The sequence below is a fragment of the Coffea arabica genome, chromosome 9c (genome assembly GCF_036785885.1).
Source record: "Coffea arabica cultivar ET-39 chromosome 9c, Coffea Arabica ET-39 HiFi, whole genome shotgun sequence".
In the NCBI taxonomy this organism is placed as follows: Eukaryota; Viridiplantae; Streptophyta; class Magnoliopsida; order Gentianales; family Rubiaceae; genus Coffea; species Coffea arabica.
In genome coordinates this window covers 1779663-1923841 of record NC_092326.1, presented here as the reverse complement: position 1 = coordinate 1923841, position 144179 = coordinate 1779663, and the positions used below count along the sequence as shown (strand labels likewise).

The window sequence follows — 144179 nt, the reverse complement described above, 5'->3', positions numbered from 1 at the left end:
TGGTGTTCTACTGGACTGGTTCCTTTATTTGAACATTGACGGAGGGTTAACGAGGTTGGATCAAGTGTTGCAACGGAGATTTGGCTCCTGAGAGCCGCCTGTATCCTTTATATTGTGGTGTTCATTCATTTCTCGTATTTGATATGAATATGTGCCTTAAAAGTGATTTCTCATGAGTTCTACTATTTCTACTGTTTATACTTTTTGTACCTCATTGAGCTTTTAGCTCACCCCGTCTCGTTATCCTTGTTTTCCTTACAGGGAACCATCTTTTGGACCAATGATTATTTTGAAGAATGGATTGAGCTTGTATAAATGCCCTTTTGTATAGCTCATCGGAAGTTGGAAACCCTAAATGTATCTTAATACAATGTTTCCTTTTGGTTTGTAAACTTACTACTGTATATATTTTAAAGTGTTTCCTCATGTTTATGTGACCTATATTTGGGAATGTACATTCTCTCATGTTAAACAAAGTGTACTTGTACTTGGTTGGATGTTGACGTGGTAACGCCTCTTCCATTTGATTTTGATTTTCATGGGAACGCTGTACCAAAGATTGATTGTATCTTTTACTTTGACTCATTTGGAGTTCTTTTGAGCGTTTGGAAGGGTTTACATATGTTCCAGATCCGTAGTCCCGGCGAGAGTTGGGCAGGCGGTCCGCCGAACCCTTTGGTTAACCTTAAGGTGAGGTGGGGCTGTCATAGGTGGTATCAGAGCCGCTTCGCGTGGTCTCTACGCGGAGTGAGTTTGGGGCCAAGTGGTGTTATGATCCTGATTTCATGAATATGTCTAAGTGCTCGTATGAGTATAAGTTATGAACCGGGCATGTTATAAGTGTAAAAATCTTTATCATGGAACTTGAGGAAGATAGATATGTATGTCGGGTAGAAATCTATAATATGGATGATTTACTCTTGGGACCGGCCGATTCGAGTTGTGAATTATGTTATTGTGGATTCTTGTACTTGAGTATCAAATAGTGGAGAGCGCGAGAATAAGGGTCTGTATCTTGATTGAACCTGAGGTAGGTTTGGATGGCAAAGGCCAAGGCATGGAAGATTTCACATTGGATCTAGTAATTAGACTGGTTGAGGGGGTTTGATATGAAAGTGTTATCATGGACTACTCTTGTACTAGTTTGGCTCGGGTTTTTTCGAGGGTGGCTAGATTGTAAGGAATTCGTACCTAAGACATGTTCCCTTTTGATATGACCGTGAGGACTTGATAAGTGTTTACTTGATTTTGAGCTAGTCTAGCTACAACCGTAGAGGTACTTTCTGCCCCTCTTGTGAGATTCGATAATCATAGTTTGGCTCTCGATAAACTAACCTTGCCTATATTTTCTTGATATTTATCCCTTGATGTCAAAGTATGGACTTGAGTCGATTATTATTATGTCGAGATCGAGAGTTTGGAATTAGGTATAGAATGAGGTATGGAAATTTGAGAGAAAGGATTTGGCCTCTATACCTGTATGCTTCTAAGTTTAATTTTTCGTGGTTGGATTGGGAGTGAGGGAACTAAACAGTTATATGGTTAAAGTTCTAAGTGTACTTAGTTACTTATTTTGATTCTCTAATTTGCCTGGCAGGCTATCACTTGAGTTCGAGCGAATCGATAAGATAGCACATTTGACTGATATGTATAAGGAGATAGAGATTCTTCGAAAGGAAGAAGAGTTCCAAAAGAGATTAGCTAAGCACTGGGAAGGGCAATGGAAACAGGAGTATTCGGAGAAAATTGAACTACTGCACAAGAACATAGAGTTGAAAAAGAAATACGAAGAGGTTCCGGAAGAGGTACGAAGTAAGTTTGAATTAGTGCCTTCGTCTAGTCAAATGGCCTCTCAGGACATTCCTAATAATAAAAATGAAAGAGGTGAAGGAAGTGCTCGCGACCACAAAGCGAAACGTAAAGAGATGGATGGAAATGGAGTTGCCATGAGGGACAAGGGGAGGAGGAAGAAAAAGAATGGACACTTCAAGAAGAAATGTGTGGCTACTAAGTGTGAAACGTATAACAAAAGTCGTACGGGAATATGTTATGTGAAAATTGGTGCATGCTTTAGATGCGGCCAACTGGGACACCAAATGAGGAACTGCCCAGAACAAATGAATTTTGGGATGGCGAACCTGCGGTAATAATTAAAGTCGGCAAGTAGTGATGTGTTAGCTGAAATAATTGTATTTATGGACCTATGTGTATGCAACCTTTATGTAGTGAATATGTTTCCGATAAAAGTAGTGGACCTAGTACTTGATATTTTGATGAGTACTATTAAATATTGGTGATTTGACAGTATCTTTTCTTATCTTTTAGTCTTGATGTTAAGTGAAATTTACGTCTATGGTTCAGAAAGGAGAAACTTTCGATGTCTTCACTGATTTGCTTAGCATAGCGTTTTAGTCATAGTATTAGTGTGATTTCTCTCTAGATAGATTGTGGTATGAGAAAAATTTTGAGGACGAAATTTCTTTAAGGGGGAGAAAGTGTGAGGACCCGTAAATTTTCTTTATTTCATAATATGTTATTTTCTTTTCTTGCATGCATTTTCTTCATGAAACCCTATTATATTGCTTTCTTTGAGATGTTTATAAATAAATATGGTATTGAAATCATTTTTCTAGTATAAGTTAGTTCATGAGAAATAAAAAGTGTATATTGGACGTGGGACCCGCTAGTGGCGTTAAGTGCGATAAATTCGACCAATTAGGTTACATTTTGTATACCGGGATTAATTTACTAGATGTTAAGAGATAAGTAGATGTTACTTAGATGGTTTAATCTTGGAGAGACAAAAGGATAAGCTTGAACCATTAAGAGTGCCATGTGTCACGATTTGATTGGATGGTTGACTTGCCCAACTTTTGCCTAACTTTCTTAACTTTACTAAAAGACCAAATTTGACTCAAATCATCTTCATTTCATCTCCATCTTGGCCGACCTTCACCTTGAGAGAAAAGGAAAGAAAGCTTCAACTATATCTTCCATTTCTTGCACAAATCTTGAAATCCAACCGATTAACTCTTGAATTAGTCCACAAAATCAACTTGCTAAGGGAGTTTGAAGAACTTGGTGGAGTTGTTTTGGAAGAAAAACCCCTAAGCTACTACCTTTCTTGAGGAGTTAAGGTATTTTGTTTGGAACTCACTCTTTGTTCCTAATAATGGTCAATTGATGACTTGTGTGGTTAACTAGGTGATTTTATGGAAGATTTCATGGATTAAAGTGAAGTTAGTTAAATTTCTGATTTTTTTGGGATTTTTCTGTTTTCATATGATGATTATGGTTGGCCTTGGATTGATGGCTCTAAATCGTGTTAAATGGATCCCCTGTGCATTAATTGCGGAAAATTTCAGCTTGTGCGGAAAATTTCAGTGTTCCAATTTGCTAGGTTCTGTCCAATTCTGTTTGACCATGTTAGAGGCAAAATTAGGCTTTGGTTAAAACATGAAGGTTGTAGTAAATAGTGTTAACTAGCTTCCTAAAAAATTTCAGCTCAATCCAAGTACTGTAGCATATGAAATGACCGAAATACCCTTGACTGTCCATGAGCCCTGTTTCGCGGACAGATTTCTGTTTTCGTGGAGTTTTCCATTTTTGATCATGAAAATGCATGATTTGACTTTGGATGTCTTCATAAGAAATGTAGGTTTATGTTTTGGTTTCGAAACGCCATAAAATACACCTCAATCGGACTTCGGTAACCTGAGTTATTGTCGTTCAATCATAGTATGGTTAACTAGTCTGACTGTGAGATTTGGTTCTGTAATTTGGAAATTTGACCTAGATACACTACGAACCAGATTGAGTGGTCTTCATTAAAGTTGTAGCTCTTTGTATTAGGTTCGAAATGGTATAAATTGAACCCAAATCTGATAAGCGTAGCTTCAGTTGTGACCGATATGCTAAGAGACATTAAACCTGCTGTTTTGCTTTTGTCCTTAAAACTTGATTTCCAGTTGCATTCCTAGACTTGCTTTGTATTTGGATGAACTTGAGCCTAGTTGAAGGGCTATTTTATTGAGATTTCTTATGTGTTGGATTGGATTGAGTTGAGGAAAAATAATGAAGTCATAAATGGCTGGAATATAGCAAAATACAGAGGGCATGCTGCCCAAAATTTTAGGGCTACGGGATTCCTTCAAATTGAGTTGATCTTAGTCAAAAAGAAAGGATTTTGGGGTTGTTTGAGCCCTAGGTCTTCATGTTACCTCTTCATTTTCAAAAATCATGCTTTGTACCCTTGCATTAGTAATTATGTGGCGAGGCATACGACTAGTAGTTGAGCCTCACTTGTGCATTCTGTTTACTTGATTTTGGACGTGAAAACTTCAATTGTTTTACTTTGGTTATTTTAGGGTTTCTTGGCGAGTAAAGCCACTTTGGCGTGAAAACTTTTGAAGTATCTGTACTTGAACCAGTGAGTGTATCACTCCCCTGAATTATTGCTAAACTGGTTATCTGTACTTGCAAATTGCTATTTGAATGCCTTTCCTGACTGTTTATTTTGTACGAAACAAGTGTGTACGTTATCACACTCGCTCTCTGGCTTGTGTCACTTGTTTCCTGTATATACTTGAATCTGTTACCTGCGCCTGTTATAATGTCGTTTGGAAGTGCATCCAACGACCTTCCAGTTAAATCTGAGCTCAACCTCATGGGGAGTTGATTGAATCGAGCCAGCAAGGGCTTGGTCGAGGAAATTGACAAGCCATGAGTGCCTGTTCCTGGGGAATCTATGGGTATTGGAGATTCTGGATTTTTAGTATACTCGAGTATTACCATCCCTGTTCCTGTTTGGCGTTCGGGCCCGGTAAGGTGTATGTTTGGTATACGGGATTTTGGCGTTAAAAGTGGTGTTCTACTGGACTGGTTCCTTTATTTGAACGTTGACGGAGGGTTAACGAGACTGGATCAAGTGTTGCATCGGGGATTTGGCTCCTGAGAGCCGCCTGTATCCTTTATATTATGGTGTTCATTCATTTCTCGTATTTGATATGAATATGTGCCTTAAAAGTGATTTCTCATGAGTTCTACTATTTCTACTGTTTATACTTTTGGTGTCTCATTGAGTTTTTAGCTCACCCCGCCCCGTTATCCTTGTTTTCCTTATAGGGAACCATCTTTTGGACCAATGATCATTTGAAGAACGAATTGAGCTTGTATAAATGCCCTTTTGTATAGCTCATCGGAAGTTGGAAACTCTAAATGTATCTTAATACAATGTTTCCTTTTGGTTTGTAAACTTACTACTGTATATATTTTGAAGTGTTTCCTTATGTTTATGTGACCTATATTTGGGAATGTACATTCTCTCATGTTAAACAAAGTGTACTTGTACTTGGTTGGATGGTGATGTGGTAACTCCTCTTTCATTTCATTTTGATTTTCGTGGGAATGCTGTACCAAAAATTGATTGTATCTTTTACTTTGACTCATTTGGAGTTCTTTTGAGCATTTGGAAGGGTTTACGTATGTTTTGGATCCGTAGTCCCGGCGAGAGTTGGGCAGGCGGTCTGCCGAACCCTTTGGTTCGCCTTAGGGTGAGGTGGGGCTGTCACACCTTTCATGACTAGTAGTTTACTAGCATTAGGAAACAAGAAAGAAGGAAACTTCAGTAGTTGCCTTATCTCTTTGTTTTCCTTATTTGGTGGAAAAACCAATGAGATGAGGGACTAGTCATTGTTTAGATTAGGGAGATTCTTCTCTTATTCATTTTCGTCCCGAGGCCGCAAGACAGGAGATAATTCCTTCTTTGTGCCTTTACTCTTCTTGCGTGAAACATTTTAGAGTTTTAAGAACAAAATTTGATATTCATGAATTCTACTAATTCACGTGGAAATTTCTCTATGAGACGTGGCTAAGTTCCTCATTTAGTCGAAGGTCAACTTGAAAACTCGGTTCCAAACATCTGTGAGATCGAATTATTTTACTTATTTCTTTTATTCATTAGTATTTATAAGTTTTCTAGTTTAACTTTTTATAATTATTTTGTTATTTGAATGTCAAGGGCCCAATATTCAAATTAACCTAATAACCTATTGCCAGATTAATTGATTGAATCTGTAATTGTTCAATTGATTAATACCAGTGGTGACTAGCGTGATTGGTTCCATGTTAGGAAAATGAATGATCTAATTTAAACAAACCCTCGTAGCATGTTGTTACTTAGGGTTGGGTTTTCTAATTCTTAATGCAATTTAGAAATTAAATCTTACAGTCGTACCTAGGGTTATTTTTTGATTAGACAAATAGTTAATGGTTGTATCTTGACTATCAAAAAAGTAAGGAAAGACAGGTTGTTTATCGCGTGTATAACAATTATAACCAATCTATTAATGAGTAATTAAATTATCTTTGGATTGATGATCAGTTTAATAAACCGTATCTGAAAAGTTGCACCTTTGGCCAGAGTCATATTGGTTATTGCTTAATTCTTGTTTATTTCTATTAGTTAGCTAGTTAGTAATTTTATATTTTCCAAAAATCCCCCATACTTATCCCCAGTCCCTGTGGATTCGACCCTACTCACCGCTATGTACTAAATTTGTATTTTTCTTGAGTAGGTAATTATTATTGCACAGGCTTGACACTTGTCATCTTTTCTCCTTAAAGTTGTCTAGTGAGAGTTTTCTTCTCTTCTAAATTTTTTAGTGGAATTTTAATCTCTCCTAAGGATTCCTAGTAAGAATTTTTTATAATTTTTTCATTTTTCTTTTATTACATTTGAGTTTTTCAGATTTTGATTACTAGATCTGAAATTTCTTAGATGTGTTCGGTAGATCTCTGTGAGGACCGTAAATTGCCCTAATTTTATATTATTTATTTTATTTCCTCGCCTGCATATCTCTTCATTATACCCCACTATTTCGATTTTTCCAGAGCTTTTATAAGTGAGAAGAGTTTTAAAATCATTTTCCTAGTGTAAGTTAGTTAATGAGAAATTAGGAGTTGTAAGGCCCAAAGACAACCTAAGAGGGGGGTGAATTAGGTTGATTAAAATCTTAATCAAATTTATGCACTTTTTTTTTAATAAAAATTTACCTTCTTTTCTAGTAATGATCAACCAAGTAGATTAGAAGACGAGAGCAATATTGATCAGAAAAACAAGTATAGATATGCAATGAGAATTTTATTAAACAAAAAGTAAGATAGAATATCAAACCGATTGTCTACCAAGCTTTCCTCAAACTTGAAGACCAATGACAAGGTTGAGCAACTTCTCTTTGATGAAAGATGATCAACTAGATGTACAATGGAGGGAGCACTTCCTCCTTGCCCTAAGCCTCACTTAGTCAAGTTAAGAAGTTTTACAATCACTCAGATAACCCTCAACAAAGCTACACTAATGAACCTTTCAACCACAAGAGAAAAGCTCACAAGAAATTCACACCACTTAGAGAACAAATCTAGCTTTGGAGACTATTTTCTAGCTAAAATATCTCTTGAGATCTTGTAAACAAAGTGTGCAAAAGTCCTTCCTTGGTTCAGAACAGTTTGTTTTTAAAGGGGACCAAAAATGGGCTTCATTAATGCTTCCAACGGATAGAAGGCAGATGAAGAGTCAGCTAGCCGTTGGGGCTTTCGGACGTCCGATGACCAAATCATCGTCCGAACCAATCGTCCGAAAACAGCCAAGTTGAAGTTCGGACGTCCGATGAGTTTTTATCGTCCGACAGCACAGCGTCCGATCGTTGGCAGAGAGTTGGCAAGTCATCTTGGAATTTTTCGGACGTCCAATGCAGTTGATATGCGTCCGAGGTGTGTGTCTGATCCTTCCGGACGTCCGATGCTTCCTTATGAGCGTCCGGCAAAGCTTCCTTCTTGATGTTCTTTATTCTTTCGGACATCCGACAGATTCCTTTCGGCCGTCCGACATGAGTGTCCTGTTTTTGCTTCTTCTTTTGGTTGATTTGCATTTCATGACATATTCGTACCTGATTCTTTGATAGGCAAAAACACTTATATTTGAAGAAAGTTAGATAAACATTTCAAAGTGCTGTGTGATCATCAAAACCAAGAATAACAAAATTGTCACACTTAAAAGACAGTATCTTTGATCGGAACAAAACAATGACTAAATTCGTTTATATTATTCCAATCTTGTTTGCCACATCCAAAGCATCGTAGTCTGGAGTCAATTGAACATATGCTTTCTTTGTTCCATCAGGCCTGATCAAAGTGTTCACTTTCTTGGTATGTATTTCTTATATAAACATTTCAAATTACTTTGTGATCATCAAAACCAAGAATAACAGGAGTGAATATTGGACGTGGGACCCGCTAGTGCGGAAAGTTCGGTAAAATTCGGCCAATTAGGTTAAGTTTTGTATACTTGGATTAATTTACTAGGTGATAAGAGGTAATTAAAAGTTACCTATATGGATTAGTATTGGAGAGACGAAATGATAAGTGCTAAATTTAATAGGTGCCACGTGTCACTTTTTCATTCGAGCTTGGACTTTGACCATTATTTCGTACCTTTACTAATACTCAATTTTGACCCAAACATCATATTGTTTCTACTCCTCTTGGCCGACTCCCTCACTAGAAGAAAAGAAAAGAAAGCTCTCAACTAGTTTCCTCAATTTCTTGCTTGAATCTCACAAACCAACCGTTTAAATTTCAAAATTCTCCACAAAAGTGAGTTGCTAAACTAGTTTAAGGTATTGTGTGGAGCCATTTGTGAAGAACAAGCTCTAGTTGTCTTGTTTCTTGGAGTTACAAAGGTAAGTTGTCAAGGAAATTCTCTTTTGTCCTTAATAATGTGGAATTGGAGGTTTATAAAGGTTGAATATGTTAGTTTGTGGATTATTTCATGACTTATGGTTGAGATATGCAAATTTTCCTATTTATTGAGGATTTTCTATTTTAATATATAAATTATTGTTTAGTCATGGATCAATGGTTTGTTATGGTGTAAGATGGAGTGGGTATGTGTTGGAAATGATTGGTTGTGAAAAATTGTGGGTTTGAAGCTAAAATTCCAGATTAGGGTTCCAAACAGGCCTGTTCTGTCTGGATTTTTTTGAGCATGCTAGAGACCGAATTAGCCTTAGGTTAAAACATAAAAGTTATAGAGAATAATGTTTTATAGTTTCCTGTAAATTTTCATCCCAATCTGAGCTTGGTAGCTTGTGAAAAATTGGAAATACCCAGACTGGCCTAGGTAGGAGTTCAGCGAACAGGGTTGTCATTTCACCAAATCTGACCGTGACTTTTCACCCTGATCCTTAACGAATTAGATTTTGGCCAAAACATGAAAATTGTAGCCAATGGTACAAATTAGTTTCCTGCAAAATTTCAGCTCGATCCTAGCACTGTAGCTTGTGAACTGACCGAAATACCCTTGACTGTCCTTGAACCCTATTTCGCGCCCAGATTTCTATTTTCGTGGAGTTTTCAATTTGTGACTATGAAAATGCATGATTTGGCCTTGAAGGTCTTCATAAGGAATGTAGGTATATGTCTTAGCTTTCCAACGCCCCTGGAATCACCTCGTTTTGATTTCGGTAGCCTGAGTTATTGTCATTTACGCATAAGGCGGTTAGCCAGCCCGAATGTGAGATTCTAGTTCTGTGAATGGCAATTTTGACTTAGATACACTACAAACTGGACTGAGTGTTCTTCATCAAAGTTTTAGCTCCTTGTCTTAGTTTCGAAACGGTATAAATTGCACCCCAATCCGATAAGCGTAGCTTCAGTCGTGTCTGTTCCGTTAAGAGACACCAAACCTGCTATTTAACTTTTGTCTTTAAAAACTTGATTTCTAGTTGCATTCCAGGGCTTGCTTCGTGTTTGGATGAACTTGAGCCTAGTTGAAGGGCTATTGTATTGAGATTTCTTATGTGTTGAATTGGACTGACTTGAGGAAAGACAATGAAGCTATGATGGCTGGAAAAGTAAGCAAATTTAGGGGGAATGCTGTCCAATTTTCTAGGCCGTTTGGTTCCTTTAAGTTTGAGTTGATCTTAGTAAAAATGAAGGGATTTGAGGGTTGTTTGTAACCCTAGGACCAACTGTTACCTTTTGCTCAATAGTCATATTTTATTCTTCTGTACTAGTACTTAACCTGGAAAGACGTACGACATGTAATCGAGCCTCACTTGTACATTCCGTTCACTCGATTTTGGATGTGAAACTTTCAATTGTTTGACTTTGATGATTTTAGGGTTTCTTGGCGATTAAAGCCAGTTTGAAGTGAAAACTTTTGAAGTATCCGTACTTGAACTGGTGAGTGTACCACTCCCCTCATTTGTTGCTTAACTTGGTTTCTGTACATGCACTCTGTGATTTAATTAACTGTATTATCTGTTTATTCCGTTTGAGACGAGCGTGTACTTTATCACACTCGTTCTCTTGTCTGTTTGTCTGCCTATCTATTGTGTATATTTGAATCTGATATCTATATTTGAGTCTGTTTGGACGTCGTTTGGAGGATTGTATCCAACGACCTTTCTTTATAATGTTGTATTTTTTTATTGTTCTTCATATCTGTAGTATCCTTTCTTTAGATCTATTATTTTATATTTGTATATATTTGATAATATAATTTCTACCATTAGTGTAAATTTTAATGAAAATATGATATTTTATTAAAAAAAATCATCTTTGATCAAAACACAAACGGAAATTCTTTGCAGGTCATTATTTTTCTCAATCTCACAAAAAGTAAAAAGAAAGCTTCTCAAGCCTTAGGTTCCGTTTCATAAAACTGAATCTGAAACTGAATTTTGAAGTTTGAATTCTGAAATTTGAATACTGAAACAATTAATTTGCTGAATTTTAAACATTGAAAAAATATATGAATGTCTGAATTTTAATACTAAACCTATTTCTACTATTTGATAAATATTTATAGTTGGATGCTTAATAAGTTTAATTTGACAATTTTGCCATTATATCCTTTCATTCAAAAAAGAAATAAAATCTATAATTTAATTAGTTTAAAATTGTTAGGTATGAAAATGATAATATTATTTTTAAATCAAATTAATATAAAAGATGAAATATATTATATGAGGAGTATGGAGAAGAAGTGAAAGTCATTAAAAAGGGAGAAAAGAAAAACTAAAAATCGGTAGATAGATAATATTATGTTGTTTAATTAGATAAGAATTTTGAATATAATTAACAAACAAGGGTAAATTTGGTAGATGAGATAAGGCAGTTAAAGTAATTCTATTGATTCTTATCAGAATTAAGCATTCAGTTAGGATTCTTGTGCTGAAAAAAATACACACAGGTTCAGCACTGCTTAACAAGTTCAGGAAATAGATTTTCATTTATCAAACACTCAAAACATCTGAATGTCTGAAAAAATTCAGATTCAACACTTTTTTATATTATCAAACAGACCCTTAGTGGACTTACTAGCATATGTACAATAGGTTAATGTTTTGAATTATTCATATTGTTGTTCTAAATATATTTTTCTCTTTTTATTTGGTTTGGAAGATAGTGGATGGAGGGTGGCAGGGTAATTAATTTCTCATTGGCATTTCAGCTTATTTTTTTGCTTGACCTTTCGTCATCATGTATTAAGCCATTTCTGGATCTTTATACTTCCCCAAACAAAAATTTGAAATGTTAACTTTAAAAATTATCACATTAACATATTCTTTTATTCTATCTTTCTCAGTAGATAATTTTACAGAAAATCAACTTTGCCTACTAAAAAATCTCACCTATCTGATGCATTAGCGTTCAAATTTAGATAGACGTGAAAACATTAAATTAAATGGTATCATTGAATTGCTTCAATCAAAACCATCTGGCAAAGTGCATCAGTGGCCATTAAATTTTCATGAATGTCTCTTTTCGGCCATCCATTTTTTTTTTTTCATTCAAGAAAGTTCAGTAACTAGTAATACAGTTTGGCTAAAATTTTAGCATACTATGTACGTTAGTTCATGTTAAAAATAGTTTTTATCCTAAAACTGCATGGTTAAAGAATTACAAGACTAAAGATAGAACACTTGATTTAAATTCCCCGTTTTGTGTGTGTTGTGCATGGTTGATCAAATATACCTTAGAGGAAGAGGCAGCTTAGGGAACAAATGAGGTTTTCTTAAATCTTCTGGTTGAGTGATCATGTATAACATGTCAGCCCAGTCAAGCTTTTGCTCCTTTGATTTGACAAAGGCTTGCCCATATCCTTCTACATCTCCTGGTTCTTGACCATATTTGTTCTTTTCAACCATCGGCAGATTGAAAAAATCTTGAACTTCTGATTTCAATTTCTCCAGCAATGAAGAGCTAACTCCATGATTAATCAGCTGCTGACAGTTATTCTCATAGGTAATAGTGTCTGGATGGAACAACACATAAGCATATGTATACTTTCAACTGATTTGCCCTCGTAAAATTCAGGTAAAAGATGATTAAGTCATCAACGGATTCATTTTTCATAGGACTTTGATTTCATTTGAAGATTATTTCTTTTTTTTTTTTTTGATACAAAAAAAAGTAGGATGGTCTCAAACCTTAAAAAAGGTAACCATAAAGTTTTGGTCTAGTGGCCACCAAGGGGAATTTAAAGTTCATTTCTAGGATGTTGGTTAGGGTTCAAACCTTACACAAAATCGACGGTTCAAACATCGAAATAACAACACTTGATAATTTAGTTTTGTAAAAAAGTTGTATAATCAAACTATTTCAAATATACAATAGCTTGTCACACAAATATATGTTTGTCATACATTCAATCCTTGTATATATACCTGGAAAAAACCACCCCACTCCTTGCAAGCAGAATGCAGCTTCTGAAGCTCCAAATCAATTATCTCCATAGCAGAACTAAACAAGCATTGCATATCCACAACTGGTATTTGGTGGAAAGAACCACCGTTAGAGATGGTTGGATATTGGTCTTTGTCAGGGCATATGTAACCAGTTGGAACAGAAGAGGGATTTTCCTTAGCCAACTATTGGACAAAAGGAACTTTTAGAGATCCCCCAAGCTTTCTTGTCTTCAGATCCATGACTGTGGTTCTTTTCAACTTCAAAGCTCTAATTTTTGTATCTATCCACTGAATCCCTAGTATATATATATATATATTTTTTTTTTTGCACCAGACGTTTCATTAATCCAACATTGTTTATGTGAGAACCTGAAAATTTTTTTATTCTTATCTTATTTTTCTGGTTTATTTAAATAATTATTTACCCGTTTTCTCCGAATAGTTTATTTCAACCATTTTAAATCCATTTACATGGAACAATGTCTCAATTATATTTTTAAAACGTCCTGTTAGTAAATTTAAATTTTCTGTGGTTTGTTTAGCAAGAAATAGCAAATACACATTTTTCGATGTAATATTCGATTCGAGAGTACAATTATCTTGAAAAATTAAGAATGATCAATAGTAGACTAAGAAAAGTTAATTGAGGGATTAGAGGTGAGTGAGTTCAAAAATTTCACCTTATTGCGTGCGAGTAGAAAGTTCGCGCATTGCGCGTAGGTACGATTAAGTGGAGATTTCAAAAAGTTATACCAGACTCATAAGAGTGAGTAAATACAGTGTTAAAAGAATTACAGTTGAGGATTGGTGTACAAGTGAAAGGCATTACGTACTACTTGGAGATTAGTTCTAGATTCGAGAAAGGCATCATCTTGTGGAATTTCTTGGAGGTTTTGTGGTGAAAAAATTTCTGGTATTATCTAGGGTTCAAGAGGTAACCCTTTACCTTCTTCAATCTTTCTAATTTCTTCAAGAATGAAACTTAGTTTGCATGGGTTTACAACCCTAAACAAGAAATAAGTTAGAGGACTTGAGAAATTTCAATTCTTATTTTAATCTGTAAGCTAGCGGTTTTGAGGTGGATTATAGGTAGTTGACTTGAGAATTAAAATGCTTGATTGTTGTGTTTATGTGTTATACAAGAGATTTATGGTTAGAATCTGGAGAGAAAGTTCGAAGAGGTGTGAGATGTGAGCTGGCCGAAACTGTCCTGTGGTTATCATGCTTGCATTTTGAATTTTTGTCGGTTATTTGACTATGAAATGGATGGATATATGTTGTATATTTGTTGTACAAAGTGCCTTGCGAAAATTAGTTCATTTGGTTGCACAAAACTATAGTTTTCGAAAATGGAAGAAATCTGGAATTTATGATCAGGAGGTCCGGACAGTAGCTCTTTGTTCGATCATAACTTGTTGTATAAAAGTTAAAATAGAGTACCATTTGCGGCATTTAAAACTAGACATTTATAGCTTTCTAACGGTATAAAAATCACCTACTAGTTCGAACTGAGTGAACTGTAGTGATTTAACAAATTGGCTGTCCTATTGTGACTCTCTGTCCGAGAGGAATAGAGAAGCTTTATATTCTGGCTTAATTTTCTATTACTGGTGAACTGATTTTGAAATGAACCTTTCTGATGAAATGTTGCTTTTGAACCTAGTTTCCAACGCCATGAACCATTCCCAATTTGAGTTTGTATTGAGTGAGATGTGGTCTGATTTCAAAAGTGCAACAAAGCATGAAACTGGTTTTGGGATGTTTTGCTCGAAAATTTTTGTGTCAATTGCTTATAAAATGTTTCTGGAACCTTGGTTTCAAAAATGGAGTGATTTGGGATTGATTTCATTGGACAAAAACCTTTGGAAAGAAAGAAAGAGTGAGTTGGCAGATTTGCTTTGACAATTTCATAAACTTTAGTTGTTTTGTTAACTGTCTTCTCGTTTGAGTTTTTGCCTATAATTTGATAGGGAGGAAGTCCACATATGGAAGTTTAAGTGTAACAAATTTAGTATAAATTCAATACCATTTCAATATCCAAATGATGCCTCAAACATTGCTCTTCAAATTTGGAAATTCACTGTTCGAGTAGTGAAAATTAACCGATTTTAGGCTATTATATCTTGATGATCGAAACTCCGAATTTATTTCTGTTTGTTGGATTTGAAATCTTATTTGAAACTCTTATTGTGTTATGAATTTCAAAGACTGATTCATTTTCTATGAATTTTGGCGAATTTCCAAAAATGGCTGAAAAACCAAGACTGGTTCAAACTTGTCCTCTTGGAGCTGAAACTTTGAGTTGAAAAATGAGTGCTTTTCGTTTAGAATTTTGGAAAAGTATCTTCTAGGAACTTTAAGTACTTTGGATCTAGTTTCCAACGGAATAAAGTTTTTCCACATTTGGATGTACCGAACTCAAGATCTGATTTTACCAAGTTTATCACATAAAACTGAAAATTCATGATTTCTTGGAAAATGAGCTTTTGAGAACTTTTCGTTGTCTTTTGATATCGATCATCCGTTTTAAACTCATCTTCATGGAGGATGCAAGTTTCTCTTGTGAATTTAAATCCTCACTTTTGAATCTCGATTTTTGAGATATTAAAGTTCTTTTACAACATTATCTTAGTATTGCGCACGTATGCATTCTTTCTTGTTTGGCAAGGGATTTGTAAGTATTTGTGAGTGATAGATAATTGTCATTTTTTCAGGCGCTCAAGAGGATCTTGAAGAGAATCTCGAAGCGACCACAAAAGACTTATTTGCTCACTTACTCACTTTTTGACTTGGTGAGTGTCAAGTGTATGGAGTGTTGCTACATGCTTAAATGTTCTCATTAATTGAGTATTGTGAAAGTGCGGAGTCGAGTATGTACTTTACCGCACACGTTCTCTTTTAAATCAATTATATATTGAATTATATGAAGTGAATTTGCTAAGTGAATAAAGTGAAGTGTTGCAATAGTGAATCATACTATGTTTGAATCAATGTCGATTGGAGTGAATCTCATCGACTTATATTGATAATAGTGGGGGACGCCCAAACTCATCGGCCGATTTTACGATTCGAGCCGGCATGGTCTTGGTCATGAATTTTAGTGAGCCATGAGAAAAAAATTGTATAAATTTGATCTATTTGAGATATCTCATTTGGCATACTCGAGTAGTATTGCCTTATATAATAGAAGTGCAGGCCCGAAGCAGGGGGTGTGACAGTGATCGGAAGTGCAAAGTAAATGGGATTCTACGGACCTATAATCTACCCGGTTGACGGAGTTATTAGCTCGTGGAAATATTGGATCGAGCATTGGCAGAGCAAGTGGAATATAACTCTTGAGAGATTCCGTATCCTTATCAAGTATGTTTTATTGTTAGTTGTGAACTACTTAAATGTTATAGCTATAATTCTCATATAAGTGCTATCGTTATTTGAACTATGTGTTTTGCCTGTTTTTCTTGGCTTCACTGAGCATTAGCCCGTCTCATTATATTTGTTTTCCTTAACAGGAGCCGAAATAGAAAGAATTATGGAGAATTCGACTTGATACACTTTTGATTAGGGTTTTGAATGTAATTGATTAGATGACTTTTGAAAGTTGTGTATTTGGGGAAAGTGATGTACTTGGTATCTTGTAATGTAGGAATTGAATACTTATTAAGGAAGCGACCTTTTCTTTGTCATTTTGACTATTATTGTTGATTGTTATCCATAAGTTTGAGTTCGTCTTGTAGTGAGTCCTAGCAAGAGTTAGGCAGGCGTCCTGCCGATACCCTTAGGTTTACCCTTGGGAGAAGTGGGGGCATCACAGTTGGTTTCAGAGTTTAGGTTTTAAGATTTTTGTAGTGTATCTTTGGCCAATTGTTTAGGATATCGGACTGTGGGATTTAATTGTGTGTTAAGTGCAATGTGTTTTTGGTGCTTGATGTTTTAACGAGTAATATTGAAGTGTTTGTGTTTAATTAGAAGGATGTTGAATACTAATGTTTTATTTTTGTTGGAGTTAAATCCTTATACGTTTATAATTTAATGTCTTGGGACTTAATTATCCATCTTAACGAGGGGCGGTTACTAAAAAAAGAATTTTCTCTCTCGGGTTTCCTGTTTTAGAAATTTAGGGTTCTCTGGTTCCTCGTGCATGGCAGCCGCGGCTGCCCCCTCATCTCAGGGTGGGGGTCTGTCTTCTTCCCCAACGTTTAAGAAGAAGGCGTTTTCTGCTTTGTTCCAAGATCGGTCGCCATCGGAGGTGGTGAAGGTCCAGGCGGCTGTCTCTACCCATCGTGGAGAGCCTGCGGTGGTCTTCAATGCGGCAGATATTGCTGCTATGGCGTCGCCGTTCCGTTTCACGTTGGTTGGGAAGTTTTCCAGGGGCCGTCCCCTTTTGCCTGAATTGCGTAAGTTTTTCTCTACGCTTGATCTAAAGGACTCAGTGTCTGTTGGTTTATTAGACGCTAGACATGTTTTGCTGCGATTTAATGGAGAGGCAGATTTTCTTCGTGTATGGGCAAGAAATGTGTGGTATGTTCATGGGTGTCCTATGCGGGTTTTCAAGTGGAGTTCGAAGTTTCATGTTGATAGGGAATCGTCCCTAGTTCCTGTTTGGTTCAGATTACCCAAGCTTCCTATCCATTTGTTTGCCAAGCCTTGTTTGTTTCACATTGTCTCCTGCCTGGGGAACCCGTTGTTTGTTGATGCGGCAACATCGTCTTTTATCCGTCCGAATGTGGCGCGGGTGTGTGTGGAGGTGGATCTGCTGAAGTCGCTTCCCTCTAGAGTTTGGGTAGACATGGGGGATAGAGATGGATTCTGGCAACCATTGATCCCTGAGAGCCTTCCAAAGTATTGTGGTTTTTGCTATCGTCATGGGCATGAGGAGGGCCTCTGCCATGTGAAGTTCCCAGAGATGCGAATGTCGAAGGGGCCGACTCAGAAGGTCCATGTTAGTGCTGTAGAATTGGATGAGGGGGGGAAGTTGATTGCATCTTCGAAGCCTCTGGCGGGTGCAGGGGAGTCTCTAGATGCGGCTGATGGCAGTGGGGCTGCTGTGTTGCCTGGGGTGGAGGAGCCCTCTGTGGTGTTGGAGGGAGCAGTTTCAGGGATGGGCTCTGATGTTCCGTTATTCCCTGCATCTGAAGGTGCGGAGCAGATCACTTTGGCTCAATCCCAACAACCTGGGCTTGCAGGTGCGGTTGCGACGCGGGCATTAGAACGAACCAAGTTGTGCTCGGATGCTCCGCTGTTGCCTGCGACTGAAGGTGCGAGTGCAAAGCAGATCATTTCTGCACAGCCTCCACAGCTTGGGCTTGAACGTACGGTTGTGACAAGGGGTGAGTTAGAATCGGGTTTGGGGTCAGCTGCTGCACCAGTTTTGACAATAGATTTGGGAGTCCTGCCTGCCACTCCACCGTCGTCCCAGGTTCGGGTGGCGGAGCTGGTGGAGGAGGCCATTGTTTCCGCTGCTGACAACCTTATTCACAGGTTGGCTGATCAAGTAATCGATAACTCTGATGAGTCGTCTATAGGGGCTGACCTGGAATTGGGGGAGCTTCGGGGAGGTGATCTTGAGCTGGCGGGTTCAGTGGAGCAGGTCAGGGTGGAGGTGAGGGAGCAGCAGGGGGCTATGGTCCACCTCACCACCTTAGCTACTAACACCCTTCTGGCCAATGAAAAACCCTCTAGGAACCCCTCCCACTGGCAAGGCAAACGCGCGATCCCTGGAAAGTGGATTTGAGCTAAACTTTGCAATTCGGAACAGATAGACACCCGAACCTGCACCCCAGAAACCTTGCACCCCTCAAACTTGGATGCATTCCTAGCACGCCATAAGAACCATAGAATAAGGACCGGAAGAATCCGGGACACCCAGCGGAGCGCCCTCCCTTTAACAGGAAACATCCACCAATCAGAACATCGAGACCTAACAGTCACACCTCGTGCAGACACTCCTAAGGAGCGCTCAAAGAACCTCCAAGTCTCACCCGCCAAGAGACCAGTAGAGAACACATGCTGCAACGTTTCACCTTGGGCCGGCAAGCAACATTGACACTTAGATGGACCATGAATCTGGAATTTCTGCAGCACATCATCCACTGGCAGATGGCCATATAGTAAACGCCACATGAAGAAGGAAAATAATTTAATGTCTTGCGGACTTTACTCTAAAGGTGATTCCATCTCTTTAAGTTGTTCTAGAGTTGAAGACTTGAAGCAACCTTGATTTCAAAAGTTTCTTGATATTGGGGCACTATTTTGTTCACATAACACTATAAGACTTTAATGTTCGAGTTGTGTTGGAGGTGAGTCAAGATTATGAATTTTAAATGGCCTTCTGATGAGTTTAAGGATTGGACACCTTGCTTCATCCACTATTTTGCTTGTCGAATTTCGGCAGAAAATTTTAATCATTTGAAAAATTTTGGAATTCACTTTGAGTTTGAAAATGAGACATCTTTTGCATTCCCTTTTGATTTGACTTATTATCTTAGCCTGTATAGGAACTTTCATCTTGAATTTAGTGAGGAAAGTTTGCATTCATTGGAAGTTTTAGGCTAAGAACTTAGAAAGTAGTTTAGGATTTTGAATGAAATTTGGAATTTATAATTATTCGAATGATATGGCCTAGTATCGTGGATTCTTTTAGTTTTGTCCCGAACTAGAATTATGATTTTCCTTTTTTCGATCTTGCCAAGGATAGTAGGAGTGGTGCATGCCGTGGTGCCTTTTGTATTTTGCCTGCATGTACTCCTATATTTTGAAACACTTAGTTGCCTATATCCTGTATTTGATATATTTGGCTTGTTTTGTGATTTCCCGACTCGTACTATGACTTTTGGTATATGTAAAGAATCATGCTTTTATTCTAAATATTTTTACAACTTGTATATGCATTAAGTTCTTATATGCCTAATTATTCATTTTCTTACGCTTATAGACTTGTACTAAGTATAGATCGGTGAGGACGAGAAAAGGGCCATGAGCATGGGTTTAGGCAACCCTGCACTTCTGAGAAAGATGAGGAATCACAGAAAGAAAGATTGATGGATAGTCTTATGTAATTCAATGTGATCCTAGTGTTGGATATGAATCGAAAATGAATGAGAAGATTAGACCTACCAGTATTATAATGGATTGACCTAGTTGGGTACCTAATGAGGTTCTCCCCTGTGAAGTTTTGATAATTGTTCTACACATATCTTGTGATTGGTTCTGTGGACATGTTTTAAACTTTTATGAACGTTTGAACTCCCAAAGTATTGCATTGGTTATTCATGAGGTGATTTGAACTCAATTCCTATTTGTTTTAACTGAATAAAAGTATTTTCAGACTCTGCTTGACTATTACTATATATATATCCACTTACCTGTTGTTCTTTTTCCACAAATATTTATATATATGTACATACATTTTGAACCCGTATGAGAATCGAAAATCAGGCAGAGATTAGGTTCGGATATTATCTAAGGTGTAAGAATGAAAATTTATTGTGAATTAGAGAGTAAAGATGATCGATGTGGCGACCCCACTTTCCCCTAAGGCGAACCAGAGGGTTGGCGGGCCGTCTGCCTAACTCTCGCCAGGACTCACGCAAGCAAGCTAGCAAAAAAAATCCTTCCGAAGTATAACCTAATCTATTACAACATCGTTTCCCTCCAAATAAGCCGGTTTCTAGAATCACATTAACTTCAGAGATAACAGTGCCTTAAGATAGCCAACGTCAATTCTTAAAATACCTTCCCGAATACAACCCAAGAAACAAAACATCAATTCAAATACATCCTTACAAGCCAAGTAACAAATTCATACAAGCCATATACAAATCCAGGGTTTACACCTTTCCAGCTTCAAGTGGCAACCTAAGGCAAAACTACAATGTTTAACTCGAATTACATTCATGAAAGTAAACAATCTAGTACTACTTCCGAGCACCTTTGGTCTCAAATCCTGTAAAAGAAAATCACAACGTGGAATGAGCTACACAGCCCAGTGAGGTTCCAAGACACTCTAACAGTTCAAACAAATCAAGAAAGTTGTGCATGTCATATGCATGGTGCGAGGTTACACAATGGCAGGTTATCATAAGGTGATAATCATTACTCGGATAATTGCTACTTTGAAAACACATGTAGTAGTAGTACTTTTGCTGGTAACTTTACTATGAGTACAACTCATAAATTATCTAAAATCACTAACGTATTTTTGAAATGAATGACCATATAAATATATTTTCATGAATTTTTAGTCAAACAAATAATGGCTCGTCTGACTAGAAGAACATTACAAGGATTGCTTCATCTCAGAGATTAATGCTCATGAGGAGTCTTACCCGAGAAGTGTCAACTAGGAGAGCAATAACATTATTAATAGCAAAGCAAGCACAAAAGGATACAGTACTCGGTCCACTTCCCGTCCTTATAACTCCGATCGGTAACTCCTTCGATTGACTGGCCATCACCTTATCCCTCCAGTGGTAGTACTTGAGTATATCGAAACGGTTGTCCAGGGTTCCAACCTACCCGACCGAGCCCAGTCCTGGCTCGAGTAGGTCAGTAACCGAGGCAGGGCCCAAGTTCAGCTTATAGCTTACAACATGCACAGGTAACCAAGTAATTCGACAAAAAGTAAAATCCATCATTTGAATAGGTCGAGTGAGGTAAAGTACACACTCGCCTAACAATGATGGACAACTTCATATAACATGTGATTCATGATAATCAAGTAATCAAGTGGATACTTAGCACGTAAGCACGTAAGCAATACAAGTTGATTTCATGGGAGCATGTAATTCACGGATATCGAATAATCATATAGATTAGAAATCATGTGAGCAAATAGTCAGGTAATCAAGTAGTCATGTGGGTTGGTAAACGGTTCACGGTTAACTGTTAACGGTTGACGGTTGAGTAATGACGGTTATTTGGCAGGCATTTGCCATATTAATAGGCCATCATTGGCCGTTATCCCATTTTTACCATGTGAGAGTCGAGGAGATTCACTCCAACGACGTATGCAACCATAGCATACCAAGTCATGTTATTCGAGCATTTTCAAGCATGGGTATGGTAAATATTTAACACATAGTACTTAACACTTAGAAATCATGAAATGAGCATGTCCTAGACTTATTCCATTACGTATTCCTATATGGAACACTCACCTAGTCAAACAAGCGCAATAGGTCTCAAACAAGCGTTTTAGGCGTCCGCTCCGAGTTCCTCTTGGAGATCTCCTCGATTGCCTGAGCAAACAATAATGCAAGTACCACTCAATATCGCTACGAATTCTCTAGTTTTCGATGAAGATTGTACGCTAGTGCAATCTAAGAAATTAATGCGGAGACGAGCCTAAGAATTCGTGTAACTCGAGGTTCAAAAGTGGGGTTTTAAAACACAAGACAAATCTGATTTCCATCTCTGGATTCAAATGTAAAACAACCAAATGATATTGAAAGAAATGAAGAGTTCGAAACCCCTTAGTTTCCTTTAAGTTAGAAAATTCCAGATTTAACAAGTAATCTTTGAAAAATCATATCTTACTCTCTACAACCCCAAAATTGGAAAACTTGGTACTATTGGAAACCTCTTTGAAAGTACTAAAAGTTCCTAGAATACACTTTTCCATGATTCTAAATGGAAGATAGTCAAAAAAGGCAGATTTAAGTTGGTTTTTGGCCAACTTTGAAAATTCGGGAAAATTCACTTGATTAGAACTAGCCTTTTAAATTTGATACTCTTTTAGAGTCGTAAACCAAGTTTACAGTAAAACAAGCAGAATGAGAAACGGAGTTTTGAGCACCAAGGTACGGTAGCTCAAAGTTACTAAAAGTTTCTTGTTAAACAAGGGTTTTCCAAAATCAGGTCTCGAACTTTGGTAATTTATTTGACCCATGATACGGCTCAGAATAACACCATAATTAGCAGTATAATACTACCATATAAGGGTTATTCCTCTGTCAAATTTCATAGAAAAATATGCACGGAAAGTCACTTAACAAAATCACTCAAGTTTCCAAAATTTTAAGGCAAGGTTGCCTTGTGTATGAAAATTTCCTTTTCTAAACTTTTGACCAAGAGAAAATCCTCTAAACATGGTTCATTTGTTGAGGCAAAATCTAAAGAACATTCATGGTACCTTTGGTGGGTGTTTAACACCAAGAAATTAATTATCAAGTCTAAACCAAGCCTTGCATCAAATCTGTCTAAAAATCAGGGTTTTCAAGAGCAGGTTTCATATTTTGATCACAGTCACTCAAATTAACTCGGAATTTGGCATGGTTTATGGCATTGGAAAACATAGTCATAGAGCTATAATTTCACAGAAGAAATCATTTTGAAATTCGGCACACAACTAGATCGAATTCGAGCCACAAGTTGTAGCCTCAGCATTTTGTTCTTGTAAAACAGAGAAACAGAGTAGTCATCTTTAAATGGTTGGTTCGGCTCACACACATGGAACCAGAACATACATTTTATACCGTTGGAAAGGCTGGGATATCTAGTTTCAAATGCCGCTGACGGCACTCGATTTTGACATTGGAGCACAGAGTTATGGCCGAAATACAAAAGCGGGTCAGAGTATTACGAAAACAGTTTTCCAGATTTACTGGCTTCACGAAATTGATCCCATTGATCAACCAAACCTCAATATTTTTCAATGAAACTTTGTACACCATATATTCAACATATAAACATGATATATAAGTCATGAAACCCTCAAAATTCTGCAAAAAGCGGCACGATTGAAACAGGACCAACCTGAACATTTTTGAACTACACATCCCTTGAAGTCGAGACTAGCTAGGTATCATTAATCTACCCATTTAAGCACTAAACTAGCATTATATCCCTCATCAATCATTAATCCAAGGGTGGGAGTTCATAGAGCCCACCATCAAAATTTTCCGACATGAAATAAAACAAATAACATGTAATTTTGGCAAATAATCCCACCACAATAAATCTGTCATCGGCTAAACAGAATTTCCAGCAGCTAATTGGTCATAAATCCAACTTTTTACTCGGCTAATACATGATATTAAGTACTCAAATCCGACAAGCAAATACTTGACTAGCTAATCAGATCATCCAAGTCATTGTGGGAATTCATAGAGCCCACTCACCAAGTTTCCATTAAAACTCAAAAGAGCCACCATCGGCTAAGCTGGAAAAAAAAAATTGCAGCAGCTATGTTTCAACATTTTTTGGTCAATTTATCCAACGGATCAAGTACTTTACAACTGAATATCTTACAAGACTTAAGACACATATATTTCATGCATTTCTAAACATTGTTTGCTAATGAAAAAAATTCCAGAAACAACTGCAAATTCTGGTTTCACTCCCTTGGCAAGTCACGTAAATTTTCCAGCATTTACTCAGTCATAAACAAAATTTTCCTTCGGTTAAAACCTTGTATTTGGCACTTAAATCTCACATGCACAACTACTGAACTAATTAGCTAGCATTTCCAGTCCAGATTCAGCTCGGTTGTTACCAAAAATTCATCAATCAACCAGCAAGTTGTTCGGCCACTCTCGGATGAGCTTGCAGGCAAGCCGATTCTGTTTCATCTCTTCTTTTCTAGCTTAATCCGAACTAACTAACTTCAGGCAAGACTTAATCACCTAGTTCTTAGTTAGTTAACAACATTTAAAAGCTCAGATTACTCCAAAGAAACAAGATTAAAGCTGCATTTCTGTTTCGGCTTCTCGGCAAAACTATTTCTATCAAAAATCAGATTTTCCTTTTCTTTGATTTCCTCATCCGGACACTCCAACCTCACATGCAAGTCCATATACAGCTTAATCTACCTATAATCTATTGGTTTCAGCCCAGAGATTACCTCTACTGGAAGCTTACTCACGCGGCAGAAGCTGAAGTTGTCTTACTCTCCTCACGGCTATCTCACGCATGCGATGGATGATTGGCTGCTGTCTTGGTTGCCAGTGGTTGCAGGTGTGGTGGTGTTGCGGTTGGAGATGGATTGCAGCTGGTTGAAGTGGAGGTGGAGAGTGCAGCAGCAGCTCACGCACTGTCTCTTCCCTCAAGCTCATGGACAGAACAGAAGACTCGCAGCTCGCACGCTTCCTTTCTTTTCTCTCGGATTGCAGAGTGCGGCTCAGTCTCTCCCTCTCTATCTCAGTCGATGTTAACGAGGTGAAGGTGGAGTGTGGTCTGAGGTGAATTGTTGCAGAAGAGGTGGAATGGAGTTGCGGTAGTGGTTTGTGGTATAGAAATGAAGAGGGAGAAAGGTGGTGCCGCGGTTTTGAGAAGGGGTTGAGTGTAGGAGTGGTAAAAGTTTTGCATTGGCCGGTTAGGGTGGTGGAGTTAAATGTTGTCCAGAAATTTTGATGGTTTTGCATGGTAATTTGTGAGGTAGTGGAGGGTATTTTGGACTTTTCACTTTTCCTTCTAATGACCACTTAAGCCCTTGATTCGAGCATAATCTCACGAATTATCCCCATGCGTGATTTAAACTCCTAATAGTGTACTAATCTCGCGAGAGTTTCGATTATCGAAATTTATCGATTACAATTTAATATTAAGGTTCCTAGTAATTCCTAACATTATTACCTAATTATTTAAACTATAAAAATCAAGTTTGACCTTAATATATAAATTTAACATTCTTAATATTCGTTTATCCTTTTATATCAAAACTTATTAACTTAATCATTATTAACGCTTAAGATTAGCTATCGGAATTCAAAGAAATTTAATTGTTAAATCAATGAAATAATTTTCCTTCGAAATATGAATTTAATGTAACAAAACTAGGAAATTTAACCACTTATTCGTTATATGTAATTTCTTGAATCAATTATTTACTCCAATCGCGTATTTACTATTTTCACTTAACGAGCTTACAGAAATTAAATTTCGAAACGAATTGCATTAAAAATATAACTAAACTATGGATACGTTTAATTAAACCTAAAAAGCTTAGAAAATAATACTCAGAGAAATCGGGTGAGTAAATACTTATTTTAGCCAGTAAAATAAATAAAATAAGCAAAATTTTCGGGTCCTCACAATCGAGTTTTATGTACCATTAGAGTTAGTTCTTGGATTAGATGTGAAGGGTGGTAAAGGTGTTGGATCGAAATTTATGCATATATGAACCTGCATGTTTACTTATCTTTCTTAAAAGTATTTTCCAAAATATACGTTTTACTCAAACCCATCTCTTAACTCGAGACTTTGAGGGAATTTTTGAAACACCCTCCATGTATATGTTATTATATTATATATGTATTTTAATGTGTATTTTAATATCCACGCGTTGAGTCGCATGGTTAATCTTCTTCAATGTATTTGAGGAATTCGGAATATGTATTGATAATTGTGGCAAAAACATTATTTGAAGTTTGTTACTAGGAAAATTTAGTTTCGGACCATGAAGAAAAGTTTGTATCTTTAACTCTAATTTTGAGATTTTGAATCACATTCTACCACATACATATCCAAAATACATTAAAGCTCTCGATTATATCTCGCATGTTATGATTGACTTGATTTGGACAAAAATTTGGTTGGTCGTTTGGGAAAAAAGAAACCTGGTCATTACTAAAATTGTTGATTTTGAAAATCGAATGCCAGTAAATGGTTTTGGACAAATTGAGTCCAAAAAATTTGGTAAGGCTAGTCTTCTGTTGAAAATATATCCTTCTATTCAAGTTTTGAACTACAAGATTGAATCATTTAACTAGAGTTTTATTTGACCTTGAAGCTAACTATTTTTGTGTAAACCCTAGTTTCATGAATGGTATAGATAAAGTGTGATCGCTTATTCTATGACTTGGAAGTTAGGACTTCTACGGGGGAATCGGTGTCTAATTGTTAGTGCAAATTATGGAAACATTGAACTTTTGGCAGATCTAGTGGACCTAGCAAATAAGGGGTACGATGTGATATTAGAAATAGATTGGCTAGATAGATGTGAAAAGTAAGCTGGCATTGTTTGCTCTTGTATCAGGAATCCAAACTAGAAAATCTATACATATGGAAGCATGAGCATATTTAGCTTTTCTTATAAATACACCCGGGGATAAAATGAAATTGAAAAAAGTACCAGTGGTGAAAGATCCATTAAGAGAGTAACGTACGCTTTATTTGAAAGAGGATACATTAGGGAGAGTGAATTCCGTGGAGGGTGCCTATGCTTTTTGTTTAAAAAAAAGATGGAAATTTAAAACTATGCGTGAATTTTTGAGACTTGAATGAGGGAACCATTAAGAATAAATACCCTTATTGCCTCACATAGATGAATTGTTTGACCAATTATAAGGAGTCAGGGTGTTTTCTAAGTTGGATCTGATGCAAGACTATTATTAGTTAAGGATCTTATAATGAGTTATACCTAAGATTGCTTTTGCTTCAAGATGTGGTTATTTTGAGTTTGTAGTCATGCCTTTTGAGTTGACTAATGCACCGGCAGTTTTCATAAACTTGATACATTGAGTTTTAAACTCTATTTGGGTTAGATTGTGGTAATAGCGAATACATATTTTTCGAGATAATATTCGATCCAAGAGTACAATTATCTTGAAAAATTAAGAATGATCAATAGTAGACTAAGAAAAGTTAATTGAGCGATTAAAGGTGAGTGAATTAAAAAATTTCACCTTATCGCGTGCGAGTAGAAAGTTCGTGTGTTGCACGCACGTAGGAACGATTAAGTGGAGATTTGAGAAAGTTATCCTAGACTCACAAGAGTGAGTAAATACATTGTTAAACGAATTACAGTTAAAGATTAGTGTACAAGTGAAACAAACAAGAGAGAAAAGTGGTTGTACGGGACACTATCTGAACCCTATTTAAAGTTGACTTTTGCAAAGCTTTTTGCCACAATTTCTTCAAGCTTCCAAGATAATATTCACACAACTCAAACCACTCACTCTCTCCTCTCTTTGGTCGGCCAAAACCGCAAAGGAAAAGGAAGAAAGAAAGCTTCTTCATCTTACTCCAAATCTTGTTCCACTTCCCTCACAAATCTTCACCCAAATCACATACTACTTGGAGATTAGTTCTAGTTTGGAGAAAGGCATCATCTTGTGGAATTTCTTGGAGGTTTTGTGATGAAAAAAATTCTGGTGTCATCTAGGGTTCAAGAGGTAACTTTTTACCTTCTTCAATCTTTTTAATTTCTTCAAGAACGAAGCTTAGTTTGCATGGGTTTACAACCCTAAGCAAGAAATAAGTTAGAGGACTTGAGAAATTTCAATTCTTGTTTTAATCTCTACGCTAGCAGTCTTGAGGTGGATTATAGATAGCTGACTTGAGAATTAAAATGCTCGATTGTTGTGTTTATGTGTTATATAAGAGAATTATAGTTAGAATATGGAGAGAAAGTTGGAAGAGGTGTGAGGTGTGAGCTAGCCGAAACTCTCTTATGGTTATCTTGCTTGTATTTCAAATTTTTGTTGGTTATTTGACAATGAAATGGATGGATATATGTTGTATAATTGGTGTACAAAGTGCCTTGCGAAAATTATTTCATTTGATTGCACAAAACTAGAGTTTTCGAAAATGGAAGAAATCTGGAATTTATGATCAGGAGGTCCGGACAGTAGCTCTTTTTCGAACATAACTTGATGTACAAAAGTCGAAATAGAGTGCGGTTTGTGGCATTTAAAACTAGACATTTATAGATTTCTAACGATATAAAAATCACCTACTAGTTCGAACTGAGTGAACCGTAGTAATTTAACAAAATTGACGGTCTTGTTGTGACTCTCTGTCCGAGAGGACAGGAGAAGCTGCATTTTGTGGCTTAATTTTCTAATACTTGTAAACTGATTTTGGAAATCACACTTTCTGATGAAATGTAGAATTTTGAACCTAGTTTCCAACGCCATGAACCATTCCCAATTTGAGTTTGTATTGAGTAAGATATGGTCTGATTTCAAAAGTGCAACAAAGCAGGAAACTGGAAGCTTTTCCCTTTCTTGTTGGCTGAATGGTCAAATCTGTTTTGGGATGTTTTGCCTCGAAAATTTTTGCGTCAATTGCTTATCAAATGTTTCTGTAACCTTGGTTTCAAAAATGGAGTGAATTGGGATTGATTTTATTGGACAAAAACCTTTGGAAAGAAAGAAAGAGTGAGTTGGCAGATTTGCTTTGAAAATTTCACGAAATTTAGTCATTTTGTTATCTGCCTTCCCGTTTGAGTTTTTGCCTATAATTTGATAGGAAGAAAGTCAACATATGGAAGTTTAAGTGTACCAAATTTGGTGTAAATTCAATACCATTTCGATATCCAAATGATGCCTCAAACATTGCTCTTCAAATCTGGAAATTCACTGTTCAAGTAGTGAAAATTAACCGACTTTAGGCTATTATATCTTGACACTCGAAACTCCGAATTTAGTTCCATTTGTTGTGTTTCAAACCTTGTTTGGAACTCTTATTGTGTTACAAATTTCAAAGATTGATTCGTTTTCTGTGAATTTTTCCGAATTTCCAAAAATGGCTGAAAAACCAAGACTGGTTCAAACCTGTCCTCTTGGAACTGAAATTTTGAGTTGAAAAATGAGTGCCTTTTGTTTAGAATCTTGGGAAAGCGTCTTCTAGGAACTTTTAATATTTTGGATCTATTTTCAACGGAATAAAGTTTTTTCATATTTGGACATATCGAGCTCAAGATCTTATTTTACCAAGTTTATCGCGCAAAGCTGAAAATTCATGATTTCTTGGAAAATGAGTTTTTGTGAACTTTTCGCTGTCTTTCGATATCGATCATCCATTTTAAACTCATCTTCATGGATAATGCAAGTTTCTCTTGTGAATTTAAATTCTCACTTTTGAATCTCGATTTTCGAGATATTAAAGTTCTTTTAAGACATTGTCTTAGTATTGCGCAAGTGTATATTCTTCCTTATTTAGCAAGGGGTTTGTAAGTATTTGTGAGTGATAGATAATTGTTATTTCTTCAGGCGCTCAAGAGGATCTTGAAGAGAATCTCAGAGCCGATCACTAAAGGTTTATTTACTCACTTACTCACTTTTTGATTTGGTGAGTGTCAAGTATATGGAGTGTTGCTACGTGCTTAAATGTTCTCATTAATTGTGTATTGTGAAAGTACGGAGTCGAGTGTGTACTTTATCGCACTCGTTCTCTTTTAAGTGAATTATATATTGAATTGTATGAAGTGAATTTGCTAAGTGAATAAAGTGAAGTGTTGCAATAGTGAATCATACTATGTTTGAATCAATGTTGATTGGAGTGAATCTCATCGACTTATATTAATAATAGTAGGGGGGCCCAAATTCTTCGGCCAACCTTGTGACTCGAGTCAGCATGGGCTTGGTCGTGAAACTTGGTGAGCTATGAGAAAAAATTGTATAAACTTGATCTATTTGAAAGATCTCGCTTGGCATACTCTAGTAGTATCGCCTTATATAAAAGATGTGCGAGCTCGATACAGGGGGTGTAATGGTGATCGGGAGTGCGAAATAAGTGTGGTTCTACGGACCTATAACCTACCCGGTTGACGGAGTGTTAGCTCGTGGAGGTACTGGATCGAGCATTGGCAGAGCAAATAGAATATAGCTCCTGAGAGTTTCCGTATCCTTATCAAGTGTGTTTTATTGTTAGTTGTGAACTACTTGAATGTTATAACTTTAATTCTCATATAAGTGCTATCGTTATTTGAACTATGTATTTTGCCTGTTTTTCTTGGCCTCACTGAGCATTAATTCATCCCATTATATTTGTTTTTCTTAACAGGAGCCGAAATAGAAAGAATTATGAAGAATTCGACTTGATGCACTTTTGATTAGGGTTTTGAATGTAATTGATTAGATGACTTTTGAAAGTTGTATATTTGGGGAAAGTGATATACTTGGTATCTTGTAATGTAGTAATTGAATACTTATTAAGAAAACGACCTTTTCTTTGTAGTTTCGAATCTTATTTTTGATTGTTATCCATAAGTTTGAGTTCCTCTTGTAGTGAGTCCTGGCGAGAGTTAGGCAGGCATCCTACCGATACCCTTGGGTTCGCCCTTAGGAGAAGTGGGAGCGTCACAGTTAGTATCAGAGTTTAGGTTTCGGATATTTATAGTCTATCTTAGGCTAAAAGTTTAGAATACCGGACTGTGGGATTTAATTGTGTATTAAGTGCAATGTGATTTGGTGCTTGATGTTTTAACGAGTAATATTGAAGTGTTTGTGTTTAATTAGAAGGATGTTGAATATTAGTGTTTTTTTTTTTGTTGGAGTTAAATCCTTATACGTTTGTGATTTAATGTCTTGCGGACTCTACTCTAAAGATGATTCCATCTCTTTAAGTTGTTCTTGAGTTGAGGACTTGAAGCAACTTTGATTTCAAAAGTTTCTTGATGTTGTAGCACCATTTTGCTCATACAACACTATAAGACTTTAATCTTCGAGTTGTGTTGGAGGTGAGTCAAGATTATGAATTTTAAATGGCCTTCTGATGAATTTAAGGGTAGGACACCTTGCTTCTTCCACTATTTTGCTTGCCGAAATTCCAGCAGAAAAGTTGAATCATTTGAACAATTTTAGATTTCACTTTGACCTTGAAAATGAGACATCTTTTGCATTCCCTTTTGGTTTGACTTATTACCCTATTCTGTATAGGAACTGTCACCTTGAATTTAGTGAGGAAAACTTGTATTCATTTGAAGTTTTAGACTAAGAATTTAGAAAGTAGTTTAGGCTTTTAGATGGAATTTGGAATTTATAATTGTTCGAATGATGTGGCCTGGTATCGTAGATTCTTTTAGTTTTGTCCCTAATTAGGATTATGGTTTTCCTTCTTTTGATCTTGCCTAGGATAGTAGGGGTGGTGCATGCCGTGGGGTCTTTTGTGTTTTGCTTGCATGTACTCCTGTATTTTGAGGCACTTAGTTGCCTATATCTTGTATTTGATATATCTGGCTTGTTTTGTGATCTCCCAACTCATACTATGACTTTTGGTATATGTAATGAATCATGCTTTAATTCTAAATATTTTTGCAACTTATATACGCATTAAGTTCTTATATGCCTAATTATTCCCTTTCTTACGCCTATAAACTTATATTAAGTATGGCTCGACGACCTCGCACTCCTGAGAAAGATGAGGGATCACAGAAAGAAAGATTGATGGATGGCCTTATGTAATTCAATAGGATCCTAATGTTGGATATGAATCAGAAATGAACGAGAAGATTAGATCTACCAATATTATAATGGATTGACCTAGTTGGATACCTAATAATGTTCTCCCCTGTGAAGTTTTAATAATTGTTCTACACGTATCTTGTGATTGGTCCTGTGGACATGTTTTAAACTTTTATGAATGTTTGAACTTCCAAAATATTGCGTTGGCTATTCGTGAGGTGACTTGACCTCAATTCCTATTTGTTTTAATTGAATAAAAGTATTTTCAGATTTTGTTCGACCATTACTATATATATATATATCCATTTACCTGTTGTCCTTTTTCCACAAATATTTATGTATATGTACGTACATTTTGAACTTGTATGAGAATCGAAAATCAGGCAAAGCTTAGGTTCGGATCTTTTCTAAGGACTAAGAAAGAATATTTTTGTGAATTAGAGAGTAAAGATGACCGAGCTTTATGTACCATTAGAGTTAGCTCTTGGATTAGATGTGAAGGGTGGTAAAGGTGTTGGATCGAAGTTTATGCATATATGAACCTGCATGTTTACTTATCTTTCTTAAAAACATTTTTCAAAATATACGTTTTACTCAAACGCAGCTCTTAACTCGAGACTTTGAGGGAATTTTTGAAACACCCTCCATGTATATGTTATTATATATGTATTTTAATGTGTGTTTTAATATCCACGCGTTGAGTCGCATGGTTAATCTTCTTAAATGTATTTGAGGAATTCAAAATATGTATTGATAATTGTGGCAAAAACATTATTTGAAGTTTGTTACTAAGAAAATTTAGTTTCGGACTATGAAGAAAAGTTTGTATCTTTAACTATAATTTTGAGATTTTGAATCGCATTCTGCCACATACATATCCAAAAATACATTAAAGCCCTCGATTATATCTCGCATGTTATGATTGAATTGATTTGGACAAAAATTTGGTTGGTCATTTGGGACAAAAAAAAACCTGGTCATTATTAAAATTGTTGATTTTGAAAATCGAATGCCAGTAAATGGTTTTGGACAAATTGAGTCCACAAAATTTGGTAAGGCTAGTCTTCTTTTGAAAATATATTCTTCTATTCAAGTTTTGAACTACAAGATTGAATCATTTGACTAGAGTTTTATTTGACCTTGGAGCTAACTATTCTTGTGTAAACCCTAGTTTCATGAATGGTATAGATAAAGTGTGATCGCTTACCCTATGACTTGGAAGTTAGGATTCCTACGGGGGAATCAGTGTCTAATTATTAGTGCAAATTATGGAAAGAGTGAATCTTTGGCAGATCTAGTGGACCTAACAAATAAGGGTATGATGTAATATTAGAAATAGATTGGTTAGATAGATATGAAAAGTAAGCTGGCATTGCCTGCTCTTGTATCAAGAATCCAAGCTAGAAAATCTATACATACGGACGCATGAGAATATTTAGCTTTTCTTATAAATACACCCGGGGATAAGATGAAATTGAAAAATGTACCAGTGGTGAAAGATCCATTAGGAGAGCAATGTACGCTTTATTTAAAAGAGGATTCATTATTTAAAGGAATTACAGTTGAGGCTTAGTATACAAGTGAAACAAACAAGAGAAAAGAGTGGTAGTACGGGGCACTATTCGAACCTTATTCAAAATTGACTTTTGCAAAGCTTTTGGCCACAATTTCTTCAAACTTCCAAGACAAGATTCACACAACTCAAACCACTCTCTCTCTCTCCTCTCTTTGGTCGGCCGAAACAGCAAAGGAAAAGGAAGGAAGAAAGCTTCTTCATCTTGTTCCATTTCCCTCATAAATCTTCACCCAAATCACATACTACTTGGAGATTAGTTCTAGATTAGAGAAAGGCATCATCTTGTGGAATTTTTTGGAGATTTTGTGGTGAAAAAAAAAATTCTGGTATCATCTAGGGTTCAAGAGGTAACCCTTTACCTTCTTCAATCTTTCTAATTTCCTCAAGAATGAAACTTTGTTTGCATGGGTTTACAATACTAAGCATGAAATAAGTTAGAGGACTTGAGGAATTTCAATTCTTGTTTTAATCTCTAGGCTAGCGGTCTTGAGGTGGATTGTAGGTAGCTGACTTGAGAATTAAAATGCTTGATTGTTGTGTTTATATGTTATATAAGAGATTTATCGTTAGAATATGAAGAGAAAGTTGGAAGAGGCGTGAGATGTGAGCTGGCCGAAACTGTCCTGTGGTTATCTTGCTTGCATTTCGAATTTTTTTAGTTATTTGACTATGAAATGGATGGATATATGTTGTATATTTGTTGTACAAAGTGCCTTGCGAAAATTAGTTCATTTGGTTGCACAAAACTAGAGTTTTCGAAAATGGAAGAAATCTGGAATTTGTGATCAGGAGGTCCGGACAGTAGCTCTTTGTTCGATCACAACTTGTTGTAAAAAAGTTAAAATAAAGTGCCATTTGCGGCATTTAAAACTAGACATTTATAGCTTTCTAATGGTATAAAAATCACCTTCTAGTTAGAACTGAGTGAACCGTAGTGATTTAACAAAGTTGACAGTCCTTTTGTGACCCTCTGTCCAAGAGGAATGGAGAAGCTGCATATTGTGGCTTAATTTTCTATTACTTGTGAACTGATTTTGGAAATGACTCTTTCTGATGAAATGTAGAATTTTGAACCTAGTTTCCAACACCACCAACCATTCCCAATTTGAGTTTGTATTGACTGAGATGTGGTCTGATTTCGAAAGTACAACAAAGCTGGAAACTTGAAGCTTTTCCCTTTCTTGTTGGCCGAAGCTCGAAAATTTTTGTGTCAATTGCTTTTCAATTGCTTATCAAATATTTCTGGAACCTTGATTTCAAAAATGGAGTGAATTGGGATTGATTTCATTGGACAAAAACCTTTGGAAAGAAATAAAGAGTGGGTTGGCTGATTTGCCTTGAAAATTTCATGAATTTTAGTCATTTTGTTAACTGCCTTCCCGTGTGAATTTTTGCCTATCATTTGATAGGGAGGAAGTTCACATATGAAAATTTAAGTGTACCAAATTTGGTATAAATTCAATACCATTTCGATATCCAAATGATGCCTCAAACATTGCTCTTCAAATCTGGAAATTCGCTGTTCAAGTAGTGAAAATTAACCGACTTTAGGCTATTATATCTTGATGTGCAAAACTCTGAATTTAGTTCCGTTTGTTGTTTTTGAAACCTTTTTTGGAACTCTTATTTTGTTACAAATTTCAAAGACTGATTCGTTTTCTGTGAATTTTGCCAAATTTCCAAAAATGGCTGAAAAACCAAGACTGGTTCAAACCTGTCCTCTTCGAACTGAAACTTTGAGTTGAAAAATGAGTGCTTTCTGTTTAGAATCTTGGAAAAGTGTCTTCTAAGAACTTTTAGTACTTTGAATCTAGTTTCCAATGGTGTAAAGCTTTTCCATATTTGGACATACCGAACTCAAGATCTGATTATACCAAATTTATTGCGCAAAGCTGAAAATTCATGATTTCTTGGAAAATGAGTTTTTGAGAACTTTACGTTGTCTTTCAATACCGATCATCCATTTTAAACTCATCTTCATGGAGGATTCAAGTTTCTCTTGTGAATTTAAATCTTCACTTTTGAATCTCGATTTTTGAGATATTAAAGTTCTTTTAAGACATTGTCTTAGTATTGCGCAAGTGTACATTCTTCCTCGTTTGGCAAGGGGTTTCTAAGTATTTGTGAGTGATAGATAACTGTTATTTCTTCAGGCATTCAAGAGGATCTTGAAGAGAATCTCGGAGCCGACCACTAAAGGTTTATTTCCTCACTTACTCACTTTTTGACTTGGTGAGCGTCAAGTATATGGAGTGTTGCTGCATGCTTAAATGTTCTCATTGAGTATTGTGAAAGTGCGGAGTCGAGTGTGTACTTTACCGCACTCGTTCTCTTTTGAGTGAATTATATATTGAATTGTATGAAGTGAATTTACTATGTGAATAAAGTGAAGTGTTGCACTAGTGAATCATACTATGTTTGATTCAATGTCGATTGGAGTGAATCTCATCGACTTATATTGATATTAGTGGGGGACGCCCAAATTCATCAGCCGACCTTACGACTCGAGCCAACATGGGCTTGGTCGTGAAGATTGGTGAACCATGAGAAAAAATTGTATAAGTTTGATATATTTGAGAGATTTCGTTTGATATACTCAAGTAGTATCGCCTTATATAAAAGAAGTGCGGGCCCGGAGCAGGGGGTTTAACGGTGATTGGGAGTGCAAAGTAAATGGAGTTCTACGGACCTATAACCTACCTGGTTGATGGAGTGTCAGCTCGTGGAGATACTGGATCGAGCATTGGTAGAGCAAGTGGAATATAGCTCCTGAGAGCTTCCGTATCCTTATCAAGTGTGTTTTATTGTTAGTTGTGAACTACTTAAATGTTATAGTTTTAATTCTCGTATAAGTGCTATCGTTATTTGAACTATGTGTTTTGCATGTTTTTCTTGGCCTCACTGAGCATTGACTCATCCCATTAGATTTGTTTTTCTTTAACAGGGGCAGAAATGGAAAGAATTATGGAGAAGCCAACTTGATGCACTTTTGATTAGAGTTTCGAATGTAATTGATTAAATGACTTTTGAAAGTTGCATATTTGGAAAAAGTGATGTACCTGGTATCTTGTAATGTAGGAATTGAATACTTATTAAGGAAGCAGCCTTTTCTTTGCAGTTTTGACTCTTACTGTTGATTGTTATCCATAAGTTTGTGTTCGTCTTGTAGTGAGTCCTGACGAGAGTTAGGCAGACATCCCGTCGATACCCTTGGTTTCGCCTTTGGGAGAAGTGGAGGCGTCACAATTTATTATTAGTCGAAATGCAAGGTGCTAGATAACATAAGAAATTCTATATGGAACTAGTTCTAGGCTTGACAATGATGTCTCACCTAAAGAGCTGCTATTATAATTAATTTCATCCATATTCCACCTAAATGCATTGTTTCAAAGGCAACCCACGGAACCATATAGTACAAATTAAACCTTGTCAAATCTCTTAGGCCTACAAATTACGTTGATTTGGTAGACCCATTGATAATTACCTCCTCTTTGGTCACATTAAAAAAAAAAGCAAGTTTTATCGCTTCGAAATTTTAAAATTGACTTATGATTAAGGATCTATCAACTACTGTCTTCGAAAATGGTTCATCACCTGCACTTCATGATGTTATCCAAATTTTAGATTATCCTCAAATATTTATTGAAATTATACTGGCCTTGCTACGTAGACGGAAGCATAACAATTATTTTGATTAAAAAAACTGTATATATATAACTTTTTATCATTAAATTTTATAAATTCTTTTGGAGGCAAAAGTTAAACATATATGCTTTCAAACCTTTAATGAGGGAAAACTAAAATTTTAGAGAGTCGGTGACTAGAGGAATGGCAATGAGGTGGATATGAGGCTAGGAAACCCTCACCCATCTCCCTCCTTGTGCTATAAAAACTTCTCCTGGCTTTAGTGCTATCCCCCCACCCCCATCAGCCTACCCAGCCAGGGTGCCCTGATGGGTGGTTCAAAATAAAATTTTATTTTTTATTTTGATCTTATGTTTTCATATATAATATTAACAAATAACTTTATAAATCAATCTTTTGGACTTTTAACTAATATTCAACATTACATTATGTTTAAAATCTACTTTAATCTTTTAAAAACATTTCTCCGTATTTGTTAGCAAATCTAAACTAACAGCTGTTACTATTATTGTTACAAAATTATAAATAATATAATATGTACATAGATATTGGCAAATATAGCTGCATATTAATTAATTTATTTAATTTATAGGCAAGGATGGCGCGGGGATGGTAGCCACATCGTGGGGGGAGAAAAATCCCCACCACCCCACTCCTGCCCCCACAGCTCTCTTCACTCCATTTCTCTCCCCAAAGGACGGGCATCCATTCCTATCATGACCCTTCCCCACCTCTTAATTCTCATGCCATTGGATGGGCCAATTTAGAGGGAAAGTGAATAAAGTTGGCATCTATCTGCCCTATGGTTTAAGTCGTTATGGAAAGGAGGTGACCTCTTAATTCTCATGCCATTTCCAGCTTTGAGTGATGAAATCAGGAAGATGAAAATTCTAGACAAATTGTCGTGTCTCAATCAATGAACTCGAAGATGGATCATGCAACGGCGTGATTCTTGGTATGTTATTGTCCAATTAGCAAATTTTGAAAAATCATTGACGGTTGAGATGAAAGTCAAGTAACAAGAGGTTTAAAACTTTTTGGATTCTTCTATTCACAGAACATAATAAAAGATAGGTGCACTCTTCAATTATGCATGCCATCGTATGTTTCATTAGTCAACATTATTGTTTATTATTAATCGAATGCAACGTTCTATATTTGGATTATAAAAGAAGTTGTATATGGAACTAGATTATAGGCTGACAATGATGTCTTATCTAATTAAAAAGCTGCTATTCCAATTAATTTCATCCATATTTCACCTAAACGCACTGTTTTAAGGGTAGCCTATGGTACCAAACTAGGTATGTCAATGGATCGGATTTTATCCAAATCAAATCCAAACCCAGTATATCTGAGTAGGGTTTAGGTTTAATTTATTAACCCAGACCCTAACCAAATCTAGATTCCGTAAGAGAATCATGAATTTGGGTGGAGTATGATTTTCTATGATTTAGATCCAAATTCAAATCCAAATTAGACCCTACCAATACCCATGCAATATTCTATGTGTGTGTATGTATCAGTAAATTCGGAAAATAACCTAATATTCTATGTCATTATAATTAGTACAAACATTTTCAAGAAAAAATGAAAAAATGAAAGCAAATAAATAAAAGATTGAATATAGACACAAATGAAACTTTGAAAACAAATAGTTTTAGTTGATAATAATTCTTTCTTTGAGTTCATAATATTGTGTTCAACATCATGAATGTTGATTTTATTATTTCAAAATAAAAATTCGATGATATTTATGTTATTTTTTAACTCTATATATTTTCAAAATATTTTTACTTTGGTTCCTCATTGTATGTTCAAAAAGTATTCACGAATACCCGTCGAATACCTAAACCTATGAGGGTTCGAGTTTGAGTTTACTTTTTCAAACCCATAAGGGGTTGGGCATGGGTTTGGGTCTAACTAAATTTAATAAGTATGAATGCAGATCAAGGGAATCTAAATCAAACCCTATCCATTAAAATACCTATAAAATACCTATACTATACAATATAAATTAAACCTTGTCAAATCCCTTGGGCCCACAAATTATGTTGACTTGGTAAACCCTTGGATAATTACCTCCATCTTTTTTTTATATAAAATATCATAATTTTATTGAAATTTGCATTAATGATAGAAATTACATCATTAAACATACACAGATATCAAAAAACAGGATAATATGGTGAGCCCTATCGAATAGATCCAAAAAATTCCAAATACGTTAATCAAAATCTAAAAAACTCATCTTGGGCACATGAAGAAAGCAAGTTTTGTCGTTCCAAACTTCAAAACTGACTTTTAAGAGTCTATTAGCTATTGTCCTTGAAAATGGTTCATCACCTTCACTTCATGATGTTTATCCAAATTTTAGATTATCCTTAAATTTTTTATTGAAATTATACTGGCCTTGCTATGTTACCTATGTAGAAGGAAGCATAACAATTACTTTGATCAAAAAACAGTATATACAAATAACATTTAATTTTATAATAATATTTTATAGAATTTTTTTTGGAGGTAGAAGTTAACATTTACTTCAAACCTTATGTGAGGGAAAACTAAAATTTCTAGGTTTTAAAGAGTTGGTGACTAGGAATGACAACAAGATAGATTTGGAACTAGAGAACCCTCTCCCGTCTCCCCTCCTGTGCTTTAAAAATTTCCCCTTGCCCTAAGCTATCCCCCTGCCCCCACCCCACTACCCAATAAGGGTGCCCCAATGGGTGGTTCAAAATAAACTTCTATTTTTCATAATTTTTCATATATAATATCAACAAATAACTATATAAATCAATCTTTTGAACTTTTAACTAAAATTCAACATGAAATTAAGTTTAAAATATACTTTAATCATTTAAAAATATTTCTCCGTATTTATTAGCATAACTAAAGTAATATCTGCTACTATTATTATCTTATTGCAAACATGCAATACACAAAAAAAAAAATTCAGTAAACTAAAAATAACAAAATCATCATTTTACCACACAAATAATGATATCATGAGTTTTCAAATTATAATGTATATGTCTATATGTGTATGTGTGTCTATATATATATATATCTATACATATATAGAGGTGGGGATAGTACCGATACAAATCCCACCACCCCTACTATATATAATATGTACATAGATATTGACAAATATAGTTACGTATTAATTAAGGATTAATTTTTCTTACACTGACAGTGTATACACTATCAACGTTGGATGAATGACAACTATGTAAAATTTAAATTTAAAATTCAACTTTTACACACATGTCATGAATCAAATGGTGATAGTCTATACACTGTCAGTGTATATAAGATATACTCATTAATTAATTAATTTAATTTATAGGTGGGGATGGTACTGAGACAAATTCCCGCAACCCCTACTCCTACTCCGCATTTCTCTCTGCCCTATTTATATACCTACGGGGCGGGCATACTTACCGATCATGACCCCTCTCCATCTCTTAATTCCCGTGCCATTAGAAGGGCCAATTTAGGGTAAATTCTATAGTATAATCGGATAATTCAAGACAGGTGTGGAAAGTAAAGCATATGGCAAAGAAGGCAGCACGTTGCAACCTGACATATACGGACCAAGAAGGGAATATTTCTACAAAAGCAAGTGGTAACCTATAACCGGGACTTGGAAATGTTGCGTACTGCAGAAGCTAGAAATGTGTTAGGGTGTCACACAATTAACATAAATATAAAGAGCCTAAGAATAAAACACCGAAAAGGAAGCATAAGCAGTACTAAACACAGCCATGCTTGGCTTTGAAACAACATATGATCATTAATGAATAAGGAGTTGAGAGCCTTTAAGAAGTGAGACTTAAGAAAATAAATATTTGAAATATTAAGTTTTTTAATTATCTAATTTATTTTGATTAGTCATTTGGAGGACTTCTATAGCTGAAGTACAGAATCCTTTTTGGACTTTTAATAAATTTGAGTTATTTTTCTTTTGATTTCTCACTTTTCTAACAACTTTTATCTAATCTACTAAATTTGAATTATTAAAATTGATTTTAATCGCTATATTAGTAAAATATTAACATTTGTGAAAACTGGGTTTGTGGGAAGACAGATTGTTGCCCGTTTCACATTTAATTGAATACAAATATCTCTACTTTACATAAAGCGTCCAAGGCTGAGGAACAGTGAATTCCAATTGATTCTCCCGATTATTGGTATTACATCAACAAAATACTATCTATTTATGGGCATTTTACTCTGAATCATTACATTTATGTAAAATACATAAATATTTGTAACTAAAATTGAAAAACTGTTACACTAATATTTTTACGAAAGGAAAATTGATTGTCCTGTATTTAACATAAACTAATTTTTGTGAAAATAAAAAACATATTGCCCATAACATACCCGCTCTTTATGGTTTTTTGCATTCCATCAACAAAATACTAGCTATTTATGGGCATTTTACTCTGAATCATTATATTTATATAAAATAAATATATGCTTGTAACTAAAATTGAACAAGTGTTACACTAATATTTTTACGAAAGGAAAACTAGTAAATTTTGTATTTAACAAATTTTAAATATGTGAAAGTAAAAAAGTTTTGCCCATAACATACCAGCTCTTTATGAGTTTTTTGCATTACATCAACAAAATACTAACTATTTATGGATATTTAACTCTGAATCATTACATTTATGTAAAATACATAAATGTTTGTAACTAAAATTGAAAAAGTATTATACTTATACTTTTACGAAAGGAAAACTAGTAGATTTTGCATTTAACAAATTTTAAATATGTGAAAGTAAAAAAGATTGCGCCCATAACATTCCAGCTCTTTATGGATTTTTTTGCATTACATCAACAAAATATTACCTATTTATGGGCATTTTACTCTGAATCACTACATTTATGTAGAATACATAAATGTTTGTAACTAAAATTGAAAAAGTGATACACTTATATTTTTACAAAAGAGAAACTGGTAAAATTTGTATTTAACATAAATTAAATATGTTAAAGCAATATTAAAGGTGATTTTATTAGTTACTTAATTTGTTGGTAAGAAACAAGGTTTCTTTTGCAAAATTTGTTCATTAGATTTTTCCAAATAATTAGGATATAAAGGTAAATTTTCACAATCTTTTGTTAGCAATAGACCCCAATTTCCTCCTAGGCAGTGACGAAGCCAAGATTTTTTCCTTGGAGGGAGGGCTAAAATGATTGACAAATAAAATTATTTGAATATGTTATGTTCAAAATGATTTTCATCTATTTAAATATATGGCATTCTAAAATATCAAATATTAACTTTAATTATAAAGGTATGTCTATTTAATAAATATATAGTATAGTCATAACTAAAATTAAGACAAGAAATAACATTTGATTAAATATCTTATAGGAAAAAATGCACTTTTCATCCTCAAAGTTTGGGTGGTTGGCCAATTTCATCCTCAAAGTTTCACCCCAAACATATTGCATCCTCAAAATTTTGTAATTTTGGCCAATTAAGGACAATTGACGGAAAATGAAGAATTGATCGTTAGAACCAACGATTTTACCCAACAAAAAATGGGTAAAACCGAATAGAGCCATTTTTAACGAAACAATTACAATGGACAAAAAGTTCAATTCTTCTCCTTCTTCGCTCTGCCTTTTTGCAACCCAAAATTTTTTTTACCAATCTCTAGAGTTTTAACGACCGTTATACAACTTTCAAAACAAATAAATTCATTCTAAATTTTTATTTGGGATTATTTCATAAACCAAATCGTGGTCACTTTGTGTAAAGTATCACTTTCCCATAAAAGACTAGCTCTTTATGGCTTTCCTCCATTATAAGAACAGGGTACCCATTTTTTTATAACTAAATTTATTTATCGAATAAAATAAAAATAAATTCATTTTCTAATAAAAGACCAGCTCTTTATGGCTTTCCTCCATTATAAGAATAGAGTACCCATTTTCTCATAAAAAAATATATTTATCAGATAAAATAAAAATAAATCTATTTTTCAATAAAAGACTAGTTCTTTATGGCTTTCCTCCAGTATAAGAACAGAGTACCCATTTTCTCATAAATAAATTTATTTATCGGATAAAATAAAAATAAACCCGTTTTTCAATAAAAGACCAACTCTTTATAACTTTTCTCCATTTTAAGAACAGAGTACCTATTTTTTCATAAACAAATTTATTTATCAGATAAAATAAAAATAAACCCTTTTTTTAATAAAACACCAGTTTTTTATGACTTTCTTCCATTATAAGAACAGAGTACCCATTTTGAAAGCAAAAAGGAATTTGTTTATCGGATAAAATAAAAATAAACTCATTTTTCAATAAAACACCAACTCTTTATGACTTTTCTCCATTATAAGAAAAGAGTGCCCATTTTGTCATAAACAAGTAACTTCTTTAATTAGAAACCATCGACCCCTTACCAAAGACGATCAAATGGAACTAAATGATTTTCTTGCAAGAAAGTTGCCAAAAGCAGCTTTGTGACTGTAGTTGCCACTTTTTTTTCAACCATTTTTTTAGCAAGAGGTATCATTAATGTCAATATTGAGATATAGCAAAAATATTATACGAAATAACAAACCAATTTGTCATTACAAATACAAAACGAGCAACAATATATTACAACCAATACTATCAACAGTACAAAGCACAAAGATACTCAAATCAAATCCTAATTAGGCTTTAATATGTACAACCAAAATTGCTAGGGATAACAAATGCTAAGATAGACCCTGTGCCGATATACAATGAGTATCATGTTTGCATTAATTGGCAAAGTCCATAATGGAAGTAGCTTGTAAGAGCTTCATCGCCAAGTTTACTACAATCCAACATCAACCTACAGAGTCCAATGGAAAAAAAAATTATTAAACAGAAATTTACATTGGTAGTTAGATAAATTAAACCTGCATTAGCCTACATATATCAACTAAGACATTGATCCTCATATTGTTGCATGAAAAGAAATGAAAATGAGGGACTTTAAAAGAAATGCTAAGGATCTCTTTTATTAACCACAAGTACAAAATGTAAACTGAATTTCAAACTACAAGTTGGTAGCATGTACTTAAGATGAAGAAATCATTATGACCCCAATTGACATGAAACCAATTGTAAAGTAACGTCAAGGCTGTTTCCTTTAACACAAAAATAGTAAATGCATTCACCCATTGTAGCTCATTCAAAATTGAGAAGTAGCTAAGCAAGCGCAACATTCGGACTTGGAAAGCATGAAATGAACTTGGAAAAAGGAATTAGATTTTACTGCCAACAAGGCTTCCAAGGTGCAAATAGCCAATGAGATCTTTTTTTTTCTAATCCTTATTATTTTTGTCCAGTATGTTCACTTAAAAAAAACTATATTCTATTTACTAGATCTTTAGTTAAGAAATAAACAAAAAATTAAATCATCAAAAAGCAAAAAGATCAAAGGCATTAAAACTTGCACAAACATTCAGGAGGAGGAGAAGTCATCACCTAAGAGAATCACATGCAACGCAATGAAAGCATTAGAATTAGCCCAAAGGAAAGGAAAAAATATGCTTCACGAATGGTCCTACAACACCGAAACACAAAACAATAGATAATGATGAACCACCACAAACCAGTCCAAAGACAAGCAAAATCACCTACACCATCAATCCTAATCACCAACCGGAGTAGAAAATCATCCATAATTTCAGTTAAGTCACCGAATAAATAAGGCTTAAATCTTAGAATACGTCATAATCAGTGTTTAGCATTCAAAAATTGTGTAAGATACAGGGGGTTTGGGACAAAAGGGGACAATTAGGGCTGGGCAACGAGAGGTACGGAGGAATGGAAGCGAGAGTGGTAAAGAGAGGAGATTGAGCAATACGACAAAGCAGGGGAAAAATCAAATCGTGGAAGGAAGAATTCTAGTATGAAAATATGTTGGAGACTACCTGAAATCTTAGATCTGAAATTTTGACGGGCCGTTTTCATTTTGCCTTCCAGTAAGACCCATTTCTCTACTCCAACTGAGATGCCTATTCACTCTAATCCACTGAAGTAGAAGCCTACAATTTCAAAAAGTTTATCTTGCGATTGTTAAATTGACCAAAAATTCAAGAAAAAAGCAATTGACAAAACAGAGACGAAAATAACATATCTGCTTAAAAAACCTACACCATCGCTTTTCCTTGAAGTTTGCCATTGCATCGGAAGGGTCTTTAAAGTGTGTCCATGATTGTATAAATTCAGATCTGGATGCTAGAGAGGAAGAGGGGAACCATATGTCTATGGTAAACTGAAATTGATAGAGAGGGAAAGAGAGATAGAAGGAGAAAGGTGCAGGGGAGGTTGTGATTGAACTTTCGAGGGCTCTGATCTGAGAACAATATTTGGGAAAGTAGCCTTGCAAGTATGGAAGGTTTGGAATTCATGTGGTGCTACGCTTAACAAGTGCTGTGCCAGGAATGGTTAAAAAATTTTCAATGTGCGGCTCTGCTAAAAATTGGAAAGGAGCAAAATTTTAAAATTTTCACAAAAAAGCACCCATGATTTCTCACCAATAACATAGAAACTTTAGTCCACTAGAATCAGTATTTGGAGGGAAGCTTTCCTGCACTCCTTTTGGCGAGAATTTTAAGCGAGAAAAGTCCTTGCCCTCGCAGAGTATATGATGGCTCTAATTTTTGGTGAGGTATTGTCCTTTTTCTTGCTATAAGCCTCTTAATAGCGTCAAGCTTTCTACTTCTTGCTAAAATTGTTGTCGCTAATACCCTTTTTTGTTATAGTGAACGGAGGAAAGTCATAAAGAACTAGTGTTCTATTGAAAAATATATTTATTTTTTCATCCGATAAATAAATTTATTTATGAAGAAATGGGTACTCTGTTCTTATAATAGAGGAAAACTATAAAGAGCTGGTGTTTTATTGAAAAACGGGTTCATTTTTATTTTATTCAATAAATAATATTTTTTTTTAGAAAATGGGTACTATATTCTTATAATGGAGGAAAGTCATAAAGAACTGATTTTTATTGAAAAAAGAGTATATTTTTATTTTATCCGATAAACAAATTTGTTTATGGCAAAATGGATACTCTTTTCTTATAAGGGAGGAAAGCCATAAAGAGCTGATGTTTTATTGAGAAATGGGTTTATTTTTATTTTTTCGATAAATATATTTTTTTTATTCGATAAATAAATTTGTTTATGGCAAAATGGGTACACTGTTCTTATAATAGAGGAAAGGCATAAAAAGTTAGGATTTTATTGAAAAACGGGTTTATTTTTATTTTATCCGATAAATAATTTTTTTTTAGGAAAAGGGATACTATGTTCTTATAATGGAGGAAAGCTATAAAGAGTTGATTTTTTATTGGAAAACGGGTTTATTACAATTTTATTCAAGCCAACTATGACCTATTTTCCCACTAACCTAAGTTAGACGAACTAAATCATTGAGTTCGTTAACCACAATCAAAATTAATATAGAAACAGCTGACTCAAATCAGTCAATCCTTTATGGCTTATACCAAATCAATACTAGGAAGCTTATTTGAAATAACAATAAAATATTTTATAAATGATTAAAACTTAGTACATTAGTTAGTAAGTACTCGTAACATACTTGTATAATGCATGATTATATGTATAATTTAATATTCTTTTGTACTTATATATTTTCAAATATTCTGTGAAAAATATTTTGACCTTTCACATAACCTTATAAAATAATAAAATTTTATCGTATTATAAAACAATAATTTTATCTTATTATATTCATAGGTGTTAAATTATAAAAATTGTGATATAGAAACAAGTGATATTCTACATGTAACTAGGAAGATTTGTTGTTATTGTTATCCAAACTTTCAAACTTTTCAAAAATGTAAAATGATTACAAACTTATGATAAGACAAAATTTTATTACATATTTTACAAGTTTACTTTTCATAGTATTTTAAAATATATAAATACAAAAAAATGTTAAATTATACCTATAATCATTTATTATACAAGTATATTGTGAGTACTTACTAACTAAGGTTTATCCCCACATTTGTATAGTTCGTTGTGACAACCAGGTTTATCCCCATATTTGTTTGAGTTTTGATTACAATGGATATAACCTATTCCCTCCAAACCCCAAATTTTGAATTACAACATTCAACCAAAACATGCTCAAACTCTCAGGCTCGGTCATACAAGGACAGCTAGTGTGAATATCCGTGCTACGCACGGTGCTTATATTATTAAAATAAATTAAAAGATTATACCATTTTAATTTGAAAAAAGTTAAAAAAATTATACCAACATAATTAAAATTTAAGATTTGTCTAACAATAGTTCAAAGTATGACAAAAACTGTAAATCATTCAAGAATTGTGTTTTTGGGGAAGATGCATCTTAAAATAATAATAATATTTTATATTAGAAAATGAATGATATATGGATAGAAATAAATATAATTGCATTTTTTATTTTGAAATGAAATACTTACCAACATTATGCATTCGATTTGATAATCTTGTACAAAGGTGCGAACATTTTTTATACCAATCAATTTAGTATGAAAATTAATATTGGTGGTTTAATTAATTCTATTGAATTTTGAAGAATTCGTACTACAAAAAAAGTTCAGCAAGACTTGTATTTTTTTGAAGTGATTTGCTGAATCTTTTTAAAATATTTCATTGGGATCACCATGGTGTGAGATTCGCTTTGTGATCAATTATTATTTTTTCTTTGTAGTTTTGCAGGTTTGAAATTAAGATGCCATTGAAATCAATAATGGAACCAATGGGGGCTAATGGAGGTCATAGCCCTCCTCCCCAAGTTTTAAAAATTTTAATTCATCTTATATAAATATTTGTGTAAAATAAAACTGGCCCTCCAAATTTATTATAATTTTAGTTAATATTATGAGTATATATATAAGTATATATGTATGCGTGTGTGCGTGAAATAACTATATTTGAGTGGGATCACCATAGTGTAAAATTCATTTTGTGATCAGTTATTTTTTCTTTTGTAATCTTGCAAGTTTGGAACTAAGACACTATTGAAATTTGTTTGGATAGAGTGTTATTTAAAATATTATTTGAAATAATTACGATAGCACTTTTTGTGATATGATCTATGTGAGATAAAAAGATGGGTTGAAAAATGTGTTTATGATGTAAGCAAAATATTATTTGGAGAAATCTGCTATCCAAACATTCCCAAACTAATAGGGGCTAATCGGGGCTATAGGTCCCTTCTTCCCAAAGTTTTAAAAATTTTAATTCATATTGCATAAATATTTGTGTAAAAAAAAGTTAGCCCTTCTAATTTTTTATAATTTAAGTTTATATTATGAGAATATATATATATATATGCGTGTGTGTGTATGTGTGTGTGTGAATTAACTACCTTTGAATTAATTTTTTATTAAAAATTTTATTTATTTTTAATCCCTTTATAATTTGTGAATGATTGTGAGAGTAAAATATATTATGACAATAAGATATGTTGAATTGTGAAAATTGTAATTTAAACAGGCTTCTAAATTTTGGATATTTGACTTTCGTAGTTGCGAATTTCTTAAATTAACGGTTAGTTATTACTATAAGTGATATTATAAGTGTCAGTAATAAATGTGAGATGTGAATTGGAATTTGTAGATATCATTTTACAGGGATGGTTATTATCCGTTAGTTAAAGTTTAGGAGTTTGAATTTTATGGGATAGTAGAAAAAACGCGAGGGAAATGTGGAAAAAAAATATGAGTATGATTATAGGATTTGTAGGGGCGGTTACACGATTATTTAAGAGATAAATATTTTTTAATTATAAAAATGTAAAATTCTATTAAAATAGCATTCAGACTTTTGACAATTTTGGAAGCTCCTTATCCAAAACCCCCTCAGCAATACATATAGATATAGATACTAAATGATAGTTATGGTAGCGAAATAGTTTTTACCTAGTATAACATGTTGTTGCACTTTTAGCGATCATTTGATTTATTGTTGGACCTATTCACCTAAATAGAATAACACCTAAAATTATGGAAGTAAGTTTCCTATCTAAAATAGTAAGTTAAGCGTAATAGATTAGTAACTTTTATACCTCAAAAGGTAAATTTGAATAAATATTAAACTTAATTTTTAAATAAATAGATTACTACTTTATATGCCAAACTTACTTTAAAAGAGTAATTTTAGTTCAAATAACAGTAAGTTTTTATACATAAATACTAATTCTTACTAATAACATGGCAATAAAAATGATTAAGGATCAAAATTTACCATGTTTTGGAATGCACGTACAATTTTTACGTTAAACCTTATCTCAAAGTAGTATTAGGAAGTTTATTTGAAATAATGATAAGATGTTTTATTAATGATTAAAACTTAGTACTTTAGTTAGTAAGTACTCATAATATACCTGTATAATAAATGATTATGGGTATAATTTAACAAACCAGATTTACAGGTTTTATTTAAAATAAAGTAATAATTTATTCATTATAAATTTAACACCTGAGGTTGGAATCCATAATTTATTCATTATAAATTTAATGCTTAAATTTATTAAATTCTTCATTTTATATGCTTACAGTGTTTAACTTCTCCGCCAAGCTTCGCGCCTTTTTGCCTGCCCTTACTTTTGCGTAGGACCCTCTCACTTTGCACGTTGCTTAAGTTAGGCACTCAACATCTTACTTTTGTGTGCGACCCTCTCACTTTTCAAGTTGCTTAATTTATGCACTCCGCATTTCACATTTACAGTTACAATCCCCTTCAACGCAGGTTGCAGGTCACAACAACCCTTTACACGTGCACATCCAAGACACTCTCCCTACCGTTTGTGGCCACAATCACTCAGCCCCGCCTTTCCACACCTCTTTTTTGACTAATAAACATACCGCAGCAACATCCCCAATTTAGAATGAAAGTGAATAAAGTTGGCATCTATGCTGCCCTATGGTTAGGTGACCTATAGCATTGAATGGTTTCATTTCTAGCTTTGAATAATGAAACCGTGAAGATGAAGTTGGAAACCTTTATGGTAGGAAGCCTTTGACCATTCCTACCGTAGACAGCCACTCAGAGTATGACACGTGTTTGAGTTTGATGGAGTGTAAACGGAGACGTTAAATTATGGAAGAGTACGTGAAGAGCAAACATTAAATTTTAGTCTGCGGCTACAAGCAAAAAAACAAACGTTCGGACTTCCGTTTTCCAATGTAGTAGGTTGGGCCAGGGAAGGGTAATTGCAGGTCAGAGCCACCGGCATTTATGCATTTGCAAATGTACCCGTTAGCAACGAAAAAATACTGCAAATGCCTTCGACAAAAAAATATGCGTAAAGAAGGTACTGAAGTTTTAACAATTAATAAATGTAAATGTCACGCGTGTCGGGGATAATAACTTGAAAGAAGGAAAAGTGGAGCAGAGGTAAGCGTAGTAATTCCACAGCAACGCAAAACACAAAGAGATTGAAGCCTTCATTATATTTATATACATATATAAATTTAGTACTCAAGTGTTCAGCTTAAGCATCCGGGAAAATGGTCCCATAACTATCGTTACGGTAAACAAAACAGTTTTAGACATGATATAATAGGTTCTAAAAATTTTAGCGACCATTTGATTACCCGTTAAACCTATCCACTTAAATACGATTATGGGTAAAAATAAGGAAGTAAATTTCTCATCTAAAATAGTAAATTAACGTAATAAATTAGTAACTTTTGCAGTCTAAAAGGTAAATTGCAAGTAATATGAAACATACTTTTTAAAGAGATAAATTATAATAGTATATCTCAAATATACTTTTGAGGGAGTAAGTTTATTTGAAGTAAAAGTATGTTTTTATACATAAATAGTGATTTTTACTTATAACATAGTAAATTTGATTAATGACAAAAACATACTAATTTATGGCCAAAATATTGTATAATGCTTAAAAAACTTATACGAAGCCCATATTTTAGTGTTATTTGAAATAACACTAAAATGTATTGTTAATGATTAAAACTGAGTACGTTACTTAGTAAGTACTGTTAATATACTTGTATACATACTTGATCGTATGTGAATAAACAAGTATTTTTTAAATTTATAGGGAAATTACTTTTTTCTTTTGCAGTGTAAAAAAAAGTAAGCGAAAATCTTTTTTCTCGGAGCACAAAAAATCACAAGTCAAAATAGTTGGTCTAAAAGGGATAGAAATTTTTTTTGAATATCATTGTCTACAGTACTAAGTAAATTAGATATAAAATGCTCGTTAAAAGCAGGTGCGTTGACATATAATAAAGGAAAGCCATAAAGAGCAGGCCATTTACTGGAAAAGTTATCATTCATAAAAATAGCAACGCTTCATGGTTTTCTTATCAGTCTTGCAACATATGAGCAAAGTGGCAACAATTAAAATAGTATTTTTTTCGATTTATACATATTTCATTAATTTTTTTTGCATTTAAAAAAAATGAATGAAAATGTTTTATGAGAAAGCACATAAGTCAAAAGGAATGGTCTAAAAGGGAAAAGAATAGCAGATACGTACAGTACTTGTAGTTCATGTTCGAAGGACTATAGGGCTGTTTTCAAAAAATATCCCGAAAAATATATAATCCAAACGGAACCGATTCTTCACTATTTAAAATGTCAAATCTGTGATTATGTTTTAACTGTTACCCATTGGTATCCTAAAGTATCATTTTCCCATCAAATGCCACCTCTTTGAAGATGTTTTCCCATAAACAAATTTATTTAGCAGATAAAATATATAAAAATTCATTTTTCAATAAAATATTAGCTCTTTATGGCTTTTTTCCATTATAAGAACAGAGTACCAATTTTTCCATAAACAAATTTATTTATCGGCTGAAATAAAAATAAATTTATTTTTCAATAAAAACACTAACTCTTTATGGCTTTTCTTTATTATAAAAACAGAGTACCCATTTTACCCCCTCTAGAAAAATTTTAGCCCCAATGTAGAAAAAAATCTTGGCTTTGTCACTGACTGAAATGTTTGTAACTGAGATTTATCCATGGTGAATGTATGATACATAATTTTTTTCACTGTATTCAATTTATATGATGACAAATTAAATAGGTCAATTGGATTAGTGAGCATCAGTTTTGTGAATGATTATGAGAGTAAACTATATTATGACAATAAAATACGTTGAATTGTGAAAATTATAATTTAAACATGCTCCTAAATTTTGGATATGTGCCTTTCGTAGTTGCGAATTTCCTAAATTAACAATTAGTTATTACTATGAGTAATGTGGTAAGTGTGAGATATGAATGTCAGTAATAACTAACAGTTATTACTATCAGTAAAGTCAGCAGTAAATGTGAGACATTAATTGGAATTTGTAGATATCATTTTACATGGGTGGTTATTATTTGTTAATTAAAATTTAGAAGTTTTAATTTTATGGGTTAGTGGGCAAAACATGAGGGAAATATGGGAAAAACATGAGCATGAGTATAGGATTTGTACGAGCAGTTATAAGATTAGTTGCGACATAAACATTTCTTAATTTTAGAAATGTAAAATTGTAATAAAATAGTATTCAGACTTTTGATAATTTGGAAAGCTCCTTATCCAAAATTCCCTCTGCAATACATATAGATAGATATAGATGTCTTTTTTTTAGTGGTTCAATCTCATATTCGTGAACTATCTACACAAAAAAATAAAATTCTAGACTATACTAAATTTGTTATACCAACTCTATTATTCTTATTATTGTATTAATTGTTATGCTATTTCTCTCAATTTGTTAGGTCTACATTAATACAAGTTTAAATATTATTATGTCTTGTGTCCCAGAAAATACAAATTATCCTATTTAGGTGGGTACGTCCAACAGATAATCAAATTGATGCTAAAAATTTAGAATGAATAAGTTGCTCTTGCATAACGGTTGTAAAAGTTTCTTGAGACTTTATGAATTAGGTGTATTGCGTTTGCAAAAAGAATTTCTAGCATATTTTTGTAATGGAAATGGACTTAAAACTTGCTATAAGTTATTTTCCTGTATCTCAATTTTATCGTAAAGGGTAATTTGTTGTTCAACCTAATTTTATTCTGATTTTATCCAACTAATAAATTAACTTATGAAAATAGATAATTTGTGGAGGAATGCCATAAGTAGCTGGTGTTTTATTGAAAAATGGATTTATTTTTATTTTATCCAATAAATAAATTTATTTATGAAAAATGGGTACTCTGTTCTTATAATGGAGGAAAGCCATAAAGAGTTAGTGTTTTATTGAAAAATGGGTTTATTTTATTTTGTCCGACAAATAAATTTTTTAATGAAAAAATGGGTACTCTGTTGTTATAATGGAGAAAAGTCATAAAGAGCTAGTGTTTTATTGAAAAACGGGTTTATTTTTATTTTATCCGATAAATAAATTCTTTTATGAAAAAATGGGTACTCTGTTCTTATAATGGAGGAAAGTCATAAAGAATTAGTGTTTTATGAGAAAATGGATTTATTTTTATTTTATCCGATAAATAAATTGATTTATGGAAATACGGGTACTGTGTTCTTATAATGGAGAAAAGCCATAAAGAACTAGTGTTTTATTAAAAAACGGGTTTATTTTTATTTTATCCGATAAATAAATCCTTTTATGAAAAAATGGGTATTCTGTTCTTATAATGGAGGAAGTCATAAAGAGCTAGTGGTTTACTCGAAAATGGATTTATTTTTATTTTACTTGATAAATAAATTGCTTTATGAAAATATGGGTACTCTGTCGATTCTTTAGTGAAATAGCTCTCCCTTCTAAAGTTCGGGCTCTTTTGCAGTTAGATAGGTTGTCAACTCCGTATGTGAGAGTCTGTACGGTCTCAGGGTAGGTTAGTCACACGATCTGTGTAATTTCTCTTTTCTTTGCCAATAAAAAAAAAAACTTGTGTTATGCTATGTCAACATATAATAGGTGCCACATGGGAATTTTGGTAAAAAAAAAAAAAAAAAAAAGAAAGCCATAAAGAGGTAGTGTTTTATTGGAAAACGGATTTATTTTTATTTTATCCGATAAATACATTTTTCTATGCAAAAATGGGTACTCTGTTCTTATAATGCAGGAAAGCCATAAAGAGCAAGTATATTATTGGAAAACGGGTTTATTTTTATTTTATCCGATAAATAAATTTTTTAATGAAAAAATGGGTACTCTGTTCTTATAATTGAGGGAAGCTATAAAGAGCTAGTATTTTATTGCAAAATCGGTTTATTTTTATTTTATCCAATAAATAAATTTTTTACAGGAAAATGGGTGTTAAAGAGGTGATATTTGATGGAAACATGATACTTTAGGATACCAATGGATAACAGTTAAAACACAATCACATATTTGGTATTTTAAATAATAAAGAATCGGTTCCGCTTGGATTACATATTTTTTGGGGTATTTTTTAAAAACAGCACTGTAGTACATATCTGCTATTCCTTTCCCTTTTAGACCAATTCTTTTGACTTATGTGCTTTCTGATAAAAAATTTTCATTATTTTTTTTAAATGCAAGAAACAATTTAATTATGTATAAATCGAAAAATTTACTATTTCAACTATTGGTACTTTGCTCATTCTTTGGAGGTCTGGTAAGAAAGCCTTGAAGAGCTGGTATTTTTATTAATGAGAATTTTTTCCATAAATGGCCTGCTTTTTATGACTTTCCTTTATTATATGTCAAAGTACCAGCTTTTAACTAGCATTTTACATCTATTTGTTTAGTACTTTAAACAATGATATTCAATTGTATCTTTCCCATTCAGACCAACTATTTTGACTTGTGGATTTTTGTACTCTACGTAAAAAAAATTTCGCTTACTTTTTTTTTTAAACTGCAACACAAAAATTTAATTATGTATAAATTTCAAAAATATTAATTTATTCACATATGATCAAGTATTTATACAAGTATATAAACAGTACTTACCAAGTAAGGTGCTCAGTTTTAATAATTAATAAAACATTTTAGTGTTATTTCAAATAACAATAAAATATGGGCTTGGCAAAAGTTTTTTAAGCATAATAGAATATTTTTGCCACAAATTAGCATGTTTTTGTCATTAATCAAATTTACTATGTTATAAGTAAAAATGATTATTTATGTATAAAAACATACTATTACTTTGAATAAACTTACTCCCTCAAAACTATATTCAGGATAAAAATTGTAATTTATCTCTTTAAAAAGTATGTTTCATAATACTTTCAATTCACCTTTTGGGCTGCAAAAGTTACTAATTTATTACGTTAACTTTCTATTTTAGATGACAAACTTACTTCCTTATTTTTACACATAATCTTATTTAAGTGGATAAGTCCAACAGGTAATCAAATGGCTGCTAAAATTATTATAACCTATTATATCATGTCTAAAACTATTTTTTTTTACCATAACGATAGTTACTACTCCATTTTCCCACATGCTTAAGCTCAACACTTGGTACTAAATTTATATATGTATATAAATTTAATGAAGGCTTGAATCCTTTCGTTTACCTCCACCTTTCCTTCTTCCAAATTATTATCCCCCACGCATGTGCGATAATCATTTATTATTTCTTAAAATTTTGGTACCTTCTTTACCCACATTTTTTTCCAAGGCATTTGCAGCATTTTTCCATTGGTAATGGGTACATTTGCAAATACATAAATGCCTCTGGTTTTAACCTGCAATAACACTTCCTGGCCCAACTCGTACGGAAGTCAGTGTGCTTTTTGGTTGTATCCACAAATGATTCTATCTAATTTCCTCTCCATGTGCTATGCAACAATTTAACGTCTCCGTTTGGATTGTATGCACCCCAACACGTGTCGCTCTCTGCCGGCCTTTCTATCATAGGTAGGTTCCTACCATAAAGGTATCCGATGAAGTCTCAAGGACGATTGTCGTGCCTCAGTCAATCACCTCAATGATGGATCACGCAACGGAGTGATACTTGGTACATAATTGTCTAATCGGCAAATCTTTGCAAATCGTTGATGGTTGAGATGTAGTCAAGTAACAAGGTTTAAAACTTTAAGAATTGTTCTATTCAGTACACACGACAAAAGATGGATCTATTTTCCACTTATTTGAACAAGATTTTATAATTCAAAAAATAAATAATAATAATTGAAATTTATAGTGAGCCCATCCTATCTATTTTATATGCTTATTCTGTGCTATACTTTTAAGGACATAATAGAAAACCCCAAAATTTGAATTTAATACAAAGAGTACTTATGGAATAGCAATATATTCAGAGATTTATAATTGTGCCTAAAATAAGTACTAGAGGAAAAAGGTAAAATAGCAAAGAGTTTTTTTTTTTTGGGTTCCCCTTATCAAGATCTGGCATAAAGAGTGACTTCTAATACGTCGTTGATAGCACATACAATTATTCATCATTTTCTTTCATATTTAAAAATAGATTAATTTTCTATACATTAATAATATATACAGTATTAAATCTGAATGCATACTATTTGTTTTAAATTTAAATTTATATTAGTTGTCATGCATTCGAATCTAATAGCATATACAGAGTATACAGGATTAATTCTTAAACAATTATACATATTGTGGTGAATCAAAATTGGGGAAGGCGATGAAGAGGGGACACCATATCAACAATGTACATAAGTTTCAAAGAGAAAAATCATAAAAGGACTAAGAGCCTAAAAGTCTTCGATTTGGATCCTCATTGCGTCAATGAATGATTTCCCATCTAGTTCACGGGAAAAAAACGCTTTGAAATAGTCAGTCATACTAATTCTTTTGAAAATTGCTGGATTTTCAGGGGTGATAAGACTTGGCGCTGGACCCATGTCACCATCCAGTTTTGAGGAAAGGAACGTTGCAATGGAAAGCCTTTCGTTGTGTAAATTCACAGTTGCCCGTTGCTCAACACTCTTGTAAATCCCATTTGTCACAATCTGCATCTCAGTTAAAAAACGTCACATTATTGCCAACTGTGTACTATGTAGCATACATTCTCAGAAAAGTTCAATTAGGCTCAATAATAGGATATGGTTAATAGGGTAATCTTGTGAGTCCACCTATAACTACTGTTAAGCCCCAAAAACATTGGAGATAGAATTTAGAAGCTATACCTTGCAGGACATGATTTGTAAGTAACTCGTGTAATTAGCATTGACATCAAGACAAAATGTAAATTCCTTTCTGAAAATCAAAACAAATTTGTTGGGGAAAAGAGCAAGTACTTTTTTCAAAACGATAAAAGGAAAGTAGTTTGAATTTTACCACTCGTACATCACAGGTAAGCAATAATTTGGAGGGTGGGGTGTAAGGGCATGTACAATACTAATTTTGAAGTTATTAGGCCCAAGTTTTTTCAATATAAGATCTTTTCATCCATATATTTTAGGCTTTTTTTGACTTTATAAAGATACGTGTTCTATTAAAGTAGTCAATATTCTACCAATAAACAACATTCGTTTAACTCGGACAAAGTAGCCAAAGTTAGAAGTTTAGGCACAAATTTGTCAAAAGTTAAATTTTGGGATGAAAGCTACACTTTGACCTTGCCTCATTTTCTGGGCGGTGCAAGTTGATAATTAGTCTTACACATCAACCTAGTGTAGGCATACTAATCATAATCGGAAAGATTATCTCTTGAATCCTATTAAAATATGGGAAAGACATTCTAGTTTCCATATATGTTCATAATTGTAGAAACCAATTTGAAAATATCTCATAAGGGAGGCCAAAAACTAGATAGATGTTGTAATTATATAAACAGAAAAGCAATTTGAAGAGATTGTTCATATTCACATTGCATCTTGGGAGAAAGGATTTTGAGCATGATTACCTCTAAAATGTCTCCAACATTGACAATGAATGCATTAGGAAGTGGTACAACAGGAACCCAAGCTCCAGCCTTTTTGATTTGGAGGCCTTCCACTTCATTGACTTGAAGCACTATGGTAAGCCCACCAGCATCAGAGTGGGGGCAAAGGCCCATCACTAGCTCAGGTTGGGGACACGGAGGATCATAGTTCATCCTCATTGATTGCCGCCCTTCTTGAAAAAGCATTGTCATATCTTCAAGCTTCATTCCTAATGCTTTTGTCATTTGCTCAAGGACCTTGATGGCAACGATTTTCAATTCCCTTGAGTACTGGTCTAGAGTTTCTCTACAATGTTAAAAAAAATGTAAATAAAAAGTAAAGAATATCCAATATATAATAACAATGCACAATGCTTTAGATATTAACTAATTTTTGATGCATGCAAGGAAGGATGTTTTATCATCATCTCACGGTGACATGGCTTATTAATTTTCCTTATAAAAACAATTAAGAAGGTAAGATTTAAGAAAAGGATAATTTCATAAGCCTTCCCTAAGATTTTTAACAATTTCGTTGAGCTCCCTTAAGGTTTCAAAAATTACACCTACTTCCCCTAATTTGACACTTTTGGTAACCAAACCTTAGACTTGGTCAAAATTTTTAATGAATATCCTAAAATACCCTCAACTTATAATGTTTGAATTACTTTCCAGAACAATCATAATATATTTAACACAAATATACAAAAAGAGTGTGAAGTTTTTAACACCATATTTATTATTTGATAAGCAAAGATGACAATAGTTCTATCACTATGATAAACTACTTTTAATGGTGATTTACCAGGGTATGTATTTTTAAATTTGAAAAAGAAAATACCGTCACAATTCTTTTAAAATTTGTAGAATTTTGGATTGGTGGAACTATCATAGCTTGGTAGCAATTTTGGGCTTTTTTTGGAGTTAATGTTGCTTTTGGTACCCAAAAAAATCAGCAAGTAAAAATTAGATCACATTCAAAGTCATAAAAAATGTCACTAGTAAAACATTTATGTGGTCAACGTTTATATTTTATGGTTTTATTGGCAAAAATATAAAAAAGGGGAATAAGAATAGAAAAAGAAAAGAAAAATAATTATTAATACCATTCTTTGTAAAAGTATATCTAACAAGAGAGTTTTATTACAATGTTAAACCTAATATTGTCATTTTATGTGGGCAAATGAGGTAAATGTTATTTTTATAACCTCGAGGGAGCTCAATGAAATTATCAAAAACCTAAGGAGAGGTTTTTGAAATTGTCCCTTTAAGAAAAGCAAGAGAGGATATATTTTCTTGTATGAGAGAGAGAGAGAGAGAGATGATATAATTTATTTTTTGTCAATCGTCATGATCTACTCTATTCATATTTTAACCTATCTAGGGGGAGACCCAACTGAATCTATTGGGGAACCGACGGGGATTGAATTATCATCGGATCAAACTATTTCTACTCTAATCTATTTTAGAGGAAGACTCAACTGAATCCATTGAAAAACTGACGGAATTGAATCACCATTGAATCAAACATACGCACTTATATGGATTTGAGAAAATCACATATAGTAGCAAAAATGATGGGGGGTAAGATTCGAACCTTTAACCTCCCACTCCACCAAGACTTTAAGTCATTGGGTGGCCAATAGCCATATGATTAAAAGAAGAGAAATGTTGGAAAACCATTAACAATGACTCCAAGGTAAAAAAATAAGTAGAAAAGGCCTATCATGTGGAGACTTTAAGAGAGATAATGATCAAAATATTCAATCCTTAGGACACATTGTGGCTGATAAGCTGTCCTTTTTTTTTCCTTTGAAGGAGTGGCGGATAAGCTGTCGTGATCATTACACATGGAATTTTATTGAAGGGATAACATTTGATGTTTATGTCGTATGTCGGCCCCTAAGACAGTACGACTTCCAAATAAAGGCATCTACATAATTAAAAAAATATATATTACGTACACTCGGGTATTCTATGCTACAATTTTTCATGTAACAGCATTTGGCTTTATTATTGCCTCCTCAGTTTCAATTATTTTTCAAATTTTTTTTCTGAATAAAGCATTTTAGTCATCAGTGGAATACTTTTTATAAACAAATTGTGACCTAGAATAAAGAATAATTGAGTGGTTATCGTTTTTTTTGCCCCTCAACAACAAAATGAGACTTTTTTTTTTCGACAAAACCAAATTCACAAACAGTGATTAAGATGCTGCATAACCATTATCTACATCTTTCTTTATTTACTGTTCTTTCAGATTTAAGACAAAGTACTTAATTACCTCATCAAGTCCTTTATTACTTTGCTTTTTAGAAAGGAATTATATAGTTCAAGTCCTTTATTTCAGTGATGAAGATTTATTGCGTACTTCCGTCTACCAATTAATCCCTGATTTCCATAAAATAAAATCAATGCAGTATTTGTAATCTATCGATTTCCCCTCTCCTAATTTTTCCAAATCTCTAATTACAACCCTTAATTCATAAACTTCAATGCAATGTTGGTATTACAAAGATAATCGACATTGCCACTGTAGAAATAAAGGGGCAGAGGACATAAGGAATAAATTAGCAAGCGGTAGTATATAAAGAACCAAATGAACAACCACTGCTATAATAAAGGACCAAAATGTTCATATTTCCATCAATTAACCACTTATTTTCTTAACCTATTACTAGTCTATGATCATCTTATCCCTAGCTTTTAAGTATTTTCACCCACAAAATTTTAAAATTTTAGACAAGTATAGAGAATTTTAGACGCTTATGACTTTCAAAAGTTATACTGTGTGTGATGTTACTATAGTCCTCATGTGTTTGACAACACAATTCATCATTTAAATTTAATGTATTTAGATCTTAATATGTTCAGATACATTTGATAACTAAAAATTAAACATCTGAATTAATTAAGTGTCATTAAATTTTTTAGGCAAAACTTGCTATAAAAAATAAGTAATAAACTTTTCACTTATTACCGAACGTGATACACACTCAAATGTATACTTAATAATTCAGTAACTTAATGAATTCAGATTTCAGATTTCAATTTTCAAATTTCAATTTTATCAAATGCATCCTAAATACAATGATATGAATGTGTGTGCAAATTTTCTTGTACCTGAATGGAAGAGGAAGGTTGGGAAGTAAATGAGGTTTTCTCAAGTGAGTTGGCAGAGTGACCATGTAAAAGATGTCAGCCCAATCAAGTTTTTGTTCCTCAGATACAACAAAGGCCTGTCCATATCCTTCTACATCGCCCGGTTCTTGGGCAAATCTCTTCTTCTCTTCAATCGCCAAATTGAAAAACTTTTGCATCTCTAGTTTCAGTTTGTCCACTAATGAAGTGCTCACTCCATGATTAATCAGCTGGTGACAAATTGTACAGTCACTAATTATTTGGTGCCGACTATTATAACACTTCTCCATTTTAACAGCGGGCATGTATATCCATTTAAATTAGATGATTGTCCTTGTATAACAATTCAAAGAAGATCCTAGGAAAAGCAGGAAAGAAAGGGAGATCACTCCTATTACATTCTAGTCATGCATTATGTACTACTACTAGAGAAAACCAAATGAGTTCATATATTAGGGTAGGCATGCTTGCTTTTGACATAAAATTTCTGGATAATTACAAGAAAAGAAACATTTCAATATGAAAAAAAAAACTTGTGGCAAGATATATCATCTCCTACAGTCCTGAAAAGTCATAATTATTAACGTAATAAATATTTCAGAATTATTTTATTCCCTTGAAAGTAAGTTAAAGTTGTGGTAAAAACCAAATTGAAATGACTAGTAGATTTTGAGCAAATACTATTACAATCAGACTCCATTATTAGGTTAACAACAATACCTAATAAATGCATATACAAATACGAAATGACAAACCTGGAAGAAGCCCCATTCTTTGCAGGCAAAATGCAACTTTTCAAGCTCAGGATTCACTGATTCATCAGAAAGCAGCCTTTGCATGTCAATTACTGGGATTTCCTCTGTGGAGACCCCATGAAGTTTGGTTGGATCAGGTCGTATGTATCGGGGTGGAACTGATGCAAATTTCTCCTTAGCCAACTCCTGAACATAGGGTACTTTTAGAGAGCTTCCAAAATTTATCATACCAGATTCCATGTTTGTGGTTTGTGTAAATCTATACCTATATATATATATATATATATATATATACACGTAGCTCCAAGTTGCAATTGATATCAATTCATGGAACGTCTCTGGAGTGATGTATTCCTTTATCAATTTGTATCAAAATTGGATTAGTCCATCTCCAAAAATTGATGACTTTATTAAAGTAGACAACATCAGCCTCAAGAGAGCACATCAGTGCCCAGCATGTCACAAAATATCAGTGTCAATTGCACTACAAAATGTAACCTAAAAGTCTTCACGGAACGTCTCTGGAGTGATGTATTCCTTTATCAATTTGTATCAAAATTGGATTAGTCCATGTCCAAAAATTGACGACTTACAAAATAGGGTCCACATACTTTGCTACGCAGATGAGGTTGCGATTGTTCATTATTAAAGTAGACAACCATCAGCCTAAAGAGAGCACATCAGTGAACAGCCTGTCACAAAATATCAGTGTCAATTGTACTACTAACACAAATATTTAACCATTAAGACATTGAAAATACAAATAATAATATCGTACCTAATAATACAGCAAGTTTTACCACTTATTAAAAATTGTGTCTCAAAATCAATCTCATCTAGCGAACGTTCGTACTAAAACTATTTAAACCATCAATTGCAATTACTCTATCAATAGTAGAGAATCTTCATCCAATTTGAGAATTTTCCCAAACTACATATATACAATTAATATGTCGTTTGGAATTTTACACTGCAACTATAAATGGATTGGTTTTAGGATAGAATTTTCAATTTAACATTATTATCCATGGAGCTGTTTTGCTTCTTAAATGAATCGTATACATCAGAGGTGTTAGGTTCATGAGTAAAAAGATTACATCTCACATTGGCCCGAAAGATGAAGAACGAGTGGTTAATATGTAAGTAAGGACCCAAAACCTAATGACTTAAGCTTTTGAGTCAAAGTTGGGTTCCTAACTTCCATATTGAACTCTTTGGTGGGCTCTCTCGAGATATTTCCCTCTATCAAGAATTGGTTTCATACCAAAGCAATTGGCTATGAACTATTTTGAGCCATTGGTGGCAACTGGGGAATTGCAAATTGCATAGTTGCAGAAATATATGGATTTTTTTATTCAATTAAATATGATGACAGCAGGTTCAAGGGTAGATCCTTCCTACAAAAGCGTCTCTAAATATAGTGATTGTATATTGACATTTTGTTTTAGTTAGAAATACCATAGTATGAGCTGATCCTAGATGTGTCCTTTAACAAATATGTCCTAGCTTGTGAGACATGAATCAGACTACAAAATGCCAAAAACTTAATTTTCAAATAATTGCTGTAATATGAAAGAGTATTACTACAATTAAAAATCAAACAATATTAGAAAAGCTTTATCAGAATTGCTAAACCAATGTCTTTCCTTTCGTGACTAGCAGTTTACTAGCATTAGGAAACAAGGAAGAAGGAAACTTCAGTAGTTGTCTTATCTCTTTGTTTTCCTTATTCGGTGGAAAAACCAACGAGATGAGGGACTAGTCATTGTTTAGATTAGGGAGATTCTTCTATTATTCGTCTTCGTCCCGAGGCCACAACACAGGAGATAATTCCTTCTTCGTGCCTTTGCTCTTCTTGCGTGAAACATATTAGATTGTTTTAAGAACAAAGTTTGATATTCATGAATTATACTAATTCGCGTGGAAATTTCTCTATGAGGCGTGGCCAAGTTCCTCATCTAGTCGAAGGTCAACTTGAAGACTCGGTTCCAAATATCTGTGAGATCAAATTATTTTACTTATTTCTTTTATTCATTGGTATTTGTACGTTTTCTAGCTTAACTTCTTATGATTGTTTTGTTATTTGAATGTCAATGACCCGATATTCAAATTAACCTAATAATTTACTGTCAGATTGATTGATTGAATCCGTAATTGTTCAATTGATTAATACCAGTGGCGACTAGCGTGATTGGTTCTATGTTAGGGAAACACATGATCTAATTTAAACAAACCCTAGTAGCGTGTTTGTTAGTTAGGGTTAGGCTTTTTTCATTTTTAATGCAATCTAGAAATTAAATCTTACAGTCGTACCTAGAGTTATTTTTTGGTTAGAGAAATAATTAACGGTCGTACCTTGACTATCGAAAATGTAAGGAAAGACTGGTTGTTTATTGCATGTATGACAACTATAACCAATTTATTAATGAGTAATTGAATTATCTTTGCATCGATGATCAGTTGAATGAACCGTGTCTGAAAAGTTGCACCTTTAGCTAGGGTCGTATTGGCTATTGATTAATTCTTGTTTATTTCTATTAGTTGTTTCATTAGTTAGTTAATTAGTTATTTTATATTCTCCAAAAATCCCCCATACTTCGGACTCCGGAAAAAACGAATTATCCCTAATCCCTGTGGATTCGACTCTACTCACCGCTGTATACAAAATTTGTATTTATCTTGAGTAGATAATTATTATTGCACAGGTTCGACACCTGTCAATTTTTGGCACCGTTGCCGGGGGCTAGTGCCTGATTAATTTGTTTATTTTTGAGTTCATTTTATTTTTATTTCTATTTTTTCTCTTATTTTTTTTACTAGTTTATGGCTGCTAACATTTTGTATTTTGGTGATAGACTGGATTTTATTCCTACGAAAGGAAATGAAGCTTGTGTTTTTTCTGATGATCAATTTTCAGATTCACTAAACTTTCTTATAGACAAAATGGCTGCTGCAACTTATGAGATTTGTTATGCTACAGATCATTCAACCAATATGTGCTCTGAATATCAAGATTACCTGAATGCCTATCTCAATAAGTTTGGAGGTTTTTCATCCCAATCTCGAACGTGGCATGACCCTTATTCAAATGGGTATGATCAAAGATGGTGGGACAACTCCAACTTTAATTATGCACCAGTCCCAATCAATTTTCAATATCAATATCAACAGCAATAGCCATCATCGATGTCAGAATTGCTCTCATAGCCTAACATCGACCTTGAAGAAGATGAGAGTGCAATTATCCGGACAAATGACATAGAACTGCAACAGTTTTAAGAAAACGGATCTAAAGATGCAGTTGAAAAGGAAGTTGAAGTGCAAGAAATGAAACCCCAATATCAACTCGTTCAAGTAAATGAATCCTGTGAACAATCTCCAAATGCGGTGATATTTTCTCCATTCCTTAATCAATATTCTCCTGACTCTTATTTTTCAATTTCTGTTAGTGAGATTGACTTTATTATATTAGAAAATTTTGAATTTCATGACAGGAATAAATTAAGAGTGGCGATGCCAAAATATCTTGGACCAATAAATGCGCATGATGGAGGAGTGAATGGAGAATTCAGATTATTGTTGATTTTTTGGTGCTATCTACTAGTTCATGGAAGACCGTAGCTCATGTTTTAAATGATTACTCTATTTACGAGAGCTATCAGGATTATGTAGAGAATGAAGCACTGAAACGAGTCACAAGATTTTATCCTCCCTGAACAAACATGACAATGTCTAGTCAAAGACGTTAAAGAAAGGCGCTTTTTGGGAGGCAACTCAAATATTGGTTTGTTTATTTTTTTCGTTGTTCATTGCTTTAAATTGGTCGTTTCTCACTTGGATACTAGTCGATCTTGATATTTTCCTCCACTATGACCAGGACAGGTAATCTTGGCGTGCCCAAGCAAGGAGGGCACGCGTTAATCTTGCAAGCCTCAACCCCATGGTTAGGAGACTTTTGCAAAACATGGCGTGCCCCATGTTGATAAAACCTCAATTGTTCGCAATGCAAGCAAGTCAAGGAATCTTGGCGTGCCCATGCAAGGAGGGCAAGCGTTAATTTGCAAAAAAGTCACACTAGGATCAGATTACTTTTCCCAATCATGGTATGCCAACGCAAGGAGGGCACGCATTAAATTGCGAAAAGCGCCTCCCAGGTCAGATTACTTTTCCCTATCTTGGCTTGCCCACGCCTAACACAGTGGCTCTAAAAAAAAAATTCCTTTCTTTTCTCTTCCTTTTCCGTTTCTTTTTCCGTTTTCTTTCTCTTTTCTTTTTCTTTCTTCCATCCTTCTCCATTTGAATTCCACCGCTGCCAACCATCAACTTACGTCAAGCTCCACAATCATTTTTCCCTTACCAGTAGCTGTCCACGGCCCCTACAGTCATCAGGGAAGTTTCATTGTCCCTTTTGTTTCGTATTCTATTATTTATCTCTTACATTAGGGACAATGTAAGATCTATGTATGGGGGGAGTAGTATATTGATAATATATTGGAAAAGTACAAGTGTAAGCATTTTTGTTGAAATTTTTTGTTTGATTTTGTCGAATTTTATTCAATTTTTGCCTATCTTTATGCATACTTGTGAGTGTTCCTGATAAACGATGGTTAGATTTTTCAAATTTTTCTATTGCTAAGATTTTATACACTAAGGTGTTAAGTATGACATTGTTAAGTTAAAGGATATCTCTTTGGTGAATATTTGAGATTTTGTGACTTTTGCACTTTTTGGTTAACTTTTCTAAGTATTGTAAATATTTGTCTAGCATTTTTATTCAAATTGGTTCAACTATTAATCTTAGTTCTCCATATTTAAGAAATGAAGTGGGCTTGTGTGATCTTTAATTTTATTTTTGATGCTTATTTGAATCATTTTTTGCTATACTCCGCTAGTATCGTTGTGACGGCCCCACTTCTCCCCAAGGCGAACCAAGGGGTATCCGTGGAACGCCTGCCCAGCTCTCGCCAGGACTCACGCAAGAAATCTAGCCACAACCCTCCGAAGTATAATCTAGACTATTACACCCTCATTTCTTCCTAAATAGATCGATTACTAAACCACATTAACTTCAGAGATAGCAGTACTAAAAGATAACCAATCGTCGATTCTCAAAATACCTTCTCGATTACAAACCAAGTCTAAAGTCACACCATCCCAAACATACAAGTTCATACAACACCAATACGTACATACAAACCGAATGTATGAATCAGGGATTGCACCTTTCCAGCTTCAAGTGGCAATCTAAAGTCTTAAGTACACCTAGCTTAACATATTTCCAATCCGATACATGGCATAAGTAACATTAGACATTACAAACCACCAAGCGAAGTCATAGATTTCATTTACATCCATAAGAAAATCTAAGTAAATTGTAAAGCTCTCAATTTCCAGAACCTGTCAAGGAAAACAAATATACACGGTGAGCCAATCGCTCGTGAGGCCAAGAAAACACACATGCACGCACGTTGTTCAAGTAGAACAATAAGGTTCAAGTAATTTACAATTCAAGCGAGGCAAGTAAACAGAAACAATTCAAGGATATAGGAGCTCTCAGGAGCTATTTTCCACTTGCTTCGCCACGGCTCGATCCAATACCCCCTCACAATGACCCTCCGTCATCCGGGTGGGTATTATATCCGTAGAAACTTCACTTATTACTTCCTCCGGCCAACGTTCCACCCTCTCGGATCCGTAACCAAACACGCACGAAAAGGGCGATACTCGTTGAGTATGCCGAACGAGACCTCAAGAGATCAAGTTTCGATTTTTGAACACGCACGAAAAGGGCGATACTCCACGAGTATGCCGAACAAGATCTCAAAAGATCAAGTTATGTTTTGTTGTTCCCTTGGCTTATCAAGCTTCTCGACCAAGCCCATGCCGGCTCGAGTTGTAAGATTGGCTAAGAGAATTTGGGCGTCCCCATAAGTCGAGGAGTTTCACTCCACCCGACAACACGTCACGCACGGCAAACACAACACGCACGACAACACGACATGTACACGAAAACGGGTATATTTTAGCCGACGAGGTTCACTCAAATCGACTTCGAAAACCAAGTTAATACAAGTAAAGTTCAAGTAAAGGAGAGCGAGTGCGATAAAGTACACACTCGTCCCATCAAGTGATATTCACGTATATAAGCAGGTAAATCAAGTAAACACGACAAGTCATGCACTTGACACTCACAATTCAAGAGTAATTGAGCGAGAGAATCGTTAGTTGTCCTCTCCGGGATTCTCTTCAAGACTAGCTTGAGCACCTGAAGCAATTGACAAGTATTTTTCGCTCATAATCACGCATTAATCAAGGAAGGAGTTACACTCATCTAGACTTGTCACTACCTCAAATCAAGAACCTTAGCCACTAAAAATAAAGGTTCAAAAGTGAGGTTTTATTAACACAAGGAAAAAATAATTTCCTTCATGGAATCAAGTTTAAAATGACCAATTATCATCAAGAAGGAATAACGGGTTTTCAAAATTTCATTTTCTAAGAAATCGGCAAATTTCAGCTTTGCACGTCAAACTTAGAAAAATCAGGTCTTGCACTCAGTAGGTCCAAAATTGAAAAACTTGGTACCATTAGAAACTACTTCCAGAGTACTAAACGTTCCTAGAAGACACTTTTCCACGAGTGTAAGTGAAAGGCACTCAAATTTTCGACTCAAAGTTGGTAACTTGAATTACCAAAACAGATTTAAGTTGGTTTTTGGCCAACTTTGGAAGTTCGGCAAAATTCACTTGTTTGGAACTAGCTTTTGAAATTTGGTACTCTTTTAGAGTCGTAATCCAAGTGTACAGTAAAACAAACGGAACGAGAAACGGAGTTTTGAATATTAAGATATGGCAACTCAAAGTTACCAAGATTCCCCTGTGAAACGTGGGTTTTTTTCAAGCTCGAGTCATGAATTTTGGTAATTTATTTGACCCATGAAATGGTCTCAGAATAACACCAAAATTAGCAGTATAATACTACTATATAAGGGTTGTCCCTCTACCAAATTTCATAGGAAAATATGCACGGAAAGTCACTTAACAAAATCACTCAAGTTTCCAAAATTTTTAAGGCAAAGCTGCCTTGTATATGAAAATTTCCTTTTTTAAACTTTGGACCAAGGAAAATCCTCTAAACATGGTTCATTTGCATAGAAAAGGTTTAAGGGTCATCCCAGAACAACATTTGTGGTGATTAACACCAAGAGTTTTAATTTGCAAGTCTATACCGAGCCTTGCATCAAATCTGTCTAAAAATCAGGGTTTTTAAGGACAGAGCAGGTTTCCTATTTTGATCATAGATCACTCAAATTAACTAGGAATTTGGCATGGTTTATGGCGTTGGAAAACACATTCATAGAGCTATAATTTCACAGAAGAAATCACTTTGAAATTCGGCACACAACTAGCTCGAATTCGAGCCACAAGTTGCAGCCTCATCATTTTGTTCTTGTAAAACAGAGAAACAGGACAGCCGACTTAAAATGGTTGGTTCGGCTCACACACATGGAACCAGAATGTACATTTTATACCGTCGGAAAGGTTGGAATGTCTAGTTTCAAATGCCGCTGACGGCACTTAATTTTGACATCGGAGCACAGAATTATAGCCGAAATACGAAAGCTGGTCAGAGTATTACGGAAACAGTTCCAGATTTACTAGCTTTGTGAAATCATTTTATTTGACCAACCAAATCTCAATATTTTTCAATGAAACTTTGTACACCACATATTCAACATATAAACATAATATACGAATCATGAAACCCTCAAAATTCTACAAAAAGGGGTGTGATTAAAACAGGGCAAAACTGAACATTTTTGAACTATGCATCCCTTGAAGTCTAGAGTAGCTAGGTATCATTAATCTATTTATTTAGACACTAAACTAGCATTATATCCATCATCAATCATTTTATCAGCCATCAATCCAAGGGTGGGAGTTCATAGAGCCCACCATTAAAATTTTCCAACATGAAATAAAACAAATAACCTGTAATTTTGGCGAATAATTCCACCTCAATAAATCTGTCATTGACTAAATAGAGTTTCCAGCAGCTATAGGTCAACATTTTTGGCCAATCTTTGCCAATAAATTAAATGCTTCGTAGCTGAACAACTTACACCGCATAAAACACATATTTTCCATGCATTTCTAGACCATTATATTCCAAGAAAAAATTCCAGAAACCAATTGAAAATTCCAGCTCAACCTTCTTGGACGTCAAAATTTTTCCAGCACTTCAGTGTTCATAAAACCAATATTTCCTCGGCTAAAATATTGATTTAAGTACTCAAACGCATTATGCAGACACTTAGCTAGCCAATCAATGTTTCTAGTACCAAATAAGGTTCGAATAGCAACCATTGATATCAAAATTTCCCAGAAATTATTCCTGCTTGGCTTGGACGAACATGCATGAAGCAAATTTCTGTTTTCATTTCATTTTCTTGGTTAGCCGAGCTAGTTAACCTCTTGCAGAACCTAATTATCCTGTTATTAGCTAGTTAATCGCAACTATCAACTCAGATTATCACATTTAATTAGATTGAACTGCATTTCCACTCTCCAGCTCTCGGCAATTCCAATTTCCCCAAAACAGATTTTCTCAAGCTTCTAAGTTCATCATCCGAACACACAACCGAGACATGCATGACTTAATCATCTCATTTCCACTTAGTTAAACATAGCTATAAGTTTATAGCAACAAAATTAAACCAAATAAAACTGCATTTTTCAAGACAAGTTCTCGGCAGAAATTATTCTTTCGCATAACAGATTTTCTTTTCCAAAATCATCATCCTGTCGCCTAAGCTTCACATGCATGGCAATTACTGACTTAATCTACCCTTTAACAACTCATTCCAGTTCAGGAATTACCTCGGTGAAACACTCAGCGCACGCGACAAACGATCTGTCAAAAATTTTTTCGACTAGCTCGCGGCCTGGAAATTGGTTCTGGTTTTTACTCGTGACGGTGATAGCTGAAAGGTTGCTGTTGGAGGTGGATTGCAGCTGATTGAAATGGAGGTTGAAGAATGAACTCACGCACGACTTCTCCTTTTCTTCCCTCAAGCTTACGGATAGGAGCAGAATGTTGTAGTTTCTCGGTTCCTCTCTCACTCTTCGTCGATGGTTACGAGGTTGAGAGGAAATGAAATGGTGTTGCGGTCTGAGGTGAATTGGTTCAGAGAAATGGAATGGCGGTTTGAGATATGAAATGGAAAGAGAGGTATATGGTTTGCGGTAAGTGATATGAGAAAGGATTGAGTGATATTAAGAAGTATTGTGGTGCCGTGGTTTAAGATGTGAAATGGAGGTAATGGTATAAGGTGCCGCGGTTTTAGGAGCAGAGGTTTCGTGTATTAGAATCGATTGCGTATAGAATTGGTGATAGTTGCGGTAATTGAATTTGCGGTCAGAGGATTGGTTTGGTTTGCATGGAATTGTAAGGGCATTTTAGTCTTCTCACTTTGCTCCCTAACCTCAACTTAATTCTAAAAATTATTCCCAAGTGTGATTTAAACGCCTAATTATACCCTAATATACTTAAACCATTTTTATCGAATAATTATCGATTAAACTTGAATATTAAGGTTCCTAGTAATTTCTAACATTATTACCTAATTATTTAAACTATTAAAATCAAGTTTGACCTTAATATATAAATTTAACGTTATTCACTAATCAGGATTAATTATTGGAATTCAAGAAATTTTATATAATTAATCTACTCAGGTAGTATTAATTTAACATAATGGAAACTAAGTACTTTAATATTTTATGTTGGGGTGCTAAAATTATTCTAACTCTAAAGGTATTAATTTAGTTTAGCAAAACAAAAGGAATTTCGTAACTTAGAGAAATTATATTATTTTTCACATGAAAATTGTTTTTTACGCACTTATTTACAAACAAGTGAAAGTAATGCTAAAATTTATTAGAGAATTAGAAATGCAAATGAAATATGCAATGTTATTTGTATATATATTTTCAGGGTTCTCACAATCGTTGCCTAGTAACCGGAGGTCTTCACCATAAGTGTCGATTTTCGTGTTAAAAAGCGACGATAGCTATGAGTATATGGTTTTTAAGCGATGATGGCTGAGTAACTGAGTTCCTTCATTTGGCTAATGTTGGAGTCCGCATCAAAACGCTTAAATGGCTAAAGACTAAGCATTTCCCCTAAAAAAAAAATTCAATCAAGTGTAGGGATATTTTAGAAAAAAAATGTGTTAATAGCGAAAAAAGTGGAAGTGTTTGAATAAATTGTTAGCCCGCTGATTCATGAATTTTAATGTTGAGATTTTGCTTAATAGTCTAACCATTTGCTTACGAATGTTAGTTGAATATTTTATATTTCTTTGATTAATTAGTCAAAAATTGGAAAAGTCTTTGATTTTGAAAGATAACCGGAGAGAAATTTCTTGAAACTTAATCACTAATGCTTGACATATGTTTTAATTGTATCTTGGCAATAGAAGATTTGATCAATAACCATTGATTGAATTTGATTGTTTGATTTGTTGTTCTCATATTTGAGGACAAACATGGTTTAGGTGTGGGAGGAATTGATAGGGCATAATTTGTTATTAATTTTATGGTTAATTTTCTTCTTTGTCCTTGCCAAATATTGTTTTAATTGTTGAAATATACTTATGTTTGGTATTTGAACCCAATTACAGGAAGTGGAGCAGAAAAGTACTAAAAATGGTGACTTTCTTGAGAAAATGCCGTGTACGTGGGAAGCCTTGAGAATCCTTGCAAATCCCGCTCCAAGATGTGCTAAACTATTGCCTTTCCTTTCGTGGCTAGTAGTTTACTAGCATTAGGAAACAAGAAAGAAGGAAACTTCAGTAGTTGCCTTATCTCTTTGTTTTCCTTATTCGGTAGAAAAACCAATGAGATGAGGGACTAGTCATTGTTTAGATTAGGGAGATTCTTCTACTATTCGTCTTCGTCTCAAGGCCGCAAGACAGGAGATAATTCCTTCTTCGTGCCTTTACTCTTCTTGCATGAAACATATTAGATTGTTTTAAGAACAAAGTTTGATATTCATGAATTATACTAATTCGCGTGAAAATTTCTCTATTAGGCGTGGTTAAGTTCCTCATCTAGTTGAAGGTCAACTTGAAGACTTGGTTCCAAATATCTGTGAGATCGAATTATTTTACTTATTTGTTAGAGAAATGCATGATCTAATTTAAATAAACCCTCATAGTGTGTTTGTTAGTTAGGGTTGGGCTTTTCTAATTCTTAATGCAATCTAGAAATTAAATCCTACAGTCGTACCTAGGATTATTTTTTTGTTAGAAAAATAGTTAACGGTCGTACCTTGGCTATCGAAAAAGTAAGGAAATGTTAGTTGTTTATCGTGTGTATGATAACTATAATCAATCTATTAATGAGTAATTGAATTATTTTTGCATTGATGATCAGTTGAATGAATCGTGTCTGAAAAGTTGCACCTTTGGCTAGAGTCTTATTGGTTATTGATTAATTCTTGTTTATTTCTATTAGTTGTTTCATTAATTAGTTAATTAATTATTTTATATTCTCCAAAAATCCCCCACATTTCGAACTCTGGAAGAAACGAATTATCCCCAATCCTTGTGGATTCGACCATACTCACCGCTATATACAAAATTTGTATTTTTCTTGAGTAGGTAATTATTATTGCACGACTCGACACCTGTCATTTTCTCTCCTTAGAGTTGTCTAGTGAGAGTTTTCTTTTCTCCTAAATTTTTTAGTGGAGTTTTATTCTCTCTTAAGGATTCCTAGTGAGAGTTTTTGATAATTTTTTCATTTTTCTTTTACTCCCTCCGTCCCATTGTTATTGTCATAGTTCACCTTTTTTCATGTCCCAAAATTTGAGTCACACTACAATTTTTTTCTCTAACATTCCATTTGTAGCCTCAAAAGAGACATTGATAAAATAAAAAACAAGTATGATGGAACCCACAAAAGCAATAAATAGACATCCAAAAAAAAGGTGCGTGGACAGCACCAAAAATTTTGATGGCCATAAATAGGCGCGTGCTTGGCAACAGCATGAAAAAGAGCTTACATTTTACATGGACCCACAGATTCTTTTCACATCACCATAGACAGCAATTAAGATTTGATATCGGTCAAAGGGGCACGATTGGAAAAAAATGTCTCACATTCAAATTGATTGAACTGTGCATAATAAGTTAGAATCCCCAAAAACGTCCCTTATTTTGGGACGGAGGGAGTATTACATTTGAGTTTTTCAGATTTTGATTATTAGATCTGGAATTTCTTAGATCTATTCGGTAGATCTCACTATAATATATGGAATTGAAGCCGTTAATAAGCAGATTTGACGGTTACAAGCAGGCATAGATATCCATGGAGCTACAATTATTTTATCTTATTTTTTAAATTTGGAGCTTTATAATGTAATTTTTATTGTTCTTCATATCTGTAGTATCCTTTCTTCAGATATGTTATTTGATATATGTATATATTTGATGATATAATTTCTACCATTAGTGTAAACTTTAATGAAAATTTGATATTTTATTAAAAAAAATCATCTTTGATCAAAACACAAACGGAAATTCTTGGCAGGTCATTATTTTTCTCAATCTCACAAAAAGTGAAAAAGCAAGCTTCTTAAGCCTTAGTGGACTTACTAGCATATGTACAATAATTTAATGTTTTGAATTATTCATATTGTTGTTCTAAATATATTTCTCTCTTTTTATTTGGTTTGGAAGATAGTGGATGGAGGGCGGCAGGGTAATTAATTTCTCATTGGCATTTCAGCTTATTTTTTTGCTTGACCTTTCGTCATCATGTATTCAGCCATTTCTGGATCTTTATACTTCCCTAAACATAAATCTGAAATGTTAACTTTAAAAATTATCACATCAACATATTCTTCTATTCTATCTTTCTCAGTAGATAATTTTATAGAAAAATCAACTTTACCTACTAAAAAATCTCACCTATCTGATGCATTAGCGTTCAAATTTAGATAGACGTGAAAACGTTAAATTAAATGGTATCATTGAATTGCTTCAATCAAAACCATCTGGCAAAGTGCATCAGTGGCCATTAAATTTTCATGAATGTCTCTTTTCGGCCATCCACTTTTTGTTTTTCATTCAAGAAAGTTCAGTAACTAGTAGTACAGTTTGGCTAAAATTTTAGCATACTACGTATGTTAGTTCATGTCAAAAACAGTTTTTATCCTAAAACTGCATGGTTAAAGAATTACAAGACTAAAGATAGAACACTTGATTTAAATTCCCCGTTTTGTGTGTGTTGTACATGGTTGGTCAAATATACCTTAGAGAAAGAGGCAGCTTAGGGAACAAATGAGGTCTTTTCAAATCTTCTGGTTGAGTTATCATGTATAACATGTCAGCCCAGTCAAGCTTTTGCTCCTCTGATTTGACAAAGGCCTGCCCATATCCTTCTACATCTCCTGGTTCTTGACCATATTTGTTCTTTTCAGCCATCGGCAGATTGAAAAAATCTTGAACTTCTGATTTCAATTTCTCCACCAATGAAGAGCTAACTCCATGATTAATGAGCTACTGACAGTTATTCTCATAAGTAATAGCGTCTGGATGGAACAGCACATAAACAAATGTATCCTTTCAACTGATTTGCACTCGTAAAATTCAGGTAAAAGATGATTAAGTCATTCAACGGATTCATTTTTCATAGGACTTTGATTTCATTTCAAGATGGTTTCTTTTTTTTTTTTGGAACAAAAAAAAATGTGGGATGGTCTCAAACCTTGAAATAGGTAACCATAGAGTCTTGGTCTAGTGGCCACCAAGGAGAATTTAAAGTTCCTTTCTAGGATATTGGTTAGGGTTCAAACCTTACACCAAATCGACGGTTCAAACATCGAAATAACAACACTTGATAATTTAGTTTTGTAAAAAAGTTGTATAATCAAACTATTTCAAATATACAATAGCTTGTCACACAAATATATATGTTTGTCATACATTCAATCCTTGTATATATACCTGGAAAAAACCGCACTCCTTGCAAGCAGAATGCAGCTTCTGAAGCTCCAAATCACTTGCCTCCTCAGCAGAACTAAACAAGCTTTGCATATCCATAACTGGTATTTGGTGGAAAGAACCACCGTTAGAGATGGTTGGATATTGGTCTTTGTCGGGGTGTATGTAACGAGTTGGAACAGAAGAGGGATTTTCCTTAGCCAACTCTTGGACAAAAGGAACTTTCAGAGACCCCCCAAGCTTTCTTGTCTTGGGATCCATGATTGTGGTTCTTTTCAACTTCAAAGTTCTAATTATTGTATCTATCCACTGAATCCCTAGTTCAGAATATATATATTTTTTCGCACAAGATGTTTCATTAATCCAACATTGTTTATTATTAGTCGAAATGCAAGGTGCTAGGTTTGGATAATATAAAATATAAGTTCTATACGGAACTAATTCTAGGCTTAACAATGATGTCTCACCTAAAGAGCTGCTATTATAATTAATTTCACGTAAATGCAGTTTTTCAAAGGTAACCTATGGTACCATATAGTACAAATTAAACCTTGTCAAATCTCTTGGGCCTACAAATTACGTTGATTTGTAGACCCATTGATAATTACCTCCACCTTGATCCAATTCAAAAAAAAGCACAAGTTTTATCGCTTCGAAATTTTAAAATTGACTTACGATTAAGGGTCTGTAGCTGTCTTCGAAAATGGTTCATCACCTGCACTTCATGATGTTATCCAAATTATAGATTTTCCTCAAATATTTATTGAAATTATCCTGGCCTTGCTACATGGAAGTCAAGTAGGAATTTGATGAAACCAGGAAACCAGGTTTGAGTGATGCCATTTCCAGCTTTGAGTGATGAAACCAGGAAGAAGTTCTATGCGGAACTAGATTATAGGCTGACAATGATGTCTTAGATAATTAAAAAAATAGGTCCACTCTCCAATTATTCATGCCACCGTATGTCTTATTAATCAACATTGTTTATTATTAATCGAAATGTAACGTTCTTGATTTGGATTATAAAAGAAGTTCGATACAGAACTAGATTATAAGCTGACAATGATGTCTTACCTAATTAAAAATGCGCTATTCCAATTAATTTCACCTAATTGCACTGTTTTAAGGATAGCCTATGATACCAAACTAAGTATGTCAATGGATCGAATTTTACCTAAATCCAATCCAAACCCAGTATATATGAGTAGGGTTTAGGTTTAATTTATTAAACTCAAACCCTAACCAAACCCAAATACTGTAAAAGAGTCATGGATTTGGATAAAGTCTGATTTTCTAAGATTTAGATCCAAATTCAAATCCAAATTAGACCCTACCTATACTCATGTAATATTCCATGTGTGTGTATGTATCAGTAAATTTGGAAAATAACCTAATATTCTATGCCATTGTAATTACTACAAACATTTCCAGGAAAAAGAGAAAAAATTAAAAATTAAAAATAAAAGATTGAATATAGATGAAACTTTGAAAACAAATAGTTTTAGTTGATAATAATTCTTCCTTTAAGTTCATAATATTGTGTTCAATGATAGGTTGCATAAATGCTGTTAAATTTGTGAATATTTCTCCTCGATATTTGCCAAATATTATATTATTGAATGGATTTTACTCATATTTAATAGCTGGTATTGACTGTAAGAATTTGGCTAGAAAATGAGTAAATAGTCGTTAAATGAAGATTTTTGGCCTGTTTATGGGTACTTGAATTGATGATCAAGAAAGGATCAATCCTCATTTTACATTATTTCAAATTTTGGCTTTTAACAAAGCTGGCTTTTCATATATCAATATGTTTTGAAAAATCTAAATGTATTAAATGGGGCAAGTTAACAATCTATATTAAATGAAGTAGTTTATACTAATAACAATCTACATTGAATAAGGGTATTTTAGAGAAATTGAAAGATAACTACATTATTCAATTGAAAAGTGGACTATAATTTGGGACAGACGAAAAAGGAAAATAGAGCTATCAAAGTGGAACGGAGGGAATACTTTGATCGAAAAATAGTATATATATATATATATAATTTAATTTTATAGAATTTTTTTTTGGAAATAGAAGTTAACATTTACTTCAAACCTTACATGAGGGAAAACTAAAATTTCTAGGTTTTAAAGAGTTGGTGGATAGAAATGACAACGAGATGGATTTGGAATTAGAGAACCCTCTCCCGTCTCCCCTTCTGTGCTCTAAAAATTTCCCCCTACCCTAAGCTATCCCAACTTCTTCTATCCCTGCCCCCAACCCACTACCCAATCAGGGTGCCCAGTGGATGGTTCAAAATAAACTTCTATTTTGCCATAATTTTTCATATATAATATCAACAAATAACTATATAAATCAATCTTTTGAACTTTTAACTAATATTCAACATGAAATTAAGTCTAAAATCTACTTTAATCTTTTAAAAATATTTCTCCGTATTTATTAGCAGAACCAAAGTAATAGCTGCTACTATATATATATATATATATATATATATATATATATATATATATTTTGCAAACATGCAATACACAAATAAAAAAGTTTAGTAAACTAAAAATATCAAAATCATCACATAGTTTTCCTTTTGATTTTTGAATGGATAGAAAAACCCAAAATCTAACTTTAATACCACTTCAACACATAGTTTTCCTTTTGAATTTTCTATCACTACAACAAAAAAGGTCTTCAAGGACATTTGAAAGTGTCAGTGTAGATAATATAAGTTGACACTTTACCTTTCCTCACAACTTAGGTAGGTGTCGTCCCTTCTGATGTGGGGATAGTTCTATGGCATTTAAAAGTGTTACGAAAACTCATTTAATGAGGCAATATAATTGCCAAAAAAAAAAAGGCGCTTTTCTTGCCAATCCCTAATGTCAGGGTAACTCCAAAACGTTAGAAGTTTAATTTTCTGTGAAGGCACTTTAAGATGCCTTGTCATATAACTTTTAAAGACATTTAGATATGCCATAAAAAAGGAGGCTTTAGATAACACCCTAACGTCTCAATAGACATAGTTTTGGTCTTTGCACATTCAACTATGCTAACACTTTAACCTGTTAAGAGATTATTTTTTTTTTCAAAGGATGAAACAACCTACTAGTACTCCCTGTTATACAATCTGCAATCAGCTATATATGAATAAAAAATTATGAAACTATAAAATGATCTAATTTTTTAAAAGCAAATCCAATTGCTCCAATACCATTTCTTAGAATAAAAGTCATTAATCAATACTAGCATAGCAAATTAATCAGAAAAGTTGTTCGAAATTCTATAACAATAGCAAACAATGCTGCCACAAGCATAAAATTAAAACAAAAGATTTTTCAGGTTGCAAAAGTTGAAAGAACTTGTGCAAGCTTCAAAGCTTCCAACCAAATTGGAGGCTTTATTCATCGCCAAGAGGGTGATAGACATCACTATCAATCTTCAGTTGCTATCACCTGTGCACAAAGATAATTGGTATAAGAAATAGACCCAACAAAAAATAGTCTAGCTTTAGCAATAGGTTGAAATGTAGCAACAGATGTTGCACAGCTTGAGGATATTACAACCAGCAGAACCAAATAAGCAACACTTTGTCGAAATGAAACCGTGAAACTTGCAATCCTCAAGAATGAAATACCAAATTAGTACAAATATAGGAAATTCATCCCTCCTAACAATCCACAAATTAATATATACTATTATTCATTAATAATCAGCCCAAAAGAATCACATGTACCACAACAAATTGCATACAAAAATCTCACTTAACTTGATCTTAACATAAAGGTTAGATAACTCATTACAATGAAGTGACATATAGCAATAAAATACCAAAAAAACCTATGAGTATAATATTTAGATATAGTACCAAATTACCAGGCCAAGCAATTGGTGCTCCAAGTACATCTTGAATTGTTTGTCGCAAATCGTGGGATCTAATCAATTGCTCATTTGGATTCACAGCAACTTATACATGTATCTCATACCAATTTGATCCAACAACTTATCTCCCGGCTTCATCCAACGGATTCATACTACTTAAATATCCCTTTACCACAATTTTTGTTTGATCAAACAAACTTTTGAGCGAAACCATATTTTCTACCTATTAAAAGAGCCAGTAAATAGAAGAATCAAAGTCATGCTGAAATTTTGACCATGTCCACTTGAAAAACTGAAGAGTAAACAAAGAAAAATTCTAAAGAAATATTGTAAGACTGAAAACAAGGCATCCATTTTTTTCAATAATTCAGCTACTGAAATTAACTTTCTATAATTTTCATTTATTTTCATATTTTCCTCTTTGTTAGCCTAATTTTAGATTCACCACCTAAAAATTTAGCAGTTTTAGACACTTACTCAAAGAGGTCGCACTGGAGTATAGTTTGAAATATTGTTAAACGATGACGAAGGATATCTAGGGCTATCTGGTGTACTGCGACCTCCTTATTACACTAAAACCAACCTCTTGAAATTGCCAATTTCCTTATCTTGTCACTAAAGTCTTTCCTCCATTCTTGATAATGTTGACTGTTGCTCAACAGCTATACGGTGGCACATGCTGCCACTAGGGATGTCTCCCCATAAATCCGTCGAATTGACACCTTCACCAAACAAGTGAACATGACCATGTTTTGTCTTGCCCAACTACTTGGGCAAATATATCAATTCGACCAACTAGATCTTGTGAATCTGGTGGAAGTTGATTTTTCAATTCATTTGTGCTACAGAAGAAAGCAAAACACTTGTTACTACAATTATAATGAGAACAATAACGCAATTCAAACATTTGTGTTACTTTTCATGGATTCTTACCAAATTCTCAGCAACTATGTTATTTGATGGAGTTCCATCAGCATGGGTATAGAATCTATCAAAATTTCTACTCTAGTAGGAGGACATCCCAACTCTTTGGCCTATAAGCAAATTTATTTTTCAATTACAGATTTAGCTATTGAACAAAAAATATTTAGCTATTAAAACATTAAGGATATCATCATTTATTTCGAATCTGAGCAAATGATTTCTTTCCCGTTGTGTGGTTCATCTTCTTCTCCTCTCTAGCTTTCTTGTTCCTCTCACTTACTTTTTGAAATTGAAAATCATAACCAAGATATTGCAATTGAATAAATTCAACTTTATTAAGAATGTTGCAGTTGATTGCACCTTTGCACATTCACTTTTCCAATAAGTCCATACGTTTATCCATTGCTCGTCCCGAACCCTTACATCTTTATGAAACTTCACTTCATAAATTGGCAAATTAGGATCAAAATATATTGCCTTAAAGTCTGACTTCTAGCTTCTCCATTTTTTGCCAATAGACCTTAAGGTCCAAGCTTCCAGTCCATGAAGTAAATTAAACCTTTCCTGAAACATACTCAAAATAAAAAAAATATGCACAATACAATAGAATTTTGACAAAAATATATTTTACAAAAACTGCTCATTACCTTTATCACATCTAACATGTCCATTTTAGGTTTTCTTGCCACCTTGGGCCAACTTTCAACATCTACTGGATAATACATACCATTTCTAGCAAGACTACCCAAAAATTCAGAAAACTTAGTTTTCTTACTTATTGGCAACCCTTTGTCATTAAATTCAATCTTAATCCATGGAAGGTCCTTAGACCACCCCAAATTTCTTTCATATATGTAGGGTAGGGTCTTGAGTTTGTTTTGGTGCAGCACTTGAATCATGTGTATTACCTTGTAGTACAATATAAAAATAAATATGCTTATAGTCAACTTAAAAATGCAATTCAGGCTAGTGCCTTGTTTTGTACATATAATTTTATCTTCCCCAACATTATTTGTAAAAATAGGACTAATTTATGAGATGAAAATTTTTAGATAAAATAGTTAGCTAATACCTGCGATGTCACTTTGCTGGATGAAGTTGAATTCATTGTAATTTGGATCTGTACCATCTTGTATTGGTATATTCTGAAATTTCTAAGTTGGTTCATTCCTTATTCCAGTCGAACAATGCTGAATTGGAGATTGTTGAACCTGTTCATGTGAACTTTCAACTTGATGCTGTTGAATTTGAGATTGTTGCAATGCTTCATGCCTTGTATCAAGTAAAGACTACTACACCATTTCATGTCTTGATGGAGGTTGTTGAATTAGTTCATCTCTCAATCCATTTGAAGCTTGATAATGTTTTCGAGCTTTACGAGCCATTCCTGCATAATTAACCATCAATATCAAGCAAATCATAACAGTCTTGCATAATTAGCCATCAATATCAAGCAAATCATAACAGCAAGTCATACGAAAAAGACAATGACAATAGCAATATTCATAACTTCATGTTCTAGCAAATTACAAAACCAAAAAGTAAAGAACAAAATGATAAATACTAAATAGAAAGCTTTTTTTTTTTTGATAGAGGAGTGTAAAAGTTTTTATTAAGATGGAATGAGGTCCGCCTGTAGTGCAGATAATACAAAAGACGGGGGTGAAAGATTCCACATATAGTCATCCAAGGCAGTACAAGCATTCCTAGCAAAGCTATGAGCTGCGCTGTTCAAAGAACGCGGTATCCATGTGGTTTCCCACTTGGCGAAACTTCTCAGGAGCTGCAGGACATCTTCGACCAATACGCCACATGCCGAATCATCAGAGTCACAAAGCTGGAGCATTTTGATAACCTTGAGGTTGTCACCTTCAAGAGCCACGTGACTATAGCCCAGCTCAACCAGCAGTTTCGTTCCAAATTTTGCAGCATACGCTTCAATCACGTCAGGGGCCAAAACACCGGGGATCTTCTTCGTCAACCCCGCTATGAAATTGCCTGCGTCATCACGCACTACCACCCCAATACCAGAGAAACCTTCTGACGGAAAGATGGCCCCGTCAAAGTTTGCTTTGACAAAACCCATCCGAGGCTTAGTCTAATGCGTTCGAGTGGCTTGGTAGTGGGTAGAGGTTATTGACCCGTGTGTTGGGTTTGAAATAGCATCACGATATTGATGCAAAAAATTCATTGAAAGTGAAGCCAGGCTAAGGGGGTCTCTATAGGAACCAGCAAAGGTAGCTCCATTACGATTATTCCAGAGATTCCACAGTATGATAGCCACCAGTTCCATGTCTTCTCGTGGTAGATGATGTAGGAGATTCGGAAGCCAAATTGTGACTTGCTGGGCCTTATTCAATCGAACTTTTGTAGATAAATGGCTGAGTGCCCACGATTGAATAGCCACTGGACAAGAAAGGAAGGTGTGATTCATGTCATCAGATGGGGCGCTACAAATAACACAGGATGTCTCCAGCAATACTCCTCGTGTGTGAAGCTTGACTTTGGTTGGCAAAGTGTCCGTGCAACATCTCCATAGAAAAATTTTAATTTTGGTTGGCAGACTCAACTTCCATAATCTCCCCCATGTATTCGTCCCCATACTATTGCTGCACGAAGCTACATTCTGCCAGTCCTGGGATTGTTGTTTGATCAGGTGGTAGGCCGATTTGACAGTGAAGAAACCATTTGTTGTGTAATGCCAGATAAGTTTATCTGGGTTATGAGAGTCTCCTATTGGAATACTCTTAATCAAGTCAACTTCGTCTGGCCAGAAAAGGTCGTGCAAAAGATCCAAATCCCAAGCTCTTGTAGCACCGTCAATTAAGCAAGCTACAGTAGAGTCATCAGGCAATAAAGTTGAGTGAGATATCACTTTAAAAGTAGAAGGACGAGGTAGCCACCGGTCATGCCAGATTTTGATGTTGGTTCCATCCCCGACCCGCCATCGGCTACCAGCAACTATATATTTACGCACTCCACAGATTCCTCTCCAGGTCCAGGAGGGGCGTGAACCTTCAGTTGCCTGAAAGAAATCAGAGTTGGGGAAGTATTTAGCTTTATAGACGTGATGTAGAAGTGTGGAGGTTTGTGTTGCAATGCGCCAAGCCTGCTTTGCTAGCAACGCGAGATTAAAAGACTTAAGCTGCCTGAACCCCATTCCTCCGTCTGTTTTACTGGTGCAAAGCTTGTCCCAGCTAACCCAATGAATAGGTCTTCCTGTTTTTCCATCACCCTACCAAAAGTCACTTATCATTGACTGAATCTCTCCAAGTAGGGAGTCTGGGAATTTGAAACAAGACATAGAGTACGTTGGGATAGCCTGGACTACAGCCTTGATCAGTACTTCCTTTCCTGCCCTTGACAACCGCTGCTCATTCCAGCCATGGATCTTTCGCCATATTCTATCTTTGATTGATGAGAAAACTGCCCTTTTGGAGCAACCAATGACTGTTGGGAGACCCAGATATTTGTCATGTGCTGCAGTCTCTCTGATGCCAAGAAAGTTAGTAATGCTCTGCCTCACCTCGGAGCTAGTATTTCTGCTAAAAACTATAGCAGATTTGTCCAAGTTTATTTCCTGTCCAGATGCATATTTGTAAAGTTGCAAGATGGACTTGATATGCTGAGCCTCACGGAGCGTTGCTTTGCCGAACAACAAGATGTCATCTGCAAACAAAAAGTGAGAAATCCTTGGTCCATCAGCTCCTGCTTGGACCCCAGAAATGTTACCACAGCGTTCTGCCTCCTGTAACAAACAAGAAAAAGCCTCTGCACAAATGAGAAATAGGTAAGGAGAGAGAGGGTCCCCTTGCCGAATGCCACGTTGGGGCTTTAGATGACCAAACTGCTGGCCATTGAGGAGGAAAGAGTATGAAACTGTGGAAATACATCGATAGAGAAGATTAACAAAATCAAGATGAAAGCCTAGGGCTAACAGCATTTCCCAGAGAAAAGACCATTCAACCTTGTCAAAAGCTTTGCTCATGTCCAGTTTGATAGACATGGATCCTTCCTTGCCATCAGTCTTTAGCTTTAGGGAATGATTGATCTCAAAGGCAATGAGAATGTTGTCAGTAATAAAACGCCCTGGTAGGAAAACTGATTGATAGGGAGAGAGGATTCTCCCTAGAACATTACTAAATCTAGCAGCAATAACCTTAGAAGCTAATCTGTAAACTACGTTACACAGACTAATGGGACGGAAATGAGAAATATCGGATGCGTCAGGGCATTTGGGAATGAGGACTATGTAGGTGTAGTTAATACGCTCATCAAAAAGACCGTTATTAAGAAAGGAGAGGACCCAACGAATAATATCTTGTCCTATAATATGCCAGAACTTTTGATAAAAAATTGGGGACATACCATCAGGGCCTGGGGATTTGAGTGGGTGCATCTGCGCCAGAGCCTGTGTCACCTCAATAGGATGGTAGGTTCGCAGAAGTGAGTCATTCATTTGCTTAGTCACCCTTTGTCTCACCCTTTCAAGAACAGCATCAGTCGCCTCCGGAGAAGGTCAAGAAGTAGAAAAGATTGTGCCAAAATAATCAAGAATGATAGCCTCCAGGTCCTCATGCGATTGGCACCAGAGCCCCAGTTTATTGTAGAGCCCGTCAATGTGATTGTGTTTCATGCGCTTGGTTGCCTGGGAGTGAAAGAAAGCCGTATTACGATCCCCTTCATGAAACCAATGAACCTTACTTCTTTGCTTCCACATCAAATTTTCACGATCAAGGATGTCTTCTAATAGACTGGTTAGAGAACCAATCTCTGCTTTAATAGCGTTAGTGAGAACACCCTATTGCAACTGAGCAATCTTGGCCCTTAGTTCATCAGCTCTTCTGCAACAATTCCCATACTTCTGCTTACTCCAGGTCAAAAGGCCGATACGACATGCATCCATTTTAGACAGCAGATTATCACCCGCATTAGTAGCTGAAACACTATCCCATGTTTGCTTGATGATATCAGCACAGTCAGTAGCTTTTATCCACATAGCCTCAAACATAAAGCACTTCCTCCTTCGTGCAGATGGTTTTGGGTGCTGGGAGAGACGAGCTGATTTTGACAGATTCACGACAATGGGGGTGTGATCTGAGTATAAGGCATGAACATGGGATACCTCAACTCCTGGAAACAGATCAACCGCCTCCTGAGTAGCGCATGCACGATTCAATCTGGCCCGGATCGTGTTCGGTGTATGTTGACCATGACACCAAGTGAACTGAAACCCTTTACAACCTAAGTCATAAAGATGGCAGTCTGACAGTACCTTTCGAAAATTCATGATTTGCCAGTTCTGCCTCAGGCCAGTTCTGCTGTGAAATTCACATTGATTTAGCACCTCATTAAAGTCACCCATACACACCCATGGGAGTGTAGATTGACCACTGAGAGTGCGTAACAGGTCCCATGACAACTTCCTTTTAGCAGCTTCAGGATGCCCATAAAAACCGGTAAGGCGCCAAGGGGAACCATCGGTTCGTACGGTGACATCAATGAAGCTACTAGAGAACCGATTCAAAGATATGTCGATGTCCTTTCTCCATAAGAGAGCTAGACCACCAAAGAGACCCTTGGCATCTACTCCCATTCCAAACCATCCAAATTGCACTTTCAGTTTGTCAACGGCCCTACTAGAACACTTAGTTTCTACCAGGAAAACAATATCAATTTTTTCTCTCCGGACAATATGCCGGAGTTCTCGAACTGTACGGGAATTATTTAACCCCCGACAGTTCCAACTTAGGAGATTCATGGCTCTCGGCGGGACTGGGCACCAGTCTCCGCTGTTTCATTGTTTGCAGGAGTAAAAGTAGCTGAGACTCCTAGCTTGCGTCTCTTAGAGTCTATTGTATCCTCTATATCCATATCAGCTGGCCTGGCGTGTTTGTCGCTGCGCTGAGCTATATGGCTGAGTAGAGAACCGTAGCGTGATGCCTGTGAGGGGCTCGACTTCAAAGGTTTACGGATGGCTTTGCTTTGCTTCTGTCTTACTGAGCTAGCAATAGAGCGAATGCCCTGGAGGTCAGTGGTCGTCCTCTGCTGTAATAGAGTGGCATCAACTAGGAAAAGATCAGGTGAGACCGGATTATTGGTCGAGAGATTTATTTCGGAAGGTATGTTTGGTAGAACGGGTTTGGACGTAATAGGGTCAGGGTTGAGGTGGAACTGGTCAGGTGTTCGGGGGGTTTTGTTGTCCCCCTGTAGGATATCACGTGTCGGGCTATCCAGAAGGGTGACGGTTGAAACTTGAAGAATTGGCACAGAGGTTTTGTGGTGATTTTGCCTAGCGGAAAGGGATGTGACATCTTGTTTTCTGGGGTCGGGGTTGGAAGGCTGAGTGTGATGGGTCAAAACAACCTGGGTTGGGGATGGAGTATATTGGTTAGTGGTTCTAGGGGAAGACATTGTATTGGCTAAGAGAGAGATAGTCGAGGTTGTAATCGATTGGGCTGGTTGAGAGGTTGAAGGATGAGGGTTCGTGAGTGATACAAGGTTTGGAGGTGTTGCTTCCATTTTGTTCGGGGAGGTTGTAGCTTTGGATAGTATGGGCACCTCGGGTAGCATGTTTGAGGGGGCAGATAAGGAATTAGCAATCTGTTGGAGCGGGGTGGAGCACCTCGCAGTACTAGGAGGGGGCACACCCTCACCGAAAGCTTCGGACTCTCTCCCTATTACTCTTGGTCTACCTGGGGCCCGAGAATGCCCGTTTGTTGGGATAGATTGAGCCCGATCATCATCCAGTAAGATTTGATTTGAATCCAATAGCATGGAGAGATCATGAGGAGCGTCCCCAGTACCATTTTTTGACATGCGGTCTGCTGGAGTCATAACCAAAGAAGACTCCTTGCCTTTCAAGGCTCCATCAGCGGTGGTGTGGGATTGGAACTCTCCCCCAGCGGGAGTTCTGGTTTTGCCAAACTGTTGCTGACCGGAGGAACGCTGCTTATCGTTCCCTACCCTAAGCCATGGCGGGTATTGGGGTTCGGTCATTCCCATATAAGATAAGATTATTCTTTACAGAGGCCAAAAAAGAAACAATAAAAATCTGAAACTACTTTCTCTCAACTATGATACTAAACTAGGTAATATCGAGTCAAATCAACTTCAATCCTAGGTGCATCATCACGAACCTAACCAATTTCCTTATTTTCATTGTCAATAACTAGATTGCCAACGCCCCTCACAGGGCAGCTCATTTGGTCACGGTTGCTTCCTTAAGGCCGTTGTCCAGTCTCCCGCAAGGATTCGAGTCCCGTGGTTAACATGTTCGGGGGGATGGGGCCTCTCCTTCCGGGCCGGAGTGGGATTAGTCAGGCCCCGTAAGGATTGACCTGGACACCCACTCCATTAGGAAAAAAAAAAAACTGGATTGCCAACATCACTTTGCAAATGTGTCTTAACACCTATAAGAGTCTCCATGTTGTATCCAACTCTTGTAGTGGTAGAAATAACAACTTGCCAATTCTTATCAGTTGGGTCTTCCACATAAAATACTTGTGATGCTTGTAAAGCAAGTATAAAAGGTTCATTATAAGGCCTTACATTTGTAAAATTAACCAGTATTAACCCATCAACATCCTATTTCAATCTATTTCTATTCGATATCCAATCACATTCAAATAATACCGCCCAACAACCTCAATAAATTAACTCAATTATATTTTTCAAGACACCATAGTAAACTAGTTCACTCAAAATAGGATTTTGGTCCCTTATACTTGCAAAACTGGATATTATTAACTTGACAGCAATACCACTATTTTGAGTTTTTCTTTTCTTTTCAACTTCTTTGGTATGAAGCCAAAAATCATTAACAATATACTTGTCATATCAAATTCCAACAACATCTGGACCCTTAGCAAGGAACCTTAGATCTCTTAAGGCTAGCTCTGAGAAAGTTCTAACTTTTCAATCTATAAAAGAAAAGATAAAAAGATATTGGAATACTAAGAATTCAAATGCATTAGTTAATAAATTCACCAAACTATTACTTACATGTCCAACAAACCAAGAAGCAAAATTTTCACTATGTAAACGCTCCAATAGATGTTGCACAGCTTGAGGATGACCTTCTTTGACCAATTTGCAGTGCTGCCTGGAAGTGTATAATATAACATTACAACATTACATCTACTATCGAAAAAAATTTATGCATCAAGCCCTAGTTAAACTTAGTCAATGTAAGGTGTGACAAAATCACAACTGAACAAGACATACTGATGTGCTTTATTCAACGTTTAAGCATCAAAAACTGTTGGCTTGCCTTTACCCAAAGAATGGCTTGGTTCTGAGAATATATCTAATCCAACTTCATTTTTCTGGTTCACTTCTTTATTTCTCCTTGGACAATTGAATTTCGTCTCAATATAGTCTATTAGATATAAGGAGCAAAAATTCAAACATTCTTCTGCTAAGTAGCCTTGAGCAACAAAACCTTCAAGCCTATTTTTATTTTGAACATAAGAATTCAATGTTCTCAAATACCTAAATTATCATAGTTTCAGGTTTAATGAATAGTTTCCAATATCAAAGAAATCGAAAAGCAACAAAAAAATTTAAAGCATAATGAAAATTTCAAATATTACCTTTCAATGGGGTATATCCAACGATAATGCAATGGTCTACCTAACTTCACTTTAATCGATAAATAAATAGTCAAATGCACCATGATGTCAAAGAATTTCGGTGAAAAATATTTCTCCAATTGACAGAGTATAACTACAATATCCTTTTCCAAACATACCACATCTTGTAAGCAGATCATTTTAGAATAAAGCTGCCTGAAGTATTTACTCAACCAAATCAAAGGAAAAGCGCACAGGTTTTGGTAAAATCTTTCTCGAATCTATGGGCAATAGTTGTTGGATTAGGATATGATTGTCATGACTTTTAAGTCCTGAAATTTTAGGTGATTTTACTTGCAGACATCTTGAAATGTTAGCTGCATAACCATCTGGCACATTTACCTTTTTAAGAACCTTACAAAATATAGTTTTCTGATTTTTATCCATTATAAAGGAAGATGGAGGCAAGTAAACCTTTCCAGCTTCTATGTCAATGGGATGCAAATCTTTCCTTATCCCCATTTCTTTCAAAACACAGCATGAATTATAATGGTCCTTAGCCTTATCCTCAATATCCAACAATGTTCCCCAAATTTTTTCACAAACATTCTTCTTAATATGCAAGAAGTCAAGATTATGTCGAAAGATATTATCTTTCCAGTATGGTAAGTCAAAGAAAATAATCCTTTTCTTCCAATTAAAAGGTAGCTTAGGATTACCTTTTACGAATTTGCCAAATTTAATTTGCAAATCTCCCAACTCACTCAAAATCATATCCCCAGTTTGCAAAGGTGGTCGCATTCCATATTCTTCGATGCCATCAAAGAATTGAGCTTGCTTTCTAAACTCATGCTTACTATCTAAGAATCTGTGATGCCCCATGTAACAATATTTGAAACTACGAATCAATCATCGTGAATGGGTGAATTTGTGACAAAGAGGACAAGCATATTTGCCTTTAGTGCTCTACCCAGATAGCATTGCATATCTTGAAAAATCACTAATAGTCCACAACAAGGTTGCATGCAATTGAAAATTTTATTTTTTTTGATGCATCATAAGTTTGAATGCTAGTATCCCAAATTTTTTCACAAACATTCTTCTTAATATGCAAGAAGTCAAGATTATGTCGAAAGATATTATCTTTCCAGTATGGTAAGTCAAAGAAAATAATCCTTTTCTTCCAATTAAAAGGTAGCTTAGGATTACCTTTTACGAATTTGCCAAATTTAATTTGCAAATCTCCCAACTCACTCAAAATCATATCCCCAGTTTGCAAAGGTGGTCACATTCCATATTCTTCGATGCCATCAAAGAATTGAGCTTGCTTTCTAAACTCATGCTTACTATCTAAGAATCTGTGATGCCCCATGTAACAATATTTGAAACTACGAATCAATCATCGTGAATGGGTGAATTTGTGACAAAGAGGACAAGCATATTTGCCTTTAGTGCTCTACCCAGATAGCATTGCATATCTTGAAAAATCACTAATAGTCCACAACAAGGTTGCATGCAATTGAAAATTTTATTTTTTTTGATGCATCATAAGTTTGAATGCTAGTATCCCACAATTCTATCAATTCTTTAATTAGAGGCTATAGATAAACACCAATATTATTTCTAGAAGAGAATAGTCCAACTATTAACAAAGATATCATGAAGTATGGTTGCTTCATACATATCCATGGAGATAAGTTATATGGTATTAAAATCACAAGTCAAGTACTATGTGAAGTATTCATATTTTTGAATGGATTAAACCAGTTAGATGCTAATCCCAGTCTAATATTTTGACAATCCTTGGCAAATTTTTGATGTAGATGATCAAAAGTTTGCCAAACTGAAGAATCAACTAGATGTCTCATATAACCATCTTTTGTACGATTTTATTCATGAGATGCAAATTTAGAAGAAATAAAGAGTCTTTGCAACCTAACTTTTATGGGAAAATGCTTATGAGGAATTTTTCTTTTTTCACCAGTTGGATCATTTTCTGAGGCAACCCACCTAAGCTCTTTACATGTTTCACATGAAATTCTTTTTCAATAGTACCCCAATAAAGAGTACAATCATTAGGGCAAGTATCGATCTTTTCATAACCCAATTCCAATTTGTTCATCAATTTCTTAGCCTCATAGTAAGAAGAAGACAAATTAGTCATGGCCTCAGGAAATGCCTCTCAACAGATCAAGAAGCATATTAAAAATCTTGTTACTCAGCTTACCAAGACATTTTAGGTGAAGAAAACGAATAATAAAAGCCAACTTTGTGAAAGTTTGACAACCATTGTACAATTCCTGTTGAGAATCATTAATCAATTTGTAAAATTTTTCAGCCTCTAAAATAGGAATTTCCCCTTCTCCATTCACTTCATTTGTTCCATGTGGTACTCCAAAATTTTAGTCACTTCATTCACTTCTTGCATTTTGTGTTCTTGCATTTTAGTCACACAAACACCCATTCCACAATTTTTGCAAGGACACAAAGTCATTCCATCACAGCTTGATTTAGAAAATGCAAATTCTAGAAACATTTTAAGTCCTGCCTTGTACTTTTCACTTTTTCTTGAGAAATCCATCCAACTCTTATCCATACTTGTACTATACACAAATGTGCTCCAACAAACTTCAAATAGCATGACAATGAGAATTACATATTAGTACTTAGAAGATTTAAAAATCCCCATAGAAGTTATGTTAAAACACTTAATCAAATCAAGCATAATACACATGAAATTAAACATTAAATAATGAATGAGAGTAAAGACAAAATGAAGACTGCTCATTCATGGTTTCTAACAATGTTAGTGCCTTGTGAAACTGATGTAACTCACTTTACATTTGTCGAAAAGTTACAAAATTTCTTCCATCCTAAACTATACTCAAGGTATTACCTTTCTCGATAATATATCATTCTCTATTTTTGCTTACAAACCACCAAAAAAATAGCATGTAATTCAACATATCTGTTCGCAGATATGCGGAGGTTAATCTTTAGTCCAATTTGCAAATTTATTGGTACTAATAGAAAAATAATCAAAGCATGATTTTTATTCATATGAAAGATCATTGAATATAGTTTCATATGCAATAAATGGCATCCATTTTGGACATTTCTACACTAATTTATGACTAGAATTATAAAAGGGAGCATAGCTGATTGTTAGGTAGCAGATTAGTTTATCTCTAGCAAGTGCCTAGCGAAATGGATGTTACAAACCATACATTCATCAAAATACAATAAAATTTGCATAATCCTAAATTAGTTCAGGGTACTGCTTTTGCTAAAATGCATCACTTGGTGATTTTAACTGCAAGCCATCTTAAATTCGCATGTAATTTAGCACATCTATGGTTATCAAATATGCAGAGTTTAATTTTCTGCCCAATTTACATATTTACTGGAATAAATAGAAAATGAATCAAATCGTGATTCTTATACATGAATCAGCTTTCATGTGCAACAAATGGCATCCAATTTGGACATTCCTACACCAATTTATGATCAAAATAATAAAGGTGTGCATAGCTGACTATTGACTAGTAGATTACTTTTTTTTAAACAAAACGCTTCTTTATTGCAAATAGAAGAACCAGGATACACGTGGGGAGGGTGCCAAGATTTGGCCACCTCGGATTCGAAAATTGCACATGCCTAATCTATCTAACCTCACCAGGCCCCTGGGGCGAGCAGGCAAGCCATTAAAAGAGCGGAAAACCAGCCGTGGAGTTACAGGTGTCGCCAAAGAGGCCAACGAGTCGGCCACCATATTTCCTTCTCGAAAACAATGATTAATAGAATGGACAGCAAGGACGAGGGATCAAATCTTCCGTATCACCGCGTGAATAGTTGACGGGCCCGCCACCTTAGATATTAGAATTGTCCACAGCACCCTGGAATCCACCTCCACCATGATCCTCGACACCCCTTCCATACACAGAGCTCCAAACCAGTACACAACGCCCTTGCCACAGCCTGAAGCGCGGACGCTCCTCCATAAAACTCCGCGAATGCTAGTAGAACAGCTCCAGAGGAATCCCGAAGGACACCATCCCCACCACTTAGATGCGTGCCTCCCTTTGCAGAACCGTCCGTGTTTAGTTTAGTAAGCCCCTCCCCTGGGGGGGCCTAGACAACTGGCAAGACCGTCGACTTCCCAGGGATTGCGTGCAACCAATCTACCACTCCATGCCACGGGGTTCCCAGCAGAAGACAAACATTCGCTTTGGCCCTCAACATCAACACCAACTCCACGGTTATCTGAAAAGTAAGATGCCGCCAATCCAGCGCCACGCTGTCAAACCGGGCTTTATTATGGGCCTGCCATATAAACCAGAAAATCACTGACAGAGCAACCTATAATAACCACCTTAATGCTAGATTAGGTACCCTTAAAGCTCCCCATGCAAAAAACCTACCCCGCACAGATGAATGTGGTCGGAAAATGCCAAGCGGCTTCTCAAAGAAGCCCCAACCGAGTTTGCTATCTCACTACTCCCAAACAGGTGGTGAAGTGATTCCTCATCCGACGATGAACAGCAGACGCACTTAGACGGGCCTGCAACCCTAAACCAGCGAAGACGCGTATCTACTGGAAGCTTATGACCCAACATCCTCCACAAAAAGAATGAAATTTTTAGTGGCAGCCCCGGTCTCCAAAGAGAGTCATACAGCCAGGATTTGTGAGGGAGGCCATCAATCACTGGAATAATCGAACTGAGCTCAAATTCACTTGAAGCCGATAGGTCCCAAAAAGGAGAATCCGGATCCTCCCCCATCACCAACAATATGTCTCTAGTAGCCTCCAAAATTTCCTGGCAACCCAACTGTTGAATTCAAAGCCTAAATTGTAGAATTTTTCAAGTCACAATTGTTGATTTGTTTGGCAAAAGTTTCTTATCCCACATCGGTGGTTTGACTTTGAAGGGAGGTGATTGTTAGCTATAAATAAGCACTCATTCTCCTCGATTCAAGTGTACCAAAAAACAAAAGAATTACCCAAAAAGGATTTTGTAATTCTTTTGTAATTATTTCTTCTCCCAAATTATAAGAGCAGGCTGCTTGAGTGGTGTTTGGAGAGTAGGCAAAATTGGCTGAACTCCGTTATCAATTTTTCGGGTGCGTTCTTTCCTTATCTCTTTTATTTATTCCGCACTTATTTAGTAGTTTCTTTTCTATTGTAGTATAGTATTCAATATATTTGTCTATATTTGTCAGGTTTATTTGTAGTGTTTTATACGGTTCATTTGAGTGTATTTTTCTTATTCATGTGTACGTATTATTTATATATACACGGGTTTAGTTGTGATAATACACCGTGCACGTAAGTTCTGTCTAGGAGACTGGATTTTAAGTGGGACCGCTTGTGACCCCTCCAGTCTTTCCTGGGAATTTACTTGGAATGGCAATTCTGTTTAAGGAGATTATTTTAACGATCTTTCCTGAGAATTACTGAATCGATTTAATCACTAGTTGAATCAATTAAGTGGGAAATTACCCGATTTCCCCAACAAGTGGTATCAGAGTCGAAAGTTCGTCCTTTGGCCTGTTTGTTATATTGAATACTATTATTTGAGTCTGTAATGACATCAGACAATTCCACGTCAAGAATTATATCTGGGGCATCAGCTTCCTCGTCCACATGGTCGAGGATTCCAATGTCAAGTTTGAAGGTGGCGGTGGAGACATTTGACGGTACTGGCCATTTCGGCATGTGGCAAGGAGAGGTCATGGATTCCCTTTTTCAACAGGGTCCTGACATTGTCATTGAAAAAAAGAAACCAGATGATATAGAAAAGAAGGAGTAGATTACCATAAATCGGTTGGCATGCGGAACTATTCGATCGTGTTTGTCCAGAGAGCAAAAGTGTGCTTTCAAGAACAAGATTTCTGCATGGAAATTGTGGAGGGCGTTGGAGAAGAAATTTCTGAAGAAGAGTGGTCAGAATAAACTCCTAATGAAGAAAAGATTGTTCCGATTCGATTACCAACCAGGTACTACTATGAATGAACATATCACTATGTTTAATCAGTTAGTAGTAGACCTGTTAAATTTAGATATAAATTTTGAAGATGAAGATTTGGCTTTAATATTGTTGTCATCCTTTCCTGATGAATTTGAACATTTGGAAACTACATTATTTCATGGGAAGGAAAATGTGTCTTTAGATGCTGTATGTTTTGCTTTGTATAGTCATGAATTGAGAAAGTAGAATAAAATGAAGAATAAAATAGCTACAGCAGGTGAAGCGTTAATGGCAAGAGGTCGTCAACAAAGCCAATCAAAAGGAAGAAGAGGAAGGTCCAAATCGAAAAGCAGAGTTGCCAAAGATGAGTGTGCTTTTTGTCGTGAGAAAAGGCACTAGAAGAAAAACTGTCCAAAGTTGAAGAAGAAAGGGAAAACTCCGCAAGACGTAAATGTTACAGAGTGCAAAAGTGATGCGGAATCAGATTTCTCTTTGGCGGTATCACCTTTAACATCTCATCCAGATGAGTGGATTTTGGATTCAACTTGTACCTACCATATGTCTCCCATGCGGGAGTAGTTCTTTGAATTTGAAGAATTTGATGGTAGAGTTGTGTACATGAGAAATGACAATCCATGTAAAACATGTGGGATAGGTTCAATCAAGTTGCGTAATCATGATGGATCCACCAAAATCCTGAAAGATGCTCAGTACGTACCGAATTTGAAGAGGAATCTCATCTCTTTGGGACTTTTAGAGTCAAAAGGCCTGGAAATAAAGATGCGAAACGGAATTCTTAAAGTAATTTCGAGAGCACTTGTGATGTTGAAAGGTGTGAGGAAGAATAATCTGTATTACTACCAAGATAGTATAGTTGTTGGGACAGCAGCAGTAATAACATCTTCCAGTAGCAAGAAGGATGTGGAGGCAACAAAGCTGTGGCACATGCGATTGAGACATGCTGGTGAAAAATCTTTGCAAAATCTTGCCAAACAAGGATTATTGAAAGGTACGAAAGTTTGCAAATTAGAATTTTATGAGCATTGTGTTCTGGGAAAACAAAGAAGAGTGAAATTTGGCACTGATATCCATAATACCAAGGGTATTTTAGATTATGTGCACTCAAATGTATGGGGACCTGCCAAGACTCCATCCCTTGGTGGCAGGTATTATTTTGTCACTTTTATTGATGATTTTTTCAGAAGAGTTTGGGTGTTTATTATGAAGAGTAAGGATGAGGTGATAGGGATTTTCCTTAAATGGAAAGCTCAGGTTGAAAATCAGACAGGAAGAAAGATCAAGATCATCCAAACAGACAATGGTGGTAAATACAAGAGTGATCCCTTCCAAGAAATATGCCAAGAATGTGGCATAGTTTGACACTTCACAATTAGAAAAACACCGTAGCAGAATGGGGTGTCAGAGCGTATGAACAAGACACTAGTGGAGAAAGTACGTTGCATGCTGTCCAATGTTGGGTTAGGCAGAAAGTTTTGGGCTGAGGCTGTGACATACGTTCAACATCTCGTCAATCACTTGCCATCATCTACAATCGGTGGCAAAACTCAATTAGAGGTATGGTCTGAAAAACTTGCAACAGATTATGATTCTTTGCGTATTTTTGGTTCCAGTGCATCTTATCATGTAAATGAATCAAAATTGGATCCACGTGCAAAGAAGGCTCTCTGTATAGGCCTTAATGTTGGAGTTAAGAGATACCGGTTGTGGTGTCTAGAAACAAAGAAAATCATTATCAGCAGGGATGTTACCTTTGACGAATTTGCCATGTTGAATAAGGTAACACAAGATGGAACCAGTCGTACTCCGCAACAGGTAGAGTGTACGCCGAAACAGGTGAAATTTGAGCAAATAATGGTAAGTCCAGCAAACAGCACCATCAGTGACTCTCCCATGGCAGAAGAGGAGTCAGATGAGGAAGAGGCTTCAACCCAAGAACCTCAACAGCAGCAAGAGTCAATTGCCGTCAATAGGGCAAAACGAGAAATTCATAAACCTGCTCATTTTGTTGACATGGTGGCCTATGCACTTCCAGTTGTTAATGATGTTCCATCCATATTTTCTGAAGCAGTTCGAAGTATAGAAAATGATAGATGGAAAGATGCTATAGAAGAAGAGATGCAATCTCTTCAAAAGAACAAGACGTGGAAGTTAACACAACTACCGAAGGACAAGAAGACAATTGGATGCAAATAGATATTTGCAAAGAAAGAAAGATTTCCAAACAAGAATGATATTCGTTACAAGGCAAGATTAGTGGCTAAAGGCTACTCAAAAGGAGGAAGTTGATTATAATGAGGTATTTTTTCCAGTTGTTAAACATTCCTCTATTAGAATTTTGTTGGCCTTGGTAGCGCAGTTGAATTTGGAGCTAGTTCAACTTGATGTGAAGACAGCGTTCCTTCACGGTGATTTGAAAGAGGAAATCTATACGTTTCAACTAGATGGATTTAAAGTTGCTGGTAAAGAGAATTGGTTTGTAAGCTGAGCAAATCGTTGTACGGATTGAAACAATCACCGAGACAATGGTACAAACGATTGACCAATTCATGATGGGCCAGAAGTACACAAGAAGCAAATACGATCACTGTGTGTATTTGCACAAGTTACGAGATGAGTCCTACATCTACTTATTCTTGTACATTGATGATATGATGATAGCATCAAAGAGCCAAGTTGAAATTGACAAATTAAAGGTTCAGTTGAGCAAAGAGTTCGAGATGAAGGATTTGGGAGAAGCCAAGAAGATTCTCGGCATGGAGATAAGTAGGGATAGAACGAGAGGCAAGTTTTGTCTGACACAGAAGCAGTATTTGAAGAAAGTACTACAACGTTTTGGCATAAATAAAAATTCAAAACCTGTAAGTACTCCGCTTGCTCCTCATTTAAAACTTAATAGCCTATTATCTCCAAAGACGGATGAAGAGCGAGCATACATGGCGAAAGTCCCGTATGCTAATGCAGTTGGTAGATTGATATATGCAATGGTGTGTGCGAGACCTGACATTTCACAGGCAGTTGGTGTGGTAAGCAAGTTTATGCATGATCCTGGCAAGGGTCATTGGCAAGCTGTGAAATGGATTTTACGGTATATCCAAAATACCGTAGATGTTGGATTAGTATTTGAGCAGGATAAATCACTTGGTCAATGTGTAGTTGGATATTGTGATTCTGACTATGCAGGTGAGTTGGATAAGCGACGTTCTACAACTGGCTACTTGTTCACATTCGCCAAGGCACCAGTTAGTTGGAAGTCTACTTTGCAGTCAACGGTGGCTTTGTCAACAACGGAGGCAGAGTATATGGCAATTACAGAAGCTTTGAAGGAGACAATTTGGCTTCAAGGATTACTTGAAGACTTGGGAGTTGGTCAAAAACACATTGACGTGTTTTGTGACAGTCAGAGTGCTATTCACTTAGCAAAGAACCAGGTCTTACACGCAAGAACGAAGCACATTGATGTTCGCTATCACTTTGTGCGGGAAATTCTTGAAGAAGATGAGATTTTTCTCCAGAAGATACGGACTACGGAGAATCCTACAGATATGCTGACCAAGGTGGTTACAAGGTTCAAATTTGAACATTATTTAGATTTGGTCAATATCCTGTATATTTGAGTTGGTGCCTGAGGGCTCAAATTTGGAAGCACCGCAAGGACCATTTGATCTTTTAGGAGAGGAGATTTGTATTTTTGGGTGGGACTAGAAATTATGCCAAGGTGGAGATTTGTTGAATTCAAAACCTTGAATTCAAAGCCTAAATTGTAGACTTTTTCAAGTCACAATTGTTGATTTGTTTGGCAAAATTTTCTTATCCCACATCGGTGGTTTGGCTTTGAAGGGAGGTGATTGTTAGCTATAAATAAGCACACCTTCTCCTCAATTCAAGTGTACCAAAAAATAAAAGAATTACCTAAAAAGGATTTTGTAATTCTTTTGTAATTATTTCTTCTCCTAAATTATAAGAGCAGGCTGCTTGAGTGGTGCTTGGAGAGTAGGCAAAATTGGCCAAACTCCGTCATCAATTTTTCGGGTGCGTTCTTTCCTTATCTCTTTTATTTATTCCGCACTTATTTAGTAGTTTCTTTTCTATTGTAGTATAGTATTCAATATATTTGTCTATATTTGTCGGGTTTATTTGTAGTGTTTTATACGGTTCATTTGGGTGTATTTTTCTTATTCATGTGTACGTATTATTTATGTATACATGGGTCTAGTTGTGATAATACACCGTGCGCGTAAGTTCTGTCTAGGAGATTGGATTTTAAGTGAGACCGCTTGTGACCCCTCCAGCCTTTCCTGAGAATTTACTTGGAATGGTAATTCTGTCTAAGGAGATTGTTTTAATGATCTTTCTTGGGAATTATTGAATCGGTTTAATCACTAGTTGAATCAATTGAGTGGGAAATTACCCGATTTTCCCAACACCAACTGCTCGATACTAAGTGAATCCCATCACCCCCTTACCCAGAACTCCCATACCACTGCCATAGTAGCAAGCTCAGGGAACTTCCATGCCAGAGGTCCCCATGCAGCCCAGTTATCCCACAAGAAAGAGCAGCTGCCATTGGAAAGCTCCCACACCAAGTGTTCCTCAACCCTACCACGGGCCGCCAGCAGTATTTTCCACGAATGCGAGGCAGAAGGCCCCAGTGTCACCTGGTTCAGATGCAAGGCACCACAGTAACGTGCATGAAGGAAGTTTGCCCAGAGTGTTCCCTTCCTCCGGAACCTGTACCAAAACTTACACGCAAAAGCCTTCGTTAACGAAGAGAGTGAGCGAAACCCCAGGCTTTCAACCTCTGTGGGACAACACAACTTATCCCATGCTACCCAATGATACCGACGACCCACGAATAATTCCCCCCACAGAAAGTCAGCAAAAATTTTCTCAAGTTGGCTCTTGCTAGTGCCTAGTGAAATGGATGTTACTTTCTATACGCTTGTCGAAAAACTATAAAATTTGTACCATCCTAAACTATACTCAGGGTACTATTTTTTCTAAATGCATCATTTGGTGATTTAACTACGAGACAGTTTAAATTCACTTGTAAGTCAAGACATCTATAGATTCGTGTTCTACTTCTCCTTTACCCTTCAAAGAATACAATATTGTTCTCAAGATGGACCTTCAGACCATCTTCGCCAACACTCGGCATGTTTACCCTCAACAAACAACCACCCTTCACTGGACTATGCATTACAGGCATCAGTGGCCCTCCTATTTGAAATGGTTGGGGAGCCAACCTCTGTGTTGGTTTTTGTTTCAAAATAGAGTCCAATAATTGATAGGTACTGCATACCTAAAAATAAATAAGTGGAACTCAACTATCGAAGGGTTAAATAGATTAACTATACCTATTCTTAATTTAGGGCCAATTTTGAAGTTTAATCATCTTAATTCAACATAATAGAGCAATTAAAAGTCCAAAAAAGGGAACCATTGTTGATACAATTCATAAATGGCTTCAAAGATAGCTAAAATATCTTATATAATCACACAAAAAAAAGAAAAAAATCAAGATTGGTAGGAGTATTCAGTGAACAAACCTTCAATGAATAAACAATTACATAGTTTAATAAGCAATTACATACCTTCAATGAACGAACAAAGAGAGCGATGGCAGCTGCAATGCAATTCAACCGAAAAAAAAACTCAAAAGAAAGGCTCGATTGAGAGATGTAAAAAGTTGGATAGGGTTTTTGATGACAGAGAGCTGCAAGGCTCTAAAGAGAGAGAGAGAGAGAGAGAGAGAGAGAGAGAGAGAGGTTTTGGTGAGAAGAAGGAGGAGTTCTGATCGATGAGATAGTGGAGATAGATGTTCCATAATTTCAAGAATGGAAAAAGTTTTAGGCGCCTGAAAATTGCGCCAAAAAAGGAACGACGTCGCTTTTTTTTTTTTATTATTATTATTATTATTTGGATCCTTTGAGATATCTCACATAGACTCAACTGTCATAATAGGAGTTCTGAAGGGATACACTTCTATTTTTAAATAAAATAAAATAAAAAATAGTTGGAATATACATTGTTGGGTTGATACTAAGTGTCATGATAGAAGTGTTATAAGGACATATGTAAGCAAACATCTCTATAGGTATGCCAAGAAAGTCTTTTTTATTGTAGTGTATGTTGCCACGTAAGATTGATATTTATTTGATAATTGTTGGAATTAATGAAACTAATTGGACAAACTGTTGCAAAAGAGTATAGTTTTCAAATTCATGTTGCGGCAAAACTAAGGTGGCAACTAAATTGATGGAAGTGGACATGGCATTGACTATGTAATTCTTCTATGGACTAAGGAGGTTTCTTATGGTTGATGCTTTAAGGGGACCAAAAAAGGAATAGTGAGAGGTCCGCTTAGCATTGGGGCCATAAGCCTAACACTTGGCCTTTTGAAACATTCCCATTCGGTTTCATCCGGCTAAATTCACACAATGTAGATGGGGTCAGATTCGAAGGAGCGAAGCTGTGTCGGTGAATAGAATATGAAATAAACGACAAAAAATTTACGGAATAGCAATATATTCAAAGATTTATAATTGTGGCTAAAATAAGTATAGTAGGAAAAAGGTAAAATAGCAAAGAGTATTTTTTTTTGGTTTTTTTTTTATTCCCCTTATCAAGATCTAGCATAAAGAATGACTTCTAATACGTCGTCGATGATAGCACATATAATAACTCATCATTCTCTTTTATATTTAAAAAATAGATTAATTTTTTATACATTAATAATGTATAAAGTATTAGGCTTGAATACATACTATTTGTGCAAATTTGAAATTTAAATTAATATTAATTGTCATGCATCAGAATCTAATAACATATACAGTATCAAGGCATATAATATTAATCCTTAAACCATTATACAATTTGGTGAATGAAAGTTGGGGAAGGAGGGGGAGGGGAGATGGGACATCATATCAACAGCGTACATAAGTTTCAAAGAGAAAATCATAAAGGGGCTAAAAGCCTAAAAGTCTTCGATTTGGGTCCTCATTGCGTCAACGAATGATTTCCCATCTAGTTCACGGGAAAATAACGCTTTTAAATAGTCAATCATACTAATTCTTCTGAAAATTGCTGGATTTTCAGGGGTGATAAGACTTGGCGCTGGACCCATATGACCGCCCAGTTTTGGGACAAGAAACGTTGCAACGGAAAGCCTTTCGTTGTGCAAATTCACAGTTGCCCGATGCTCAACGCTCTTGTAAATCCCATTTGTCACAATCTGCATCTCAGTTCAAAAACGTCACATTATTGCCAACTGTGTACTGTGTAGCATACATTCTTATAAAAGTTTAATTAGGCTCAATAATAGAATACGGTTAACAGGGTAATCTTGTGAGTCCACCTATAACTACTATTATGCCCCAAAAAATTGGAGACAGAATTCAGAAGCTATACCCTGATAAATCCAGGACATGATTTGTAGGTAACTCGTGTAATTAGCATTGAAATCAAGACTAAAAGTAAATTTCTTTCTGCAAATCAAAACAAATTTGTTGGAAAAAAGAGCAAGTACTTTTTCAAAGCGATGAAAGGAAAGTAGTTTGAATTTCACCACTCGTACATCACAGGTAAGCAATGATTTGGAGGGTGGGGGTGTAAGGGCATGTACAATACTAATTTTTGACATTATTATGCCCAAGTTTTACATTCTTGGGAAATATTACTCGAATAATGAAGTAATTAATCAATTAAGTTGGTTACTAATATGAATAAAACTACTTTTTCAATATAAAGACCTTTTCATCCATATATTTTATGCTTTTTTTTTTACTTTACAAAGATACGTATTTCATTAAAGTACTTAATTTCCTATCAATAGACAACATTCGTTTAACTCCGACAAAGTAGCCAAAGTTAGAAGTTTAGGCACAAATTTGTCAAAAGTTAAATTTTGGGATGAAAACTACACTTTGACCTGGCCTCATTTTCTAGGCGGTGCAAGTTGATAATTAGTCTTACATCAACCTAGTGTAGGCATACTAATCATAATCGGAAAGATTATCTCTTGAATCCTATTAAAATATGGGAAAGACATTCTAGTTTCCATATATGTTCATAATTGTAAAAACCAATTTTAAAATATCTCATAAGGGAGGCCAAAAACTAGATAGATGTTGTAATTATATAAACAGAAAAGCAATTTGAAGAGATTGTTCATATTCACATTGCATCTTTGGAGAAAGGGTTTTGAGCATGATTACCTCTAAAATGTCTCCGACATTGACAATGAATGCATTAGGAAATGGTACAACAGGAACCCAAGCACCAGCCTTTTTGATTTGGAGGCCTTCCACTTCATTGACTTGAAGTAATATGGTAAGCCCAACGGCATCAGAGTGGGGGCAAAGGCCCATCACTAGCTCAGGTTGGGGACATGGAGGACAATAGTTCATCCTCATTGATTGCATCCCTTCTTGAAAAAGCATTGTCATATCTTCAAGCTTCATTCCTAATGCTTTTGTCATTTGCTCAAGGACCTTGATGGCAAGGATTTTCAATTCCCTTGAGTACTGATCTAGAGTTTCTCTACGATGTTAAAAAAATGTAAATAAAAAGTAAAGAATATCCAATATATAATAACAATGCACAATGCTTTAGATGTTAACTAATTTTTGATGCATGCAAGGATGGATGTTTTATCATCATCTCACGGTGACATGGCTTATTAATTTTAGAAAGGTATAATTTCAAAAACCTCCTCTAAGATTTTTAACAATTTCACCGAACTCCCTTAAGATATAAAAATTACACCTACCTCCCCTAATTTGACACTTTTGGTAACCAAACCTTAGACTTGGTCAAAATTTTTAATGAATATCCTAAAATGCCCTCAACTTAAAACGTTTGAATTACTTTTCAGAACAATCGTAACATGTTTAACACATATACAAAAAGAGTGTGAAGTTTTTAATGCCATATTTATTATTTGATAAGCAAAGATGACACTAGTTCTATCACTATGATAAACTACTTTTAATGGTGATTTACCAGGGTATGTATTTTTTAATTTGAAAAAGAAAATGCCATCATAATTCTTTTAAAGTTTGTAGAAATTTGGATTGGTGGAACTATCACAGCGTGGTAGCAATTTTGGGCTTTTTTTTGAGTTAATGTTGCTTTTGGTACCACAAAAAAAACAGCATGTAAAAATTAGATCACATTCAATGTCATAAAAATGTCACTAGTACAATATTTATGGTGTCAATGTTTATATTTTATGGTTTTATTGGCAAAAATATAAAAGGAGGAATAAGAATAGCAAAAGAAAAGAAAAATAATTATTAATGCCATTCTTTGTAAAAGTATATCTAACAAGAGAGTTTATTAAAATGTTAAAACTAATATTGTCATTTTATGTGGGCAAAGGAGGTAAATGTTATTTTTATAACCTCGAGGGAGCTCAATGAAATTATTAGAAACCTGAGGGGAGGTTTTTGAAATTGTACCTTTAAGAAAAGCAAGAGAGGATATGTTTTCCAGTACGAGAGAGAGAGAGAGAGAGAGAGAGAGAGAGAGAGAGATGATATAATTTATTTTTTGTCAATCTTCATGATCTACTCTATTCCTAGTCTAACCTATTCTAGGGGAAGACTCAACTGAATCTATTGGGAAATCGACGGGTATTGAATCACCATCGGATCAGACTATTCCTACTCTAATCTATTCTAGGGAGAGGCTAAACTGAATCTATTGGAAAATCGACGGAAATTGAATCACCATTGAATCAAATTTACGCACTCATATAGATTTGAAAAACTACATATAGTAGCAAAGTGATGGAAGGTAAGATTTGAATCTTTAACCTCCCACCCCACCAAGACTCTAAGTCATTGGGTGGCCAATAACCATATGATTAAAAAAAAGAGAAATGTTGGAAAACCATTAAGAATGAGTCCAAGGGAAAAAAAAAATAAGAAGAAGAAAAGGCCTATCATGTGGAGACTTTAAGAGAGATAATGATCAAAATATTCAATCCTTAGGACACTTGGTGGGTGATAAGTTGTCTTGATCATTACACGTGGAATTTATTGAAGGGATAACATTCCATGTTTCATGTCGTACATCGGCCCCTAAGACAATACGACTTCCAAATAAATGCATCTGCATAATATATATATATATATATTGCATGCACCCGGATATCCTCTGCTACAATTTTTCATGTAACAACATTTGGCTTTATTATTTTCTCTTCGGTTTCAATTATATGTAAAAGCTTTTTTCTGTAAACCAATTATATGTTTGTTCTGGCGGGCTACCTACCAGCATTATCAATTTTTTTTTTCTGAATAAAGCATCTTAATCATCAATGGAATACATTTATAAACAAATTGTGACCTAGAATAAAGAATAATTGAGTGGTTATCATCTTTTTTAACAAAAATAAAAATGAAAAAAAAGAATCCAACAAGTCCCAATCTCCAATCTATCGATTTCCCCTCTCCTAATTTTCCACTGTAGAAATAAAGGAGCAAACGAAATAAGGATTAAATTAGGAAGCGGTAAAACATAAAGAACCAAATCAACCACAACTGCTATAATAAAGAACCAAAATGTTCATTTTTCCATCAATTAAAATACAAGAAAGAATCAAGCCGCCACACTTAAATAATGTCTCTTATTGTAAGTCCAGTTTATGAATCATAAACACCATCATTATATCTCTATACAATTTCAATTCAAGACTTTCAGTTTCTTTATATATCAATATGTAGACAATTTATGTAAAGGAAAATAGAAAGATTACAGGTACTATGATTTGCAAAGTTACAAACTGCTACTAACCACTTATTTTCTTAACCTATGACTAGTCTATGATCATCTTATCCCTGGCTTTTAAGTGTTTTCACTCACAAAATTTTAAAATTTTAGACAAGTGTAGAGAATTTTAGACATTTATGACTTTCAAAAGTCATACTGTTTGTGATATTACTATAGTTCTCGTGTGTTTGACAACGCAATTTAGCACTTAAAAGTTAATGTATTCAGATCTTTATATATTTAAACGCGTTTAATAATCAAAAATTGAACATCTGAATTAATTAAATACTATTGAATTTTCGAGGAAAAACTTGCTCTAAAAAATAAGTGATAAACTATTCACTTATTACCGAATATAACACACTCAAATGTATTTAATTTAATACTTGACAATTCAATAACTTTAGGTTTCAAATTTCATATTTCAATTTTCAAACTTCAGTTTAATCAAACTCACCCTAAATACAATGATATGAATGTGTGTGCAAATTTTCTTGTACCTGAATGGAAGAGGAAGCTTGGGAAGTAAATGAGGTTTTCTCAAGTGAGTTGGCAGAGCGACCATGTAAAACATGTCACCCCAGTCAAGTTTTTGTTCCTCAGATACAACAAAGGCCTGTCCATATCCTTCTACATCGCCCGGTTCTTGGGCGAATCTCATCTTCTCTTCAATCCTCAAATTGAAAAACTTTTGCATCTCTAGTTTCAGTTTGTCCACTAAGGAAGAGCTCACTCCATGATTAATCAGCTGACGACAAATTGTACAGTCACTAATTATTTGGTGCCGACTATTATAACACTCCTCCATTTTAACAGCGGGCATGTATATCCATTTAAATTAGATGATTGTCCTCGTATAACAATTCAAAGAAGATCACCCCTATTACATTCTAGTCATGCATTATGGACTACTACTAGAGAAAACCAAATGAGTTCATATATTAGAGTAGGCATGCTTGCTTTTGGCATAAAATTTCTGGATAATTACAAGAAAAAAAAACATTTCAATATGAAAAAAAATATTTGTGGCAAGATGTATCATTTACCTACAAGTCCTGAAAAGTCATAGTTATTAGCATAATAAATATTTCAGAATTAATTTATTCCCTTGAAAGTAAGTTAAAAGTTGTGGTAAAAACCAAATTGAAATCACTAGTAGACTTTGAGCAAATACTATTACAATCAGACTCCCTTATTAGGCCAAACAAATACAAACTGACAAACCTGGAAGAAGCCCCATTCTTTGCAGGCAAAATGCAACTTTTCAAGCTCTGGATTCACTGATTCATCAGAAAGCAACCTTTGCATGTCAATTACTGGGATTTCCTCTGTGGAGACCCCATGAAGTTTGGTTGGGTCAGGTCGTATGTATCGGGGTGGAACTGATGCAAATTTCTCCTTAGCCAACTCCTGAACATAGGGTACCTTTAGAGAGCCTCCCAACTTTATCATACTAGATTCCATATTTGTGGTTTGTGTAAATCTCTACCAATATCAATATATATATATATATATATATATATATATATATATATATGTAGCTCCAAGTTGCAAGCTTATAAAGCGCTAGAGTGTAACAATTTGTGTGATACATGTGGGACAATAATAATTAGCAAAATTTAGGTGTACATGATGCATTGGTGGCTTTTGTTGACATATGACATGCACATTTGGCATTAGTCTTCACAAGCAACAAGCCACACCTACCGCCTACAATTATAATATCTTCCCACATAAGTAAGCTTGAAAGGAGAAGATCAACGACAACATGGGAAATTTAAAATTGGAAAAATGGTCAAATTCATCCCTGAACTTTTTATTAATATCAATTTAATCCTTAATTTTTGTTTTTGGCCAATTTGATCCATAAACTTATATTATAGTTCCAATTACGGATTTTTACGGCGGCAGCGCCACCAGGAAAAATTAATCAAACTCCTCATTAACCAATTAAACAAGAGTATTTTAGAAACTTTAGATAGAGAAAGAGAGGTGGGGTGAGAGAAGGAGGAGACGGGTGGCAGGCGAGGGAAAAATACCATTCCTAGTGTTTGCCTGGTCTCAGCGAGGGAAAAAGACAAAAAAAAAAAAAACCATCAAAACAAAGAGAAGCAAGTCAGCTTCTTGGCTGGATCCGATTGCTAAAAAGTGGACCAGGCAATTAATTTCAAAAAAATCTTCTGATATGAAAGTCGCCAGTATCATTCGCCTGGATCTGATGCTTAGCTGATTTTTCAGGCTATTTTTCGGCTGGTACGTGCAGCAGCTGCTGCTGCTTTACTTTTACTCTCTTTTTTCCCGCGTTTTTTCTTTTGGTTGGTAATATTTTCTAAGAAGTAATTTTTTTTTGGGGGGGTGCGGGGGAGGTGCGTGGGACTTAGCTTGTAGTTTGTTCGGGCAAAGCACACTCTATCCCAAAACTGTATGCAAGTGTTTTGTGGCAATTTCTTCGTTTGCCAAAGTCAAAAAAAAAGGGGAACTCTTATTTGAGTTCTATGTCTCCAATTAACTCGTCCAGTAGATCTCTCCTTCAAATCCTATGATCTCAATGGACACATGGTTGGATTACATTTATCCATTCTTTTCCTTAATCATCATTTGTTTCCCTGTTTGATCATTCTGAGATGAGAAGAACTAGTTATTGCGATTGGATTCCTTCCAGATGGAATTTTCTGCTTAACCAACGACTTAAGCTAACTTGATGGCAAATGGTTCCCACTTCCCACAATCCCCCAAAGAGAAGGTCGGTAAATGGGATTTCAAAACTTTTAATTGTTCAGTGATGAATCAAGCGCGAAGAAGTCACGCTGCAATGGATTGAATATGAACCAGGCAAATTGTTCGCTAAGACTAGGCAAACACTGGGAATGGCAGGCGGGGGAAAAATAACAACATGATTACTGACATGATAGAGGGAGGGGAAAGAGAGGTGGGGTGAGTGAAGAAGGAGGAGATGGGTGGCAGGTGGTGGGGATTGATAATAGAGGGAAGAGATATCTAAAATTCCTAAAATATTCCTATTTAATTGATCAATGAGGAGTTTGATCTATTTTTCCTAATAGCGCCACCATAAAAATCCTTAATTGGAACCATAACATAAGTTTAGGGATCAAATCCGAAAACAAAAATGAGGGAATAAATCGAAATTAATAAAAAGTTTAAGGACAAATTTGGTCATTTTTCCCTTTAAAATTTTGTGAATAAAAGAAGACACAAACACTTAGCAATTGAAGGAAAGGATGGGTTACCTGGATTGGGGGAGAAAGTGTAAATAAGAGATCTCAGGATTCGAATACCCCTCTCACTTACACTAAAAAGCAAAAAAGAAAAAAAAAAAAAAAAAAAAAAAAAGAAGGAACTCTTGGCAATTTTTTAGGATAAATTACCATTCTCCCTATGTGGTTTGGTACTTTATGACATGACCCCTTATGATTTAAAAATCTATGTATACCTCTTAATATGTCACCATTTGTTCTATTAAAACTAATGATCAATAGTAAAAAGTCAAAATCCGCTAACAAATTGATAAATTTACCCTTTCATCACTTCTTTTTTTCCTCCAAACATAAAAAACAAAAAATTGAAATAAAAGTAGATAAATAAGAACTACAAAATACCATTTAAAGATTTGGTTAAAAACCTATAATGATATTTGTAGTAAAAAAAGATTGGGTATTTTTTGTTTGTTATTTATTTGTTTTATATATTTCCTTCCATCTGTATCTTTATTTATTTATTTTTTTCCTTCCACCTCTTTTGTATTTGGAGAAAATTAAGATTTTGTAAGCCAAAGTATTGGTTTTCAAAATCATCTCTTCTCTTCCAGAGAGAGAGAGAGAGAGAGAGAAGGAAAAAAGAAAAAAAATTAGAGAAAGGATAAATTTGATAATTTATTAGTTTGACTTTAACTTTTTACTACTGACCATTAGTTTTAAAGGAAAAACTAACGGTGATACTTTAATCTAAAACATGAGGAGTTATATAGAGGATACATGAGGGGTTATATAGAGGAGGGTTGGGTTGGGTGGTACGGGGGGAGGGAGTGTAAGCAAGAGGTCTCGGGTTCGAGTCCTCCCGCTTACAAAAAAAAAAAAAAAAAAAAAGACAAAAAAAAAAAAAACAAGGGGCTGCTTGATTTGATTTTTGAAATTCTGGAACAATTTGAGTTGTGTAAGTACGGACTTTAAATTTTACATATTTAAAGTGAAGTCTTACACATACAGAGTTACGGTGTACATTACAAAAGAAAAAAAAAGACAAAGTTACAAATGAATTAAAATGGGATATATACAGGTTTGATCTATACTAGGAAATTGAACACGCATACAGTTTCGTAATTAGTATATGCAAATTATTTCACAAATTGGAGTCTTAAGATCTACAAAAACCATGTGGACTCTCACATTTGATATATTTAAAGGTATCAAAACGCGAATCCTACTAATTGCCTCATTTTATTTTTGGTGAGTAAATTTGATACTATTTGCTTAAAACTTGAATATCTAGAAAAATTAATGAGAAAAAGAGTTTGGACATATAGGAGTTTCTAATGAGTTGTGGCCTAAAAAGCAATTTTATATACAAAATACGCAATTTTTTAAAATTATAAGAGAGAAAGATCTTGCAAAAAAGCCATGCCTCATTATTGCATGGAAGGAACCCTTTCCATTGCCAAAGCCAAAAAAAAATAAATGTATTTGCATACAACAAAATTTGACCCCTAAAAAACCCACGATCTGTACAAACTACATCACAATTACCCAACTTCATAATATTCTTCCAACAACAAACTGCTAATCGAATTGCCTTAATCATGGAAATGACAACTTTGGTGAAAATGAGGTAACAGAAATGATAACATATGATTCCATTTATATATATATATATATATATATATATGAATAGTGTATAAACTATTATCGTTGAATTTATAACACACGTGCAGCATTAGATCCATGATACATATGCAAAAGTTGAATTTCATATTCAAATTTTACATCACTGTTATTTATTCAAAACTAATTAAAAACACTATCAATTATCATTCATTCAAAACTGTCTTGTCCTTTCACAACAACACGTGTTAAGGTACTGTCTTGTCTTTTCCTGAATCAGTCCTTCGCTGAAGATAAGTACTAGAAATTTATATCATATGAAAGACGTGAACACCGCCTAACCTGCGTACGTGGGGGACGAGGGGCTGGAGCGGTTGTCAGACAACCGCTCATAAACTTTTCATGGCCAAGATGTGGTGAGCCATCATCAACGGCCAAAACAAAACCACGTCACAAAGTTTTATGAGCTGAAGAAGACGGCGTCATTTTATTGAGTGGCAAATAAAAAAATAAAAATTGTAGAAACGGATGGAGCATCATCGTCAAACGGCGTCAAATTTATCCCGCCCAAATAATTAATGAAAAGTTCCTTTTTATCAAAAATCCCCATTTCACTTTCCCCATTTCCCAAACCCTTTTCCCGTTGTCTGCTAATGCAAAAGATCACTCCACAAAAGAACTTCCATTTCACTCCACAAAATCACTCCCCGTTGTCTGCTAATTTCCAAAACAACTGCCTGAATTCGTCCTAAACAAGACCTACGGTGTTTTTTGGAGGAGGAGAAACTGCATAATCCAAGGTAAGATGGAATCTTTTACACTCTCTGCTCCTATGTTGCCCTTGTAATGTACAAACAACATTGATACTCTTCATTTTTTTGACATTTTTTTTAATTCATTGGGGTCAAAATTCTCTGTATTGTCATTGTTACTAGATTACGAACTAGTAATTTCGTTGTTACTAGTCCGTAATTCATTGTTACTAGATTACGAACTAGTAATTTCATTGTTACTAGTTCGTAATCAGTAATAATTTCGTTGTTAACTAGAAATTACAAGTTCGTAATGTCTTCTTCCTGATTTTTTATTTTTATCTTGTAACAAACTAGTAATTTCTCCTGTAATGTCTCCGTTTTCACTAGGGTTTTTCTTTGCCCCTCTCAATTATGTTGATTGAACTTTTCAATTTTAATGTCAATTTTTTGCTGCCTAAGTTGCTGTGGTTTAATTTTGATTTTAATTAATTTATGTAATTGCGAAATTATTGAAAATCTAGTAATCAGTCCAAAGAACCCGCAATATTAGAAGAACGAAAGGAAAAGGTGAGAAATTGTCAAAAAAAAATCTGATCCTGTTTTGTTCAGTTTTGCATTATATTCTGTTCAAGCTAATTGTAAGTTTTTTTTCTTTTGGCAATCATGATATGCTAAAATATTTGGTTTTTTTGCCTATTGATGGGCAAGCTGAATTTAAGGTTTCCAGAAGCTCGAAAAATTTCTTTTGCCTTTGCTGTGAGGATCTCAAAATTTCATTAATTTTTGAAAATTAAAATCAAAATATTATTTAAATGTTGAAATTATTAAATAATATGTATTTATATTTAATAATATGTATTTATATTATTAATGATGTTTTCACTTATAAAAATGTTATATTTTAATTTACATAAATTTTTAAAAATTTATTTGACGGTTCGCATTCGACTAAGCGTTAGGGTAAATTTTTGCGCACTGACGCGCAATGTAGCCCTAAGTTGAAATATGGGATATGTAGAGGTTATAAAAATGTACAACTAAGCTGAGAATGTGTTAAATGGGAAATTTCTACCGGTAGATAAAATTCTCGCGCGTAAACGCGATTCAATTCAAAATTTTCCCACCATTATTAGCATGCCCAAAAGTCAATTAGACTACTCCCTAGACTACCCCAATTTTCCTCCCATCTTGTCACCAGCTACCACCCTTTTCTTACCCCACTAAACTTCTGCTCCTCTGCTGCAAGAAGAAGCAGAAACCGCTGCCTTCCAAGCTCCAACAGCCTCTCATCTTCAGCCACTCACCCAGTCTTCAAGCTTCCATTTTCAGCTTCCACCTCCACTTCTTGCTGCTGTCCAGATCGAGCAAGAGGAAGGAGAGGATCGTTGTTGCTGCTGCTACTCTCGCTGCTCCTGCCGCTGCTACTACTACTGGGTTGTTCGGACCAGGGTGAAGGAGAAAAACCAGCTTCCTATTTCTTCCTTCCACCAACCACAGAACCATCTCAAGCTCACGAAAAACCCCAGAACCCCAGCCCTCTTCATCTTCAGTCGCTGCTGTGCTGCTGCGGTGACTGGCCAGACCGAGAGGGAAACAGAGAGCAAGGGAGCCGGCTGATCCTCTGTGGTTCTAGGAGCAACTTGAGAAACTAGACAATACATTTAGCTAGTAAACAACCCACTTGAAGGTAACAAACTCCAGCTTAGCACCTTAGCCAAAAATTTCAGATTTTGCAGCTTGTGGTTCTTGAAATGTTAACTTGCGTTGGTGAAACTTGTTGGGTTGCTGAACCTCTAAGCTAATGAATGATGAAGCTAGAGGTGTTTTATGTGTTTATATGTGTGTTTTGTGGTGGGTAAATGTTTGGGAAATTTTAAGAATGAAAATGGAGAGCTGGCCGAAATGGGAAGGCAAAATTCCAGCTTGGTTACCGGTTGTTGTTTTGCAATTTTTACTTAGGTAATGAACTGGATTGCTTGTTGGGAGGTTAGACTAGTTAGTTGTGATTGTTATGGACTTATAAGTTGAAAATGGTTGAGCAAAAAGAGGAGAAAATTCTGCTCTGCTATAGCCGCACAAACAGGCTTGACTTTCTTGAGAAAATTCTGCTCTGCTATAGCCGCACAAACAGGCTTGACTTTCTTCCATTGTTACCCGAATTCTTGAGCTGGATTTTGTGAAGTTATTGGGCTATTTAAATCATGTATATGTTCACCTATATGGGTAGAGTAGTTTTGGTGAAAATGCAGCTTTGGAACAATGGAAAATTTCATTGAAAAATCAAAGAGAAAAATGCCCTTTGAGCTACCCGAAAATTCTGGAAATTTTTCCCGTATGGCCCAGGCAGCCATTTTGTTTCGATCATAACTCTGCCCTCCGACATCAAAATTGAGTGCCGTTAGCGCCATTAGAAACTAGACTCTTCCAGCTTTCCAACGGTGTAAAATTCAAGTCCTGGTTCCACCTGAGTGAACCGTGGCAGTCTTTTAAAGTCACCTGTCCTGCTCCACTGGTTCACTGGAAGCCAGGATATGAGCTGCGTTTTGCTGCCAGATTTCGAGCTAGTTATGAGTAGAATTTTAAAATGATTTCTTCTGAAAAATTGTATCCCTATGAGTGTAGTTTCCAACGCTACCAACCATGCTCAAATCTAAGTTGAATTGAATGAGATGTGACCAAAATACGAAAACTGCTCTGCTGTTGAACCAGACTGTCCAAATTTTCCCAGTTTGTGTTCGAGTTTTTGATCTGATTCTTGACAAGAAATTGAGCTTCATGGATTGTGTAAATGTTAAGCTGAATGTCTATGGTCATTTGAGGGAAAATGCACCACTTTCGTAGTTGAAATGATGTTGAGGAATTGAAGGAAAAGGAAGGTATATGCTGTCCAAAATATTCTGGAAATTTTCCAGATTTTAGTCGAATTTTGGGGGTCAATTTTGACAAATTTTTGAACTACTTGGGCTGTATACATGTTAACCTATATGGGTAGTATTGTTTGGGTGAAAATGTAGCTTTTGGGTAGTTGAAAGGTTGTGGACAAATTGAAGAGGAAATGGACTGCTTGTACCGAATGCACTTGAAAATTTTCCCAGCTTTGCATGAGACATGTTGAATAATTTTCACGTTAACATGAACCCGATTTGACTTGTGTTTAGTTAAGGGGTGTGTATAGCTCCATTTGGGGACAAAATCTAGTAGAGTTTACATCCAAAAAGTGGACCAAAATCTTATTCTTCAAGAAGATACCAAAACAGAATTTTTGTTTGAAATTAGAAATGGTTTGATGTTTGGATTTCATTGTGGGTAAATGTGGACCAAAGTTGTCCCGAAAATGCTTTCTAGCATTAACCGTTGTTACTAGATCCACTTTGAGTTGATAACCTTGAATTTTATTAGACCAAATGCCCTATTTTGAGGAATTTGTCAAATCTGGAAATTTTCCTAAAAACTCAAGTTTTTGCCTTCATGAAAATCATTGGACTAAGTTGGTCGTGGAATTTGGCAAACTTAAGGAGTTTCTATTTTATAGAAATTCTAACGACTAGTTTTACTTGGTTTATATGATTGCCTCTTAAAGGAATTTCCCAAGATATGTTTGGGAAAAATTTGAGGGGAAAATTCCTCTAAATGGTTTAAATATGATTTTTCTCAACTTGTGACACCAAATTGGTGTTAAATGGTTTATATGATTCTAGAATTTGGATGTTGGAATATTTGACGAATTTAGCAAGTTTTTGGGTTTTAAAGAAACCTCAAAATTTAATTTCACTCGATTTGTGGATTTCACTTTGAGAAAACGATTAATACTGGCTTGGGATTTTTGAGTGAAATTGAATGCTAGTTGACTCGAGTTAAATTCGCCAACTCAAAAGTGGAAATTTATGTGAATTATTTGTATGATTTTAGGAGTTGGTGAAGAGCACAATCTCGATCAAAGTTTGGAATTCTAGACACTTCACTTGAGGTGAGTGTCTCTTGCATGAATCGTGTTTAACCGCTAGTTGAACTACTTGTTAAAAGTACTTGCTAGAGATATCATGAAATGCTATATGCTATGTGATTGCGTGAAATACCACAAGTACAAGTGTTGCAATGTCGATTGGAGCGTGGTCTCGTCGACTAAATAAACCAAACGGATGCACGTACCACGCTCTATTAGAGTGGGAGGTACCTCTCTGCCGTCTTGGTAAAAGTGCTTGCAAAATTTGTGTTGGAGACGGGCCCGAAAATAAGGGGGAAGTCGTTGCTAGGAGACGTGTAGATTAGGGAAAATGTCTACATGGAGATTAGGTAGTGAAAGTTGACGGAGTGTCAACTACTATAAATTTCCTGATCAAGCGCGAGGACTTTGGCTCCTGAGAGCCCCGTATCCTTTTCTTGTCATGTTACTTCGTTTTCCTAAATTGTTAATTGCTTACTTGTCCATTTGTACTTGTTAAATTGCTCTATGTGAATTGCATGTTTCGAGACACCACTGAGCTATTGGCTCATCCCTTCCAAATTGTTTTCCTTGACAGGTTCTGAAATGCATGAAGTCTTGGAGAACTTGAACAGAAATGTTATATTTTGAATGCCCACTTTTGCAATTGTACTTTTGGAAACGTTAGTATCTTTTGGATGATTTTTGTGTTTTTGGGAGAATGTGAATCCTGTGGTGCTTCTGTGCCCTGGATTAGGAACTTTAAATTGTAAATTAAGTTGAATTTAAGTATACTAAGCTCGACGTTTTCGTTGGTACCTGGAATTGTGTTTTGGGCTGTATAAGTTGAATTGTATGAATTATTTAAGTACGTGACTTGCTCGAGAAGTAAGGTTTATTCTCGATTTATATTTGGTGAAATTAGTTACTAGAGTGCGTGAGTCCTAGCGAGAGCTAGGCAGGCGACCCGCCAACCCTTTGGTTCGCCTTAGGGAGAAGTGGGGCCGCCACATTTGCCATTGTTGTCTTGTTCATTAAATTTTAAATTTTTCGAGTAGTAGATTAAATCAACTTAAACTCTATCTAAAACCGTCGTGGCTTGAGCCCAAAATTATAACTGAAGATGCGGAAAGACAATGAAAATGAGAACTTAAGTTGCATTGCTATCATTTTCAGGATGGTGATGCTGTGCTAACATTTTCAAAGCCAAATAAGTATTGGGTTGAAAGCTCGCAGAAAAGGGTAAGTTTTTGTGGTTAAATTTGTCAGACATGAGCTTGCTGAGAAAGGCTGATGTTGTGGACTTTATCTAGATGGATGATTACTTATTTTTTTGTGCAAAGCAACTAGTGAAAGTGTTTTCAATTAGGAGAAGTTTTGCTCTTCTTTTATCAGTTGTGGGAAAATTTGTTTCAAATCATTAAAACATTTTAAACATGATAATCTTGGCCACCATATCTTAGCATATGTCCTTATATTTCCTGAAACTATATTCTTCGTTATGTACAGAATAAGGTTTATGTGGGTCTAATATCTAAGAGTTTGAGAATACTCAAATTCTACATAGATATATATGCCTTATATCATTGTAGCAAGACTGAGTAGCCTGTTGGTCCATCACATTAATGACATTTACACTGATCTTGTTGAAGGTGAATGTTGGCTTCTGAGTGGAGTATTGAATTGTTGATGCTAAGTTGTGATCTAATAAAGCCACTTAGGACTTAGATTTCTGAAGTAAAATCTTCATTAAAAGAAATTATAGTAGCATAAAGGCGGTGCTTTTTTGTTTTCAATGATCACTGCATGGCTATGACACAGTTTCAGCAAATATATCTCCTGGTTCTATTTGTTAGATAAAGGATTACTAGATGGAAGGAATGGGTGGAACATCCCATGTGGTTATAATATGGGCCTTGAGTTGTACACTAGTAACCGTTTAGAGCACTGTTTATTATATTTTGACTTGCATCTGATTTGTGTAGTAACAGAAAGTTTAATATCACTTGTAAAGTAGGTGACTTTAATGTTCGATATGGATAACTTATACATGTTTCTTTCCAAAATTTCCAGATAGCCCTTTGGAATTATCTATACCTAATTGAATATGGTAGGCATGGACATAACACTTTAACCTTATTTTATTATATGTGGTGAAGATATTATTAGGATGGTAAGGTAAAACTTATATGTCCTACAATCTGGTTGCCATGACAATGTATACCTCGTGTTTTAGCTATGATTGTGGTGTGTTCATAATGAAATTTCTAGAGCACTGGAATGGAAGATTAGGCATACGTATTACGGAGGTATATATATTATTTTGATTTATAGAAATTTTTTGGTAGCAATTATTTTTATGATGACTAATGTATAACATGTGGTGCTGATTATTTCAATACTTGGATAGGATAACATGTGGAAGTATCGAGTGCAATATGTGTCTATGTTGGTTGCAACCGAGCATAACGAATGGATCGAATCCATCCTTGAGTTGTTAAATATCCCTCCCCAACGAAAAAACCAGTTGTAATAAATGATTGACAAATATTTAGTAATTTATAAGTTGTGTTGCGTAGAATTTTGTACTTGTGTTGTATAGAATTATCTCCTTTTGGGATTACTGTTGGATGCAAAGTTCATTAGTTATGAAGTTTTTACTGCTAGTGGGACATATAGAATTTTGTGTTGGAAGCAAAGTTCATTACTGTTGGGACATGCTTCACTTTTTGTTTGCGGCAGACAGGATGGGACACCACGATGAATATATAACTTCTTTTAATCAATTGAATAGAAGTAAAAGGTGTAAAACTATTCTGCATTGATTGCAATTCTCAAACTACTATCTAATATAAAAGTAAAACAATCATTTTAGTATTACATTGTTCCAATCCAGTTCCAAAAGGGTCACAAGATACATCAGCTTAGCATACATATTCATGGAAGGCAATTAGCTTCTACCCATTTATATCGTAGGTAGTTGCACTTCTTCATCGCTTAATTGCATGAGAGTCCTGCTCTTTAACCTTTCCACAGAGGCCACAATGGAGGTCTGGCAATCATTGAAACAAGCAATAAATTATTTAAATCAAAAGTTCAGTGTTCATAAGAGCATGCCCTACAATAGTCTTGTAACAAGGTTAGAATAGTTCTAAATAATAACTGTAAATAATGAGTTTTTTAAAGAATTACTGACCATTAAGAATTCGGTGAAACTTGTGTACTTTGTCTTGCTCACAGGATCGTTGGGAAGCAAAAGTGGGAGATTGTTACGATCTTGAATACGGATATTATGAGCACTCAGTATTTGAGAAGTGATTCCAGTTTCACCGGGCTACCATTAAGTATTGTACTGAATAAGATACTGTAAATTTGTCCAAAATCTTGGTTATCCACACAAGTGCAATATCTGACTTACCATCCTACAATATTGTATATCTGAGTGAATAACTGGGGATGATACAAAATTTGATTCACTGAATGACTGTTATCACGAGTTGCACATTACATTAGTTGCAAAGTCATGCTAACATTGTGTATAACAGCAAACTAACTAATTTGTAAAAATTAAATACACATTGTGTCCAAAATTTAAGATGTTAGGTCGTACGAAAATTATGATGCAAATGTGTACATAATATATAACAACGTGTTCAACTGAATTAACAATATGTAAACAAAAATCAACCGAAAGTAATCTAAACAAAAATCAAAATTCAGTACATACGTGACCATAAATGAATACATTGTAAAGTTATACTACAAACTTATGGACTACTATGAATATAACACATAGCCAATGCATTAGATTGAAGTAACTATGCAATAGGTTTCAAATGATATGGTTTGTAGTGTACAAGATAAAATACACCATGTACCAGAATAATAACACGATGTTAAAACTAAACAACGGGTGATAAATAATTGTAATTTGTATGATTGAAAAAATAAATGTGAGCAAATAAATTAATAATGTGTAAAAAATTTTATCCAAATGTGTAATCATGTGTCCAAATGAAATTATTCATATTTCAAAACAAAGTAACCAGTGGTACATGATATCAATCAATGCGTACAACATATATATCAGTTTGTACACATAAAACAACAACATGTAAATGTTATTAAATGAAGAGATCTCCGTACTGTGTACCAACTAATATACACCGTGTACCAGAATAATAACACGATGTCAAAACTAAACAACGGGTGATAAATAATTGTAACTTGTACGATTGAAAAAATAAATGTGAGCAAATAAATTAATAATGTGTAAAAAATTTTATCCAAATGTGTAATCATGTGTCCAAATGGAATTATTCATATTTCAAAACAAAATAACTAGTGGTAGATTGTATCAATCAATGCGTACAACATATATATCAGTTTGTACACATAAAACAACAACATGTAAATGTTATTAAATGAAGAGATCTCCGTACTGTGTACCAACTAATATACACCGTGTACCAGAAAAATAACACGATGTCAAAACTAAACAACGGGTGATAAATAATTGTAACTTGTACGATTGAAAAAATAAATGTGAGCAAATAAATTAATAATCTGTAAAAAATTTTATCCAAATGTGTAATCATGTGTCCAAATGCAATAACGATATTTCAAAACAAAATAACCAGTGGTACATGGTATCAATCAATGCGTACAACATATATATCAGTTTGTACACATAAAACAACAACATATAAATGTTATTAAATTAAGAGATTGCCGTAATGTGTACCAACTAATATGTACAAAATATGATATTACTGTGTCAAAAATAAATAACATGTGATGAACATCCTATCACTAATATGTACACCTTAATAACCAATGAGTTTGTTTGGATAAGAATTTATTTGGATGATTTATTTGATCCAGTTACAGTAGCACTTTTTGTGATGTGATGTATGTGAGATAAAAAGGTGATTGGGAATTGTGTGTATGATGCAAGCAAAACAAAATCTGAAATTTTTATTCCAAATTTTTGTTGTCCAAACAAACCAAATGTGTACAAGTTAAACATTAATTTGTAACACTTAAATAACTAACAGTGAACTATAATGCACATTATGTAAAGTATAAAAATAACTACTTACTGGCACAGAATTATTCGATGACAAACATTTGCTTGATGCTTGGCTTTGGATAGGTTGATAGGATTCTGATGACTAACAAGAGAAGAATATACAATAACTCAGTCGGCTTATAATAGTAGAGTCAATTGAAATGATATAGTTATGTAAGTCCAAAAATAAGATTCGGTACTAACCATCTCAGGAGTGCTTGCCTCAGACAATCTAGAGTTCTTCTTTTGCCTATGAAACCTGTCCACCCAACTACGCAATACTTTCTTAGTTTTTCTGCCACTTCGTTTCTTCAAACCAGTTGGAGTCACAAAGTGACCAGCTGCATTCTGTACCTGTATTTCCTTACATAGATCCATTGATGCACTATACATTTCAAACAAATATTATAACCAATTTGTGTATAATATCAGTATTTACATACTTTACAATCATATGTACACACTTTATAACAATGTGTACACCCTTTATATCAACTTGTAACATAACAACTACATGTATGCCTCATACACTTTTACATAGCGTAAGGTTTGACAGAATTCTCAAAATCTATACATTGTCATCTATACCGTTTGTGTAGTTATTTAAGTTGGTCACATTGTTAAATTATTTTTACGCTTATGTTATTTTATTTGTACACATCCTCATTTATATTTTGAAATTCTATACGGGATTTTTATTGTACAAGTTAAAGTTAACCATTCTCTTTAAAAGGAAAATGATATACTTCTTATAATTTTTAAATCATGCTTCACTAAATAACACATTTATTACAATCATGTCGCGCTCCACTTTTTGATTGTGCGAAAGTAGTGTGTAGGATATGTATGTGAACGTGTGTGAAAGTGAAAAATAAAAGGCCGTGGGATTGTGAAATGCGACGGTTTGGCCAAACAAAGTTCAAAAAAAAGGGTTTTAGATAGAAAAGGAGTCGCCACTTGGTATAGAGTTAGGGTGTATCAAGTCACCCAAAAAGTGATTTTTGGAAAGAAAAGTAAACAAACCCTTTTTAAAGAACTTTTAGGTCTACGTAACCAAAAAAAGGGATCGGGGGTCACATTTGATAAGGGATAAGGCAAAGGCAATGCCTAAGGCACTCCCTTGCCCTAGCCAAAGCTAGTTGCGTGACTTAGCCCTACTTTTCCTAATTCTTTTACCCAAAATATGCATTGCATGTTGGATGTGACTAATGAATATGAAAAAAAAATGCAATCCTAAATCTAAAATGTCTCTTATGAGGTTTTTTGGTCCCAACCACATGAGTTGTGGTGGCCAGTAAGGAAAGCCCTCATGGAGGTCATGGTTAATGCAAATGAGGACTCAAGTATGAGTGTAAGTGTGCAAATGTAAGAAAAGTGCAAGTGTGCCAATTGAGAAAATAAAGGTGTTTGTGTGCAGATGGATGAAAATATGATAGTAGATACATATAAGTGCAATTGGGTGCAATTTGTGAGGTAGAAAATAAATGATAAAAGAAGAAAAATATGCAAACATGGCATGTGGATTGAGAAAAATATAAGTAATGAGAAAATGTGGATAAAAAAGGTGAGGAAGTGATATGATAAAAATGAGAGTGTATGAACCTAGAGGAATGCATCAAGTCGGGTATGGGAATGACTCCTAACTTTACGACTTTAATTTTCCCTTTGATTAGAAGGAAGAACTAGCGTGCTAAGGCTATTTGTAGCCACACTCGCTCGTTTCCCTTACGTAAAGGGGACTTTCAGGCAAATGTACCCTATAACTAGCATGAGGATGCAAAAACCTAAAATGAAGGGGAAAGGATTGGAGGATCATGCCAAATGCTAGAAAACTAAGAAAAATGTATGAAATGTAGTGAAACATGCAAGTATGAACTAGCAAGGGGGGACGGCCTATTGGGTCTAGCATTGGACTAGCCCTTTCTATGAATTCCTACTAGCGTTGGACTAGTGGAAAACGGGATAATGAGCCACAACTAGCGTTGGACTAGTGTGGTGACGTGCATTCATCCATCACATTCATCTATGACTATAGAAAGCAAGTAGACATGCCAATCACCTATAAACACGTAGCACATAATATTTAGCATGCTCGACTAAATGCAAGAGTCTAATAAAGCAAATTAACACATAGCAACAAAAGCAAGCAAGCAATCAAGCTAATGAACCTATTACATTGCTAACTAAAACAAAAGGGGAAGGGGAAAAATGGACAAAAATGCTCTCCAAGCCCTATCTATTACAAGCCAAGAGGTGTACACATACCCATAAAGAATAACTTAATAAAAGCAAAAGCAAATGAATAAATGAAAGGAATTAAGGAAAGACAAGGAAAGCAAAGTAGACATGCAATTCTCACTTAGCACGTTGGATCATATAGGGGAGACAAAAAAGGGATAAAAGAAGTTATACCTCCCTTGAGTTGGAGCCCTAATGGGGTAAAATTACTCATTTACCCTCCAAAAACAAAGAAAAGTCAAGGCACCAATTTAATTTGAGAAAATTAAAGAAAATATGCAAACACAAGCTTACTTGGTCATAAAGCTCTTAAATTCATGCATTAAGTGCAATTTAAACAAAAGCATGGTAATTACATGAAGCAAACAAGCGATAAGGTTGTAAAATTAAGGCTGCCAAGGACCAAATTGAGGACATTATTCAATTGGTTGGGTTATAGTGAAATGAAGGGAGACTTGGGGGGTCAAAGTGTAAAGTTCAGAATTTATTTCATGCATGCATACGAATGACTTCCTTCATTTCTGGTTGCTGGATTTCAACATGCAAATATGTTCACCATATGCCAGGATTTTACTATCAATCACCAACTAAACTTGTAACTTCATTGTAGGATTGAAACAAGAAAATGGAGCTAATCATCAAAGGTAGAAAGAAAACTAAACAGCAAAAGAAGGAAGAAGATTGCTGCGACTGAAGGCTTCGGCAACTTATGAAGCCTTCAGCACGATTCTGCAGCCTAATTTGCATGTACAACAACTTTGAAATTACTCCCGTCAAACATGACTGAACATCCAAACAAGAAACATGAAAAACTGATGCAAAAATTCTGGACAAGACATTCATGTAAAAAAAAGAAAATGGTTTAGCAACCTGAAATTCATTTTTTTTAGCAAGTATTCAAATATGATTCAAGCATTTCAGCCCCCAAACATGCCAACCTAACCTCCCTTATCCAATTCCTCTTTCCAACATGAGATCAACCAGCAAATTGAGTGACAAAAAAAACCCATTTGGTGGATTGTTGCGAGAAGGCAAAAACAGCAAACATAAGAACCAGTGCAGCTCTTCCTAATGGTAATCAAAATGACTGGCTAACAAGGCTTTCTCCAGCTCTAACAGAATGGAGCATGAACAACAGTGCCTTATCTATCTTTACCCACAAAAAATTCAGATACAATGCATGCAAAACTGGAAGTGTTTCTGCAACTTTTGTTGCCATAACTTTCATATCAAACGCAAGTGACAAAGTCTCAACAAACAACAATCTTTTGAACCCAAAACAAAACTTCACGCATCTTATCATCAAAACCCAACTATATACTGTGCATCTCCCAAAGATTTTCTTATCCAGATCATGCACAAAAGAAACCGAAGGACATGGCCTCCTGCAATTTTGTTTCACTTGGCCGAAACATAGCAACCCAAGAAAATTCCAACGAATTTGGTAATTCACAAGTTCAACTGGATATGAAAATGAAATGCAGCAAAGAGTCCCTATTATCTACTTGCAGCGGCCAACCAAACATGAATAAATTAAAAACAAACAAAATGCCAGAAAAGGAACCCACAACCAAACAAAGGCAGCCAGATTCAACGTAATAAAAGAAAATGAGAGTGTCATGCCCAAGATTTCATTTTTCTGGGAAAATTTTGACCGGACATTTCTAGTCTAAACAGGTGAAGTGGTATGGGGCAAAAATCTGGGCTAAAAATCTAAAGAAGAAACGGCAAAACATGATAAAAAAAATCATGAAGCCAAATCAGCAACAAAGATGGCCCCAGGTTCACGTTCCACAGATTTGGATTCTGATGAAAAATTTTGCCAAAGAGACCAGGGAAGAAACTATGATTACCTCAGAACCCTGGTGGAATAAAATGATCGTGGAAATCAGGTCACACTGATTCAAGAATCGCAGTCGAGGACTTCCGTCGCAGAACTTTCAGCAGTGGAGAACCAGCAACTTGGAACTTCAATTTAGCGGCGTTGGGGATGTTTTCAATCGACAATTGCTGAACGAAAGTTGCTCCCAGACGTCCCAAGAAGGTGTAGGAAGAGAAACCTTTCAGAAATACGGTCTAAAAAGATCAGAAACCAGCCAGGAAGAAACTAATTCGTCAGCCAGATTTGACGAAAAATTCTGCAGCATTCTCCTTCTTCTTTTGCTTGTTTTCTCTCCTTTCCCTCGGTGTTTTCCTTTTCTCTCTCTCAGAGATTGTCTCGATTTCCAGCCGTCATCCCACTCCTTTTTCTTCCACCTTTTTCCTTTTCTTTTTTCTCACCCTAGCCGCCCTCTGCTCCTCTTTCTGTTCTCGGTTTTTTCTTTTTCTTTCTATCCAAAAAAAACCAGTCTTTCTAGCCGTCACCCCCCCTTCCTCTTCTAGATTCTCTCCTTATCCTTTTATATCACCGTGCCTCTCTTTTAGCCCTCATCTGGATGGCCACAAACCAACCCAGCTCAATGCTTCTCCCTTGGCCATCCGATGGCCATTTTACGTGGAACACCTTTTTTTTTTCTGGATAAAATATTAATAATAACAATAATAGAAACAAAACAAAATAAAATGCAATCAAAAAATGTTTGTAACGTAAAATAAAGCCAACTTTCCCCTAAATTAATAATTTTTTTTTAAAATTTTCTTTTTTTCTTGAAAATAGTTAAAATGTATCAAAAAGCAATAATTTCTATTAACACTAAAAAAACTTTTCCTTCAATTTTCAAACTTTTCACTTTTTCCAAAAATAACCCAAAATGCCCTAAAACCATGTTTTTGCCCATTTTCTTTTCTTTTCTCTTTTCTTTTGATTTTCTGGTTTCATCCCCAAAAGATAAAAATAAAAACCCTAGTCTAATAAAATAATGCACAAAAATTTGGTATCTACAAATCAAATTACATATAATATTAGCGTTTTACCTTGGACAGAGTTCACCATGCAGTAAATTTCAGATGGGCCGCTCACAAGTCTCGGCTATGCATTTGTTACTTGATGAATATCTATCTCAGTCATCCACTACTTAAATCGGCGTGTATTGTTGCTGCAGCGGATCTTCACAATTATCTTGTGCAGACGTCAGACAAGATGCCCATTTTGATAGGGTTTATTTAAGAGTTGGAAGAGAAGAAGACAAAAATTTATGTCTTATGTCTATGTTATGCGAAATAATTTGTTGAGAGGAGAAGAACAGAAGGAGCTTGTTGAGAGGAGAAGAACAAAAGGAACTACAGCGACAATGTATTGTGTTCAGAGAAAATCCACTATCGCCATTTTCTTCCCACATCTTTTAAGTTGAAAGAGTTTTAAAGCCCGCCAATCATACCAAAAGTTGATTTTCAAATTTTGATTTTGAATTTTTCATACCCTTAACGGCCAGACCAAACGGAGTTAAAGTTAAGCTTGTATTAAAGCAACAATCCTCTACACTCATCTCCATTTTGTTCGATTTCGTTTTGGCCGTTGATGATGGGCCCACCACATCTTGGCCATGAAAAGTTTATGAGCGGTTGTCAGCCCCTCGTCCCACAAATATATGAGGTGCCCCACAAAGTCGTGATTCTCTCTTTCTGAAATTCCTTGTTTTTGAACTCTAATTTATTCTACCTTAATTTTAAGATGTCCATAGAGGGTGCGAAAAGAATTTCGTCTTGGCTTTCTTGTTTAGAAAATTATTAGCTGCTTTCTTTTATTTTATATTTTTGTTTTTTTGGGCAGTCGATGCAATTATCCATGCTAGACTAAGGGCCGTTTGGAGTTACGATAGTTTATTGAAAAGTACTTTTCTAATAAGATTTTTAATAAAAGTACTTATTAACTGTTTAACTACTTTTAAATATATTGTTTGAAAACATGGTTCAATCAGTACTTATTGTATTGGATATTATGTAATTTAAAAATTTTTAGAAGCGTTTATCTTTTTATTTGATTCATAATATATGATAAAATGATAAAATTTGATGTTTTAATTTTTAAATCACAAAAGTTATTCTAAAAGCATCAAATTTGACATTTTGCTAAAAGTACTTTTAACACCACAAGTTCCACTCCTAATTTTTATGGAATGAGATTCACTAAACACTTTATATGTATTTTTAACACCTAAAAGTACTTTTTTACCAGAAACACTGCAACCCCAAACGGAGCCTAAGAGAAATAGAAATCTCAACTGGAAAAGAACTCCTAATTGGTCCAACGGAGTTTGGCTAACAATTTAAAATCTGAATCACCACAAGTTCCTCCATTCAACCATGGCATTGGATAACATTTTATCATCTACATATACATTACTAATTAGAATTATATTCATAGATGTGCTTCAAAAATTGATGCATCAAACGCTATGAATACAAAATTATTTCTTCAGTTTTTTGATAAAATATCGTAATTTCATCTATTTGCCTAATGGTAAAACTTATTTTAGACGTATACATATATAATAGATCTAAAGAATAGATACTATAGACCTAGAAAATTAATAAAAAAAAAATTACACTGTAACTTCAAAAGTCAACTAAAATACGAGTAGACCAAGAACATTTATGCATGCTTTCAACTCCCAAACCTGCTAATTAAGTGTTTCAAACTCATATTCTATGTTAAGATCTAAGGAAATAGACCTCAAAAAATTTTAAACCTGACAACTTAATCTGAAAAAGTTTTTGTCTAATAAAATAAATAGAAAAACCGAAAAACTCACACTAGGAATTCTTAAGAGACGACAAATGTAATGCTAGAAGAGGAGAAAACTATCACTAGAGAACCTTCGGAGAGATGGTACTCTAACTAGAAAATCCTAAAAGACACTTTATTACATGCACACAAAGCAAAAAGAAAGAAAATCATGGGAGGAAGGGAGACTAATAGGAAGATGTTTTGTTTGCAAGAGAAAGTTAGAGAAGAAGAGGAGAATTTTTTTATATAAAGAATTGTTAAATGTTAGAGAATTGTCAATGGAATGTGAGTTCTGGAGGCAAAAGGCAGCGATTTGGTGGATCAAGGAGGAGGATGCGAACACATCCTTCTTCCACTCAGTGGTCCAATAGAGAAGAAACTCCAACTATGTCGCACGGGTTAAAGATGAAGCTCTGGGCTGGATCCAGGACACGGGTGATATTCAAGCTTCAGCAGTGCGGTTTTTCTCGGCTTTATTCCAATCCAGTGGGTACGTCCCTCCTCCCACTCTGCCCCAAGAGTTGCCTAGAGTTTCGGAGGAAGAGGACGCGGGGTTACGGCATTTACCGGATCTGGAAGAGATCCGAGCAGTGGTGTTCACTATGGATGCAAATAGCGCTCCGGGGCCAGACGGGTTCGGGGCGGGCTTCTATCAACAATGCTGGGAGATCATCAAAGCAGATCTACTTGGGGCAGTGCAGGATTTTTTTAAGGGAGTGCAGCAACCCAGGGGCTTCTCAAGTGCATTACTGGTATTGATCCCAAAGACGGAGGGGGGCCTGCCAGTGGAAGGACTTCAGACCAATTAGCCTTTGTAACACAAGTTCCAAGATCATATCGAAGATTCTGGCAAATCGAGTGGGGAGTCTGCTACCCAAGCTCATTTCGCCGTGGTAGACAGGGTTTGTTCCAGGAAGGGGCATTATGGATAATATCTTGCTGGCTCAGGAGCTAGTGTTGGAGTTAGATAGGAAACTGACCCACCCAAATTTGGTGCTCAAACTTGATATGGAGAAAGCGTATGATAGAGTGGAATGGCCTTTCCTTCTGTTTATGCTTAGGAGCTTTGGATTTTCAGAGGTCACAGTAGATCTCCTCTTCAGAACCCTCTCCAACTCGTGGTTTTCAATTCTGGTCAATGGCCAACCCACTGGCTTTTTCAAGTCTAGCAGGGGAGTGCGACAGGGGGATCCGTTGTCACCTGCGTTCTTTTTGTTTGTAGCGGAGTTCCTTGAGCGGGGCCTCCAGTAGCTTGGACTTAACCATAAGGACAGACGTTTTGTGTCTGCTGGTGCCACGGTGCCCTACCTGGCTTTTGCCGATGACACAATCATCTTCACTCGGTGCTCGGAACCGTCCATGAGTTTCTCCTGCTATATCAAAAACATTCCGGGCAGAAGGTAAATGCGGGGAAGAGCACTCTCCTTATGCCCGCTCACATGTCGGAGGAGCATATTAGGTTGGTGGAGACAACCTTGGGCTTTCATAGACAGTCTTTTCCAATAAAATATCTAGGGGTTCCCCTGGTCCGTGGAAGAATGGGCACCACAGTCTTCGATCCCCTACTAGCGAAGTTACGGGCACGCCTATTCCATTGGAGCTCTAAACTTCTGAGTACGGGGGGCAAGATTGTCCTCATTCGGCACGTGCTCGGCTCGATTCCTTTGTATCTACTTCAGGCAATCTACCCTCCCAAAACCGTGGTGGCAACCCTAGGCAGGATCTGCAACTCCTTTCTCTGGGATTCTAGTGTTGATTCAAAGAGGCTGCACTGGGCGGCGTGGGAGAAGCTATGATTTCCGGTTCAAGAAGGGGGTCTAGGGTTTCGCTCCTTTTTTGATTCGGCAAAGGCCTTCGCCTGTAAGTCATGGTGGCAGTTACGAAAAAATGATTCGATATGGGCTGGCTATATACACAGTAAGTACATTAAGAACTCTCACCCGTCAATCGCTATAGTGGATCACTCCTCGGCATCATGGCGACGTTTGTTAGCAGTTCGAGATTTTACGGAGAGGCGGATTCGCTGGTGCCTAGGGAAGGGACTAGTTGACTTCTGGCACGATACCTGGTGTGGTGATCTACCTCTAGCGCTAGTGGTGGGGGTCGCAAATCCTCCTCATGCCCTGGTGGCAGAGTTCTTCACAGCTCATGGCTGGAATGTTCCTCGGCTTAAGGAGTGGGTGCCCGACTTTGTGGTGCAGTGGATCACTAACATCCGTTTCTTTCCTGAACAGGACGATGCCATGGTTTGGGTACCATCACACAATGGGGATTTCTCTGTGGCCTCTGTGTGGGAGGACATCCGCCAAAGACGTCATACATCGTGGATTGATCGCTATGTCTGGGGACTGATTGTGCCCTTACGGGTGTCTTTTTTTGCATGGCGTCTAGTGCGCCACTGGTTACCCCTTGACAGTGTGCTGCAGAGCAAGGGGGTCGCTTTATGTTCTAGGTGTAGCTGTTGCCGCCAGGCTCAAGAGACTGTCAGTCACTTGTTCCTGAATGGCACTGTGGCTAGGACGGTGTGGGACCATTTTCTCAAAATGTTCGGTCTTCTTCCGGTTAACGCGGCCAGCGTGTCGGCTATGCTATCCCACTGGTTCTTCTCTCACTCCAAAGTGTCACCAACACATGTGCGGGTCCTGGTCCCTTTGTTGGTTCTCTGGTTCATTTGGAAGAGTAGAAACTCAACAAGATTTGAAGCTGCTTCGTTCTCTCCGACCCAGGTGATCTTCCGGGTTGAGGAGTTTTTGGATCAGATGGATAAGTCTCAGGCATTCTCCACGACCTCCTTTGCAGGTGATCGGGACTATCCATGGGCAAGGTTTGGAGGCCCCTGTAGGCGGGATAAAAGTGTTGTCCCTGTTACTTGGGAAAAGCCACCGCCGGGTTGGCTCAAGCTTAACACTGATGCCAGTGTCCTGCATGGCAGGGCAGCTGGGGGAGGGGTCCTGCGGGACCACTGTGGTAAGGTGTGCTTCGCCTATTATAAGGAGTTCGGAGAGTTAGACGTGTTGGAGGCAGAGGCGCGGTCACTCCTGCATGGCCTCCAGCTGTGTGCAGATCGCAAGGTACGGGCGCTAACTGTAGAATCAGATTCAAAGGTGCTTGTTCAGCTAGTTTGCTCGGATATGAGGTCGAAGTGGCCGGTGAGTATCGTACTGCGGGAAATCAGACATTTGATCCAGCGGATAGGTGCATCTCTTCACCATATATTCCGTGAGGCCAATTCGGTGGCGGACGCATTGGCTTCTCTGCAATTGGGAGGGCAGCAGTACTACATCTCAGGTGCGGCTCTGCCTATCAGGCCCAGAGGAGAGGCACTTCTGGATCGTCACGGAATACCTCGGATCCGTGAGGTGCTCACTAAGGCTTGATTGTTTATGTCCTCCCTTCATAGATCATATTTCATACACTCCTTGTAATCATTCTTTTTCTTATCAATAAAATGAGACAAGTTAATTGAAAAAAAAATGTTAGAGAACATGAGGATGATGTAGATTTAGGGATAGAGAAATTTTGTTAGTTATATGTTTTCAATTGATTTTAAAAACCTCATTTTAATTTTTTGGTTCCAAAAAGTTGAAAATCAGAAACAGATCTTAAGTTGCTTGTGGATTCCAATTCCAACCTACTTTTTTGCTTTTTCATGCAAACAAAAATATTTTTCAAATTTTTACATAATTACTAACGATTAGATAACTTCTTTTACTGCAAGCCTTTCTCCATTTTCTTCCATTTCTCATCCGACTCCCAAATTCATCTACATCCCCCTTGTTCCTCATCCAATATTTAATCTTTATAACAAAATAATTATTTACACTAAAAAATTATTTGATTAGCAAAAACTTCAGTTATGTAGGACACAAGGGCTATTTGTCATCGATTTTATCAAAATCAGCTTTTCAACTTTTTTTTTTTTTGAGAACACATACCAATTCATTAGAGTAACTTTTTTAATAGTAAACGAGAAAGCATGAGTTAATCTAAATATGCTTGTTTCAAACACCAATTCTACAAACTCTGAATCAATTAAAAACAAGCCCATATCATTATTGTGGATCTAAATACTATTTTTGCACATATTTAAACAAGTTAAAGTTAAAATATTTGCACAATAGTCTCACATGTGATGCCCTGTCGATACTTTTTGCATAAGATTGCTACTGTGCAATAAAGCTGAGGTGAGGGCGGTGGCGGAGAGTTAAATGGACAATAATGTTTGTTTTGATATATTTTTTGGATGCATTTTTTCCTTCTTTATGGTATTTATGATGTGTTTTCTTTTTGGATGTTTTGAGTCATTTTAAGGTGTTTTTAGATGTTTCAACCATATTAGTTGTTTTTAACACCAAATCAAGAGCTAAACATATTTAAAATATTCTAGTAACCCACCATACTTGTTGTGGGGGAAGTTACATAAATACACATTTACTTAATAGTTTGGTGATCTAAATTAAGTGCTTTTTTTAAAATCTTCCAATTTCAAAGTCAGACTTTACATTTTCCGGTCCAATTTTCGATAGTGCGATTTATGTAGTTCATGACGTGACGCAGCCGGCCGTTTTCGAGCTTCGGGTTCTCTTCCATAACGGTGCAAGAGTCTTTGGATAGCCAAATTTTTTCAAATAATATTTCACTTGTATTATAAATATATTTTTTAATTTATTTTTTTATATCTTCAATTATTTTTTTATCTCATATATATATCACATTACAGAAAATAATGCAATAATTATTCCAGCAATATTTTAAATAATTAAACCTTAAGCTAATCTATCTTTTTTTTTTAGGGATGTCTTGCCGGGAGTGGACCCCGTAAACTATTTCCCACCCTCCACAATTTGCTGACAGTAAGGTTCGAATCAGAAACCTAAGGTTGGAAACAATATTTTAAATAATATTCTATCCAAACACACTAACTTGTAGCGTACGCAGCCACATGTTTCCAAGGTTTTAATTTGCAGCCACGGGGACGTATAACTTACAATTTTACAAGGTCAAAGACCCGAATTCCAAGAAAGGATGAATAGCTCCAAAACCATGGAAAATTCAAATCAAACAAGAGCAGCAAGATGTGCTTGGATAGGAAATTATTTGAATGTTATTTAGAATAATTATCGTAGCAATTGTTGTGATGTGATGCATGAGAGATGAAAAGGTAATTAGGAAGATAAAATTGTGAGTTGAAAGATATATTTGTAATACAAACAAATAATTTTTTTGTAAGACTGCGGAATTGACTGTAGTCATTTTGTTGCATTCTGAATTTGCTACAATGAATTGGATGGATGATAAACTTTAAAAGAGAGTTTAAAGGCGTCAAGTTTTGCTAACTTTCTGGTGTATGTATGCTGATAGTTACGTACAAGGTAGTTATGCCTGAACTACAAAACTAAGTTGTGTTATGATGCACAAAAGTATTGTACTTGAAGCTTGACCGTGGAATCGGATATTGGTGTTGGGGGTACGCAAGGCAGGCTAAAGTGCGAAAATTTGTGTTAGAGAAATTTCACAAAAAAAATGGGGATGAAAATGATGATCCTGAAACGTGTTAGACACTATTCTTAAGATGTTATTTTCCCTCGCTACACAAAATATTTGCTATATGATTGTGGCAAATTTCCTCTAGAATATAATAAGATTTAGAATAAAACTTGATTGTAAATGTCAAATTTTCTTCAAAAGAATGATCAATGGCGAAAGTTAGTTTTCTAACCTTTTTACCTTTTTTATGATACGTGTTATCATATAGAAAACTATGTTACCAAAAGATGCAAAAAAAACGTTCGTATTCTTGCACAAAAGTTTAGGCATCTTTTTGGATCAAAGTAGCCCAAATTACACATGAAAAAAATGCCAAACAAAATTTAGAAGTTTTTTAACGTGGTCATGATTCGCAGATCCATCTGCAGATCCAGTGCTGAGACCAGGCTCCAACTTTAGAAGTTTCTGGACACAATCCGCGGCTTGAATCCAGCGTTGTTCAAGCTGAATCCATCGGCAGATTCATTGTTTATGAGTCCATTTTATCACTTGACAAAAAAAAAAAAGAGTCTATTTTATCACTTTATTTCCATGTCTCTTTTGTACATTCTTTAAGACTCATTTGTACATTTCTTGTTTTATTTGTACATTTGAGTCACAATGGTACATTTACATGTTTCATTACAAACTAATCCAATTTTTTTATACAAAATAGAAAAGTTCACCTTTTCTCTTGAAAACGACTTTAACCAAAATCACGGCTTCTCCATTTCAAAGACCACTGTTTATTTGTAAAATTATATTGATAGAAGAATGCATAACTATAAAAATTATAAAAACACTGCAGAAATACATTACTTATTCTAATTTCCTTTAAAATGCATCAAAATTAATGCATATGGTACATATATGATAGAGATAAGCAAGATTATTTGGATTGCAATTTTTCAAGAGTTTTTGGAAAAACAATTATTGTAGCATTTTTTAAAATATAACGTATGTGAGATAAAAAGGTTATTAAAAAATGTGTAAAAGAAACATTCATGGAAAAAGTAAAAAGTTTTCCCATAAAAACAACAATCTAAACAGCGCCAAGGTTGGATATATAGAGTTGCTTTTCAAAACATGATTTTAAAAATTTCAAACACATTCTCTAATCACTATCGTATCTCACATACAATAAATTGATGAAACTAAAAAATTTACTTTGAGGAGGCGGGCAAACTTTAACATATCTAAATTTGAGTGTGTGAAATTATATGATTTCTAAGTGCTTGGCAATGCAAGTGTTTAAACTTGCTTAAAAATGTATAACAATTTTTAATCTTTTGAATGAGCAACTTCTAATTTTCAAAAACTTGGAGGGACAGTGGCCCCTCCGCTCCTCCTCTATGTGTCAAACTAGTCTCTAATGTTTTGACAATAGAAAAATGGTCCCCAAAATTTCAAATCTTAGGCACATTTAGGACAATTGATAGGAAATTAACAATGACTAAAGGTCAAAGTTAAATTGTCGTTAGTTAACTACTTTGATTTTGCACTTTTAATTCCCCATGTTTCAAATTTGAATTGTTATGATCCATTCGGTTTCAAATAGTTATAATTAGTATTTGAAGATGAAACAAGATATGAATTATTCCTTCCATTTCATTCAAAGTGTCGTGTTTTTTATTTTGAAATGTTTTAAAATATTTGTCATCTTACCAAAGTCAAAGTTACTTTTTATCTCTTTTTCAATAGTATCCCCACTTTAATCCACATTTTATACTAAATCAAATTTGAATTTTGAATTTTCAAGGCAACTTTAGAAATAAATCCACTAACATCGCTATCAAGTTACTAATCTTAAAAATTTAGAATCATGAAATGCAACAAATAATTTGGGATGGAGAAAATAATTAAATATGCAATAGATGTGTTCCTAACTCTCTATGAAACTTCATGGAGCACCCTAAATAGGCATAGCATCGTCCTTTAACTAAAATAGCACCTCTCTATTAAATAAGTTGAAATTGGATAACTTTTTTTTTTTGCTTGACACGATAGACTTACATTACTCTATACTAAGGAAATTGGGGGGGGGCCTGAAGAACCCCAAGAACAATTCAGAGGGGACTGAAGTACCACCGGCCCAAACGGGTGTCTAGTGCCTACGTACCCATTAACAACTTTTCCAGGAAACCTGATTTTTAGAATGTAAGTTAGGGAATTTGATCCCTTGACCTTTATCTAAGTAGAGTTTTGAAACTCTCATGGTGGCCAGAGTAGTTTTTTTTTTTTTTTTGCCAGAGTAGTTGGTTAAGTTGAAATTGGATAACATTACACATTTGATATGCAAAACAAAAATTAGTATAAAAAAAAGGAAAAAGATTATAGTTAAATATATATTTTTAATAATTATTACTACATAAATTCTTGCATGACTACTAAACGTAAGCTACAAATACTTGTAGTTAGTAACTGTGATTATAAAACGATTGAATGTCAGTACCAAATGAAGTGTTTTTAGGATTTTAAAGATAAATTTCTTTATTTTTGTTGTTTTCCTACTTGTTAAATCCAACATTTCAATAGCAAAGTTTTAAAATATTTATATTGCTATTCGTTTACCTTGATAATTGAATGATTCAAAGAATTCTGCAAAATATCAATTTCATCTCAAACTAAATTGGTATGTCATTGAAATTGAAAAAACAAAGATGAATAATTTAATTTACATATAGTACATAATAGAGTGTTTAACTATTAATACAAGTGAAAATTATAGGATAATGAATTCTTCATAGTGTAAAACGATACATAGATATATTATGCCAAATCCGAGACTAGCTATGCAAAAGAGAAGAAATCCATATGAAATTAGTAAGATGAATAAATGAAAAAAATAAAAAGGGAAAGAACTTAATTTTTGCACATTTTCAACAGAATTTCCAATTTAGAGTTGCATCTCTTGTCCTTAAGATAGCAAACTTTAACATATCAAATCTTTAGTAAATAATTTAAACTGTTCTCAAATTTTTGCGCAAGCAATATTTTAAAACTTATAAAAACATGTTTCAAAGTTTTCAATTTCTAAGGGAGCAAAAGCTCATTTTCTAAACAAGGCAATCAAATATTTTGTTTTTCTTTTCCCTTGTGTAGGTATTTTAAATCCTTGGCATATTAAAAAATATATATAATGTATTCTATCCCATAATAGCATAGGATGAACACAAAATTTTGGGTGGGGGGGGGGGTGGGAGGTGGGGTTTAAATCCATTTTTGCACAAAATAACATTGGGTGCACATTTTCTTAGAAAGCATAATAGAGGAACCCATACAAAAACCGAAGGGCATAAATCCACACCTTTGTATTAAATCCACATCCTATGCATCTATTAGACAAAAATAGCTTTACCTTTTAAGTATATTTGACGTTTTTTATGTTTTTAAGAAATATATATTTACATAGCAAAAAAGAGGAAAAACTAATGTTTGCATTGTTATAGAGAATACCTTCAAATATTTTACAAGTGCATAACAATATTAATTTATAATTTTAATTTTAATTTAGCAATTGAAAATTTTCGGTTACTAATAATGATGTAAGTAGAAATATCTACATATTTCAATTTCATAAAACCAAAGTCGAAGCATTTTTCAAGGTGGAATATGCATTCATATTGACTTCATACTAATGTTCTCCTTTTGGTTAAGTGTAAGTGTTAAAAAAGGTTTAACAAAATAAACAAGAAAAGGAAATTTGTATATAAAACCTACATAAAGATTGAGGTGTGAATTATTTTTCTTTAGAAAATATATTACTGTAAAAATTCTTGATTTAATGTTTAAAAGCTAAGGGTATCAATGTCTAATATATACATGGAGTGTGAATTTGGTATGAATGGGTGTGGATTTAGCCCTCCTAAAATTAAATCCTTTTGAATTGTAAAGAGTTTGTAATCATTGACCTCTAATTACTTTATTATGATAATCAAAATTCATAAAATGATAAAGGGCACAAGGTAGAGAAATCCAGCCAACCATGATATGAGAAAAAGAGTAATTGGAAGATGCTTATTTTAAAGAATAGGACATTTTCAAGTTACTTGCATGCTATCTAATTGTATCAATTAGCCCCTAGGATATTAATTGCATCATGCACATGAGTTTCAGGCTTTGTTTTCGCGTAAGAAACAAACAAAGGTTTCTAGGCATGGAAGTTGTTCTATTAAGCTATTAAGATGGTGCTATCACGTCTTAAAAGGAAAGTTTAAGGTTTTTCTTTTTTTTTTCCATTAAAGCTATGGAAATTGCACCTTAGTTTACACAATAAATCAGATTAAATATATTTTTGAAAACTTACTAAAACTAGCTGAATGTTTGGAAGTCCTTCTAGCACAAGAATTTGGTTAAAGTCAGCCCTATGAGTAAATATGGATAAGTTGAAGGGTACATAATTACTTCTTAAATGCAAAAAAAGAAAAAATCTTTTAAATTCTCTAAAGTGATTTGGGACATACAATAATATTTGAAGTAAACGAACATGTGCACAAGTGTTCCTCTCAACAGATGAAATAAACATTGTAATGATAATGATATCTGTTAAGGCATTTAATAATAGCACAACACTTAACCGCAAAGACGTAATAATTATAAATCCTTGACATATGAATGGGGATTTACACCTACTTTTATGGAAATGACATAATTTCCAATTGTATAAAATGACAAAATTTCGATGTAAATAGGTACAAATTTGGTATAAACGTGAATTATAACTAGACTAGTATAAAACTAACTATTACAAAAAAAATATATTAATTTACACAAAAATTGTGTCAGTTTACATATCAGGACAGAACAGAACAGGACAAAATCTCAATTGGAGAGACCCCTTATCCTACTTTTATCATCCATCTGCTGGAAATGCCCCTTTATGACCTTTTTGCCCTTGTGGGTGCTGTATTCTTGGTAATCTTGGTAAAGGCATATTGATCATTTTAGCTGAGCTGGGCTGTCCTCATTGGCAAGAATGACGGCGTGGCTTTGCAAAAGCGTGAGGCCGATTTTGTGGGTTCAAATTTGACGGCGCGGCTTTGTTTTTTTTTTTTTTTTGTTTTGTTTTTGTTTTTTTACTTTCTTTGGTTCAGCATGAGTGATTATTGTACTGCCATTTTTTGTTTACCTGTTCAAGTAGATCTTTCATGATAGTATATAAGATAAATATTAATGAATACTGAAAATAGGATAAATCCCACTTTAGATCCTTACTATAAACACACTCCAACTTCAATCCTTAATCTCCTGTTTCAGACATTTTACCTCCTAAATTATGAAACCCATCAAACTTTAATCCTTAAACTTTTATTTTAAACACTTTAGCACTAAAGTATGAAATCCATCACATTTAGTGTTTAAACTTTGAGTATCACTTGCCTATCATTCTGTTAATTTTTACAATCTCTTAGGACGAATTTTATTGTTTAGGGGGTGATTAAAGTGTTCAAAATTGAAGTTTATAAACTAAATTGGGATAAATTTCACACTTTAAAGGGCAAAGTGCCAAAAATTAAAATTTGAGGACTAAAATGAAAGTGTGTCTATAGTTTAAGCGTCCAAGGTAGAACACAGCCATCAAATTCTAGGGCTATTAAGGATAGTGCTACTCAATATTCAAAATGTTCAATTTATAGCCCATACGTAATTGAGATGATGTCTGTAGCAGTCAATTTTGATTCTCCAAATTATTGTGCAATGAGTGATCATTGTAAATCGGCAAACATACTCTACAACTATGGCTGCTCAAATAGGTCAGCAAACTGATAAACGATGAGATGGTCTGGATATATCCAAAATTTTAGGGTAACCGACCAAATTATTCCTCGTCAAACTATAATTGCTTAACACACACTGATGGGCTTTTTATATGCGTGCAAGTTAAAAAAATAGAATTACACCCGTTCACTGCAAGTATACAGGTCAACAAGTAGTTTAGGATATATGTCGGGTCGATCCCACAGGAAAGAGTGAACAATTACCGGTATTACCAAAGCTTCTCTAATATTTAGACTATCAATGAATTATAACAAATTTAACCTACTGAAATTATACAAAATAACAAATAAAAACTCCATAGGTTGTGGTGTCCCTAACTACTCATGCAAGTGCTATATTTAGATCATTGAATACTACATCTAGGCTAGTTATGGTGTAATTTCCTTATGCATTTGAATCCTACTTTCGTAGTGAATCAATTATACCTATAACTAGTGCATACCTATTCTCATGGTTATGAAATAAGTTACAAGTTCATTTTTTCAGTGAAATTACATAAAATGAATCACTAAAAATCACATAGGTGCACCTCTATTTTCGTGAGTGTACTCTCTATGTTTAGCACTTCTTGAACTAGTTTTAAATCTCAATTTTCATTACAGAAATAACACCTTAGATAATCACAATCAATGGTACCAGATTAATCATTATTTAAAGAGCCAAAGTGCTAAATAACTTGCTCAAATCATAGCAATCAAATAACCAAATAATAAACACTAATAATTATAGAAAGTTCAACCAAACCCAAGGCATAAACTTTAGAGACACATATTGAACACAAAATCCAGAACTTGCATATCAACTAAACTTAGAATCCAATACAAAATATAAAGAGTTGGAAAAGAGATAACCCTTGTCACATGAGCTTCAACTCCTTCTTCTTCATCTCCATTTTCATCCTAATCTGACCAATATACAAGAATGGAAGAGCTACACTATTCTAAACTAAACTATCCTACTATTCAGAAAGTGCAAGAGCTACATCTCTGCACTCCAAGTTTCTCCCGTATGTCTCTCTATTCTCCCTTCAATCTTTCAAGTTTTGGTTATATAAAGATGAAAGAAGTCAAGAAAATGAGGCCTATACCACCCTTTTACAGCTGCAAATTAGTTCTCACATGTCTGGCATTGCATGTGACTTGTTGGAGGTGAAAATAAGTTTTCTGCGTAAAGAGCAGCCTTCTCTGACTACAATCCGGACAGAAATCTAGCCACAAATCCAGCCAAGTTCCGGCCGGTTTGCTACAGTGACATTTTGGTGCATTTTTGTTCAATTCCAGCTCTGCTCTGATTTTGTGTCAACTTCAACTGAACTTTTTTTTATGATAAAAGCTGATTTAGCTCTTGACCAAAACATAAAACTTGTAGCCCTTTGAGTTAACTTTCCAATGCATCAAGAATCACCTCATTTAGATTTGTGTAGTCTGAAAAATGACTGTAATACCCTTGACTGCTCACTGCCCTGTTTTAGCTTCGACTAATAAAAATTAGCTACTGTAATTTAGCTTTTTGACCTAGAAAACCTTCAAACTAGATTTAGATGTCTTCACCAAAATTGTAGATCTATCTCTTATCTTCAAATTGGTTTAAGAATCATCTCAATCCGATCATTGTAGCTCACGTTATAGCCAAAATACGAAAATATGTCCAACCTGTCAAAATACACAAAATCCAAGTAAAAAGTGATAAAACCTCATTTAACCACTTAAAAGCATTTTTCACCAATTATAGCCAAAATAATTCATTTTCTTCCAATAATATACCCAGAGTGACTAAAAATAATATAAAAAGTCATACAATTATTACGTAAATTAGTCACTTATCAAACTCCCCCACACTTAAATCATTGCTTGTCCTCAAGCAATCCACACATAATCAACTACAATGATTCAAGAGGTGAAATAATATATGCACTTTTGTCAAATTTAATTCCTCATGACTTGGAAAATAATCATTATACAATTATTCAATTCATACTAAATACTCATAATATCAAGTAAAGGAAAGATAATTATACCCTAATTTAACAAGTTAAACTTAATCTCTCACCCTAACCTAATTTCACAAATAAGCAAATCACATAGTCAATTTATAGTTTTCCCCCTCCTATAATCATTCTTTTTTTCTTTCAAAATTTTACAACTAAGAGGGATTTATTCACACTAATTTTACTTAAATAGTGAAAATGCCTTTTTACGCGAAAATCAACACTTTTAGGTGAAAATCCCTGGTTGCTCAACATTTGCTATGCATACTTTTAATTCAAATACCTTTTAACGCGAATGTCGACATTTGTAGATGCCAACCCCCAGTTACTCGGTACGCGAATCATTGGAGTAGAACAATTTTTATTTACTTTCTTTTCTTTTTTCTTCTTTTTTTTCTCCCTTTTTTTCTTTTCTAGAAATAAAGGACAATAAATAGATATTGCCTCTTATAAAATTATATAAAAATAATCAAAGGAGGAGTATGACTATATCAATCACTTACTTGCAAAATTAAGTAAAAGAGAAGAAATCTCATTAAACATGTAAAATTTATAGACATAATTTTCCTCACTTTATCAAATATAATTTCTAAAATGCAAAAATCCTAATTTCATAATAACCATTTTCAAGTCAAATGAGGACTAAACCTTCCAAAATACACATAAAGTTTCAATAATTGGAAGAATTAGACACTTAAGGTTGGAATACTTTGGCCCTTTTTGAATGCAAAAATTTGAAGAATTTTTGGGCCATAATGAAATATTGGAAAAGATTTTAGAAATATTTTGACAGAGTTTCTCCTTATAAATGGACGAAACTCTCTGCCAACATGCCCAAATTCAAGCAATTTATCCACATGGCAAATAATTTAAACACAATTCCAACATTTCTAAGCATTTATATCCACAAAATATCATCACATAGCATTTAAAATGCAAATTCAAATATTTCCTCCCCCTCACTTAAACTTGACATTGTTCTTAATGTGAGAAAAGGAAAATAAATAAAGAGTAAAGAAAATACTACTCATATGAACTTGCGCTATCCAAATTCATGGCCAAGTGATGAATTTCCAACCTTAAGAAGTCTGAAATCATTAGAACCACAACAGAGATGATCACTGGGATTAGTTCACACACAAGAAATAAGAAAAACTACTAAAAAGTAAAAAACACAAGCACTACGGAAAATAAAATAAAAGCCAGCGGCAATGTCAAGTGGTGACGAGCACTCCCTCAAGTAGTCGCTTGGTCAGGTGAAAAGGGTGGAGTCGGAGGATCTTCAATACCAAGCTTGGTCTCGATGCGACGAAGAAGCTCGGAGTTCCGTTTGTTCTCTTGGCGACTTTTCTTCACCTCAGCCTCGACGCAAAGTAGCTTATCCATTATGTTCTTGAGAAACAACCGAGTGTCTTGAGGTGAAGATGGACGACATGAGGAAGATGGCTCAGTTGAGACCGGTGGGGTAGTTGTCTCAACCCCTTGAGCTTCTTCAATTCATTCAATTTCAGCTTCCTCCTCGTGTCTAATGTCTCCTTGAGCACCTCCTTGAGTCGAAGGACCACCTACGTCTTTATTTTTCAAAATAAACCTGTAAAAATCCAATGTAAAAACATTCTTCTTCTTGAGACCTGTAGGGATAGCATTAGAAAAATCTACTCCAACTCTTTGAAACTCAAAGGTCAAGAACCGAGGATATGAGAAAGCATGTTTGATGTTGTTACTGCGAACCACAGCCCACATGTGGTTGGTGATAATGCTTCCCAATGGAATGTCTTGAATGTTTCCTAAGCCATGCTCCATTTTATCCAAGAAATAGATATCACTTGTGCGCGCTTCATTGGTTCCACTTGCCCTCGGAATAATGTTGGAGGCAAACAGGAAAATTAGAAGACGTTGCATTTCCGGAAATGATGAAGTCAATACTGAATATCGCCCGGTCTTCCGAGTAGCCTTGTACTCAACCCCCACGCGTACAAGTGCCTCTAGCATGTTCCAAGAGTCCAAATCACTGGGTTTGAAAGCTTTCTTCAAATCTACCTTATATCCCACATCCGAAACATGAAGATAGCGCTCCAAATCAGCTCTATGGACTCGAACTTTTCTCCCTCGCACTGTACTGGTAATCACTTCCATGTCGTAGTGAAAAACCTTTTTGTCCTCAACATTTGCATAAAATTCTTGGACAAGCTCCTTATAATAGAAGTTTGGGATGTTAAAGAAATTTTCTCATCCCAATTTGGCAAAGGAAGCCTTAAGATGGTAGACTTCCTCAACATCCGGAGTGATATCTTTCTCCACCAATACCTTAGCTCCCCTTCTAGCATTATACCAAGCTTTATTTTCGGCGGAGGTGAAGCAGGACTTATCATATGGGACTCGCTCTTCTTGTTCCTCTTGTTGTTGAGTCTCCTCTTCGAATGATGGCTCATCCTCAAGTACAAGACGTCTACTTGCTTTTCTTTTCATGCGCGGTAGTTTAGACGTCGAAGCTTCTCCTCTCCTATTTGGAGGAGGAGATTTCACCGCACCTTTCTTAGTGCGAGCCATTGTACCTAATTAAAATTATTAAATATTAACTTCATTTAATAGGTACATTGCTAGGTAAAGATAATGAAAAATCGTTTACTTTTACCCTTTTAAATGGACAATCCTATCAACTTACTCACATAATAATTAGCAATTAACACCATAAGTAAGAATCACAATTGATTATCAACAACAAATGCTCCTTTTATTATTATTATTATTATTATTATTATTTTCAATTGAAACATTTAAGCATATAAAGCCTATTAGAGGAAGCAATTAAACAAATGCACAACTTACTCCCAAATGACCTAAATAAGCATAATTAAGTGTTAATAATACCTTAAACATGAATTTTAAACTTAAAAAGGTCATTAATTCTCTTTCTCACCAAAATTCTAGAATAAACATGCCAAAATTCAAAGGATAAGCCAATTAAGCCTAAATTTAGCATATAAATATCCTAGAGCAATCCATTAAACTTATACAATTTTCTTCAATCCAATTAGCTCAAGAATTTAGCTAACCATTATCAAATCAAATTAATCCTCAAAATTAGCTAAAAAAATGCTAAATTCACCAAATAATTACAAACCCATGAGTTAAACATCACCAATAATCATCAATAAGCTCAATAAGCACAATGTAAAGCACCAAACTTCACAAAATGAAAAAAATTCGAAATTGCCCAAAAATTAGAAAAAGTGATAAATGGCAAAATTCAAATGACAACATTTGGTGAAGATTTGTTACCTCAAACTTGTTTGTTGATGATTATGGATGCAAATGGTGAAGAAACCCCCAAAAATTTCACTCCAATTCGGCCTCAAATGAAGAGTTCAAAAATGTGAAACCCTTGCTCTTGAGTTGCTC

General features: G+C 35.0%; 7 protein-coding genes and 3 long non-coding RNA genes across 21 annotated transcripts; 1 reads left to right on the top strand and 9 right to left on the bottom strand.

Annotated features, from left to right (window-relative positions):
- Positions 1–11914: 11914 nt before the first annotated feature.
- On the bottom strand, positions 11915–12800 carry LOC113708439 (protein SRG1-like). Its single transcript, XM_072065289.1, has 3 exons — positions 12732–12800; positions 12040–12287; positions 11915–11948 (listed from the first exon to the last, which is right to left on the bottom strand). Exons 1-3 carry the CDS (start codon positions 12798–12800, stop codon positions 11915–11917), a joined length of 351 nt encoding a protein of 116 aa, XP_071921390.1.
- A 7547-nt stretch (positions 12801–20347) lies between these two features.
- Positions 20348–24998, bottom strand: LOC113708712 (uncharacterized). Of its 2 annotated transcripts, XR_003452478.2 has the most exons (3): positions 24592–24991; positions 21908–21988; positions 20348–20694 (listed from the first exon to the last, which is right to left on the bottom strand). It is a non-coding gene; the product is annotated as an uncharacterized lncRNA (long non-coding RNA). The 2 variants fall into 2 exon arrangements; XR_011820825.1 differs by having other exon boundaries at positions 20348–21988; positions 24592–24998.
- An 18689-nt stretch (positions 24999–43687) lies between these two features.
- On the bottom strand, positions 43688–45720 carry LOC140014370 (uncharacterized). The gene is made up of 3 exons (XR_011821147.1): positions 45264–45720; positions 45041–45154; positions 43688–43953 (listed from the first exon to the last, which is right to left on the bottom strand). It is a non-coding gene; the product is annotated as an uncharacterized lncRNA (long non-coding RNA).
- A 10861-nt stretch (positions 45721–56581) lies between these two features.
- Positions 56582–62113, bottom strand: LOC113708702 (oxoglutarate-dependent flavonoid 7-O-demethylase 1-like). The gene is made up of 4 exons (XM_027231283.2): positions 61843–62113; positions 61070–61317; positions 57929–58253; positions 56582–57032 (listed from the first exon to the last, which is right to left on the bottom strand). Exons 1-4 carry the CDS (start codon positions 62080–62082, stop codon positions 56775–56777), a joined length of 1071 nt encoding a protein of 356 aa, XP_027087084.1. The 5' UTR covers positions 62083–62113; the 3' UTR covers positions 56582–56774.
- A 117-nt stretch (positions 62114–62230) lies between these two features.
- On the bottom strand, positions 62231–76137 carry LOC113708710 (protopine O-dealkylase-like). Of its 5 annotated transcripts, XR_011820836.1 has the most exons (4): positions 70722–71153; positions 68035–68107; positions 62436–62534; positions 62231–62379 (listed from the first exon to the last, which is right to left on the bottom strand). XR_011820836.1 is itself a non-coding variant. In XM_072064205.1 (3 exons), the coding sequence occupies exons 1-3, from the start codon at positions 76112–76114 to the stop codon at positions 67206–67208; spliced, it is 540 nt and encodes a 179-aa protein (XP_071920306.1). In that variant the 5' UTR covers positions 76115–76137; the 3' UTR covers positions 66948–67205. The 5 variants fall into 5 exon arrangements, 1 of the variants encoding a protein (XP_071920306.1); XR_003452476.2 differs by lacking the exons at positions 62231–62379; positions 62436–62534 and adding an exon at positions 66948–67239 and having other exon boundaries at positions 70722–71151; XM_072064205.1 differs by lacking the exons at positions 62231–62379; positions 62436–62534; positions 68035–68107; positions 70722–71153 and adding exons at positions 66948–67239; positions 75162–75409; positions 75857–76137.
- A 6138-nt stretch (positions 76138–82275) lies between these two features.
- On the bottom strand, positions 82276–82749 carry LOC140014428 (uncharacterized). Its single transcript, XM_072065288.1, has one exon. The coding sequence runs from the start codon at positions 82747–82749 to the stop codon at positions 82276–82278; it is 474 nt and encodes a 157-aa protein (XP_071921389.1).
- A 2715-nt stretch (positions 82750–85464) lies between these two features.
- LOC113708440 (uncharacterized) lies at positions 85465–86424 on the bottom strand. Its single transcript, XM_027230893.1, has one exon. It carries the CDS (start codon positions 86422–86424, stop codon positions 85465–85467), a length of 960 nt encoding a protein of 319 aa, XP_027086694.1.
- A 15629-nt stretch (positions 86425–102053) lies between these two features.
- Positions 102054–107464, bottom strand: LOC113708704 (oxoglutarate-dependent flavonoid 7-O-demethylase 1-like). Its single transcript, XM_027231284.2, has 4 exons — positions 107224–107464; positions 106500–106747; positions 103440–103764; positions 102054–102457 (listed from the first exon to the last, which is right to left on the bottom strand). Exons 1-4 carry the CDS (start codon positions 107461–107463, stop codon positions 102200–102202), a joined length of 1071 nt encoding a protein of 356 aa, XP_027087085.1. The 5' UTR covers position 107464; the 3' UTR covers positions 102054–102199.
- Positions 107465–112734: 5270 nt separating this feature from the next.
- Positions 112735–118167, top strand: LOC140014297 (uncharacterized). Of its 2 annotated transcripts, XR_011821024.1 has the most exons (4): positions 112735–113276; positions 115499–115556; positions 116688–116753; positions 117922–118167. It is a non-coding gene; the product is annotated as an uncharacterized lncRNA (long non-coding RNA). The 2 variants fall into 2 exon arrangements; XR_011821025.1 differs by lacking the exons at positions 116688–116753; positions 117922–118167 and adding an exon at positions 116110–116439.
- Positions 118168–118315: 148 nt separating this feature from the next.
- On the bottom strand, positions 118316–125209 carry LOC113708707 (uncharacterized). Of its 6 annotated transcripts, none has more exons than XM_072064873.1 (6): positions 122995–125209; positions 120787–120967; positions 120614–120685; positions 118930–118995; positions 118708–118845; positions 118316–118563 (listed from the first exon to the last, which is right to left on the bottom strand). In XM_072064873.1, the coding sequence occupies exons 2-6, from the start codon at positions 120958–120960 to the stop codon at positions 118477–118479; spliced, it is 537 nt and encodes a 178-aa protein (XP_071920974.1). In that variant the 5' UTR covers positions 120961–120967; positions 122995–125209; the 3' UTR covers positions 118316–118476. The 6 variants fall into 6 exon arrangements, 4 of the variants coding, with proteins under 4 accessions (XP_071920974.1, XP_027087089.2, XP_027087088.2 ...); XM_027231288.2 differs by having other exon boundaries at positions 124674–125209; XM_027231287.2 differs by having other exon boundaries at positions 120787–125209.
- Positions 125210–144179: the final 18970 nt, after the last annotated feature.

Bases quoted from the DNA above. Each gene is read 5' to 3' on its own strand.
- LOC113708439 (XM_072065289.1), bottom strand. From the start codon at position 12,800: ATGGAGATAATTGATTTGGAGCTTCAGAAGCTGCATTCTGCTTGCAAG. The intron at 12,288-12,731 runs GTATATATACAA...AACTGTCAGCAG, and splicing joins AGTGGGGTGGTTTTTTCCAG to CTGATTAATCATGGAGTTAG. The intron at 11,949-12,039 runs GTATATTTGATC...TTAACCATGCAG, and splicing joins AAGCTGCCTCTTCCTCTAAG to TTTTAGGATAAAAACTATTT.
- LOC113708702 (XM_027231283.2), bottom strand. From the start codon at position 62,082: ATGGAATCTGGTATGATAAATTTTGGAAGCTCTCTAAAAGTACCCTAT. The intron at 61,318-61,842 runs GTTTGTCATTTC...ATTTGTCACCAG, and splicing joins AAGAATGGGGCTTCTTCCAG to CTGATTAATCATGGAGTGAG. The intron at 58,254-61,069 runs GTACAAGAAAAT...TTAACATTGTAG, and splicing joins AACCTTCCTCTTCCATTCAG to AGAAACTCTAGACCAGTACT.
- LOC113708710 (XM_072064205.1), bottom strand. From the start codon at position 76,114: ATGGATCCCAAGACAAGAAAGCTTGGGGGGTCTCTGAAAGTTCCTTTT. The intron at 75,410-75,856 runs GTATATATACAA...AACTGTCAGTAG, and splicing joins AGGAGTGCGGTTTTTTCCAG to CTCATTAATCATGGAGTTAG. The intron at 67,240-75,161 runs GTATATTTGACC...TTTCCTTGACAG, and splicing joins AAGCTGCCTCTTTCTCTAAG to GTTCTGGAAATTGAGAGCTT.
- LOC140014428 (XM_072065288.1), bottom strand. From the start codon at position 82,749: ATGGGTTTTGTCAAAGCAAACTTTGACGGGGCCATCTTTCCGTCAGAA.
- LOC113708440 (XM_027230893.1), bottom strand. From the start codon at position 86,424: ATGAATCTCCTAAGTTGGAACTGTCGGGGGTTAAATAATTCCCGTACA.
- LOC113708704 (XM_027231284.2), bottom strand. From the start codon at position 107,463: ATGGAATCTAGTATGATAAAGTTGGGAGGCTCTCTAAAGGTACCCTAT. The intron at 106,748-107,223 runs GTTTGTCAGTTT...ATTTGTCGTCAG, and splicing joins AAGAATGGGGCTTCTTCCAG to CTGATTAATCATGGAGTGAG. The intron at 102,458-103,439 runs GTAATCATGCTC...ACTGAGATGCAG, and splicing joins ATGTCGGAGACATTTTAGAG to ATTGTGACAAATGGGATTTA.
- LOC113708707 (XM_027231287.2), bottom strand. From the start codon at position 120,975: ATGTATAGTGCATCAATGGATCTATGTAAGGAAATACAGGTACAGAAT. The intron at 118,996-120,613 runs GTAAGTAGTTAT...TCGTGATAACAG, and splicing joins CATCGAATAATTCTGTGCCA to TCATTCAGTGAATCAAATTT. The intron at 118,564-118,707 runs GTCAGTAATTCT...AATGATTGCCAG, and splicing joins GTTTCACCGAATTCTTAATG to ACCTCCATTGTGGCCTCTGT.